Source organism: Cryptomeria japonica, chromosome 3, assembly GCF_030272615.1.
Source record: "Cryptomeria japonica chromosome 3, Sugi_1.0, whole genome shotgun sequence".
Taxonomy (NCBI): domain Eukaryota; kingdom Viridiplantae; phylum Streptophyta; class Pinopsida; order Cupressales; family Cupressaceae; genus Cryptomeria; species Cryptomeria japonica.
The window spans coordinates 90,772,220-90,916,398 of NC_081407.1; the positions used below are offsets into that span (position 1 = coordinate 90,772,220).

The 144,179-nt window shown below is 37.1% G+C and overlaps 2 protein-coding genes across 2 annotated transcripts; both read left to right on the plus strand.

Moving 5' to 3' along the window:
- The first annotated feature begins 24,440 nt into the window (after positions 1-24,440).
- Positions 24,441-54,774, plus strand: LOC131873975 (uncharacterized). Its single transcript, XM_059217168.1, has 4 exons — positions 24,441-24,503; positions 52,112-52,238; positions 52,320-52,502; positions 54,386-54,774. The coding sequence occupies exons 1-4, from the start codon at positions 24,441-24,443 to the stop codon at positions 54,772-54,774; spliced, it is 762 nt and encodes a 253-aa protein (XP_059073151.1).
- A 78,602-nt stretch (positions 54,775-133,376) lies between these two features.
- LOC131873976 (uncharacterized) lies at positions 133,377-133,916 on the plus strand. The gene has a single exon (XM_059217169.1). It carries the CDS (start codon positions 133,377-133,379, stop codon positions 133,914-133,916), a length of 540 nt encoding a protein of 179 aa, XP_059073152.1.
- Positions 133,917-144,179: the final 10,263 nt, after the last annotated feature.

Genomic DNA, 144,179 nt, shown 5'->3' on the forward strand with positions numbered 1-144,179 from the left:
TAGACATTAGATTTCATGTCGGCTCCTGAACCTCAACACAATTTCCTAGGTTCAATGAATCTGGACAAACTTCCTTAACACATCACAAATCACAAATCACTGCCAAAAATGTTGGTTGGTGGTAACACATCACGATCGGTGATAACTCATCACACAATCTAGGAAACCGGTTGGAACACCGATACCGGTTGAGTGTTGACCGTTTCAAACTCACAAACCGATTGTCTCCATGTGCTTCCTTGTCTCTTTCCACTACATCTCAAAACTGGTAACAATGGATCTGACCAAAACCGATTGTCTTAACTGCATATACTGGTTGTCTACATATACCAGTTTAGACACCTTCATACCGGTTAGACTTACTCTATACATATGATACCGATTTACAATACAAAGACTTAATAGTAGTACTGGTTTGACCTAACTAGTATAAAAAGATGACTATGACAATCAAAACATATGTGTGTGCCATCAATGACAACACATAAAGTCATCCAATACAAAAATCATCATCATGCCAACAATCTCAAATATGTAGCTCGTTGTTTTCTCATAATTGTATTCATTTCTAGCACTTAGTCTCGATTCAACTAGTCAACTTACAAAAGAGGGTCAAACACATTAAAAAATATAACACAATCTACTTAGAATTCAATCATTGTATCATTTAGGATTGGATCTAGTAGATTCATCCCCTCTTTTGAATGTAAAGTCATCAAAGTGAAAATCGGCTTAGTGATTTCTCCCTTCCATGTGGTCAATTTGCTAAGCCCCGAATTTTCCACTTTGTATTTTGGTGAAGCCGATGTGAACACCCTTAATTCTAATTTTTGTTTTTAGATTTGAGTGTATGCAATTTAAAATTCAAATTTTCAATTACAAGTTTAATTTTCTTGCAATTTTTTAAAATTAAGAGGTTAAATTCACAAAAACCCTAATTTTTAGATTCAAATTTGAGCTTTGTGATTTGTCTAAATTGGATTGATTATTTTAGATCTGAGAACTCTTCAATTTTACAATTCAATTTTTCATTTACATGTTCAATTTTCAATTTTTTAAAAATTAAGTGGTTAAATTACAAAAACCCTAATTTTTAATTTTAAAATTGAACTTGTGGGTTGTGTAGATCTTGAATTAATTTTCAGATTTGGGTCCTTGCTTCAATTTCAAAATTCACTTTACCACCTTACAACATTCAAATTTTCAAATTTAAATTTTTAAAATTAAGCAATTTCTACGACAAACCCTAATTTTTAAATTTAAATTAATCTTGTGCATTTTTCAATTTTGCTTTAAGCATTTATCTGACTCAATTAAACCTAAAGCCTCTTGTTGAAATTTTGTATATCATAAAAGTCAACCCATAAGTGTGCCCTTTTTTTGTTTTATTCTTTCAATTAATCATCTTCTCGAACATCCTAAGCATGTCCTATTTCGACCTTAAAGGCTTATTTTCACATATCTAGACATCTCCATTTCCCATATCCTTTTGGATTTTGCATTAAAATCACAATATCTTGCTTCCCTAAATATTTGGTAAAAAGTTGGTCGGACCAAGTCGCTACCTACCTGGTCTTGACTTTTTCTCCTCAAATTTTGAGAGCATATTTTAATTGTATTTTACTGGTTAATTCTAGAGATTTGTGAAATTTTATTGATTTTAGGTTGCCATAAAGTCAAAAACAAATCTGAATTTCAACATTTTAATTTTCAATTTAAATTTTAAAATTAAGTGGTGAATTACATATACCCTATATTTTTTTAAATTCAATTGATTTTTTCAGTATTTCAACATTTTAAAATTTTAAAATTAAGAGGTTAGATTTGGACAACCCTAATTTTAATTTTGGATCTTCCCTCCTTTCAAATTTTTGAAATTAAGAGGTCATTTTTAGCCCTAATTTTAAATTTTTATCTTCTAAGTGATAATTTTAAATTAAGAGGTTATTTTAGCAAAGCCCTAATTTTAAATTTTAAATTCATAGGAGATTGCAATATAAATCTTTACTTTCAATCATTTTCCTAGAACTTTGCATTCTAAAATTCAAATTTCCAAATTTTCTCCCTTAGTGCATGAGTTTTACCACTATTAGTCCTACCTATAGTATCCCCGTAAGGAGAAGTTGTAGAATTACGGTCACCCAAGGTTGAAATACCAAGGAAATGGAGCCTAATTTGGCTAGCTTTTTCAATGAGGATATTGGTGGTTCTTCCCATCCTACAAATATTCCCGTTTATCCTCTTGATAATTTTCATAATGAGGAGGAGTCATTAACTAGGGTATCAATTGACTAATTGGCGAATATGGACAATCAATTTGACAGTCTTCAACAATGGATGAGTCAAGAATACCTGAAAAGTGAAGCTCTCCCATTGATTGAAGGATTAAAAAGAATGATTAAAAGTGATAAACATGGTGTTAATATCTTGCGTGGTATTTCTCATATTGTTAATTCCAATATCATTCCTATGAAGAGTTGTACTGAAAACCCAAGTTATACACAACCTTGCAGTCATGTTAATCATTCCATTCCTTTAACAACTCCTATGACTAGTGTTCCTACCTTCACATCAAACATCATGGCTACCTCTACACAAAATTTCATACCTACAAATGGTAGTCATGGGGGAAATACCTCTTCTTTCATTTCTCCTACCATGAGTGTTCCCCTTGTTACCCAATCACACTCACCACCTATAAATGTTAGTCAAGGGGGCAAATCCTTCAATCACAATTCCTTCATTCCTCCTATGAGTCTTCCATGTGTTACCCAACCTTCTCCATTACCTACTTATCATAGAGCCTCACCTCCGTATTCTCAGTCTCTTCCTTCATTCAACAATATTACTCCAGCCCAAACAATGTCTTCCTTACAACAACACATAGCTTTTATGAATCAATCCAAGTATAATGTGCCCACATTTGATGTAGTGATCCCATTATCCAATGACATCGTTAGAGTCATCCCTCCTAAACATGTAGAAGTCCCTCAATTGGAACTTTATAGTGGAAAAGGTGATCCCTTAACTCATTTTAAAACATTCCAAACTTTGTGTAGTGTCTTTTCTCATGATCAAAGATTGTTAGTGAAATTATTTACTAGAACAGTAAGGGATAGAGCTTTGCAATGGTATTGTTCTTTGCCTCCTGATTCTATTACTTCTTTTCAATAGCTAGCTAATGCTTTTATTCAATAATTTCACAATAACATTGGTCCTAAAGTTAATTTAATTGATTTCATGCATTGTAAACAAGGTGTTAAAGAAAAAGTGATTGATTTTATTTGTAGATATAAGCATTTGTATTCTCAGATTTCTTTTTGTAAGGAAGTTTAGTAGTGTAACAACTTCCTACACTAACCTTGACAGGAGGGTAATGCAAAAACTTTTGCAGATTGTCACAACAATTACAAAAACTTAACAAAAATACTCATAAATAACATTCATACCACAACACAATGATTTACGTGGAGAAAACACTTTCAGGAGAAAAACCACGCACTCCAAAAGCCGCCCGATATATTATTCAGCAATAGAAAAATAGAATACAATATACTTGCAAAGCAAGCTCTTTGTAGGGGTACCACTAATCAAAGACTCAAAGGTAACTCAATATCCATAAGACTCTTACACACAACCTCTATCTCATGCACCTTATATAAAGGAGGTACAATACAAGAAACCGTCAAATGGTATTACAAAACCATGGGCTAAAACCACCTAATAAACTATAGCCAACCATATCTCCAATCTAGATGCCCTATGACGTGTTAAAACACACATCAACACATGTCCCTCCCTTTTACAACTCATTTATGTGTTCAATGTATATTATATTTCCTATTTTAGGAGTACAAACTTCTGGAGGCCATAACTTGTGAACCATGTGTCTGATTGACATATCATTTGAAGTGCTGGAAAGCTCACAAAGTTCTCTATTGCCTCATAAACTACTATGTTATTTACGTCCACTTTCAAGGCATTTTGGAGGGTCTAAAGTACCCAAAATTAAGTTCAAACCTTTAATTGCACCCCTCTAAAACAAAAACTTTAATATCTTTAAAGCTAGTTGTGATCTTGTGACAAAACTTTACCAGCATGCTTATCTAACCAAAGAGAAGCTTCTGGGAGAATTTAGCACCATTTCATACTCAAATGAAAATTTACTATAAACAGTAACCTCATGTAAATGCAAGGTTGAGACACCATTTTCCCAACATTCTTCCACTTGTCAAACACCTTGCAAGAGCAAAGGGAATATCAACACAATGAATCAATTGCTAGGCGCCATAAGGCCCATAAAATCCAAACACCATTTGAACTTCTCTGTGCTCACAACCTTAGTTAAATAATCTGCAACATTCATTAAAGTTTCTACCTTAACCAGCTTCACCCTGCCATATTCAACCATATCTCTGACAAAATGATACTGAACATCAATTTGCTTGGTCCAGGCATGAAATGTTGGGTTCTTAGCTAGGCCTATCACACTCTGACTGTCATAATAAAATGTCGCGACTCCTTGTTTTATTGTAATGTCTAAACAAAGTCTCTTAAGCCAAATAGATTCTTTACAAGCATGAGTAGCTGCCATATACTCTGCTTCAGTAGTGGACAAAGCAACCATAGTCTGTCGCTTACTCATCCAACTAATTGCACCACCAAATAAAGTAAACACATAAGCATTGGTGGATCTTCTGCTATCAATATCATATGCCCAGTCTAAATCCACATAACCATGAATGTCAAGTGAAATAACGTCTCCAACTAAATTACCATGATAACACAAAGAATACTTTGAGGTACCCTTCAAATACTGCATCCCAATGAACTCTACCAGGATTAGACATATATCTGCAAAGAAATCTCACTGATTGGGCAATGTCTTGTCTAGTACAGACCATAGCATACATCAAACTTCCAATTGCACTCTGGCAAGGCACTCTACTAATGTATTTCATCTCTGATGGGGATGTAGGACAATCTTCAACAAATAATTTCATTCCAACTGTAAAAGGAACACACAACGGTCTACAATCTTGCATGGTGAACCTCTCTAGCACTGAATTCACATACTTACTTTGGCCTAATCATAGCTTTCTATTCTCTCCATCTCTTCTAATTTCCATCCCAAGAATGTGCTTTGCTACACCAAGATCTTTCATTTCAAATTTAGTAGCCAGCTGAGACTTTAGTTCCGAAATCATACCTTTCCCTTTACCAATGAATAACATGTCATCAACATACAATGCAATGTACAAGAAATGATCACCATCAGATTTATAATAAACACAGTGATCTGATTTAGAAAGCTCAAATCCCAAACTCAACACATATGTATCAAATTTATGGTACCACATCCTAGGACTCTATTTGAGGCCATACAAGAATTTCTTTAATTTACAGACCAAATTACTTTTACCTTTTACCACATAGTGCTTTGGCTATGTCATATAAATATCATCCTCCAACTTACCATGAAGAAAAGCAATTTTCACATCCATTTTCTCAACCTCTAAATCATAAGCAACAATAATAGAAAGCAAAAATCTAATGGATGTCATTTTTGCAACAAGAGAAAATATCTCACCATAATCAACACCCTCAACCTAAGAGTAGCCTTTTGCAACCAACCTTGAATTATACTTCTCAATGCTTCCATTTGAACCAATCTTTTTCTTGAACACCCATTTAAAACCAACATGTTTCTCTCCTTTAGGCAATGGTACAAGATCCCATGTGTCATTCTTTTTCAAAGCTTCCATGTCTTCTTCCATAGAAATCTTCCAGGATTTCAAATTATTCATACCTAATGCCTCTTCTATAGATTTTGGTTCATTCACATTAGTATTCAAAGCAAAAATACAACTCCAATCATCAGGTGAATACCTTTCAGGTGGTTGTCTATGTCTTGTAGACCTTCAAACAAGATGATTTGGAGGTTCTTCCTCATCTTTTAAATATTCAGAGCTAGATGAACTCTCCTCAACTTCTTGCCTATGTAGGGGTCTTGATTCAACTCTTTCAGGTGTAGAAGGGAATTGAATCACATCTTCCTTTTTAGTCTATTATGGCTGCAATGTAACAAAAGGAGACTTAATTTCTCTAAAAATAACACTTCTATGAATTACCTTTTGTGCAATAGGGTCCCAAAGCTTGTATCCTTTCACACCATAACTATACCCGATGAAGATACATTTCACAACCTTGTTCTCCAAATTTGTCCACTTCTCCTTTGGCACGTGTGCATATGCCTTGCAACCAAAAAATCTAAGATGTCTCAATGAAGGCTTGTGACCCGACCATGCTTCCATAGGCATTTTATCAACAAGGGTTGATGTAGGAGACTTGTTAATCAGGTAGCAAGCAATGGCAACAACTTTAGCCCAAAACTTTTATTCTAGACCAACATCACTCAACATACTCCTAGCCTTCTCCATCAGTGTCCTATTCATTCTTTCTGAAACTCCATTCTATTGTGGAGAATACGGAGTTGTCTTTTGTCTCTTAATGCCATTATCTTTACAAAATCTATCAAAATCATTATAGCAAAATTCACCACCATTGTCAGTCCTCAAACAAATATACCCACGTCCTTCTACTAAAATAAACAATAAATAAAACATAATATGTGGATTTTCCAATCGAAGGAACATCTATAGGACTAAACACATTAGAATGAATAAGATCCAAAACACCACAAGATTTATGAGAAATCGAGTAACTGAACGCAATTTTGTTTCCATAAATGCAATGCTCGTGGAAATCAAAGTCAAGATTATAATCATTCAAACCTTGTTCAAGGTTTTTATTTTTCAGGGTCCTTAGATCATTTTCTCCAATGTGGCCAAGCCTTTGGTTCCATAACATAATCTTCTCTGCGGGTAACTTTTCTTCAGAAGAAAGAGCACCCTTAGGTAGCCAAAAGTCATGCCCATCTACTGAAGGTGAAACTCTCAATTTTTTTGATGAAGTATCCATAAATTTACTTTTTACAAAAGTGCTATTACACTCAACAATGTATGCCTCTAGCCTATACAAAGTTTCAAACCTGACACCTCTAACAATTACCATAACACCTTTAATCATCTTACATCGTGCTTCAGAAAAGACACCCTGCACACCCATATCTATCAATTTGGTGACAGATAATAGATTTTGTTTTAATCCAAGGATATGCAGCACACCATTAATCCTTTTTATTCTACCATAAGAAAACCTGATTCTAACTTTACCTCGACCAAAAATGTCTAAATGTGAATTATCACCCGAGTACACCTTACCTCCATTAAATTCTTCATATTTAGAAAACCAATCTCTATTGGAATTCATATGAAAAGATGCACCTGAGTCAACTAACCAGGCATCATTACCTGTATGAGTCACCAAAGCTGCAATAAATGCATCACCATCTTCCTTCTCAGACTCAAAATCAAAATCAAAATCAAACTTCTTTTTCTTCTTCTTTTCTTCTTCCTGTCCTTACGGATGTGACTTGGCTTACCGTAATTCCAACAATTGACTTTGGACTTTCCAGGAGATTTCAATCCCCCTCTCAATTTGGACTTATTGTGTTTCTCATTATTCTTGCCTTTATCCTTATGTCTTCCACGAAGAGTTAGGGCTTCCTTTGAACTAAGGGATACCTTCCTCCTGATCTCTTCCCTAAGTAGGGAACCTGCCACATCTTCAAACTTCAAAACAACAAAATTTCTGCCAATAGCCATAACAAGAGAATCCCACAAATTAGGCAAAGAACAAAGCAAGATCTGGCATTTATCCTCTTCGTTCATCTTAACACCGACAAATACTAATTGAGCCACCAACATATTAAATTCTTCCAAGTTGTCTGCAATTTGTCCACCCTCTTCCATCTTCAAGGAATACAATTTATTACTCAAGAAAATATGATTTAATAAATATTTCACTTGATATATTTCACCAAGCTTACTCCATAACTTCTTTGCAGAGTTTTCTTTTTGGACATTGATCAAAACAAAGTCTATCAGGCATAGTCTAATTCTCCCTCGACTTTTCAGCCCATAACATCATACCGAGCTGTCATAGTAGGATTCGAGGGCCTTTGGACATTTGCATCAACAACATCCCACAAATCTCGATCTATTAGCAGATCTTCCATCTTCAACTTCCACATCTCAAAATTTATTCCATTAAATTTCTCCACCTCTATTTCCCCTAACGAACTTGTCATCTGAAAATTCCTACAACAAGATCAAAAAGTGTCTTCTGCACAAGCTCCCACTCAAATCTAGATTAGTTCATAAAACCCAACAACCTAGAACTGAAACCAAAGGTGATCAAGCTTTGATACCACTTGTAAGGAAGTTAAGTAGCGAAACAACTTCCTACACTAACCTTGAGAGGACGATAATGCAAAAACTTTTACAGATCGTCACAACAGTTATAAAAACTTAACAACAATACTCATAAATAATATTCATACCACAACACAGTGATTTACATGGGGAAAACCCTTTCGGGAGAAAAAATCCACACTCCAAAAGCCGCCCAATATATTATTCAACAATCAAAAACATATTACAATATACTTGCAGAGAAAGCTCTTCCCAGGAGTACCAATAATTAGAGATTCAGTTGTAACTCAATAGCCATAAGACTCTTACACAAAACCTCTATCTCACACACCTCATATAAAGGAGATACAATACAAGAAACAAATGATGGTTCAAGTTCTATTCTTATTGGAGCTCCTATTCTTATTAATCTTGATGAAGAAATAGGTGAGAATCTTGTAAACAATGAAAATGTTGATCATAATATTTTTGATGATGAATATGAATATGTTGATGTTGACAATGATTTAATTTAAAAAATTTAAAAAGCATTAATCCTTGCTCCTAGTAACAAACAAAGTGACTCATCATTATAGCATGGTCCTTGTTTGGAACATCTGATAGCTTCATCTACTATGCTCAATGTGGCTCCTCTTGCATGTTGTCCACCTTCTCGAAATAACAATCAACAAGATCGGGGGGAGGATGACGTTCTGGATTAGCTTCATTAGCACCGTAGATTCTCTCTCTCTCTCTCTCTCTCCTCTCTTGCTTATTTGTGGCATTCTTCTATCTGTTTCCCTATTCTTCTATTTGTTGCCCCTAGTGTTGTCTACTTGAGGATGATGTAAAGTGTTGAGATCTCTTTTGGTCTCTTCCATGTTGACTCAGAAGACACATGTTCCCTTCTTCCATGGTGGTTTTCTTTCTTTGGGAGATGAGGACAATTCTACACACACACACACGTGTGTGTGTGTACGTGCGCACACACACACACACATATACATGATATACATGAGTTATAATAAAAAGTATACCGACTCCAAAGTTAGCTGAAACCACCTCATGTTTTTTGCTTTGTGTTCATTATCCTTTGATTTATCCTCTCTCGGGGGCTAAATTATTGTGATAACGTGCTTGTCTTTTTTGGGTGTATCCTACCTTACAGAAATTTCTCTCAAGAAGGCATGTGCAATTGCTTTAATGTGGGGGCATACACTCCACTCATGATTCTCTCTCTTTATACTTAAAGTTACTAAGTAAACTTTGTCTTTGCTTTGTGATTTTTAGTATCTTCTTTTCATGACTCATAGTAAGAGAACCTTACTAGTTGTAGTCATGGTTATCTCTTTCTCTCTCATGATCTTCCCTTTTTCCTTATCATTGAAGTCGTAAGATCCTAAAGTCCACTGGGGGCTTGGTGAATCTTGCCTCTTTAACATGGTGAAAGTCTTTCAATCTGAATTCCTTGCACTTTAGGTCATGAGTATTTGCGTAAGTTCATACTCCCACTAAAATGGGGGCTAAATGTAACATCCTAAAATTTTACCCCTTGTAATATATGACTGCATTTGGGTCTTTGCCTTAGTGTTTGTGCCCCTCGGCCTAATTGAAGACCTGATTATGCTCACACATGTCAAAAACAACATTCAACTTAGTAATGCACCAAGCTGCCACCTTGATCCTGCCCCAAATTAGGGTGGGACTAGGGCGTGGCGCTCTGGTCCTCACTACGCCTCAACCCCCTTAATGGGGACCTATCTTGGGCCCCTCCCCCTAACCTATCTCAAATTTGAATCGAGAAAATCCCCTCTATGTCGGCACATGTCAGAAAATTAATCAATTAATCCCATGGGTAAGTATATAATAGGGATTTCCTCCCTCATTTGATGGATTTAGGATCATAAAAATTCAATCAAGCTTCCAAGCATCAAGAGATCAAGCATTCAAGCATTCAAGAGCAATTGAGCATTTTCAGTTTTCCTTGAAGCTTTGGAGCAGCAATAGAGTCAAGATTTCAAGCATTGAAGAGGAAATCATCATTCTAATTCATGAAATCATAATTCCATGTGGAGGCAAACAAAACTTCACAAGGAGGTATAAGCATTTCATTTTCAATCAATTCAACATCCTTGCAAAGAGGAGGATTTCTACTTTCAGTCATTTCAATTACATTATTTCAACCACTTGGTTAATTCCAAAACTAGGGTTTGACCTAAATGAAAACCCCTATTCCCAACACATTTCCCTTTTCTTCGCTGCGTAGGAAGTAGGTGCGCAACTGTTCTTCTGGAGTTAAGCTTTATTTGGAGAGATGAAAAAACCCTTTTTGATGCATGAAAAGTTCAGATGACCAATAGGAGGGCGACCTCGTCCGAACACACAGTCCCTGCAAATTTTAACATATTTCGCAGAGCAGCTCCGAATCATCTTAAACTTCTTAGATCTGGGTTCATGACGAAATACCGAATATGTAGCTCACTATTTTCTCATATTTGTCTTTATTTCCAAAAATCTCAATTCAACTAGTCAACTTACAAAAGAGGGTCAAACAAATTAAAAAACACAACACAATCTACTTTGCATTTAGTCTTTGTATCATTTAGGATTGGATCTAGTAGATTCATCCTCTATTTTGAATGTAAAGGGTAAAAGTACAAACCTGTGTCACACTTTTATAAAGGAAAAGGTTAACGCAACAATCATTGTTCAATTTTGATGCCATAAAAGTGGCATTTGTATTTTGAATTTGAAGATGGTGTGAACTGATGAAACGTGTATAATTTGATGAAGTTTGAGTCTATTACTTAAAAAATTAATAATTGTCAAGGATTTATATGTTTTTAGTTTTAAGGACAAATTTTTTATTGTTGAAAAATGCTGAAAATGAGGGGGTTTAGTTCCCACCAGAAAACAAAATATAAATCAACTATTTTTTTTTTCTGATTTTGATAACCCTAATAGATGACATACATATACAGTGCATAATTTTTTAAAATTTTTTTTGATGTATATTTTCTTCGCTATAACATTTTAAAGTCGAACATACCTGAATTTGATAGTTTTTATCTCCCACCATATTTTGTTTATTTAATTTTTGATAATAAAAAAACCAAAAATACCCTTTTGGGGAAGACTCTTTCCTCTAGTGAACCATATTTTTTTTAATTTTTTTTGAGGTGATTCGATATATATATTTTTTTTTCAAACTAGCCTCTTATCAAACATTAGAATACCTACTTGTATTATTTTTGAAATAATATATATTAAATCTAATCAAAACATCATAAAAATTGTATACGTAGATTCTTGACTTCAATCTCTACAAAAGGGTATTTTTAAAATTTTTTTTAATAAATTGAATTTTTATGTAGAATTTTGTTGTAGAAGTCAGAAGTTTCAGAAATTTGTCAAATTTGGTGATGTGGCTGCCACTTAGGATATTCTGGCCGGAAGGGTTCCGACCGGAAGTGTTCCGGTCGGATCCTTGGAGGTTGGCGTGACCGGTCGTTTGAGTGACCATGCCTCTTCAAACCCATACAAATGATGACTTTTTTTTGTTTTAAAATATGAAAATAAAGGCATGTGAAATAATATAATTCATTTTTGAATTAAATAAGTTGTTTTTACAAATAAAAGCGACATTTTTTATATAAAGCAACAAAGAATTTTAATTTTTTAAAGATTTTGATAGAAGGCTTCAAATTTTTTCTAGTATGTTATATTAAATTATTATTTTTTCAATTAAATAAATATCTAATATTAGAAGACTTCAATTTTTTTTAAGTATGTTATATATTAAACTAAATATTATTTAGATTTTATTAAACCTTATTTTAAAGATTTTTGTAATTATTTGTAGTTTTTGTAACTTTTTTAATAATTGAAATTAAGGGGTCGTTCAAGTCTTTATAACTCCTAGTATGTACTAGGGGGTATGTTGTATCTACTAGGACTTTAAAAGGGGTAATATGGGGTCCTAAGGGGTTACACATGTGTGGCCCCTGAGGACCCCATATGACCCCTTAGGATGCTATATGATCCTATGGGGTCATATGGTGTCCTAGGGGGTATGTTTTACGTACAAGGACTTTAAAAGGGGTCATATGGGTTCCTAAGGGGTCACACATGTGTGGTCCCTTAAGACCCCATATGACCCCTTAGGACACCATATGACTATATGGTGTCCTAAGGGGTCATATGGGGTCCTAAGGGGTCATATGGTGTCTATTTGACCTTATGTTGTAGCTATAAAGACTTTAAAAGGGGTCATATGGGGTCACACATATGTTATAACACATGTGTGGCCCCTTAGGACCCCATATGACCGCTTAGGACACTATATGACACTATGGGGTCATATGGTGTCCTAAGGGCTATTTTGTACCTACTAGGACTTTAAAAGGGGTCATATGGGGTCCTAAGGGGTCACACAGGTGCTCTAACACGTGTGACCCCATATGACCCTGCATGACACTATATGACCCTATGGAGTCATATGGTATCCTAAGAGGTATGTTGTACCTACTAGTACTTTAGAGGGGTCATATGGGGTCCTAAGGGGTCACACATGTGTTGCCCCTTAGGACCCCATATGACCCCTTTTAAAGTACTAGTATATGACCCTATGGGGTCATATGGTCTCCTAAGAGGTATGTTATACCTACCAGGACTTTAAAAGTTGTCATATTGGCCCCTTAGGACCCCATATGACCCCTTAGGACACCATATGATCCTATGGTGTCCTAAGGGGTCATATGGGATCCTAAGGGGTCACACATGTGTGACCCCTTAGGACCACATATGACCCCTTAGGACACTATATGACCCTATGGGGTCACATGATGTCCTATGAGGTATGTTCTGATGGTATGATGAAAGAATAAGTATCTGGTAGAATATTGAGAGGGGGGGGGTGAATCAGTATATTGAAAAACTAATACAAAGTTCCCAAACTCAAATTCAATCACACAAAGTAAATATATCTCAGTCAAGATCAATATTCATAAGAATACTTGACATCAACCGGTTTGACTGTTATGACAACTTAACAGTAAACAACTTCAATCTTGTAAACATCAACAATGCTTAATCATAACTTAACATATTCATCTCTCAATACTTCTAGTTATCATGCCTTATCAGAAGTTAATCAAATCAACAAATAAGATCATAACCACAAAAACATTCACCACTTGACACAAATGTTTATACGTGGAAAACCCAAATAGGTAAAAACCACGATGAGATGAGACTCACAAGGATATCTATCTGAACTCTTCTAAAGTTCACCCTGTTAGGAGCCAAGCCTATCAAAGCTTTACAATAAGTCATGTTAGGAACTAATTCTAGTTAGGAATCACCTGGTTAAGGGATTTACAAATTTGCCTTGATGAAAAACACAATACCCTGTTAGGAGTAAGCTCGCTGGAGGATTTAAGAATCCAAGCTAATGGACCACCTTGTTAGAGGATTTAATAAGTAACCAAGCTTGTTAGAGCTTACCCGGTTAAGGGATTTCACTTCTATTGTAATTGTTAGAAAACAATAGGTTTTCTTGATCTATCTGAATATCACTACATTTGCTTGATCAAATCCTTTTAAGCTTCAATTTGCCTTACTCAAAGTGCAAATCCATTCACTGGTTAGGCAACAACACACTCAACAAGTTTCTGCCAATCTTGCCAACAACTTTTTCAAGCAACTTCATCGACCTTAAATACAAATCAATTAGGTCGGTAACACAACAAAAACCTAATTCTCATCATCGAGATTACAAATAAGTCAGTACAATCTTGATTGTTAGAAATCATGACAATCTCTTCACATTCTTCAAGAAAATTCCAACCGCTCCATGATCACCGCTCCATTGGACTTTGTAACTCATCACGCATTGTGCATTAGATGCAATCCACTTTTCTCCTTCCCTAGACAATAAACAAATGTGCCAAAACAATTTGAACTGTTCCTTATACAATGATCATGCATGCCTCCATCATTACTGCTCATCAGATAATAAATCAACAAACTTGATCAGTTAGGGTTTAACAGTTGATAGGGTTTACCGGTTACATTGCATAAAAAGGTTTAACTCTTTACACTGGTTTACCGGTTCAACTCACAAACTTAACATACTGGTTTACAACATCTTCCACAAATCTCTTCTTATCAGTTACTAGCCAATATCAAAAACAACAATATCAACAATAACATGAATACCATTACCGGTTCAATTGACATCAATGACAACAAATCATTAATGCAATCTCTATGCAAAATGCCAAAAAACTCAAAATACCAAAAATATCCCCCTTCGACATTGATGGCAGTACAAATATCAACACCTCTGATTTCTATTGAGATTTGGTAAATAGGAATCCTGGTTTATATTACCAAGTATTCACCTAGCTTTGTTTATCTTCAGCCTGCCACTAGTTCACCTAATCAGACACATAATTCTTCTTTCCAATCACATAATTCTTCTCCCCATTTGACAACAATGCCAAAGTGAAAGTAAAAAGATGTAATTCTTCTCTCACTGTGCATCAACATCATACTGCAACTTGATGCCCCCCCATTGGAATACATCCACTTCTTCATCAATCCATGTAAGATTATACAAGTAATTTAGGGACTGATGCAATCAACATCATGCTCAACTAACTTCATGAAGTGGGACAACCCCCAATTGACTTCTAAGATACTCAAAAGTGGTCTTAAGCAGACGTTTGGTAAAGATATCTGCAAGTTGCTCCTTGGTAGAAACATGATCCAAGATATCTTTACTTTGAACTTTTTCCCTCAAGAAGTGATACTTCAATTCAATGTGCTTAGTCCTTGCATGCAAAATGAGATTTTTAGAAATGTTTATTGCACTTGTATTATCACACAAAATCTCTATTGGTTCTGAGATTTTCATCTTCAAACCTTCCAAAATGTTCCTCATCTACATAGCTTGTGTGCAATTCATATAAGCTGCTACATACTCAGCTTTAGCAGTAGATTGTGAAGTACAACTCTGGTTTTTACTACTCTATGAAACTAGCCTTTTTCCTAGAAAGAATGCTCCACCAGTAGTACTCTTCCAGTCATCAATATTTCCTGCCCAATCAGCATCTATGTATGCTTTTAAATCAAAATTTCCACCATATGGATACCATAACCCATAGTCAACAGTACCTTTCAGATATCTAAAAATTCTTTTGGTTGCCATCAGATGTGCCTTCTTTGGATTCATCTAAAATCTAGCAACAATACCAACTGCATGGGCAATATCCAGTCGATTGTGAACAACATAGTGTAATTTGCCAATCATTGACTTGTATTCCTTTTCATCTACAGACTTAGATGCATCTTCCTTGGACAACTTACAACCTGTAACCATTGGGGTTCCAATTGGTTTACAGTCACTCATATCGAAAGTCTTCAAAACCTCTTTCACATACTTGGATTGAGTAATGAAAATACCATTCTTCATTTGCTGTATCTACAAGCCTATAAAATTTTTTATTTCCCCTACTAATAACATCTCAAACTCATTCTTCATTTCATCTGCAAAATAATTACTCATGTCATCATTACCTCCAAATATAATGTCATCAACAAATACTTCACTGACCAGTATTTCATCTCCTTCAGACTTGAGATAAATATTACTATCATCACTAGTTCTAGCAAAGCCTATCTTCATCAGATGAGTATGAAGCTATTCATACCATGCTCTGGGTGCCTGCTTTAATCCATACAAAGCTTTATGTAATTTTCATACCATGTCTTCCTTATCTATCAATGCATAACCATTAAGCTACTCTATATAAATCTCTTCTTCCAATATCCCATTCAAGAATGCAGACTTAACATCCATCTGGTATACCTTGAACTTCTTATGAGCTGCAAATGCAAGTAATGTTCTAACACCTCCCAGTCTTTCTACTGGTGCAAAATTTTCTCCATAATCTTCTCCTTCTTCTTGTGCATAACCTTTGCATACTAATCTTTCCTTGTTGCGAACTACAACACCATCTTCATTTAACTTGTTTCTCAACACCCATTCAATACCTATAACATTCTTTTTTACCGGTCCTGGTACCAGGATCCAAGTGTTGTTCTTCTCAATTTGATCCAACTCCTCCTCCATAGCTTTAACCCAATGATCATCACCAAATGCCTCCTTATCACTTCTATGTTCAAAGGTGGAGATCATGTAGGAGTTCTCTCTTATTCTCCTTCTAGTTAGTACTCCAACATCCTTATCCCCAATAATCTATTCAGGATTGTGATTCAGTCTCACATACCTAGGAATAACATGACCATTCTCTTCAGGTTCAACTTCTTCATTATTATCTTCTTCTAAATTTATTTGTTCTGGTTGAACAAGTACATCAGGATTTGCTTTACTGGTTTCTGATTTAACAATTTCAGGTTTCAAAAGCAAAATGCAAGGATCTTCATCCTTCTTCTCAGAACTGGTTCCTTCTGAAACTTCAGGACATTCATCTACATGAACATCAATACTCTCAACAATTTTTTGTGTCCGGTTGTCGAAGCATTTATAGGCCTTACTCTTGGTGGAATAGCCAAGAAATATGCTTTCATCACTCTTAGCTTCAAACTTGCTTATATAATTACCTCTTTTAATAAAACATTTGCTTCCAAATATCTTAAAATAGCTAGCATCAGGTGATCTCCCATACCAGTATTCATAAGGGGTCTTGTCCTTACCTCTTTTCACCAGAACTCGGTTCATTGTGTAGACAGTTGTACTTACAGCTTCTTTCCAAAATGTTTTTGCTACACCTCCTTGTATCAACATAGTCCTAGCAGCTTCAACCACTGACCGGTTGTTTCCCTCTGCTATACCATTCTATTGTGGTGTCCTTGGTACAGAAAGGTGATGCTTAATATCATTCTCATCACAGTACTTAGTGAATTCTTCAGAAGTAAATTCATCGCCTTGATATGTTCTCAGACATTTTATCTTTTTGCCACTCTCTTTCTCAGCTAAGGCCCTGAATGCCTTGAATTTACCAAAAACTTCATTCTTATCCTTCAAGAATGTGACCCACATCATCCTAGAACAATCATCAGTGAAGATCATGAAATATCTGTCACCTTGAATGCTTCTTGTTCTTATTGGTCCACATAGATCTATATGAACCAAATATAACAAGTGCTCCGCTGAGAAGGACTTGTTCTTGAAAGTTGAAGAACTCATCTTTCCTAACTGACATTCTTTACAAAGAGAATTAACTGGTTTGTCTAGCTGAGGCAAACCTCTTACTGTCTTAGACTTGCTTATTTTACTAATATTGTCAAAATTTATATGACAAAATCTCCTATGCCAAAGCCAACTATCATCTATTTTTGCAATAAAACAGTTGCTAACTTTAGGATTAAGATGAAATAGGTTACCTTTGATCTGTTTCCTTGTTGCAATCAATTCACCTTTGTTGTCAAATATTTTGCACATACCATTTCTAAACTCCAGTGGGTATCCTCTGTCGTTAAGTTGTGCCACACTCAAAAGATTGTGCTTTAGGCCTTCAACCCAATAGACATCGTCAGCACTGCTTTTCCCATTAAGAGAAATAACTCCCTCACCTTTAACCATATAGGGTGAGTCATTGCCAAATCTAACAACACCGCCATCAAATTCCTTCAGGGAAAGAAATTTTCTCCGATCACTATTCATGTGATGTGAACAACCACTATCAATGATCCAATCATCAGAGTTATCCATCCTGGATACTAGTGCCTTATGATTTGATATTTCTTCCTTAATAGCTACAAACACAATATCTTCACTAGCGTCATCATCAAATTCTTCATCAGTAGTACCACTATCAATAGCTACAAGACAATCTCTCTTGCCTTTACCCTTATACTTCTTAAATTTGTCTCTCTTGTATTCATTTTCACCATTAGGGCAATTAGCTGCTATATGACCAACCTTGTTGCACGCAAAACATTTTAAAGGTAGCTTACCTCTATATTTACCAGTGCCTCTAGGTAGTCGTTTTTCCAACAATGCTTCAAGTTCCACTAAGTTGTCTTCATCATCGACATCTCTACTGGATCTAGATTCATAACTATGGCTGGTATCTCTACTTCTTCTCACAGATGGGTTAGAGACAAAAGCTCTGAATGCAGATTCTGATTTCTGTACACTACCATCATAGACATTTAGTTCAAAAGCAATAAGTTTGCCAATAATAGAGTCAAGAGTTACCTTAGTCTTGTCAATGGATTTCAACTCTTGAATAGCTGCAACTCAGATAGCATAAACCAGTAGCAGGTTCTCAGTACCTTATTGATTACTGTGGCATCTTCCACTTTCCCTCCTGCACTCTTTATTTCACCAACTATCTCTTTAATCCTTTGACCATAATGCTGGATATTTTCACCTTCAGACATTCTCATGTCATCAAACTTTCCTCTTAGACTCTCCTCTTTGGAAATCTTAACTTGTTCATCACCGCTATAAATCTCTTCAAGTTTTTTCCACACTTCATGTGCAGTTTCAAGACCATGAACATCTACATATTCAACATCAGATAGGGAACTAATAATAGCCTCTAATGCTTGGTGATTTTCTTGTTGTTCTTTCTTTTGATCATCAGTCGGGATTCCAGTAGGTGTAATATACTTAGTTCCTATTTGATCCCAATACTGACTACCAAGACTCTTAATGTAAATCTTCATTCTGTCACTCCATATTCTATAGTTATCTTTGTTGAACTTTGGACCTTCTTTCTTCGTCATGATCTACAAGATCTTTTCCTCAAGTTGTTAGGCTTTTAGATTAAAGAGGACTTGAGATGCTCTGATACCAATTGATGGCATGATAAAAGAATAAGTATCTGGTAGAATATTGAGAGGGGGGTGAATCAGTATTCTGAAAACTGATACAAAGTTCCCAAACTCAAATTCAATCACACAAAGTAAACATATCTTAGTCAAGATCAATATTCATAAGAATACTTGACATCAATCGGTTTGATTGTTATGACAACTTAACAGTAAACAACTTCAATCTTGTAAACATCAACAATGCTTAATCATAACTTAACATATTCATCTCTCAATGCTTCTAGTTATCATGCCTTATCAGAAGTTAATCAAATCAACAAATAAGATCATAACCACAAAAACATTCACCACTTGACAAGAATGTTTATACGTGGAAAACCAAAATAGGTAAAAACCACGATGAGATGAGACTCATAAGGATATCTATCTAAATTCTTCTGAAGTTCGCTTTGTTAGGAGCCAAGCCTGTTAAAGCTTTACAATAAGTCCTGTTAGGAACTAATTCTGGTTAGGAATCACTCGGTTAAGGGATTTACAAATATGCCTTGATGAAAAGAACAATACCCCATTAGGAGTAAGCTCATTGGAGGATTTAAGAATCCAAGCTAATGGACCACCTTGTTAGAGGATTTAATAAGTAACCAAGCTTGTTAGAGCTTACCCGATTAAGGGATTTCACTTCTGCTGTAATTGTTAGAAAACAACATATTTTCTTGATCTGTCTAAATAACACTACATTTGCTTGATCAGATCCTTTTAAGCTTCAATCTGCCTTACTCAAAGTGTAGATCCATTCACTGGTTAGGCAACAACACACTCAATAGGTTTCTACTAATCTTGCCAACAACTTTTTCAAGCAACTTCATCGACCTTAAATACAAATCAATTAGGTCGGTAACACAACAAAAACCTAATTCTCATCATCGAGATTACAAACAAGTCGGTACAATCTTGACCATTAGAAATCATGACAATCTCTTCACATTCTTCAAGAAAATTCCAACCACTCCATGATCACCACTCCATTGGACTTTGTAACTCATCACGCATTGTGCATTAGATGCAATCCACTTTGCTCCTTCCCTAGACAATAAACAAACGCGCCAAAACAATTTGAACTTATCCTTATACAATGATCACACGTGTCTCCATCATTACCGCTCATCAGATAATAAACATACAAACTTGATCGGTTAGGGTTTAACAGTTGATAGGGTTTACCAGTTACATTACATAGAAAGGTTTAACCCTTTACACTGGTTTACCGGTTCAACTCACAAACTTAACATACTGGTTTACAACATCTTCCACAAATCTCTTCTTACCGGTTACTAGCCAATATAAAAAACAACAATATCAACAATAACATGAATACCATTACCAGTTCAATTGACATCAATGACAACAAATCATTAATGCAATCTCTATGCAAAATGCCAACAAACTCAAAATGCCAACATGTTGTACTTACTAGGAATTTAAAAGGGGTTACATGGGATCTTAAGGGTTCACACAAGTTAGAACACATGTGTGGCCCCTTATGACCCCATATGACCCCTTAGGACACTATATGACCCTGTGGGGTAATATGGTGTCCTAATTGGTATGTTGTATCTACAAGGACTTTAAAAGGGGTCCTAAGGGGTGACACATGTGTTCTAACACACTTGTGACCCCTTAGGACCCCATACGACACTATATGAACCTATGGGATCATATGGTGTACTAAGAGGTATGTTGTACCTACTGTGTGTGTGAAAAGTGGACTTGTATCTGTATCTGGAATACATAACACTTCAATTAAGTTATTAGATGCATGGTTAGTAAATCAATAATCAATGAATAATAAACCATTACAAAGCGACCCATTGCCTTCTAGTAGATGCAAGTTTAGATTTCTCTTAGATTGTTAAGCTATCTAGTGACTAGACAATACCTAAACAAAGGATTTTTAATCTATATGAGCATGGATTTAAGCTAGATGGATGCAAGATTTGCAAGATTTAATCTAACATGATTTAAGAAATATATGAATATTTAAGCTAAATGATTTAAGCAATATGAAATAACTAATATGCAATATCTCAATGCAAATTCTCAATGAACCTAGAGCAAAAATAGCATAATAACAATATATTCTCCAGGACTTTTGAATGAGAGATGAGAGCCTGAATTTATAGAAAATTCAGAAAGAAACGAATGGCTGAGATCAAATGATGATGAGCGGTCAAGATTTTCCAAGAGAAAGCACAATCCAGGTGAATTGATGTGATTGGATGCTTTTCTCAGTTTTAAAGGAAATTGAACTACATTAAGATAAAATCAGGAAAAATTGATTTATTCTCCATTTCATTCAATTTTAATATTTAATTGTTTTAATTGCTTTCTTTGAGATTATTTATCAATTTTTAATTTGTTTTTCAAGATTATCTCCAATTGATTTCTTTTCTCAAATTTTAATTCTTTTTTCCAAATTAATTCATCTTTTTGATGATTTAATGGCAAATTGATTTATTTAATTAAATATGCTAGGATATTCAATAAAATAAATAGGATAATTGTTTTAAAAATGATTTACTTGGAATGATCAATTAATTAATTAAATATTTAATTAATATTGGTTGATTAATTTGCCATGTGACATTGATGATTAAAGAAATTAATTGTGTGCTCAATATTGATTTAATTGCTTTTGGTTAGGACCTTGGTGACGAAATCGAGATTAGGGGCTCATGGTTTAGATGACCATTTTTAGGGTATTACATTTTCCCCTCTTTGATTAATGTGCGAGCAACGTGTTGGTTCAAAAAAAATTTGATGTCTAGGAGATACTAGTTCTGAACTTGATTGATCACGAACCAGATGAAGAGCGAGGTATTTAGCTTGATTTGAAGCGATGAAACTGAACAGAGTTGATTAAAGTGATATCGATCCCGAACTTGATTGAACTAGGAATGATAGAGAGCAAAGATACTGAACTTGAACTTGATTGATCAAGAAGTGGATCTTACTGGTCTAGAACTTGATTGAACTAGACTCAGTGAGCGAAGAGAAAATTGAACTTGAACTTGATTGATCAAGATATGATGAGCGAAGATAAACTGTCCAGCTTGATTCAATGCGATGAAACTGAACACCTGCTTAGATTGAGTGTGTGATCGAAGATACTCTTTAAACCTTTGATTGAGTTTAAACGAATAATTAGCTTGATGAAAAGTGATAAAACTAATTAACGTTAAGAGACTGATTCAAACAAAGACAATATCAGCTTGATTTGAAGTGATGAAACTAATATTCCCCTAGAGATTGATTTGATGAAGCTTAGCTGCTCGACTTGTAACGAAGATTTTTGAAAGAAATTCTCGACTTTGAGGTCATGAGTATGCCCCCTCGGGAGCAAAATCAAAAGATAGCAAGGTTTGTGAAGTGATTGTAGGTAATTGCTTAGCGATGATATTGATTTGAGCATGAAAGTGATTCAGAGGAATTTTTGAAAATTTGACGTTGATTGATGAGAAATTGAACTCAAAATTGATTTGTAGAATAAGCAGTTGATGAAAGCGCTAAGTGGTCCAAATTTTGGAAATTGACTAGTAGAATGATCTCGAATTTCAATTTCAATCACAAAAATGGAATCAGGATGGGCAAATTAGCTAAGGGTACAATTTTCATGTCCATCAGAGAAAGTTGAAAAATTAGGGTTTTGGCTATATATGAGGTAAAAGTGTCATTTTCAATTCATTTTAACCCTCCAAGTTTGAAAATTCAAAAAGCCTTATGTGAAGAAAAATGATGGTTCCCACTCATGAGCATCGATTCGAGCGCCAAAGACAATATAATTGACCTCGAAACTATGAACCAACAGCAAGCAATCGATCTTATGCCTGTTAATCATTTCAAAATCGAATTATTTTGTTGAGTTTTTCATGCTTTTGGCATGTTTAAGTCAGGCAATCTCGTTTTGTCGTGCAAGACAGGATACTGTCTCGTACGACAAACTGATCAATTTTCTTTTATCGTTTAAGGTCATTAGTTTTTTTGTTCTGCATACACCCTTTTATCGTACGAGAACCTTCAAAAGAGCCCATTTTGTCATCCTAGGGCTAGTCTTGTGTCATATCAGACTGTTTTTTCGTATGAGACCAATTCCTGACTCATACGAGTTGCTGCCTCTGTGATGTTTTGTCATTTGGAAAACAGTGAGCATTTTTGAAGGAGTAAACTTGAAATTTTGATTTTGTAGTTGATGGCACTGGATTTGCATGATGTTTTGCTTCTTTTATAGGTTAATTTGGAATGTTTCCTAATGATCTTTTGTTTGATTTTTGTAGGTTCGATTGCCCCATGTATTATTCAGATGTGTATATCTATCGAATATGACATTAGTCTGTCAGTTATTAGATATAGATCGGGCCCATATTGATGCGGGTGGATTGACTCATCTTCTCGGGTTGCTTGATATCCGTGTGAATCACGGTATGCTCACTGCATTATGGAGAGGTTCCATTCAGAGCATAATACATTTCATTTGCCAGTTCAGGAGATGACCATCACTCTTGAGGATGTATATAGGATTCTTCATATCCCTTTTGCTAGGGATAAGGTAGATTATGATTCAACACATCATCCTGGCCTTCTAGCCTTGACACAGGTATTTCATGATGCGAACATTGTGACACGGTCGATTAGTTGGGATGAGATGATGACCAGATATAGTGAGGAATTTCCACTGGCTTGCGTCTTGGCAGGTTTCATCGACTATTTTCTTATGCTAGACCGGGGACAACAGGGGTCTTTATGTGGATGGGGCAGGATGTTGGAGAGACTTGTTGAGCACCCCCAGAGATTAGGATGGGGTTCATGTATACTGGCACACATGTATCGTGAGATGCATGAGATTGTCTACCGGGAGGGGAAGAGTATGGCTGTCGGGGTGTTGATTTTATAGGTATGGGCCTGGGAGCATCTCCCAGTATGCAGGCTGATTGTCGATGAGGCCAAAGATCCACAACAACCCATAGTTTATAGATATGTTGGATATGTGATGCACCCCCATCTGGGAAAGCCCGATTATTGGAGATGACAACTGGACGATCTTATAGTTGTCACATGGAGACCTTATAGGGGTCTGGAGCCATGGGATGATTGGAGAGTTGTGCGCAAAGACCTATTCATGACCCGACCTCTTATTGGTAGATCAGCGCTAGTAGTTGAGCATTTTGTTGTTACTCGAGTGATGAGGTAGTATGGCAGACCTCAAGGGATCTCGCAGGAGTTTACTGCATACGCGCGTTATGCAGATGAGGAGAGGCGGGGATGGGGACCGAGGCTATCATACGCCTTGGGCATGCAAGAGCTGATTGGGTTACAGTGGCTCAGGTGGGATTACCTGGATGATATTGCAGATGTGAGGGTATTGCCCCAGTATAGGGATTGGTTTCAGCAACATCCATTCCCGAGATTTACGGATCCAGTAGAGCAGGCACCTCGCATAGAGGAGGTAGAGGATGATGCCCTCGCAGAGGGACAGGGACATGGATAGAGGCAGGGACAGAGAGCCGAGGCTCTGAGGCTAGCAAGTGGTGATCTTGGTGCTAGAAGCAACAGGGTACCAGCTAGTGGTTGTTAGGATTCCCAAAGATACTGAGAGAGGGGGGGGGGTGAATCAGTATCTGACCAGTAAAAGAACTTTCTTAAATTATAACATGAAAAACAATTCAAAACTATGTACCGGTAAACCAAAATTAATGCAGTAAATAAGAATAACAACCACAACATGAAAGACACACCATAACATAATATTTTTAATGAGGAAACCCAGTGTGGGAAAAACCTTAGTGGGATTTGCGACCCACAATATTCGCTTACTGACCAATAAGGGAATATTACTATTTACAATAGGGGCCTGCACATGCAGGAATGCCAAGTGCCTAGAGCTCACTGCTCAGTTACAAAAGAAGTCTCACTGACTTACAAAAATGGATTATACAAATCCAATGTCTTGTACTACTTCAGATCAACATCTACTATGCCAGATTCAGTACCGGTTTAAGCTCTGCAACATACATAAACCCTAATCTAATATCTGCCTTACAATTTGTATATTAGGTTTGCATTAATCCTTCCATCTATCACACACTAAATGATCTACAATGATCTCATACTTATATGAGTCGCATTACAATTCGCCATGTCAGCTTACAAAAGATTTTACAATTAAATACAAAATATAATTAAACAAAATTCCTGTCGACCATGGTGCCGGTAATCTTCCTTTTCAGTGTAGTGTCTGTCAGTGTCGGTGCCTGTCGGTATCACATGATTGTAAGGTTTCCATCAATGACAAAACCTTCAATCACCTACAATTTCTCATTGGAGTGTGTATTTGCCAACAGTGGTAGGCAAGAACAAAGAGGAGAGGGCGAATCCCTAGGGGCTGTTGGAGTGAGGCTGAGCGGAGTGAGGGTAGCAGAGGGTGGTGGAGAGGAGGAGAGAGCAGCTTTGAGACATGTCCGGTAGAGGAGAGAGGAGCAGGGGGGAGCTGGAGGCGGGGATGGAGGAGGCGATGGAGGCCGAGAGCCTGCGAGGGATTAGGGGGATGACACAGAGCGGTCGATGAGAGCACGCCTAGTGGGTTTGCAGTCACAGTTGATAGTGGCACAAACACAGCTGGTGGAGCGAGACTGACATCTAGTAGATATTAGAGTAGAGAGGGATCATGAGTTAGTCGAGCTTAGAGAAAAGAGGGATTGTCAGTTAGCTGAGCTTAGAGCAGAGCATGATCCTCAGGTAGCTGAGCGGGATCGTCAGCTGGTGGAGCTCAGGGAAGAGTGCAATCGTCAGGTCACAATGATGAGGGCAGAGCAAGATGCTCTTTAGCAGGAGGTTCTCCATCAGACGAGTTGAGCAACTTATTATGTTCTGGCTTACAACGCAAAGTTCGAGTAGCACAGTAGGTTGTACCATATTCATAGTATATGGCTCGATCAGAGGGAGCTTGGGCACCTAGGCAGGATCCCGGTCAGCAGGCTCCACCTCCTCCACCACCTGGCGACGAGGAAGAGGCAGAGAGATAGATTTTCCTTTTGTAGCTCTAAGATTTGTTTTGTAGACACACCCATTTTTTGTAGCCCTTACGATTCTTGCTTCGATGGGAGTTTGTATATGTCAGTTGACAATATTTTATACCCTGAGACTTGATCATTATATATATATATACGAGATCTTGTTTTGACTTCATTGTAATTGTGTCGATCGATTTATTAGATGCTTTTCTATATGCTTTATTCTATATGTATGCATATCTTTTCAGTATAGATGAATGAATGCAAATGGATATGGATGTTTGTTTTTGTTTCTTTTCATATGCAAATAAAATGGATGAAAATGAGTAATGAGTAGTGCAAATTTTTTCTTATTTTTCAATGCAATAAGATAAATGTAAATGAGTGATAATGAATGTATGGATCTATATAAAATACTCATGTATGCAGCTAACATCTCAATACACAAGTACTCGATCGGAGAAACGATGAAGAAGAGACCACTTAGCTAAGAAATTATGAAGCTTCAAACTCTCATTCAGAAGGTAAAGAGATCATTGATGGACTTGAAAAGCACTAAGAGCGGGGGGGGGGGGGGGGGGGGTGAATCAATGACACCAAAACAAACACAACTTCAAACACTAACTGGTAGATGAACTTAACCAAGCATTTAAACAAAATACATGCTATCCAAAATGAAATAACAACATCCACATAAAGTAGAACATCCACCATAACACAAGTGTTTATACATGGAAAACCCAAATAGGTAAAAACCACAGTGAGATGGAACTCACAAGTTAACTATCTGCAGTAATAGATAACTGACTGGTTAAGGTCCTTACAAAGTGCTCTGCTAGGAGCGAATCTTGTTAGAGATCCCAAGCTTGATTAGAAGCTTATACCCTGTTAAGAGTACTACCCTGTTAGGAGTAATCTCACTGGAAGATTTGAGAATCCAAACTAATGGATCACCTTGTTAGAGGATTTGTACAATGAATCTTGTTAGAGTTTACCCGGTTACAAGATTTAATTCTGTTGTAATGATTAGAAAACAACAAGAAAGGTTTGATCTGTTTTGAATAGCACAAGACTTGCTTGATTAGATCATTCTAAGTACATTCAACACTTCTCTTCATCTTAACACTTATCGCTCTTCAACAAAAGATTTCACTCTTTATGCATATCAATATTCACATAAAATCCTCTTCTATATCAATTCACTCTTTTAAATGATTCACTAAGACATCTTTAAATAGACATACAAATCTTATGTTGGCCATAGGAAATCAAAACACAATTTTCTAGGTGCAGTGTATCTAGATAAGTAAACATAACTCATCACAAAAATGACCGTCAAGAAAACGGTGCTAGTATCTCATCACAAAATCAGATACCGGTTAGAATAGTCAGTACCGGTTGGAACAAAACATGCGAACCATTGTCCTGGAATCTTCCGTTTGATCTCCATCTTCATTTTCATCTTCATTTTGATGCCAAATTAATGTAACCACAGGTTATCTCTTAAGCACATACCGATTGACACAAATTACCAGTTAGAGATAGACCTTAAACATACTGGTTAACAGTGTAAATCAATGAAGTTACACCGGTAGTCATTGTAATCATATGTGTGTGTGTGAGAGTGTTTCATCAATGACAACAAGTGATGAATACATTACAATCATCATCAAGCCAACAATCTCCCCCTTTGGCATTGATGGCGACACTTAAATTTTTTTTTAGAGTAATACAATACCGCTAAGTGTGCCTACACAACATATTTACATATGTACTCATATTCCCCTTTTAATGCAATACTCCCCCTTAATGCATGCATAAATACAAAATTTTAAAAAAACACACATACATATTATTACTCCCCCTTTGACAATAATGCCAAAATGATAAAGTAAAATATATACATATATATAGAAAATCTGTATCAGAGTGTTCAACATATATTATAATTTTTTTTTAAAAGTTCATGCATTGGCTAGTCTCATAAAAATGTCATTGAAATTCTGCTTCATCTGGGATAAAGCATTTTCCCATGATTCTAATATGTTAGCAGTATACTCATAGGTAGACATCATCTGGGAATAGAATTCTTCCATTGAGTCTAGCGTGTAGGTTTCAGGAGTAGCAAGAATAGCTTGTGCATTGGAGTAGGCTCTCTGAAGAATGTCGACCTGTGAGGTGAGCCGACTCTTGAGCTCTCTTAGAGATCAAAATCTCTTAGCCTTCTCATTATCATTCTTGTTCAGTCTATCATGCAAATCATCTATAGACCGGTTAAAGGCATGAATGGAGTCCTAGAGTGGGACATATGCCTTGCATAACCTTTCCATTTCTTGTTCGGTTTCATCTTGACTCTTAGAAATGTCAGAGTAAAAGAAAGTAACATTGGAGGTAGAGGCAAGATACTTCCCTCCAGATTCAATAGCTTTCTTCAACAGACTTCCATTATGAGATAAAGCCATTTTGCCACTTTCAATGTTCTTAGCTAGTTTATCTCCATATTTCTTCTTGTGGCTCTTCTCAGCAGACATTTGAGCAGCATCTTCAAGTGATTTGATTTGATCAGACACATCTGCAACTAACTGACCAAGTTTGCTGATGGGTGTAGGAAGATGTGGAACAACTATTTCCGGTAGTAAACCAGACAAAATTTCTACTGCATTCTGGATTGTCTTTGCTTCAATCCTTTGCTCTTTCATTCTCTTCTTGTGTGCTCAAGATTGCATAACATTAGCAATCTTCATCATTTATGATGCACTCAAAGTGTTCATGGGTCCTGAGATACTTAAAGAATCATCATAATCATCATCATCTTCAAGTAGTTTTTGATTCACTGGTTCAAGGGGTACACTCTTAATGATAGCTCTTTTTGTGTTCTTCTCTATTGTATCTTCAGTTAGCTGAGTGACAACTTCCTCAGTAGACTGCTTTTGAGTAGTTTCAATGACCTGTGGAGTTTGGGGTTTCTCCAATTGTTCTGTTGCCAGTTCATTGTCCACTATTAGTTGAATATCCGGTTGTTCAACTAATGTAGCCTATACTTTAGTGATTGTAGGAGGATCCATATCTGGTGCAGTAATGTCTCCAGATAGGTCTATTGTGTCCTTACCATCTTTATCAACAAGAATAATGGAATCATCCTTCTTCTTGATTGGATAGACTACGCCATCTTGAACAATTTCCTCTTCATCCATTTCCGGTCGAGGAACATCATCTGTAGTATCATCCTTATTGCTAGAGTGGATGACTTCTTCCCTCTTTTTGATTACACAAGCTAGCTGATGTGTCTTAGACTCAACAACTGATCTTTTTGCATTAAGAAGCTTCGATCTTGTACGAAAGAGGACAAAACCATGGAGGTAGCATTCAACAAACTGTGCACGTACTTCTCACTTTAAAATCAAAATATACTTTGTATTTCTCAATTAAAGCACTAATTCCATCCGATGATAGATTGGGAAAATACTGTACAAATATTTCATCAATAATCTTCTTTTCCAATTGAATTGCTTCCTCCCATTTATCTAACAGAGTATTATACAAAGAGATTGAAATATCTTTTTCCAAGTCATGCGGAAATCTATTCTAATGACCCAAATAAGTTATTACCTGTTGGATTACTTGCTTCTGCTCATCTTCAGTGAAAGAATCAAAATATTCTTTGACATTATCAAACCTATTTCTTCCTAATGTCTTTATTGTCCTCTCAAAAACTGTGTCAGGTTTGTAGGTAGCAATATCTATAGGTGTAGTTGCCTTCGACACTACCTTTACCTTCTTGGGTGTTCTACTGGTTGCTTTTTCATTCTTTGGTTCTTCTTCAGAATTTGTACCCTCAGACTCTGCTTGCAAAATCAATTTCTGATTTCTCTTCTTTGGTGCATTCTCCTTCTTTACATATACTTTAGATGCTGGTTCCTTCTTGGTTAGGACACTCCAAGTCACCTTTGTGGTCTTTTTCACAGGAGATTTTTCATCAGACTTCTTTTGCTTTCCTTTCACTTTAGCTAAAGGTGCAGTATCGGTTTCAGTTGGTGCAACTTAGACTACCACAATGTCGAATTTTGCCTTCTTTTTATCTTTAGGCGATGCTAACAGGGTATTAGCATAGTTGACCAGTAAATCATGATTAACCTCATAGCTCATATCTTCCATCTCTTCCTCTCTAGGTTCAATTACTTGCATCAAGCAAAAGTCAGTGGTAACCGTGAAGATTATGTCTTTTGCAAAGTGTTTTACCAGATCTTCAAGTAACCTCATTCTCATGCTCATCTTTTTTTGAAATTCATTAAAATGTTTGTTCACAATAGTTGAAAAAGTATTCTTCACAACCTTAATGTTATTCTTGATTTGTGCATTGACTGATTGTTCCTTGGACCATTCAATATCTCCAATACCTAGTAGGAAGTTCTAAAAATAGAAAAAAAACCTGGCTAATAGCTGACCATATTTGAACTTTTGTGTGTTGTCCTTCTTAATGGATTTGGAATTTAAAAATAATTGGTCTCTGATGGCTTCACAAATATCATAGTCTGCATTATCAACAATCATTCTATGTGCTGTGTGAATTGCTGCGGATGGAACACTGTTAAGTGTATTGGAGTAGAATACCTAGTAGCCTATCACCATTGCTGCAAGTTTCACAGTAGGGTCTCTAATATTGCTGATAGAGAAAACGCGCTTATCAGATATAGAACCGGTTAACTTGAAGACAATATCCTTTGAAATTCTTCTTAACACATGAATTTCACCAGTTGAGCAATAACCCGTTATAGCCCCAATAGCTTCCTTGGTTATTGTATGGGTCCTTTCCAATACATATTCTCTCTATGGACTCAACTCAAGATGATTCTTATGTGTTCTTCCTCAAAATCTTCAAGAAAATATGCGGCATTATGAAATCCTTTTTCAAAAACCCTAGCATATTTTGTTTCAATCTTTCCACTCTTATCACAGAGTGATTTCAATTGAGTATAGATGTTTAGAGTTCCTAAATCTTCTATCTTGTAATCTATATAGCTGGACAAGTCACCTTTGACCACAACACCGCTCAGGACTTGCGATAATGCATTATAAGACATAATTACAATACCGCTCGGGACTAGAACATTGATCAGTTTCAAGCCATGAGGATTCCAATGAACCAGGATGTCACAAAAGTGACTGAAATATGTACAGGCAAAAGCAAAGATGCATGAAAGAGGGAATGCCAATGTTGCATTGATAGATGGAGCACTTGAGTACAAGAGGTGCCTGTTTACCAGGTTTTCACTTGCTTGGCAAAGATTCATTTTTTTTTACCAAGGTGCATGTTTACCAGGTTTTCACCAAGGCATTTTCTCTCTTTTTCCTTTTTTTCCTTTTTTTCCTTTTTTTTTTCTTTTTCTCTTTGTTTGGATTTCTTCAGGACTTTTTCTCTGATTTTTAGGATTTCTTCAGGACTTTTTCTGATTTTTAGGATTTTTTCAGAACTTTTTTTGATTTTTATGATTTCTTCAAGACTTTTTTAAATTTTTATGATTTCTTCAGGACTTTTTCTGATTTTTCTAATATCTTTAGGATGTTTTAGCTGCATAGGCTGCTGGAGCAAAAAATATTTAGGTGAAGAATTTCTTCAGGTGGATGGTGTTGATCGGTTCACAGAGTTGTTCTCCTTCCGATGTTGAGAGTTGATAGGCACCAGAGCCAAAGGCTGTAGTAATGATGTAGGGACCCAACCAGTTGGGTTCAAACTTCCCTTTGTTTTCTCGAAACTGTTCATTCTTAGTGTTTTCTCTTAGAACAAGGTCACCAACCTGAAATTCTCATTGTCTAACCTTCTTGTTATATCCTCTAGACATTCTCTTTTGATATGCTCTTAGATGATCAAACACCACTTGCCGACGTTCATCCAACAATTTGAGTTCTTGCAATCTATCTATTCTGTAGTCTTCATCAGTAACAAGACCTTGCAAAGAAACTCTTAGAGACGGTATTTCTACTTCAATAGGTAATACTGCTTTGGACCCATACACCAAAGAAAAAGGTGTAGCTCCAGTAGGTGTTCTGATACTTGTTCTATAAGCCCACAAGGCAGGATTGAGCTGTAGATGCCAATCATTTCCAGATTTATTTACTATTCTGTGTAAGATAGTCAACATATTTTTGTTAGATGCTTTGGCTTGTCCATTACCTTGAGGGTAGTATGTAGAGGACCAATGTTGTTTTATTTTGAATTTTTCACAGAGTTCATTTAGATCTTTGTTGTTGAACTATCCTCCGTTGTCAGTTATAATGGATGAAGGTATACCATACCTACAGATGATATAATTAAGGATGAACAAAGTTACGTGTTTACCGGTTGCTTTGATGAGCGGAACCGCTTCTACCCACTTAGTGAAGTACTCAGTGGCAGTTATGATAAACTTATGTCTGTTAGATGATGCAAGATATATTTGGCCAATTAGATCAAACACCCACTGTTGAAAGGGCCAATGTGTAACAAAGGGTATGAGATCCCTTGTTGGAGCGTGTATAAGGTTCCCATGTAGCTGACACTTTTTCACAGGTTTTAGCAAATTTTATAGCTTCTTTCTCCATGTCTGGCCAGTAGTAGCCAACCCTTAGTAGTTTTCGTGCTAAAGTTAGACCGTTCGAATGGGATCCACGAACACCTTCATGAACCTCAGATAATGTGCGTTGAGACTCCTCAATTTCTAGGCATCTAAGCAAAGTACTATCTAAACCTTACCTAAATAGGTCATTAGCAATGATGACGTACCGTGACACATTTTGGATTAGGTTTCTTTTTTCATTTTGGGAAAGATTAGCAGGGACAACTTGGTCACGCAGGTAAGAGTAAATGTGGCTATAGCGAGATGAGTCATGTCCAATAATAGAACAAACCATCTGGGACTCGGGAGAGTCATGGGTAGGATAATGTAACTCTTCCACTAGCAATTCAAAGTGAAAATTAGTTTTTTGTAGCTGTGGTATAGATGCCAAGGTGGTCATTGCATTCGCTGCTCTATTTGCTGCTCTGGGGATCTGCTGAAATGAGACAAAGGTAAAATATTTCTTAAGATCATCCACCATTCTCTTATAAGGCATCAGTTTCTCATCTCTTGTCTGATATAGATCATTGATTTGGTTGATAATGAGTTGAGAATCCCCATAGATGTGTAATTCAACAATCTTCCACTCGATGACCAGCTTGATCCCATTTACCAAAGCTTCATATTCTGCAATGTTGTTTGTGCAAGGGAAGAAAATCTTGTAAGCTTTTGGGATTGAATGTTTTTGAAGAGTAATAAAAAGTATTCTGGCACCAGAACCATGTTGAGTAAAAGACCCATCAAAGAACATCTTCCATCATTGTTGAGTAAGGTGCATGATTGGTTCATCTAGAAATTCTATATGTAGAGGTTGATTGTCTTCAAGTGGAGCATCAACAAGTTGGTCTACAATAGCTTGTCCTTTGATGGATTTATGTTCCACATAAATTCCGTAAGAACCATGACCCATTTATCTAGTCTTCCTGTGAGCGTTGCTTTACTGAGAAGATGTTTGACTGGATCAATCTTAGCTACCAACTTAATAGAGTGTGCTAACATGTAGTGTCTTAATTTCTGTGATGCAAAGACTAACGCCAAACATGCCTTTTCTATGATTGTATAGTTCATTTCATAAGACACCAATGTTATACTGATATAATATATGGCTCTTTCCTTTTTGTTCTCATCCTATTATGCTAGAATTGCCCCCAGTGAAGTATCTGTAGCTGATATGTATAGAATCAATGGCTTACCTTGAATTGGTGGCATCAATATGGGTGAATTAGAAAGATAATATTTGATTTGTTTTAGATGTTGTTCACAATATTTATCCCAGTTGTATTGAACTCCTTTCCTTAATACCTTTGTGAAGGATTGAGCTTTGTCTGCTAGCTGAGATATAAAATGCCTTATTGATTGAAGACGTCCTTGTAAACTTCTCATTTAATTGATATTCTTGGGTGGAGGCATTTCCACTATAGCTTGGACCTTTTCAGGGTCAACCTCAATTCCTTTCTTTGAAATTATGTAACCAAGAAATTTTCCTGATGTTACTCCGAATGCACACTTTTTAGGATTTAGCCGAAGCTTGCATCATTCCATTCTATCCAGTATGTGGCCTAGTTCTTGAATATGCGTAGATCTCTTCATGGTTTTTACTAGGGTGTCATCAACATAATATTTTATGTTTTTGTGCATCATATCGTGGAAGATAGTGGTTATTGCTCTTTGGTAAGTTGCTCTTGCATTCTTTAGTCCAAATGGCATAACATTCCAGCAAAAGGTGCCCCATGCACATGTGAAGGCTGTCTCTTCTCGATCCTTAGGAGCTATCTTGATCTGATTGTAACAAGAGAATCCATCCATTAATGAATAAATCTCATATCCAATAGTCATATCTATTATCATATCAATGTTGGGAAATGGAAAATCGTCTTTCGGACATGCTTTTTTGAGATCCCTGAAGTCTATGCAAACTCTAATAGACTTATTTGCCTTTGATACAGGTACTATGTTTGAATCCATTCTGCATAGTCTATAGCTCTGATAAATCCAACTTTTAGCAATTTTTCTAGCTCAGCCTTGACTAGAAGTGCCACATGAGGATGCATCTTATGAAGTTTTTGCTTGACTGGTTTAAATCTTGGTGTAATAGAGAGATGATGCATGATGAGATCAGGATCTAGTCCTAGCATATCAGAGTATGTCCATGCAAAGTTGATCTTCTTTTCTGAAAAGAGGTTGCTGAAATCTTTCAATTCTTCTGCTGATAGTGATTGAGCTAAATGAATGATATGTGGCATTTCCTGACTTCCAATATTGACTGGTTGAGTTGGTTCAATCAATATCGAAGACCTTTCTTGGAAGTGACTTGGTAGCATATCAAGTATCTCACCTTCAGGTGCCTCAGAGAGGTTTTCACCTTTAGGTACATCCTTTATTTTCACTATTTTTGATTCTGACGCCATCAAATCTCTTATTTTTCTTTTTTTTTTTTGATTTTTGTGACTGAGATACTTGATGTATGTTTCAGTCATTTTCTCGCTTTAATCACTGGTGGAAGAGCTCATTGGTTCTACTGCATTAAGATAACAGGATAGTGTGTAGTCATTGGCGAAGGTGGGTATATTCAAAGGTTGGTTATAAAGAGTACAATCAATCAGTTCAGGATGTATCAAAGATAAAGTTTGAACAGGTTCAAGGGAGTTCATGGTACTATTATCACAACTTTGGACCGACCAGTTGAGTTCCAGAAGACTACCTTGCGTATGTGTCTTGAGACCAGGAAGAGTTACAACATGATTATTGAAATTCATGTTAGTATTTATTGGACCTAACCCAACCAACCTACTTCTAGCATCGTCACCTACTTTAGACTGGACTACATACCATGGTGTGATAGTAATAGGGTCAGCAGACAACATCTCAACATTCATGACAGAGTAGTCATAATGTGTTGTTGAATAGTTGTTGTTATAAATAGAGCTTCTGTCCAAGTTATCAGAGTCATAAGATGAAGTTTCTGACTCATCTTCAAGTGGTTTAGTAAAAGTATATATAGTATCAATACCTACATCTTTGATGCTGCAAGTTCCTTCATGATTTGGTTCATTGATTACTTGTATTTGACACACTTGTGGACATGATGGTTATGTTAATCCCTGTCGTTTGTTCCATTCAGCTTCCTCTGGATTGATAATTGGTCCTGCTTCTGTAGCTTCTAATTCTTCTTTTTTAGTTCCATACCTGATTTGTCCTATCTCATTAGAGGGAGAGTTAGTAGGTGAAAAATTTTCTTGTGTTCTTTCTTCCTCTAGCTGTTGTTCATAGTCTTCTTGTCTTTTTAGTCTGATATCTTCTATTTTTTTTTGTATCTTTAAGCGTATCAGCTCTTGTGCGTCATCTGTGATATCACTGGATTATTCAGGGGTTTCTGTAGTAGATGCATTTGAGAGATGGTCTGGACCCCATTCATACTCATTTGAATCAGTTTTTGAATCATCTACTTGTTGTCTGCCAGTATACGTGACTGGAATGTTCAGTGGTGCAAACAATTCTTTGATTCTGTATACTTCTTCTCTCATATCTTGTAGGATTTCTACTTCCTGTAGTGTTATAGCTGATACAATCAGAACTTGATTACCATCTGCTTCCTCCCTCTGGGTTGGTAATTCTTCTTGTTCATCGTTACACTCGTCCTGAGTTTGTTGAGTATTAATTTCCTGTGATGTTGAAGGTAGTACCTTTTTCCTCCACTTAGGTTGATGGTGAGGAGTACGTTTCTAATTTGATGACTTTCTTGGATCGTATCCCAGTCTAGCTTTATTGTTTGTAGACTTAGTTTGTAACTAAATAGGTTCAACAATACCTTCTTGATGCTTTCCTAGAGGACCGGTACCTGAATATCCCATGCGTTGAAGCATCTTATAGCCTGGACCATATTCTATCGGGGAAATCTCACAATGTCATATTTCTTTGTTTGTGCTATCTTCTTTGAAAAGCCATTTGAGAGCAACATCCTCTTCTATTTCACCTATAAGGGAAGTAGAGGGCTGTATAAAGAGACCATCATAAATGACTTTTGGAGTTGAAATTTGTGGCTTCATAATCTCTGATGGTTTTTCTGACTTTCTTGGTCATGGAGGAAGAGACATTAGTGAGAGTACAGGCTCTATCTTGTAGCCATCCATGTCAGTGTTTGTGATTTTCAATTTCTTCTCTAAATATTTCAGGAAAGATTCCAAAATTTCAGCTGTAGAGGCTTCTCTATTATGAGAAACATAAGCATCAACACTCTGCGTTAATGCATTGTAGGTATCACTTGTATTAGCAGGAATATTGACTTCAACTCCATTATAAGGAAATATCAAGCACTGATGATACATAGATGGTACTGCATTCATTTCATGAATCCATGGCCTGCCCAATAAGATGTTATATGAAAGAGGAAGTTCAAGGACCTAAAAGATGACATCTCTTTCCATAGGTCCTACCCTGATTGGTAATAGTACTAGACCTTTAGAGGTTATTTCTTCTTCATCATAAGCTTTGATTGTTATTATCTTTGTTGGATCAATAACATTTTCATAAAATCCTAGATGTGTCAGTAGATTGTAGGTACAGATATTCAACCCAGTGCCTCCATCTATCAAAACACGTTTAACTCGGTGTTTATGGATCATAGCTTCGATGTGTAATGGCTGGTTATGTGGGTGACTCAGTGAATTATCATCATATTTAGAGAAAGTGAGGTAATGAGGTGAAGTCAGGTGACCCACCATAGATTGAAACTGATCTACGTCTAAATCTTTAGGGACACTAGTGGTGAACAAAGCGTTATCTAGGATCTCTTTATGAGCAGCAGAGATCTTAAGCAGTTCCAAAATGGATCTTTTCAATTGTTCGACAATACTATAACTAGGAGAGGATGATGAAGTCAGTTGTTTTGATTTGGTCGTGATTGTGTTTGTTTGTCTATTTGAAGGAGTTGGTAGGTTTGATGATGTTTGAGCGAAAGTTGAGAAACTAGCTCCGTGGAGAGTAACCTTCTTTTGAGCGCGGGTCACAACATTAGCAGTTTGTGCTTGATTTTGTTTATCTTTGATTATGACCATATTGCAATATTCAGGTTGGGAGGATTCAATCATCCTGATCACATTGTCATTGTTTGTGTAGGTATAATTGACTCTAGCACCTCCCTTGGATTTTGAGGAATCTCTTTGTTCATAAGTCGGTAAGGGGTCTTTAAAGGCCTTATGATCAACATTAGTCGCGTGATTTCCAACAATGATTTTGCCAGCATTGATGAGATCTTGAATTTCATGTCGGAGTTTCATGCGGTTGTTTGTGTTATGTCCCTTGTTTTGATGGTAGTCACATTATTCATTTTCTCTCCACCATTTGGGTTTAATTTCTGGATCATATGGTCTAGAATTGTCTGGAAATGTTATCATATCATTTGCCAATAAAGTTTTAAAAGCTGATTCATATGATTCATCTAGAGGATTAAACTCACCCTTAGGCTTTGAAAGCCAAGGTTTCTTTTTAAACCATTCTCTTGATTTTTTTGGCGGATTTTCTGCTGCAGTTTCAGCTGCCTTGAGTGCTTGCATGCCACTAGCCAAGTTAAATATTGTGGATTTTATTTTTGCTTTAACGGTGTCTAATACTCCATCATTAACAATATTTCTGTTGTTATCTTTGTCGTACTTCCAGTATTTGTTCTGTTCTTTAGAACTAGAACCTTGCAATGTTTCTTTCCAAAGTGATATATCTCCCTTTTTTATAAGCACATATTCCATTCTGAGGGCATTAGCTACCATTTTGTTGAATGAAGGATGTACTTGCATCTGGATGTTGTATTTCAATTCTGGGATTAAGTTGTTAACAAAGATATCCATTTTCTCAAAATCTGGAATTGTTCGTGAATATCTAGAGAACATCTTTCTCCATCGTTGGAGAAAAGTGAGAAAGGGTTCTCCTATTTTTTGTTTGGTATTGCAAAGCTCTATCATAGTGACTGGGTGACGAATGCTATAGGAGTATTATTGTAGAAATAGTTGGATCAATTCTTCAAAAGTTTTTATTCCCATAGGTAGACTTGAGAACCATTCCATAGCTTGCCCTCCTAATCTTCTTGGGAAAAGGCGCATGAGATACGTTTGGTCGTGCATGACCTCCATACATAAAGCATAAAATTCTCTGATATGATCTTGAGGATTTGTATTCCCGTTATATTTGTCAAACTTAGACATTTCTAAATTTGAGGGAAATGGAGGCATGTATAGGTTTTTGTCAAATGGGAATAGGCATATTGTGTCCAGAGAATATTGTTTTGGTGATTTATCTTTGTTTTTCAGTTCTATGATCTCAGTTTGCAACGCTTGTAATTGTTAGTTTAACATTCCCAATGGTGTCTCTTCCTCTTTAGTGACGAGGGTCTCCACATAATAACAAATAGGAAGCTTAGCGCCTTGTTTTGCTAGTTCTAGGAAATAGTCTTCTTTTTCTCTAGCCATGATAACCTTCATCATTTTTCGGAAATCTTTATCCTTTTGATATTTATGAATATCGTTTTCTGGAGGTTTAGAGGCTTCAGATTCACTTGACGAGGAATCACTATTGGTATCATGGATGCTGATGTCATCATAAGTTTTGTGTTTAGTAGCTTGATTTTCTCGCCTTTCTCCAGACATGGTGGGAGATAGGGGCTGACCAAATACTGGTAGATCATAAATTGGTATTTGTGATGATGGTTTATTTGAGACGAGGTTTTCTACAAAGAATGGATTGTCATTTGATGAAAAGGGTGTTCCTTGTCCTTTGTCTGTTTTGCTGCGAGAACTTCTGGTTTGAATGGGCATTACAACCGACGAGACCGAGAGCTAGATGTGTTGTAGAAGTCAAGATCAAATTGTAGCTAGTTGTTCATTTTAACATAGTGATTGAGTGAAGTAACTAATATCTGGTCTGGTTTCATGAATGATCTATCCTGTGTTAGACGTTATCTAAGTTAACTTAGGCTTGATAAGTAGTTGATGTGAACTAGCTGGAAGATGATCGACAAAATCATGCAACGCAACGACAGGGGTACACTATCAAGGTTGTTTATGCTTAGGAGGGTGATAACCAATTTCAAGCTCGCTGTAAACTATTTTAGGCAAGTTTGACTATTCTGGATTGACAAAATTAGAGATTTGTACGACAGGTTTTACAGGACCAGACGACAGTGCAATAGCTTCAAGAAAATGACAATACTGTTTTGTACGAGTTGCTACCTAAGACCCTACAATAGATGGGCATGTCTGAAATGACAAATTGATAAATGCAATGTTTTATCGTATGACACAAGATTCAGGATAAAATGATAGTTCTCAGATCTGGACGACAGACAATCAGGGCTCGTACGACACAGGATGGAGGCTAAAATGACAGACTATTAGGACTGATGAAATATTGTATGACACATAATATGAAGCAGGACGATAAAATAGAAGACTCGTATGACTGTGTCTGGACAAAGACTAAATTTTGAGTTTTTAATGACTGAGTATGACCAGTTTTGAGGTAGACTAAGTTTTCACTGACTGACGAGGACTAGTTTTTGACACTGACAAAGTTTATCACTGAGTTATTCGGTATTGTTTTCTCCATTTTTGGTATTTCAGTTTCAGTTTCAGGGAAGAAAACACAGAAAACACGTAATACGAATAATAACTCCAATAACAACATGCAAACCCTATGGAAGTTGGCTTAGCGAAGAAAACCTTTGCTTGTTGACTTAGGTACACACCAAATAGCTAATCAAAATACGACCGCTGAGTCTCACACAATAGATTCTCAACACCGTATTAGCCGACTCCAAACGCTAATGGGGGCACGATATGACAAGTGTCTTGGGAGAGTTACTATCTCTCTTGCACAAAGATTATCAACCTTTTGGAGGTGAACTGGGTAGCTTCTAATTTGAATTGGAACTAGTAAGGGGTCCGTTCAGTGTGTCGAGGTATAAACTCAATTAAGAGGTCTCCTAGCCTTGAAAACGAAGGTTTAATATACTCAAAGGTACAAAGGAGAGCTATTCTCGAGCACTATCGTTGAATCGATTTTCATCAAATCACATTTGTATTATAGTGGGTTGGAGTACTTGGCATTTAGCCTTCCCACTTGGGTCGTTCCCCTCTCACCGGTCGTAAAGGCTATAGAGTTATGAGCTCTTCGGGAGGGCAGGTTCGCTAAAGATATACAAATATCAAACTTAAAGAAAATGCCTCAAGGGTCTGGATTTCTGATTGTCTATACAGACAAGAGCATACTCTCGTGCCTCTCAGAATTTTCTTAAAACACGAAATACAAATTTGTTCTTTAACTAGATAGCAATTTAGGTGCCTAAAAATGAATTTAAAGAATACATGATGTTTGGTTGATTCTCTTTAGGCAACCTGCAAAAATAACACATAACTAGTCATGTTGTTTTTATTATTTGACAGGTGTATGTTTGATTGATAAATTCTTTGACAAGCGTTCTGCAAGAAACTGGTTAGGCTCTTAAAATCTCAGGCAGACACAAGACAATTCAGGGTTAGCGTTAGTGTAATAAAAATTGAACAAAAAACCTAAAGAATGAAACTTGTTTTAACCCAACAGAATACAACATCGTACGACAATTCTCACAGAAGCAAATGACAAAATCCTTTTCTCATACAAGTTAGGATTGAGCATAAAATGACAAAACATAGAATCAAATATTCAGAGTATAAATTCGTACGAGCCCATTTCCTGATTCGTAAGATAAAATAGAGATCTTGACTGAATGTCGTACGATACGGTAATACTACTCGTACTATATTTAGCAGCGATTGTATGAATGAGACCTATAGGATAGAAAAAAAGTGAATTTTAAGGCCGAAAAAAGTAGTCTTATGCCCCACGGTGGGCACCAAAAATGTGTTTGAAAAGTGAACCTGTATCTGTATCTGGAATACACAACACTTCAATTAATTCATTAGATGCATGGTTAGTAAATCAATAATCAATGAATAATAAACCATTATAAAGTGACCCATTGCCTTCTAGTAGATGCAAGTTTAGATTTCTCTGAGATTGTTAAGCTATTAAGTGACTAGACAACACCTAAACAAAGGATTTTTAATCTATATGAGCATGGATTTAAGCTAGATGGATGCAAGATTTGCAAGATTTAATCTAACATGATCTAAGCAATATATGAATATTTAAGCTAAATGATTTAAGCAATATGAAATAACTAATATGCAATATCTCAATGCAAATTCTCAATGAACCTAGAGCAAAAATAACATAATAACAATATATTCTCTAGGATTTTTAAATGAGAGATGAGAGCCTGAAGTTATAGAAAATTCAGAAAGGAACCAATGGCTAAGATCAAATGATGATGAGTGGTCAAGATTTTCCAAGAGGAAGCACAATCCAGGTGAATTGATGTGATTGGATGCTTTTCTCAGTTTTAAAGGAAATTGAACTAAAATTAAGATAAAATCAGGAAAAAACTGATTTATTCTCTATTTCATTCAATTTTAATATTTAATTGTTTTAATTGCTTTCTTTGAGATTGTTTATCAAATTTTAATTTGTTTTTCAAGATTATCTCCAATTGATTTCTTTTCTCAAATTTTAATTCTTTTTTCCCAAATTAATTCCTCTTTTTGATGATTTAATGGCAAATTGATTTATTTAATTAAATATGCTAGGATATTCAATAAAATAAATAGGATAATTGTTTTAAAAATGATTTACTTGGAATGATCAATTAATTAAATAAACATTTAATTAATATTGGTTGATTAATTTTCCATGTGACATTGATGATTAAAGAAATTAATTGTGTACTCAAGATTGATTTAATTGTCCTTGGTTAGGACCTTGGTGATGAAATCGAGATTAGGGTCTCATGGTTTAGATGACCATTTTTAGGGTATTACACCTACTAGCTAAGAGATATGTTGTACCTACTAGGACTTTAAAAGGGGTCACATGTGGTCTCAAGGGGTCACACATGTGTTAGAGAACATGTGTGTGATGGACTTGAAAAGCACTGAGAGGGGGGTGAATCAGTGACTCCAAATCAAACACTAACCGATAAATGAACTTAACCAAGCAGTTAAACAAAATACATGCTATCCAAAATGAAATAACAACATCCACATAAAGTAGAACATGTGCCATAACACAAGTGTTTATACGTAGAAACCCAAATAGGTAAAAACCACGGTGAGATGGAACTCACAAGTTAACTATTTGTAGGAACAGAAAACTGATCGGTTAAGGTCTTACAAAGAGCTCTACTGAGAGAAAATCTTGTTAGAGATCCCAAGCTTGATTAGAAACTTATACCCTATTAAAAGTAACCTCGCTGGAGGATTGAGAATCCAAACTAATGGATCACCTTGTTAGAGGATTTGTACAATGAAGCTTGTTAGAGCTTACCCAGTTAAGGGATTTGAATCCGTTGTAATGATTAGAAAACAACTAGAATAGCTTGATCTCTTCTAAGTAGCACATAACTTGCTTGATCAGATCCTTCTAAGTACATTCAACACTGCTGATGAGTTGAGACATTGTCATATTTCTATTCTCAGAACTATTGAGTTTTTGTCATCTTTTGGTTTTCATAGTAGTAGTGATGTATTGGAAGTTTACTATGTGTATACCATATGTTAAGCCTCAACCTATTAAATCATGTTTTATCTTTGCCAATTTATTCCTACAACCATGCCATTTATCCCTGCAGCCATGTGATTTATTCATGTTGCCATGCGGATTATTTAGGGCAATTTCATATGTGAAATAAATAGATGTCTTGATTAAATAAAATGCGTATGTATGTTCTTGTATGTTATTTATTTTGTAGTGCAGGGAATAAATGATTCTGCGGTGGATGTTCACTTTTCACGCGAGTTAAAGTAAAGGATACTCAAGAAGATGACTAAAGATCAAACTGCAGAAAAGCTGAGAAGCGTAAGGAATGACATAAGCAGAGCAATCAAGCGATACTACCAATGTCTAACTTAGGTGGACATTGAAGTTGTAAATACCGCCATAGTATGTTATGACTGTGGTTCAGTTTAGATTCACATTTCCTGCAACATAACTCCAACTATCTCCTTTCTCGGTCAATCATCCACCTCTTCTTTTCGGCATGATTTGTGTTGTCTATTGTAAATGATTTATTTTTAATAATAAGCTCTTCTTCTTCTCAGAGGGGAGATGGAAAGAGAAGAAACAAAGCAGAGGATCTTTTCCTAAATATTTTTGAGTTTTCTTTTCATAATGAATCATGTAATGACTTCCAAAGAACGATGAATAAAAATATGTTATTATGAGCTTTTAGAGTTGTTTTTAGGAAGCCTAGTATCACTCATCCAAGGGGGCCCACTTGGTGAGTGTTCCTGCGTGTTTGTTAAGATTAGTTTTCTTTCCTTAGCTATAGTAGACATTCTTGCATTGACTGTTCCTATAGCCAGTGGAAATAGATCCACTGACTGATCCTGCAGCCAAGGCAGAACAGAGTAATTTCTGTTTATCAACATTGAATTTATCCAGTATTGCTTTTATGAGTTTATGCAGAAGTTTTCCTGTAGCCTTTCTATAGTTTTAATTCTTGATTATCGTTTCTGCATAATGTTAGTTGCTGCAGTAATGTAGAATAGTTGTCCCAGGAACTTAGTGCATATATAGTGCAGACCCATTTCAAGTATTACGTCCTTGGGTTGACAATCAAATGAACACTAGCTACGAAAATAGTGACTTTACCAAATGAATGTCCAAACTTCGGGTTGAGACTTCAACTAGAGTTAGTATTCTTATTGTTGGGTTGAACATTTTTGGCGCTGTTGCGAGGGATGGTGTCAAACTAAGAACCTATTATGGTTATTGTATTTTCAGTTTTCAGTTAATTGTTTTTTTTTTTGGCATACCTGATTGTTCAAAAAATTTCGTGAATCTGCATGCATAGGCGAAGAAGAGATGTTCTAGGTAGATTTCTACCCAGTCATCGTAATCATGCAGAAAATAATTCCTCAGATATAAACCCTTTTGCTAAACTTTATCAAACCCCAGAAAATTTGAACCATCCTGAATCTGAATTTCCAGAAGGTAGTCTTTAGTTCCTCTTTGGACCTCAAGAAGAAGAATTTCATATAGTAACTACCCCTACAAGTCCAATGCAAGGAAACCGACCTCCTGGTGGAAATAATCCACCACCACCTTTGGACCCAACGTTTGAGTTCCCCATATCTGATCAACATGATAATGCTAATCTCAAGAACATTCCAGCTTCTTCCCTCCCTAAATTCTATGGATTGGTGACAGAGGATCTATATACATTTTTATTTGAGTTTGATGTTCTCTGTACGAGTTTTTACTATACTACAGATGCCCATAGACTCAAAATATTTCCTACCACCTTGAAGGAATCATCTTTAAGATGGTTTATGAGCTTGGGTAGTAGCACAATCAATACATGCGATGAGATGAAACAATTGTTTCTTGCAAAATATAAAGAGTATTGTAGAGGCACTGATCGTCATGGGGATGATATTTTTAGAATGACACAGAAAGAAGATGAGAGTCTTGAAGATTATCTGGTGAGGTTTCTGTTTAGTGTCAAAAAGTCCAAACATAGTACTCTAAATGAAGATTCCCTCAAGTTGATATTTTTGAGGGGAATCAGTGATGAATGCACTGATTCTTTGGATCTTATGGGAGGAGGTGACATTACATAGTCCACTTGGGTTGAAATAGGACATATTTGTAAGAAGTATTCCAGATCCGCTTCTAAAATGAACAAGCGTTTCAAGCCAGGAGTATCTTCATCAGCATCTGGTACTGGAGTTTCTAGAATAGAAATTAGCCATTTATTGAAGGACTTTAAGGAGGACATCATAAATAATATGGCTACTCAGTTGGATACACTTTCAACTAAGAAAAAGCATGAAGAAGCTGATGCATTTCTTGTAGAATTTTGCCCTCATTGTAGACAATGAAAGAAGGATTGGAGATGTAAAATGGTTGCAAATGTTGAGGTTCCTGACTTCAAGCCAATACAAGGTGAGGATGAGCAAGTTTTCTATGTTGCTCAAAGGAGGCCAAATTTCCAAACACAAGGTATGCCTCCGGATCCACTTTCTTTTTTTGGTTATAGTGAAAATTCTTATGTACCAAATAACCAATGGCAATCACCATATGCTCAACATTTTGGTAATTATCAAAACTGGTATGGTTCTCAAGGCCAAGGGCAACATTTTGCTAATCAAATGCCACAGTGACAGCAACCACAAGGGAATTCGTATCCAACTCAGGGTCAAGGAAGTCAGTTTTAAGGGAATTGGCAACCTACTCCTCAATGGAGGGGGGGTCAGCCATGGACTGCCCAATCTTTTGGTTATCAATAACCGAGTCAGCAGCCACAGCTGCCTGCAATAATGCCTTCTCCTGCAGCCACTACTGTCCTACCTAAACCAACACAATTGCCCACTCAACCAATGCCAAATGCTAATATTAAATCTCAACAACAACAACAAGCTTATTCAACTAATCTTAATCAATACCCAACCTATTCTCTATCCCTAAGTGATATTCACCTTCGATTTGGGACAACTTTGCCTAATCCATCTCATCCAGTTATCACTGAGGTACAAGAAGAACAAGAAATCTCTAATCCAACAGATACAATATCTCAAAAGCAGATATTACCACCATTTCCCCAAAGATTGCAAGAAAAGAAAGTTCTCATGGAACAAGAGCAAGGTTTTGATATTATAGATCAACTTAAACATGTTTGTGTTAAAATTCCATTGTTGCAAGCAATAAAAGATGGTCCTATATATAGTAAGGCACTAAGAGAAGCATGTTTAAAAAAGCCTGGCAGGAAGAAGAAGGATCTGCAAATAGTGCATGTTATGGGTCAACTGGCAGATATTATGTTAGGCAAGGTTGCAATTCTAAAATATTCTGATCCAAGTAGTCCTATTGTAAGTATAGTCATTAATGGCAGCCAGATAAGAAATGTTTTAATTGATTTAGGGGCAACCATTAATGTGATGACAAGAGAAATAATGAAACAACTTGAAATCAATAGTCTAAGGCCTACACCCACAGTTCTACAACTTGTTGATAGCTCTATAATGAGACCTAATGGAATAATTGAAGATGTGGTGGTTATTTTGGATTCCTGGGAATACCCTACAGACTTTATGATTCTATCTCCAAAGGCAACACTGGGAGGATATTCGGTGATTTTTGGAAGACCTTGGCTTGCCACAATTGATGCATATATTGGATGTAGATCAGGGGATATGACTATTTCAGATGGGAACTCTACAAAAACATTAGCTTTGTATTCTCCTGCACAACCTCAGTTGGATCAACAACAAGCCGTTTGGCCTATTTTGGGAGAAGAATCTGAGGAAGTTGACTCTATTAATCACCTTATGATGATTAATCAGGGGCCATTTATGCAATTACATGATGAAGACTCAAATCTTTATCAAATTTTGATAAATGATTTGATACATAAACAACAATTGTAGGAGTTGGTACCAAATATTGCAAATTTAGACTTTCCTACAGCCACTGATGTATTGCATACTTTGTTGCCGCAGGAAGTCTGTACTTCTCATTTTTCTGATATGTCCGAGATTGATCTTACTACCAAGATATAAGTTGATTTGAATAAATGTTTGAATATCAATAGAGATCTTTCAGATACTCAAAATGGGGCCATTGTAGACTTGCAGAAATATCATAAAAATGCTTTTGCATGGGATTACAAGGATATGCATGGAATAGATCCAACATTTTCCACCCACCGTATCTATATAAAAGAAGAATGTTACCCACTTAGACAACTACAAAGAAGAATCAATCTTGCATTAAAAGAAATAGTTAAAGAAGAGTTACAGAAGTTGTTAAAGACTAGGTTTATCTATCCTATCTCTGATAGCCAATGGGTATCATCTTTAGTAATAGTCCCTAAGAAAGGAGGAAAATGGAGGGTATGTGTTGATTATAGAGCCTTGAACTTAGCAACAAGAAAATATCATTTTCCATTACCATTTGTGGATCAGGTATTGGATTCTTTGGCTGGTAAAATATATTTTTCATTTCTTGATGGATTCAGTGGTTACAATCAGATTCAGATAGCCCCGGAGGATCAAGAAAAGACAACATTTACTTGTCCTTGGGGCACATATGCATATTCTGTTCTTCCTTTTGGGTTGTGTAATGCTCCAACCACTTTTCAAAGGGTAGTGATCAGTATCTTTTCTGATATTTCTCAAGACATCATGTAAATCTATATGGATGGATTTACAACTTATGGTTCTGAATTTGAACAAGCATTGGAGAACCTGAAAAAAGTTTTGCAGCGATGTGAGGACTATAGTCTGTCATTAAATAGTGAGAAATGCTTCATCATGACGCAGGAAGGAATAGTCCTTGGTCATCATATCTCTATAAAAGGCATACAGGTGGACCCAACAAAAATTAAAGTCATTCAGCATATTAATGCTCCAGTGAAGCAAAAAGATGTAAGAAGTTTCCTTGGTCATGCTGGATACTATAGAAGGTTTATCAAAGATTTCAGCAAAATTGCAAGTCCCTTATATTCACTGCTTACCAAGGATATTGAATTTAAATGGACCTCTGCATGCAATGAAGCTTTCTTGAAGCTTAAGCATGCCTTGACCCAAGCACCAGTTCTTAAAGGTCCAAATTGGTCTTTACCATTTCAAATTCATACAAATGCATCTGATTATGCAATAGGGGCAGTATTAGGACATACGATTGACAACTTGGAAAGTGCAATATATTATATTAGCAAGAACTTACAGGGACCTGAGTTGAATTAAACAATCATTGAAAAGGAAATGTTAGTTGTTATATATGCACTCAACAAATTCAGACACTATATCACAAGATATCCCATATTTGTGCATACAGATCATACTACAATTAGATATCTTATGAACAAGCCTTCAATTACTGGTAGATTAGCTCGCTGGTTATTGTTGATGCACGAATTTGATATCATAGTTGTTGATAAACCAGGGAAGTCTAATGTAGTTACAGAATATCTTTCAAGACTTTAGTTACAAGAAGATTCTATAGTAATAGATGATGCTTTTCCAGATGAACATTTATTCCTTATACAAGCTCACACTCCCTGGTATGCAGATATTGCCAACTATCTAACTACTGCTAAAATGCCAATTCATTTCTCTCTTAAATAAAGAAGGTTGTTAGTAGAAATTTTTTTTAACTTCTCATGGATTGCTCATTGTTTGTTTTATATTGGGTTTGACCAAGTCATGAGAAGATGTGTAAGGAAAGATGAAACATATGATATCCTGCATGCATGTCATGATGAACCATGTGGAGGACATTTTGGTGCCAAAAGAACATCACTCAAAATATTAAATACAGGATACTATTGGCCCACATTACACAAGGATGCAACACAGTATACAAGAAAATGTGACAGATGCCAGCGTATGGGAAGACCTACTAAATCTGATGAGATGCCATTATATCCACAAATATTAGTTGCACCATTTGATAAATGGGTATTAGAGTTTGTTGGCCCAATTGATCCACCTTCTAATGACAAATCCTACATTTTGGTATGTACAGATTATGTAATAAAATGGGTGGAAGCTTGTTGTTGATACATGCAAGAGACAATAAGGAAGTAGAGTTTCTTTATGAGGAGATATTTACTAGAGATGGAGTACCAAGAGAAATTGTATCAGACCAGAGCCCACAATTTACTTCAACATTGATTGCAGCTTTGGTAAATGAATACAATATAAGGCACAAAAAATCTACTCCATATCATCCACAAGCTAATGGACAGGTAGAGGTTACAAATAGGGAGCTTGAGGCTATTCTTACTAAAACAATATCTGTTCATAAAAAATACTAGTCTCATAGGCTTTCAAAAGCAATTTGGGCATACAGAACAACTTGGAAAATGCCAATTGGTTTTACACCTTTTGAGATGGTTTATGGAAAAGCAACAATGATGCCTATTGAATTTGAGCATAAAACTCTGAGGACAACTTTGCAATTAAATATGACACTATCTGAAGCACAAAAGGAACGTATTCAACAATTGAATGCTCTGGATGAATGGAGGAAAATAGCTGTCCAGCAGACATAACTGATCCAAAATCAGAGAGCAAAGTGGCATGATAAATATATCAAAGAGAAGAAGGTCAAAGCCGGTGACTGGGCACTATTGTATGGCTTCAGATATAAAGATTCTATGGGAAAGCTACAAACCAGATGGTTAGGTCCATATGAGATAGAAGAAGTTTTCAATAATGGAGCTGTCTGTTTGACCACAATTGACCTTGTTTAGTTTAAGCTTTTGGTGAATGGTCACCGATTTGTTTGTATCATAAGCCCAAAAGGATGAAACACAAGTTCCTGCAGCAACTGATCAGGCCCTTGTTGCAATTGAGCAAAGTAATGAAGGTAAGGTTCCTGTAGCCATTGCAATGAACATGCTTGCCGCTTCATCATAAATATTTCCATGTCTTATGGGAATATTCTTCTCCATAAATAAAATTTCATCCATGTCATTCCATCCCATTTTCTTATCTGTCATTTCATTTCATTTCGCCATCATTTTCGTACGACTGCAGGTATGTACATATGATACTTTATTTCAATTATGCATTTATGATTTTATTATGATTATTACTATTGGAGTTGAGAAATACAACCCCACAGTAGCCTGAAGATCTTCTGCAAGCCGAATAACCTGTTACAAGGAGAAGCAAGGAAGCAATAATCTGAAGAACACACAAAACACAAGAAAAATATTCTCAAAAGATGAGAGCTCCAATTCACCAAAAATGTATTGTGAAAAGATAATACAATGAAAAGAAAAATTAACCTCTAATAGGTCAATACACCCTAAAAAGGGAAAATGCTAGGCTTGCACATAATAATTAATAAAATAATTAATTAATATGCACCTAATGTTAGCTTAAGTGTAAAAAGATAATTGGGAACCTAAAGAATTAAACAAATATTGTTTAATTAATCAAGTAAAGACCCAATTACTCTAACACCCCCCCTTAACCTAGACTTAGGGAGAAGCTAAAACCTAGAACAACTACTGAAAGCATGAAAGATGGGTCCCGACAACAAGGCCTGATCAGGTACCCAAATACAATAAAATCTCTATGAACTAGAGAAATAGAGAAAACCACGTGGGAACAAAACTCTACTCCAAAAAGAGATGGAAAAGAACACCACTGAAGCATGAAGAACCTGCAAACTCCGTCGAAGAATAACTACTGATCTGAAGAACCTCCACTGAAATAGAACACGACCAAGTAGAGAAGACTGTAATCTGTATGAGTGCCCTCAAATGACATTACTTGAATCAGATGGTAAATAAGGCAAACACTGAAATCAAAGATATAGATGGCATGAGAAACCAAAGCCTGAAGAGCTAATCAATCGAACCACGTAAGCATTAGAACCAACAAGATAAACCTCCCCATAATGCTGAAGAGGGACAGGTACATTGAAAAGAACAACCAACAAGAAGTGCATGACGAAGAACCAAGAACATCAAAGGTGCTGAGAAAAGTACATAGTGTCATGGAAGAAACACTCACTTGACACACATCATGAGGTAAATGTCATGGAAGGAACACTCACTAGACAAAAGAAGATGGCAAACAATAGGCAAACATCAACCCCCTCATGACACTTGATTAATAGTGCATGTACAACAAGACACACGATGTGGAAGATCCCAAGTAAACAATGCATGATGACACTTTATCTCAGTGCATTTGCATAAATACAAGCTACAATGATAAGAAGACTGGAAATAGAAATGTGAACCAAAATAGAGACATCCTACTCAGAGAAGAGATCCTAGGACCTGAAACAACCACGATATCCACCAGAGTGCTGAAAAGCAAAAAACTGAATAAAATATGCATGGAGCAAAATCTGGAAATAAAACTTAGATGACTGGAAAGTATACAACATACGCTTTCCAAAAATATAAACTTTTAAAAAAACGGAGGTCAGATGCTCATTCTATGGCTCCCAGAGTGCAAAAACTAGACCTCACTTTGACTAGAAAAAAACATAGACAAACAACAAAATTGGAAAAATTACCAACACCATGAGGTTGGGCTTGGAACCAGCTTTCCGATGCCTATTCGTTTTTGAAAAAATGACTCCGTATGCTCAAGATAGAGCCAAAAAACCAAACCCCCCTTGAAAGAGGCAAAAAAGAGAGCTTGGTGGTTGGACAGGTGGAGGAGGCCAGGGAGTGGCACTCCGGTGGTAGCTGGGCAGAGCTTCGGTGGCTGGGTAGTTTCCTGGTGGCGGTGCTAGGGTGGTCGGTGGGCTGGGCAGAGGTGTTCCGGTGGCGGCGGCCGGGAAGCTGAGCGGTGACCGAGAAGCTGGGCGCAGTAGCAGCGGCGGCGGAGGCCAGGCAGAGGGCCAGCTGGTGGCGGGGAGGCCGGGGGCTGGGGAGCGGTGGGGCTGGGAGAGCTAGCGGCTGAGCGTGGTGGTGGGCGCAGGTGCAGTGGAGGCTGCCGGCGGCGGCTGGGCCAGCAGGCGGTGGTGCAGCGGAGTTTGCCGGGGGTCGGGGGAGCCGGCTGGCACTGGCGGGGGTTGGGGGCCAGCAGGGAGCTACGGGGGCTGGAAAGAGCCGGCGGGGGGGGCTAGAGGCAGGGCCGCAGGGGGCCGGACTGACATGTCCGGTCAGCCGTACGGCGGCCGGGCTATCAATCTGGAACCCTATGCAAAAATTAAAAAAAAACTTTTTTGAAACCCCTTCTTTGCATTTTGATTTTTCGAATTTTTTTTAAATTTTTTTTCTCAAACAAATCAAAATTCGACCTGCATGCCATAAAAAGGCAATCTTTTTTTGAATTTTTTCTCGATTTGTGTGCCAGGGTCGTACGACCTGGATTTGGAGAAAAATACTCCCAGAGGCTCAGGAACCAAAATAGGTCAAATTTTATATGACCATAGGGGTTTTTGAGCCTTCAGAGCACAATGGTGAGGTCCGTTTAGGCCCAAAGTGCTCAGAAAAAAAAGACCTATCCCTAGGTGCATAAAAAAATCTGAAACCCCAGATCTACTTCCAATGCAAAATTCTCAAAATAAGAACAGGTAGCTGCAAATCTGAAGCTCTGATACAATAGTGGAGTTGAGAAATACAACCCCACAGTAGCCTAAAGATCTTCTGCAAGTCGAATAACTTGTTACAAGGTGAATCAAGGAAGCAATAATCTGAAGAACACACAAAACACAAGAAAAATATTCTCAAAAGATGAGAGGTCCAATTCACCAAAAATGTATTGTGAAAAGATAATACAATGAAAAGAAAAATTAACCTCTAATAGGTCAATAAACCCTAAAAAGGGAAAACCCTAGGCTTGCACATAATAATTAATAAAATAATTAATTAATATGCACCTAATGTTAGCTTAAGTGTAAAAAGATAATTGAGAACTTAAAGAATTAAACAAATATTTTTTAATTAATCAAGTAAAGACCCAATTACTCTAACAATTGCCTTCCTAAATCCGCGCACACTCCCCTAAATCTCGTCAGCTTGTGTGGACACGTGCTAAGTTAAGTTTGGGGGGGGGGGTGTTTTATGGTTAAGTTTCCAAAGTTAGTAATTATTCATCCTTTTCGGTACTTAGAATTGATTGCTTGCCATCATTGTTTTTAACAAGATATTCTTTCATGGAAGGAAGTAATAAATTCTGCCGCCAAATTTGGCCACTAAATTTGGAGATATGTATGGAATTTTCAATTTTCAATTTTTAATTTTCAAGTTTGTAGGATATTTTGGTTCTCCGTTTCTCAGCTGCAGAGTGTGCTATACTAACAGAGTAAGAAATGGGTGGAGATCCGATCTGCCATGAACCAACATTCCATGATACATTACTGCAGGATGCTCTTTGTGAGCATTATTTTAGACACCATGGCTGGATTGATTACTTTTTGAAAATAACAGATTTTAATGAAGAAATTGTTGCAAAGTTTATGCATTCCTTCAATGAAGGAGAAGCTACGGTTAAAGGTTTAAGGGTAATTTCTATGAAGCAGCGGATAGCTGAAGTAACATGGTTGCCGCAGGAAGGAGAATTGTTTCCAGAATCAAAAGATGCAAGGAGTGCTAGGGCAGAGTTTACACTTCCCATAGATGGACCTCTAACGATGGACAAACAAGGAACTAGGAAGGTTTCCCTACCAGTAGAGTGGCCTCAGGTAGCTTTATATGTCATGAACTACATTACTTGCGAAGGGAGATATTCAAATCTACATTCACCACATTTTAAATTACTTAGTCATTTACGGCATGGCAGGAGGATGAATGTCCCTAATTTTCTATACCACCTCATTTCTACAAGTGCTAAAGAAACGCGAAAAAATGGAAATCATTATGTCAACCATCATGGTTTGGTTAAATTGCTTGTAGAACGTTCTCTTAGAGATGTTTCACAGATGGAATGGGGGGTATTTGAGGACATATTGCAGTTTAGGGTTGAAGATGCTCCTGTTGCAGAGGATCCACCAGTTGAAGAAGAAAATATTGTAGAACCCTCTTCTCCCCTAGTTGCTGCAGAGGATGATTTGCTTGTTGCCGAAGGAGCTGCGGTTATTATGGAAGAAGAGATGGTTGAGTCAAATGTGGAGAAACCCTCCACTTCTCTTCAAACAGATTTACCAATTGCTAAGAGAAAAGGGAAGGAATCGGAAATAAATGAAAGAGATGAAGAACCTATGGTTCAAACGCATGCAAGTCAAATTTCTCCTGCAACCAAGAGGCGTAGGTCAAAAAGAAAAACTCATGCAACAAAACCACAGGTAGAAACCATTCCTGTAACCACTCCAAAGGTTTATGTGAGAAGAAAACGAAGTAGGACCCAGAAGGCTTGTCCAACAGGTGATTCGACAGAGGCTATTTCAGTGGAAACATCAGAAGAAGGGAGCCCTGGAGAAGTTGAAATTTAGTAAGAAGGTGATGAAGATAGACTGTCAAATCTTTCTTTTGTGGCATAGAAGCTTGAGGAAACTGTTGGAGAAATTCCACAACAGCTTGAGGAAACCGTTGGAGAAATTCCACAGTAGCTTGAGGAAACTGCTGGAGAGATTCCACAATAGCTTGAGGAACTTATTGAAGAGATTCCACAGCCTAAGGTAACACCTATTAGACCTCCATCATCCCTAAGGAGTTTATCTATTTCTTTAACATTTTATAGACAATGGGAAATAGAGAGGGATAGATTGCAAGGTGTTATTGACAAACATCAAGGAGAAATTGAAAAGAGGGATAACAAAATTGAGAAATTAGAAGCTAAGGTTGAGACAATCGCTAGTACGGTCCCCGAATTGATGCAATGTAGGGCACCTCCAAGGGTTTATGCTTTGCATTTAAAGGAGCAGTATTTAAATTTCAAATTGAACCGCATTGTCAGGGACCTTAGCTCCTCTTTGGAAAGCCCTAAGGAATTTTATTATGCTTACCAGACTTCTCCAGCAGTTGTGAAGAATTTGCTATGTGAATTTTATCTATATAACTATGTTGTACGCTCAGATAGTGAGTGGAATCCTTTGTTATATATTGGAGATATCCATATAAAAGCTTTAATGTCATGGATTCAAAATGAGATCAACATGGGAGCACAAGCTAGAGCATACAAAGACTTTGAATTTGACTGTCCATTGCCATTAAAGAAAGAAGCAAAAGAACCAAGAGCTCTTTATTATGAATGGCAAAAATTACTGGTAAGAGATGATGTTAGGAAAATAGTGCTTCTAATGAGAGAGGAAATATACAAGGCATATGAGCATTTAGTTCAGATTGACAGTGCAAATGCAATAGATGGGTTAACTAGGCGCTGGAATAACTTACCAGAAAAATTGAAGCGGGGAGAACCTCATTCACTGCAGAATTTTTAGGAAGCTATGCAAAGAGCCCCCAAATATATACAATTGGCCAGAGAGAAGGCCAATAACTAGTTACCATTGATTTATCAACCTCCTATTCTTATGTGGCCACTATTGAGATGTAAGCCTACGTATTAGCCCTATGATGTAGTTACAGAAGAATCAGCCAGATGGTCCAGGCTGGAAAAGATGAAAGGATTTAACTTGAATTTAGCTTCAGGAGGAACAGGTCAGGGAACCATTGGTGATCTGAGAATTAGTGCAAGAGTTAGAAATTTTCCTTTTGCTGTAGGATCAACAAGATCTTAAAGTTGGGGGGCATGATGAGTTGAGACATTGTCATATTTCTATCCTCAAAACTCTTGAGTTTTTGTCATCTTTTGGTTTGCATAGTGTATGCGGGAAAAACAGTTCAATGAAACTGAAATTATGAAAATTATTCAAAGACTTGTCCACACACCAATGGGACTCTTGGTGCAAGTTATGGAGCTATGAGGAATAGATCAACTTCCCAAGGGATGTTCCATTGTTCTCTATCTCACAAGGTCCCTCAAGCCAGTGCCTTTGCTCTTAGATCACTGAGAAAAGTGACTTAGGGATGACAAATGTAAGAATGAGGGATATTTTAGATCAAATTTAGTATGAATGCATCCTATCGATGCATGACTCTAACAAATGAACTAAACTAGATGATAAGATGACAAGATTAGTAAAAATACTATCCTAACATGATATACTAGTTATATGATTTAACTAAGATGATAGAAATGCTTCTAAAATGATTATTAGATTTATTTCTATTGCAAAGAGAGGCTAGATGCTTTCTAAAATTGAGTGTAAGTATGACACTAAAGACTTGGATCCTAAAATGGAGGGATGAGGGCTCTATTTATAGGAGAAACAAGCAAAGGATGGTTAGGATTGATGGATCTTATCAAGGGTCAGGATTGAAAGTTAATCAATCCATGTTTACAATTCTCACCAATGAAATGGTTACAATTGTCAACAAGAGATTGCTTGAGAGGAGATGTAAGAAGCATTAAATGCTTGAGAAGACCTTATGGTTACCTTAGGAGGTAAGGGTTAAGGTTAGGTTAGGGTTAAGATTAGGTTAGGGTTATCCATTGGATAAAGCTTTTACCCAAGGGGTAAACTCTTGTGCAAGGGTTAAGGAGATAACCATGATCAAAGCAATGAATGCTTGATGAGACCCCAGGGTTAGATGAGGGTTGAGTTAGGCAAAAAGTCTCTAACCATGCCACAAAGGGTTAGTATTCAACAAGTTAGCTTGTTGAAGGCATAAAGGCTTTAATGCCTTTAGAAGACTTTACTCCAAATTTGAGAAGTGACATCCTCAAATTTAGGGAAAGGGGATAATTGAAGGATTTAGGTTAATTGATTAGGATTAGATGGGTTCTAGAAGAATTTAGGAAGGGGGTTTAGGAGGCAAGTGGGAGATGTAGGAAAATGCAAGTGGGTGAGGGATAATAGAATTTAATTAAAATAAATTAATTTATTTCAATTGTGGTTGCAAGTGGAGGATTAAATAAATTAGATTTATTTATTTGGGGTGAACTATTTAATTAAATGTAAATTTAATTAAAAGTAGAGAGAAGGAATTTAATTAAATAAAATGATTTATTCAATTAAATGATGTAAAAGGTTTAAGTGAATTTAAATAAATAAATTGAATAATTTATTTAATTAAATAGAGGAATGTGGATGATTTAATTAAATTAGATTTAACTAAATAGAGGAATGAGAATAAAATGAACATTAAATATTCATTTAGGAATATGGTCATTTTTATACGTCTACATTTTGCCCCTCTTTGAAGTGACGTGTGTGCACATATTGATTCAAAGAAAATTGATGTGTCGTCAAAATTTGTTCATGAACAGTGTGATGTCGTGTATCGAGATGTTCATGTTGTGCCCCAGATTTGATAAATGATGTTGATAATGCCCCCTCGGGAGATGAATCAATTTTTTTTTTGAAAATTTGATTTGGTTTTGATAATTATTGATAAATTTCATCGCATTTTAAAATTTGGTCTATGTTGACTGCGTTAATTCGATTCATCTCCCGATAATGATGTTTGTTAGGATTAAAAAGCGAGACCATGAGCAATTTACATGTTCCACCGCTAAACCCTAATTTTCATTTACCCTATAAAAAGGTAAAAAGTGGTTTCATTTGTATCATTTGTGCTTGTTGACTTTGGAGACAGTGACATTTGGAGAGAAAGACAAAATGTCGGTTCCCCATGCTTCTCATCGATTCGAGAGCGTTCGTCGGTACCGAAGGCCTGCCACGTATGGACCACCGGTAACTCATCAATTTTTGCCCCTTTTTGCTTTTTCGTTTTGTCATTTTTGGTCATGTTTTTCATTTTTCAATGCGGAATTTAACGGTTTAGCACATAGGGTCTGCACCTTAGCACATACGATAAAAAGGGTAGCGCGTAGAATGTTAAAAACTAGGGTAGTGTCTGGGTTGGGTTGGGTAGCCAATAGGAAGTTTAGGATAGCGCATCTAAGACTTTTAGCGTAGAGGGCTAACAGGCCAGCGCATAGGTGAAACCTAGCGCATAGGGTTAAAGGGGTGGCGCAAGGGTAGAATAGGATAGCGCATAGGTGAAACCTAGCGCATAGGGTAAAATCGACAACACAAGGGTGGAGTAGAATAATGCATAGGTTTTTTTTTTTAGCGCATAGGGTCAGAGTGGTGGCGCATGGATAGGACAGGGTAGCGCATAGCTAGCAACTTAGCGCGTAGATAAAAGTTTTTAGCGCGTAGGCAGAAAATGTTGGAGAAAATAAGATTTTGTGAGGGATTTTTGAGATGAATGAAGATAGGTTGGGGTAAGTAGGTGTCGGCCAATTTTTCTTGGATGAGTGTGATAGTCGATCTGCATGCTTGTTGTGTGGGGTTTTGAAAATTTTTTGATGTCCGATATGGGTTTTGATATGGTTTTTGGATATGGATTTTTGATAGATAACTTGATTTGGTTTGCATTGTTTCAAGTTGATGTGAATGTGATGTTGATATGGATTGGATATGATGTGGATTTTGATATGAAACTTGATTAGATTTTTCAGTGTTTCAAGTTGATGTTGATGTGATGTTGATATGGATGTGAAACTTGAGTTGTTTTTCAAGTTGATATGGATGTGAAACTTGAGTTATTTTTGAAGTTAATATGGATGTGAAACTTGATTTGTTTTTCAAGTTGATATGGATTTGATAAATAACTTGATTTGATTTGCATTGTTTCAAGTTGATGTGATCTGATGTTGATATGGATTGGATATGATGTGAAACTTGAATTGTTTTTCAATGTTTCAAGTGGATGTGGATATAGTGTTTTGATATGGATTTTTAATATGATAGTGGAACTAATATTGGACAAGTTTTGCTTGTGACAGGAGCGGCTTGGGGTTGTGCAGTCGCGAGAGCGATTTCTGAGATTGTGGGCTTTGATTCCAAGATTGACATAGGTAGATAGGGACATCATTGAGAGATGTGGAATATCCTCCTTGTTAGAGATGCCCCGGTATATCATTAACCAGGGTTTATTGATAGCTTTGGCAGAGAGGTGGCATAGTGACATCAACACCTTTCATTTGGCTACAGGTGAGATTATAGTGACACCTGAGGATTGCTATCGGATTTTGTGGATTCCTGTGGTAGGTGCACTATTGCAATACAAGCAGACTGAGGAGGGTGGGACAGAGGCTCTTCACCAGATTCTGCAAGATGATATGATTTGCGGTTATGAGATCCCTTGGCAGGAGTTTATTGATTTGGATTACGCCCCTCTACCATCAGTACTGGCAGGTTTCATAGGTGGATTTTTGTGTCCCAACCATAGCTCGAAGGGACTGGAAGTGGGATGGGGGTTGGTCTTGGAGGACATGGTGATGCAGGGTCGTCAGTTTGCATGGGGGTCTACTATGTTGGCTCACTTATACATGGAATTTCATCAGGTGGTATACTTGGGGTATGGGAGTCTATCAGCTGGGATTACGTTGCTATAGGTATGGGCATGGGAGCACATTCCCGCAACGAGGCCACTTGTAGACAAGAATAGGCCAATTGGACGGGACTATGCATATGGATATACAGGGATAGTTGTCTAGCGTAAGCTGGGCAAACTAGAGCACTGGAGGAGGGTGCTTGATGATATTGATACAATTGTCTAGAGACCATATATGGAGTGCGAGGTGTGGTAGGAGGATGGGATGGAGATTCCCTATGTCTATATGTCTTGATTTTTGATAGGGAAGACGCCCTTTATTATTGAGAGATTCTTGCATAGTAGAGTTCAACGACAGTATGAATGACAATAGAGGATATTGCAGGGAGTATGCTTATATGCTCGATGGAGGAAATATGTGCCAAAGTGGGGACCAACCATTGATAGTGTTGCAGCGGTTGAGGAGTACATGCACCTAGCCGACTAGATATGGGACTGTGCCTACGGGGTAGTGGATGCAGGCATGACAGAGGATTTCTTAGCGCTCTTTGTGGCTCATGCGGTGGCCAGGATACCTGATCCAGCGAAGATGATTCCCGCTTTTGATGAGGATGAGGATGAGCAGCCCGCGAGGCTAGGGAGACAGAGAGAGGAGGGAGAGGAGTTTGATGAGGGAGGTGGGGATGGTGGAGGAGGTGACAAAGGAGATGGTGAAGGAGGTGGTTGAGGTCGGTGTGGAGATAGAGGGAGAGGAGATCGGGGGAGGAGAGGAGATAGAGGTGGAGTTGGTGTGGATAGAGGGATACAGGTTGAGAGAGTAGTACGGTGGGCCGTGGAGGATAGAGGCAGGGGAGGTTTGGCGATTGGAGCTGGGGGTGGTGGGCGAGCAGAGGATGTGATAATAGCTGTGGGTGGGACAGATGATTTCAGACGACCTGCCCAGAGGAAGAGGTCAGATGTGCTTCTCCCACCATTGCCGAGGACAGGGGGTACCACAACATAGGTACCCCTCTAGATTCAGATTCCCACTCACCGAGAGGATGCTCAGATTAGATCCTTACAATTGTCTGTGCAACATCTGCAGACATAGTTATTGGCGCATCAACATCAGATTACTTAGCTTACCACAGAGCGGGATAGAGAGAGAGCATCGGGGTCGAGTAGAGGAGCTTGCAGAGAAATTACAAAGAGCGACATCAGGTGCCCCGATGCGAGACACACTGAGGGAGATACAACACACTACCATGGCGGTCAAGTACTATAGGTGGTTGTATGAGGACCTAGTCCCTAGAGAGTAGAGGGCCCCTAGCTTTAATGCTAGTCGGTCATCTCGAAGTGAGTCAGGGACAAAGAGTAGGGGTGTGACTGGGCCACCTCGACATGATCCACCTGGAGATCCAGGTGTTGGGACATCTGCCGCAAGATCGTCACCCTCAAGAGATAGTCATAATTGAGAGACCTTGTCTTTATTGTATTTTGATCATTTGTTGTATTTGGTATAGACATGACATATTTTGTATACTTGATCATTTTTGAGATATATATATATATATATATATATACATACACGACATTGTTTTCTTTGATCCACATATGATGTGTTTGATGGATGATGCTTTATATATGATCTTGATGATTTTATGATGATGTTGCAATGCTTAGATAGATGCATGTGATTTGATATTTGATGGATATGATATGATGATGCATGATGCATGATATGTGAGATGTATCTTGAAAATGAGATGTATGATAATGATATGATGTGAGATGTATCTTGAAAATGAGATGTATGATAATGATATGCAACTAATTTTAAAATGATATGCAACTAATTGTAAAATGATATGCAACCTAATTGATCATCCTCATTCTTTCATTTGTCATTCCTGTATAGTCACATGTTGTTGCTTTCTTTGTGTTTATCATCATTGAGCTATTGGGATATGTTGAAAATTTATACAAGCATAATGGTATAATTGAACCATAATAACCTGAGAAAAATTTACATGATTTTTGATATTGCAAGATGGCACAAGCGTTGAGGTATAATTGAACCAAGACTAATTGAGTGTGGCTTGCGTATAAACAGACAAGATTAAACCAGTTGTATGCACAAAGAGGAACCATGTCTTCAGTGATATGCTTTGAATCACGTCTCGAGAAGTATTTGCACAGTACAAGTGATCGCCTCACAGACAAAAAAAAATAAAAATATTGGATTCCCAATTACTTTCTCTAGCTCGATGCATTGTTGAGAAAATTTAGAGGATCGAATAGTTCAAAAAAGTTCAAGTGCAAAAATAGTCAAAACTTCATGTAAGATGCAAGCATTTTATACTTTAGAAAATCATCCATCCTGTGTTGTGAATCTGTTAAGTGATCAATGTTTTGTTCTCTTGATTGTTGATTTGTTTGCTGGAAATGATGCTCTTAGTTTGCTGCAAGTTTTGACTTAGTACAAAATGTTGATCAATGTTTCCCCTAGCTATATTTACCTCCTAATGTGGATATGTACAGTGATTACCAAGCCATGGTGGGATATGATGAAATGATTATTGAATAAACTAGGATAGTGACTACGCTAAGTATATCCTAGATAATGCTATTTTGATAAAGTGTTGGGCGATGGCTGGTGGTGCTTGATTGTGGATATAAAAGTTCAAGAGTATAGATAGATAAAGGAGTTGTCCTCTCACAATAGCGCCTGTTGCCAGGTTTTCACCAGTTGTTTTTATTATACCTTTCTTTTTCTATTTTTTTTTTTTTTTTTTTTTTAGTTTTGATTTTTTTTTACTTTTCTGTGCATTAGATTGTTCAAGTATAGTATTTCTTCAAATGGATGTTGTTGGTTGGTTCGTCGAGCACATCTCCTTCTGAAGTTGTTAGCTGATAGGTGCCTGATCCATAGGCTGATATGGTGACATAGGGACCTAACCAGTTAGGTTCAAACTTCCCTTTCTTTTCTCGATCTTGTTGATTTCGGGGATTTTCTTTGAGTACAAGATTACCGATTTTAAAAATCCTAGGGATGACCTTGTGGTTGTAGTTTCAACACATGCATTGTTGATATGCTTTGAGGTGAGTATAGGCATGTTGTCACTTTTCATCTAGAAGTTCTAGCTCTTGCATTTGGTTTACTCGATACTCTTCATCTGGAATGAGGCCTTTCAAAGATACTCTGAGAGATGGGATTTCTACCTCCAAGGGTAAAATTGATTCTGATCCATACACCAATGAATATGGTGTAGCTATTGCAGGTGTGTGGATGCTAGTTCTGTATGCCCAAAGTGCTGGATTGAGTTGCACGTGCCAATCTTTTCCCGCATCATTCACTATTTTCTTGAGGATTTTCAATATTGTTTTGTTGGATGCCTTGACCTAACCATTCCCCTGTGGGTAGTAAGGTGTAGAGAAATGATGTTGGATCTTGAATCATTCACATAGTTCTCGCACATCCTGGTTTTTGAAAGGTCATCCATTATCTGTGATGATGGAACTTGGAATGCCATATTTGCAGATCAGATAATTAAGACTGAAAGAGGCAATTTGTTTTCCAATCACTGTGGTCATGGGGACTGTTTCAATCCATTTGGTAAAGTATTCTATTGCAGTGATAATGAACTTGTGTCCATTTGAAGATGAAGGGTGTATTTTTCCTACTAAGTCCAGTCCCCACTGGCAAAAAGGCCAGGATGTCGTGAATGGTTGTAGTTCCTATGCTGGTGCATGTATAAGATTGCCATGGATTTGGAATTTAGGACATTTCTTTGCAAAATGATAATAATCCTTTTCCATTTTCAGCCAGTAATATCCCATTCTTCAAAGTTTTTTAGCAAGAGTAGGACCACTTGAATGTGTGCCACATATACCTTCATGAAGCTCTTGTAAAGCAGAGTCAGATTTGTTACGATCAAGGCAATGGAGAAGAGTACCATCTAGACCTTGATGGTAAAGAGTATTAGTAGTCAGAGTGTAACGGGTGGCTTGCCGGATAAAGTTACGTTCTTGATTTCTAGATAGGTCAATGAGTAGGGTATTGGTTCTAGAATTTTGTAGCAGTGAAATGATAGTAGCCATTGCATCGGCTGCTCTGTTGTCCAAACTGGTATTTGTTCGAAGGTGATGTGTACAAAATAATGTTTGAAATCATCCACCATTCGTTTGTATGGTAGCAGCTTGTCATCTTTCATCTGATAGTCATTGTTGATCTGATTGATGACTAGTTGTGAATCTTCATAGACTTTTAATTCTGTGATTCTCCATTCCATGACCATTGTGATCCCTATAACCAGTGCCTCATATTCAATAATGTTATTTGTGCATGGAAACATGAGCCTATACGATCTTGGTATGGTGTTTCCGTCAGGAGTGATGAATAGAATGCCAGTACCTGAGCCATGTTGAGTGTAGGAACCATCAAAGTATAGGGTCCACTGCTTGGTGGAAATAACAAGAACATCCCTATCTGGAAATTTGATTTCCATTGGTTGTTTATCTGGTAGTGGTGCATCAGCTAATTGATCTACAATTACTTGTCCTTTGATAGCTCGATGCTCTGTGTAGTGGATATCAAATTGACTAAGAATCATTACCCATTTAGCTAATCTGCTTGTGAGAGATGCTTTGTTGAGTAAGTACTTTAGAGGATCAATTTTTGCTACTAGCTTGATTGTGTGAGCTAGAATGTAGTGTCAGAACTTTTGAGAAGCAAATACCACTATCAAACAACCCTTCTCAATGAATGTATAATTGAGCTCATATCCATTCAAAGTTCTACTAATGTAATAGATAGCTCATTCTTTTCCTTCTTGATTTTCTTCTGCTAATAGTGCCCCCAATGATATGTCTGTTGTTGATATGTAGAGAATAAGTGGCTTCCCTGCTATTGGTGGTACCAAAACTGGTGGGTTCATTAGGTATTGCTTGATTTGATAGAATGATTCTGCACATTTGGCTTCCCATCTGAATGGTACATTCTTATGTAGAAAATGATTGAAAGGTAGACTTTTATCTGCTAGTTGGGCGATGAATCACTTGATTGACTGGAGCCATCCCTGCAAGGATCTGAGTTGGCTGATGTTTTTAGGTGGTGGCATCTCCATGATGGCTTGTACCTTTCCTGAATCTACTTCAATGCCTTTTGTTGACATGATGTAGCCTAATAACTTGCCTGATGTTACCCCGAAGACACACTTCTTAGGGTTGAGCCTGACTTGAAATTTCTCCAACCTTTCAAAATTTTTCTCCAATATGCCTAGATGTTCTTCCCGAGTAAATGACTTAGCTAGTAAATCATCCACATAGTCTTCCATGAAGGTATGCATCATGTCATGAAAGATTGTCGTCATTGCTCGTTGATTAGTTGCCCCAGCATTCTTTAAGCTAAAAGGCATGACATTCCAACAATATTTCCCCCAGGGACAAGTAAATGTTGTTTTATCTTGATCCTCTGGATCTATATTGATTTGATTATAACCAGAAAAACCGTCCATTAGTGGTAGCATTGCATGGCTTGCTGTGAGGTCTACAATTATGTCAATACTGGGCAAAGGAAAGTCATCCTTTGGACAGGCTTTATTGACATCTCTAAAATCGGTACATATCCTAATGCTGCCATCTGGTTTTGAAACTGGCACAATGTTGGAGATCCATTCAGCATAGTTGATAGGTCGAATAAATCCGATGTCTAATAGTTTCTTTAGCTCAGCTTTGACCATGAGTGCTACATGTGGATTCATCTTTCTCAATTTTTGCTTAACTGGATTGGCTCCCGGAGCAATGAATAAGTGATGCATGATTAAGTGTGGATCAATCCCGGGCATATCTGCATATGACCAAGCAAAATTGATTTGCTTTTCTTTGAAAAATTGGATAAACTCTGATCTTTCTTCCTCTGTCAAAGATTCTGCTAGGTGTATGTTTTTGGCTGCTTTTATTGTACTAATGTTGATTGATTGAGTGGTCTCAATCAATATGGGTGATCTCTCTTGATAATGTGCAGGAAGAGTGTCAAGTCTCCCATCTTTAGGTGCCTCAAAAAGGTTTTCACCTGTAGATGCATCCTTTATTTTTACTTTTTTGTGATCTAGTGCTGCCATTGACTGGTTTTCAGCAGTAGATCCTTTATTTCTTTCATTTTTGCGACCGAGAGACTTGGCACACCCCTAATTGCAGATGTCGTTACTTTGTTCACTGGTAGAGTCTGTTTTTGGGTTGATGGTACACAAGTAATGGATAATGGAATCATCATTTGGGAAAATTGGTATGTCATGATTTTTTCAGGTTCATCCCAATCTATGAGGTCAGGAAAGATAAGTGGTAAAGAGTCATTGGGTGGGTTGAGTTCAGTCGTTGTAAGTGTTAGGATGGAGGTATCATCAAGGTTGGGTGGGATATTAAATAAGTTAATGATTTTGTCGAGGTCTTTGATGGTATCATCCTCCATGTAGATTTGCTCCTAGTGTCGTTGCTCATTTTCCTTGGTGTCATAGATATTTTGTGGACCAAATTCAAGTGGTCTAAGCTCTGTGCCTTGTTCTTCTTGAGAAAGGGGTGTATGACTGGCATTTGCAACAATATCTTCAGTAACATTGGAACAACTGCCCCATTCATATTCATTTGAATCAGTCTCAGAGGTATTATCCCAGATTCTTTCAGTGCTATGGACTGGTATATTGTAGGGTAAAAACAGGTCCTTGATGATTGATACTAGTCTGATAGTTTTCTCTGATTATTTATCAGATCTTGCTTCTACTCTTTGCATCTGCTCATATACTGTCTCTCTTCAGGGAGTAGTGATGTTGTCAGGGGGTGATTCTTCTTTGTTTGAAACAGGTTCTTGAACATGATGTACTTCTGCACAAGGTGCCTCTTGAATGGCCAACTTCGCGTGTTGTTTCTCTTTTTCTTGGTATTCACGTTCCTTTTGTATTATTTCTCCTGATTCAAATAGTGCCTCCTACCATGAGTTTTCCTTGTATTTCTTCTTTGCCTTCCACTGAGTTTTTTGATATTTATTTGGTGTCTTCTTTGGGGCAGAGTGTGTTCATAGCCCAATCCTGTTTTGTCTTTAGAAAACTGTGAAGGAGGATCCAATGGTTCTGTGAAACCTTCCTGACACTTGCTGATAGGTCCTTTGCCAGTGTATCCCATTTGTTGCATGATCAGGTAACCTTTTCCATATAGCTATGTTAGTATAGCTACTTCCATAGTAGCTGCTCTGTCTTCTTCCTCATCCTTGTATAGCCAACTAAGGATGTCCTTTTCCTCTAATTCATGTGCTAGTGTGCCTAGTTGAATAAACTTGCCATCAAACTTGGTGACGGGCTATGTTATTTGATGTGTTGATGCTGAAGGTAACCCATGAGATTTAGGTGATCCTGGTAAGTTGACTAAACGCAAGGGTTCCAAAGAGTATTCTCCCATGCTTTGTTCTTTGATTTTTATTTTCTGTTTGAAATCCATAGATAGAGATTTAGGCTTTTCTTGCTGAAGATATGGTGCTGAGGAAATTTGTTTTTCTCTGTTATGTGGAACCAAACTGTCTTGGGCTGCCCCCATAGCATTGCAATGTTGAAAAGGGTTACGATTGTCTGAAATAGAAATCTCCTGTCCATTGTATGGGAACTTAACACATTGGTGATAAGTTGAGGGTACTGCTTGCATTTCATGTATCCAAGGTTGACCTAATAAGATATTATATGTGAGGTCTATGTATAAGACTTGGCACATAGTGTCCTTTTGTATTGGTCCCACTTGAATTGGCAACACCACTATTCCTTTGGATGATCTTTCTTCATCATCATATTCTTTGATAGTGATCTTTTTTTTAAATCAATAGACTGCTCAGAGAAGCCTAATGCACATATAAGTTTTAAGGTACATATATTGAGTCCAACTCCTCCATCTATTAATACTCTTTTGATTCGATGTTTGTAGACCAAGACTTCAATGTGGAGTGGAGTATTGTGTGGATGGCTTAATGAAATATTATCCTGTTAAGAAAAGGTGAGATTATGAGGCCCTATCATGTGAGCCACCATGGCTTGGAATTTGTCAGTATCCAGATCTTGAGGTACATTTATTTCCAAGAGTGCCTGTTCCAAGATGTCCTTGTGTTTTGGTGAAAGTTTCAATAACTCAAGTATAGATATTTGAGTGGGAGTTTTGCACAGTTGACTGACTAGATCATATTGAATTTTGGGTATGGTGTTTGCCACTAACGTATGCCACTTCAAGACATATTTTTGAGCTCTGGTGGTTACATTGATTAATTCATGTTCACGTTTGTGCTTGATTGTAATGACATTTACTTGATTTTCATCGGTTGATATATAATTGATGGTGTTATTCTATATGTGATTGATATGAGCTCCACGTGTATCATTTGATGTTGAAGCTCCATCCTTGTTGTAGTTAGGAAGAGGATTCTTAAAGGTGCCATGGTCACCATTTGTCTTGAGACCATCGACTGTTAAATCACCTCTATCAATCATGTCTTGAACAATGTTTTTAGCCTCATGCAATCATTTGTTTGATGTCCTTTATTTCAGTGAAAATCACAAAAGTGTGAGTCATTCCACCAAGGTGGTTTGACTTGTGTTCAAAGTTGTTGATTGCTGGTAAGGAGATAATTTTGTTTTCCAGGAGCTCTTTGAATGCAGACTCCAATGATTGTCCTAATGGTGTGTAGACACATTTTGAAAAGTTGTTGGTGTTACCTCGTGAGTTTGTATTAGGTCCTCGATTGGTGTTATTGTTTTGGGCATTGTTGGTGTTGTTTGTGTTGAGATGATCTTGATTGGTATTGGGTATATAAGTATTAGTGCTTTGGTTAGCACCCTTTTGATTCTTGGTAGTTTGAGGATTTCCTGATAAAGCTAACACTGGTTGTTTGGACTTCACATCATTAGCTTCGTTTCCTTCTTCATTTCCAATATTTTTGTTTCTGGTCCAGAACCTGGATTTGTCTAAGTTATTGTTGTTTTGGTTATTGTAATGATAGTTGGATGAATTTGTTCCTTCTTTGAAGAATTTCAATGTTCCTTTCTTTACACATGCCTCCTCTACTTGGATGCCATTTTCAATCAATTTGGCAAAAGATGGTATGCATTGGAGTTTGAGTATGTAACTCATCTCGCTATTCAAATTGTTGATTAAAATTTCTATCTTTTCCTTTTCAGGCACGTCTCGAGGATATCTTGAGACCATTCGTCGCCAACATTGAAGAAACACCATGAATGTTTCATTGTTCTTCTATTTGGTATTGCAGACATCTAGCATGGTGATGGCATGTTGAATGCTGTAGGAATATTGAGTGATAAATTATTTGACTAATTCATCAAGGATTTGACATGAGGTGTGATTTTGGATAACCATTCCATTATTTTCCCTCCCAAGCTTCTTGGGATTAATCTCATCAAATAAGTGTCATCATGGACAAATTCTAGGCTCATGGTACAAAATTCCCGAACATGATCACGCAAATAATTTTTCCCATCATATTTGTCGAATTTGGGAGTGTCTAAATTTGGGGGAAAAGGCACCATGTTTAACCTTCTGTCAAAAGGATAAGGACAAATTTAATTCAAGGAATATTGTACTGTTGATTCTTGTTGCATGTCTTGCATTTGCTTTTGCAGCATTTACATTTGCTGTGTGAGAGCAACCAAGGGTGCATTTGTTTTCCAAGGGACGAGTTCTTCCTTCTCATTGTTTCTAGTTTGGAATGGCGTGTGTAGCTGTATGTTTTGCTCAAGTATGTTTTTCTCAGGGTCGCATGTGTCCTCTTCTCTTTGTTGTTCTTGATAAGTATAGAGTCGAGACCTTTTTCTAAAAGTGTTTGTATCAAAGTCTTCAGGAATCCTAACTCCTTTGCTTGCGAGCATGAGTAGGTATTTTTCTTTGTCAGCCTCTATCAGTCTTTCTATAAGTCTTTGGAATGAGGCACTTTCTTGACATTCTTGGAGGAGATCTTCAGTGATCTCCGTGTCTTCTAGATTTGGATAGTTGAAGGGATTTGATAATCTTTGCCCCATACTAGACTCTGGTTGTGTTTCGCTTTGTTTGTTTCATTGAGGGCGAGTGATAGCAGGAATCTAGTAGAAACTTTCTGTGATGAAGGGAACGAATTCCTCGTCTGTGTTTTGTTCAGGAGTTGGTGGCTCTACTCGAGGTACGTTGTAAGTGATGCAAACTTTTGGTAAGAAAGATGGATTGATTTTTCCTCCGTGATTCAAGCACTGGCTGAATGCTGCTTTTTGACATAATGCTCTACTCCTCAATGGTTCCTCGTCAAATTCTTTTGTTTTGTCTTGAAGATACAAGCGCATATGATGGAGGAATGTTCGATGAGATTTGAAGAGTTGGCGATTGATGTATAAAAACCTATTCCTTTTAGCAAGTTTATGAGAACTAGGTTGTTGTTTCCTCAACTTAGTGTTATGATAAATACTCTTTCTTCTCAGAATATGAGGAGTAGTCATGCATAGGTGATCAATGGTTTCCTTTGATTTATTTTGGATTCAAGATATCTTGTTTGGAAACTTAAGTCTACTTTTATCAAATGAAGGTTTAGATGCCCCCTCACAACAAAGTGCGCCAAATGTTATGGAATAAGAGCTTTCTCGATATGGAAACTCTATTTGAAAACTTTATTTTGAAACAAGTATGTTTTTGGGATAAAATTCATTTGATTGGAGGACCTTTTGATGTGTGTGATGATGTTACCTGATTCTGAGAGAAAAAAATGTGTTTATATTTTGACTAGTTTTTGGCTTTTGACAACTTTGTTCTAAGGAAATCTTGCTTTTGGAGTAGTTTTGATACTTTGATTTTTAATTTCTGCCTGATGGAGTTTGAGTGAGGACAAATGGCTTCCTAAATTGTTCTTAAATTTTCAATTTTTTTTTTTTCTGTTTTGCTCTTTGTTTTCTCAGTTTTGACTATGCGCTTAGCTAGAAACCCAATGCGCTACCGAATGTTGCCAATGTGCTCTCAACATGCTAAGCTTCCCTTTTGATGCGCTAATTCAGACTATTTTCTTTTGATTTAGTTTTGAAAGTTATGCGCTAATATGTTCTACCAATGTGCTATCTTTTGACCTCAACGCGCTAATGTTTGATCACAACGCGCTAAGTTGTTGCTCCAATGCATTAGGATGTTTTTAGCAAGTGCTAAGGTTTGAACTATTGAATGTTGGGATTGTTTATGCACTAGAATTCAGAATTGATGTGCTATGTTGAAGCTTGTACATGCTAAAAGATGGTTTCACAACGCTAAGATATTTCTCTTACACGCTAAACTACCCTGGTTGTTTTGTCTTGGTGGTTTTTCTGTGATTTTTAAAAAATTTCTCAACTGTGATGGATGTTTTTCTGAAGTATAACATGAAAATATAGCATAAAAGAGATAACCATTTTGCTTAGTCTAAACAAAGAGTGTATATTCTGCGAGGATGTGTTCAAATCCCCAGTGTTTTAACAGGTTTTGATATAGATAATACAATTCAATCACTCTTTATTCAAGGGTCATCAATAATACCATAGCCCACTAGTCTCGATACTCCGTCAACTCAAACGGCCTTGTCACCCCCTAGGGGGCACCCATTTTTTTGTCTTTTGCCAGAATTTAACTCAAAGTGAATTGCTTCACAATTGAGTAGTTATCTTGGGAGATATATGGTGAGTAATCTTGGGGGCAGATTCTTCCCCACCCTTGCACTATGATATTGCAAATGTTTGGATACTGACTCGGCTCAAAGATTCTAATACTAAGGTTTGTAATCAGGCTTCCTGTTTGGCTGTCAGTGATAAAATCCCTCAAGAGGCTTCCCAACCTTTAGAAAAAAGGCTTTATGTATCATAAAGATATTGGGGGAAGGCTAATCGCTGCACGCAACCATTGAAAAGGACTTTCGTCACCTTCCACTTTTGACTATAGTGGGTTGGAACACTTGGCATCAAAGCCATTCCCCACTTAGGTAGTTTCCCTCACACTGACCAAAAAAAATGGTTTTAAGAGTTGTTAACTCCTCGGGAGGGCAGGCCTGCTAAAGAATTTAAAAGCTTTTTTTAAAACACTAAAAGTGTAAGAGTGGTTTGGCTTTTTGATCACCCAGTTAAGGGGAGAGCATATACCTTCCACTTTCAAAGCAAAGTACACAAGTGTTCTTTTTACCCTTTTATCACAATGATTTGTTAAAGTCTACATGGAGATATTGCTCCATAAAAGCATGGTGTTTATTTTATTGCCCCAAATCAGTGATTGTCTAATCTAGTGAAAAGAAACCTGGTCAACAAAGCAAAGATTTCAGCTTGGTCAACAAAAATAAATCGACAAAGGGGAAGAATTTCCCTCTTTTACTTGGAATAAAATTTGACAGGTGAGGTTCTTTTACTTTGCAAAATTAAAATTGATCCTTTTAAACACCAAAGGATGGTGAGGTTCTTTCTTTGCAAATTTTTTTTTTTTGGTTCTTTTTTAGATGCCCAAAATGAAGATTTTCTCCTACGAAAGCAAGAAATATTCTTTGTCGTTGTTCTTCTTTTTTGGTATCCAAAGTAAAAGGTGAGTTTAGTTTTTAAACAAGAAATGAAAGAAATCTTAATTTTTAACTAACTTAGCAAAGTTAGTAAAAAAAATTAAACTACTTCAATCCTTAAGTAAAAATAAACCTCCCAACCTACAATCAAACGGTTAGTCACCTGCAGAAAACCAGTTAATCAGTTAGCAAAAAAGATGGTTTCGTGGACTTCCTGATAGTTCTGATACTTAATATAAGTACAGATTCATTAGCCAACAAGATGAGAGGGGGGGGGGTGAGTCATACAAACTTAATCTTCCATAAAAACATCAGATTCAACCTTTGTAACACATACTTCAGTAATATAACCAAAACTGTTAAACATGCAAACTCAAAAGCATATAAACATCATAAACCTCATAACACCAGATTTAACATGGAAACCCAAATAGGGAAAAATCACTGTGGGATTTTAGACCCACTAAGAAATATACTCTTCTAGAGTACGCTCGACTAAAAGCAAATCCTGTTAAAGATTACAAACACATTGCTAGATGTGACCCGGTTAAGAGATTTCTCTCAGATCTGTTAGGATCTTCACCTTCTTAGAAGTGACCTTGTTAAAGGATTTCAAACACTCAATCAAAATGCCACCTTGCTAGAGGGTTTTACAAATAAGACTGTTAAGTCCACTCGGTTAAGAGAGTTTCTGTCACTTTCACAAAATAACAATAATAAAAATCTATCTGCAACTTCACATCTAAAATGCTAAAGAAAATTCTTATTTGTTCAATACAATCTAGACATAGAACTAATCTTGTCCATCTGCTGGGCTTCTATACTCTGTTATTTAAATAGGTCTTCAAGCTTCTGTGCTCAGTAATCACTATGTAGCATCCCTGTGCATACACTTGCCCGCATACATTGTTTATCAACAGTTTCCTATTTATAAACAATTAGCTAACCGCTTAATCTCCTTGATAACATTTTCCATGATCAATCATAGCCATCAGATCTTCAATCTTGTCTAGGTTCAATGCATCTTTCAATCTGAAAATGTTTTACTCCACGTAGGAACTTGCATATATTTCTTGGAACTTGTGCCAGGGTATTGCGGTTCAATCTGCGCTGTAGATCTTCATGCCGACTTTCCTTTGCCATAGATTCATTAACAAACTATATTTACGGCATACCGATCATTTAATCAGTTCCAGCTCATCAGCTTCCTTCATTAAATAATGCATGTAAACATTTAATGCATTCTGTTATAGCTTGGTTACAACTCAATAATAACTCGGTAAATACTAAATTTCACTAGGTAGACATTCTGCCTTCATTAACCGATAGCAATAACCTTAGGGTTTACCGACTAGGTTCTTTGCTTGATAACATAGTATAGTATTAACCTTTACAATTTACAACATATGTATGATGTTAAAACAATCTAAACATCATGATCTCATCATTGTCTGACTCGGTAATAGTTGCCCATTGAATACCTTATTCATCATAATCTTTCCTGTGTCTTTTACCAACATCTTTATATTCTTCAAATCATACTTCTCAAGATATGACACCATCATATTGAATTAGAAAATCAATTTCTTGACATCAATGAAAAAATAATAATATCAAAACAGTAAACATCCTTAATCAGTTATATCCATAATCATGAACAACATTCTCAATATCCTTAGGAAATGCCAGCAATCTTTCATTGTCTGTTATAATGTTATATTTCCAACAATCTCCCCCTTTGGCATTGATGGCAAAACCAATTGATTTGACCTGAAAAGATTCGGATTGCTGTGATTCTGAAATGCTGAAATGCTCTCTTGCTGTCATCAGACTTTCTCCCCCATACATTAGACTTCTCCTATTTTCTCAGTCTTCTTTCCAAACTTCAGTCTTCTCCCCTTTTTATTAGTCTTCTCCCCTTTGACAACAATGCCAAAAAGTAAAGAACTAAAACATAATTTCTTCCTATATGAAGTGAATTCCTGCTGTAATGTGTCAATTCAGTCTCGGTCAGAGCATTTTGTCTTCAATTATTATTCCCTGTATTGTTTCCCGTAATATTTCCTATACATCTTTAGAAAACATCTTAAAGTGTATAATGTAGCATCAACTCCTAAAAGATATTCGATAGAGTCATCGGATTGATGTTTTCACCGAACTCGGTCAGTGAGTAGAAGATAGGGGTAGGACCCCTAACTTACTTCTGAGATATTCAAAAGTGTCCCTTGGTAGTGGCTTGGTGAAGATATCTTCTATTTGTTCCTTTGTGCTAACATACTCCAACACCACTTTCTTCTCTTGAGCTTCTTCTCTAAGATAATGATATTTGATAGAGATGTGCTTTGTCTTAGAGTGCATAACAAGATTCTTTGAAATGTTAATGGCACTAGTATTGTCACAGAATATAGTTATTGGCTCGGTAACTTTCTCATTTATACCTTCCAACAATTATTTGATCCATGCAATGTTGGTACAATTCAATGCTGCAGCAATGTATTCAGCTTCTGCTGTTGATTGTGAAACACATCCTTGTTTCTTGCTAAGCCAACTCACTAGTCTTTCTCCTAAAAAGAAAGCTCCCCCACTTGTGCTTTTTCTGTCATCAATGTTGCCTACCCAATCAGCATCAGTATAATTTTTTTAATCAAAATCATTTCCTTTCTGATATACTAAGCCATAATCCTCAGTGCCTTTCAAGTATCTAAAAATTCTTTTGATTGCTATCATGTGTGTTTCCTTAGGATCTGCAGAGAATCTTGCAAGTATACCTACTGCATGTGCTATGTCTAGTCTGCTGTGAACAACATATTGAAGTTTTCCAATCATGGATCGGTAATGTGTCTCATCAACAGATGCAGATTCATCATTCTTTGATAATTTACAGATGGTAGTCATAGGAGTACTTACTGGTTCTGAATCCTCCATTCCAAATTTCTTCAAGATTTCCTTTAGGTACTTGGATTGAGTAATGAAAATCTCATTTTTCATTTGCAGTATCTATAGACCTATAAAATACTTTATCTCATCGATTAATGACATCTCAAATTCTTTGCTCATTTCATTTCCAAAGTTCTTGCATAAAGAGTCATTTCCACAAAATATAATATCATCAATAAATATGGCTGAGATTAGTATTCCATTTTCATCATTCTTCTTGTACGTATTCCTGTTCTCACTTGTCCTTATAAAACCAATCTTAATCAAATAAGAGTGTAATCTTTCATACCATGCTCTAGGTGCTTGTTTCAAACCATATAAAGCTTTATTCAATTTACATACCTGATCTTTATTCTCGTCTTCAACAAATCCTTCAGGTTGTTCAATAAAAACTTCTTCTAATATTCCATTCAAAAAAGAAGATTTGACATCCATTTGATATACCTTGAAATTTTTGAAAGTAGCATATGCCAACAATGTTCTTACTCCTTCAAGTCTAGCAACAGGTGCAAAAGTTTCACCATAATCAATTCCTTCTTCTTGAGCATAACCTTTGCAAACTAGTCTTGCTTTGTTTCGAATGACCTCTCCTTTTTCATTTAGCTTGTTTCTGAAAATCTACTTTGTACTGATTACATTTTTGTCCTTCGGTCTTGGGATTATTCTCCATGTGTCATTCTTCTTGATTTGATCAATCTCTTCTATCATAGCATTTATCCAATCTTCACTGTTAAATGCATCTTTCACTATTATCGGTTCAAATTCAAATATGAGACACATGTTCTGTCTCCGTTTGTTCCTTGTCATCACTGGATCATCCTTATCTCCTATAATCTAACTTGGTGCATGATGTCTTCTGACATACTTGGTTAATACAGGCTCGATAGGCTCTGTATGATCTTCTTCATCACTCGGTAACTGGATATTCTCTTCATTTTCTTCAACAGTCTTCTCAGTTGAACATAGACAAATTCATCATAGTCTTCTGGTTCCTTGGAATTTCCTTCATCATTTCTTTCTGCAAATTCATCAATTTTCACATTTGCACTTTCTACTATTTTGTTAGATGATTTGATCAGACATTTAAATGCTTTGCTTCTAGAAGAATAACCTAGAAATGTTCCTTCTTCACTCTTCTGATCAAACTTTTCATTTCTATCATCTTTGTGTACATAGTATCTACTTCCAAAGATTTTAAAATAACTTACCTTAGGTTTCTTATCATACCAGATTTCATATGGTGTCTTCAAAGTACCTTTCTTCAATTGTACTTGGTTCAGGGTGTAAACTGCTGTGCTTATTGCTTCTCTCCAAAATGTTTGTGGCACCTTATTTTCAATCATCAACATTCTAGCACAATCCACAATAGATCTGTTTCTTCTCTCAGCTATTCTATTCTACCATGGAGTTCTCGGTGCAGAGACTTGCCTTTTAATACCATGATCATTGCAGAATAAGTTGAATTCATCAGATGTGAACTCTCCTCCTCTATCTGATCTAAGACATTTCAGTTGTCTTCCTGTTTCATTTTCAACTCTTTCCTTGTACCATTCAAACATTTGAATAGCTTTTGATTTATCTTTTAAAAACATTACTGACATCATCCTTGAATAGTGATCCACAAATAATATGAAATATTTATCACCATAATAACTTTGAACTTTCATAGGACCACAAAGATTAGTGTGCACTAGATCTAAAATTCCCTTAGAAGTGTAAGACTTACTTGTAAAGCTTGATCTTGTCATCTTACCCATCTGGCATCCTTGACACATAGCATTCTTAGGTTTTTCAAGACTCGATAGACCTCTTACTCGGTGCTTCTTGCTTATTTTGAGCAGATTATCAAAATTTACATGACAAAACCTTTTATGCCATAACCAGGTATCATCTATCTTTGCATACAAACACTTGTTATGAGTTGAGTCAAGGTGAAATGTGTTACCTTTTGTTTGTGTCCCGGTAGCAGCTAACTTTCCATTTTTGTCATGAAGTTTGACAATTCCTTTCTGAAATTCTATTCGGTAACCTATGTTATTTAGCTGTGCTACACTCAACAAATTGTATTTCAAACCTTCAACCCAATAAACATCATTGCATCTTGCATTGTCAAGAAGTGTTATAGATCCTTTACCTTTCACCGAACATGGTGGATCATTACCAAATCTAACATAGCCTCCATCATAATCTTCTAATATAACAAACTTGTGTTTATCTCCTGTCATATGATGTGAGCATCCACTATCTATGATCCAAGAATCATTAGTGTTTATGTGAGAAATTAGGGCTTTTTCTTCATACCTTTCTTCATCTGATCCATGTTTGATAGCCACATAAACTACTTCCTCTATATCAGTTTCATCTGATTTATCATCGTTAGATTCCTCATCAGCTATTAAGCATGTCTTTCTATCTCTTCTTCTGAAGTCTCGGTGTCCTCTGTAATGATTATCTTTCTGTCTGTCATCTCGGTAATATCTCTTTTCAGTAGAATCTTTGTCAGGACAGTTAGAAGCTATATGTCCTATTTTATCACAATTGAAACATTTCAAAGGTAGCTTTCCTTTATACTTACCTTTGCCTCTCAATGACCTTTTGGCTAATAGTGCTTCAAACTCTTCTTGCTTTCTGATTTCCTCATACAGTTTGTGTACTTCTTCCATGTTCTTACGAAATCTTTCACTTGCTCCACTGTGATCTCCTTTAGAGTACTTATACTTTTTTTCATTGAAATCATTAGATTCATCAATATGAAAAGAACTAAATGCAGATTCAACTTTATTTACCGAAGATCCACTATTATACAAGTTACTTAACTCAAATGCATGTAGCTTACCAATAGTAGCATCTAAAGAAACTAACATATTAGGTACATACCTCAATTCATTGATTGCAGAAACTCAGATTGCATAAGCCGGTAGAAGGGTTCTTAAAAACTTACTTGTTATATCCTTTTCTTCAATAGTCCCCCCTGCTCCTTTGATTTGATTGACAATCTCCTTTAGTCTTGTACTGTACTGAGTTATGTTCTCACCTTCATTCATCCTCATAGATTCAAGTTGTCGTCTTAGACTATCTACTTTTGCTCTTTGAACATGTTCATCTCCTCCATACACTGATATGAGCTTATCCCACATTGCCTTTGCATCATTGCAGCCTTCTAGATCATTAAACTCTGAATCGGTCAATGCAGATGTTATTTCAATCATTGCTTGAATATGTTCTTGCTTTGCCTTTATCTCTTCCATAGTCAATGGATAGGTGCTCAGTGTAACAAAATCATTCTCTAGATAGTATACAACATATTCTCCAACTCCTGATAGATGCAACTTCATCCTTTTCTACCATGTAGAGAAACTTGACTTTTTCAGCTTCGATGCATCCCTCTTATACATCTTTGGATCTTTAACTCAAGTGCCGTTAAACTTTTCTTCCGGAGTCCAAAGCTCTGATACCAATTGGTAGTTCTGATACTTAATATAAGTACAGATTCATTAGCGAACAAGATGAGAGGGAGGGGGGGGGTGAATCATACAAACTTAATCTTCCATAAAAACATCAGATTCAACCTCGGTAACACATACTTCAGTAATATAACCAAAACTATTAAACATGCAAACTCAAAAGCATATAAACATCATAAACCTCATAACACAAGATTTAATGTGGAAACCCAAATAGGGAAAAACCACTATGGGATTTCGGACCCACTAAGAAATATACTCTTCTAGAGTATGCTCTGTTAAAAGCAAATCTTGTTAAAGATTACAAACACATTGCTAGATGTGACCCAGTTAAGGGATTTCCCTTAGATCTGTTAGGATTTTCACCTTCTTAGAAGTGACCTTGTTAAAGGATTTAAAACACTCAATCAGAATGTCACCTTGCTAGAGGGTTTTACAAATAAGACTATTAAGTCCACTCGGTTAAGAGATTTTCTGTCACTTTCACAAAATAACAGTAATAAAAATCTATCTACAACTTCACATCTAAAATGCTAAAGCATATTCTTATTTGTTCAATACAATCTAGACATAGAACTAATCTTGTCCATCTGCTAGGCTTCTATACTCTATTATTCAAACATGTCTTCAAGCTTCTGTGCTCGGTAATCACTATGTAGCATCCCTGTGCATACACTTGCCCGCATACATTGTTTATCAACAGTTTTCTATTTATAAACAATTAGCTAACCACTTAATCTCCTTGATCACATTTCCCATGATCAATCATAGCCATCAGATCTTCAATCTTGTCCAGGTTCAATGCATCTTTCGATCTGAAAACATTTTACCTCGCCTAGGAACTTGCATATATTTCTTGGAACTTGTGTCAGGGTATTGCGGTTCAATCTACGCTGTAGATCTTCATGCCGACTTTCCTTTGCCATAGATTCATTAACAAACTATATTTACGGCATACCAATCATTTAATCAGTTCCAGCTCATCAGCTTCCTTCATTAAATAACGCATGTAAACATTTAATGCATTCTATTATAGCTCAGTTACAACTCGGTAACAACTCGGTAAATACTAAACTTCACTCGGTAGACATTCTGCCTTCATTAATCGATAGCGATAACCTTAGGGTTTACCAACTAGGTTCCTTAGGGTTTATTGACTAGGTTCTTTGCTTGATAACATAGTATAGTATTAACCTTTACAATTTACAACATATGTATGATGTTAAAACAATCTAAACATCATGATCTCATCATTGTCCGACTCGGTAATAGTTGCCCATTGAATACCTTATTCATCATAATCTTTCCTGTGTCTTTTACCGACATCTTTATATTCTTCAAATCATACTTCTCAAGATATGGCAACATCATACTAAATTAGAAAATCAATTTCTTGACATCAATGACAAAATAATAATATCAAGATAGTAAACGTCCTTAATCAGTTATATCCATAATCATCAACAACCTTCTCAATATCCTTAGGAAATGCCAACAATCTTTCATTGTCTGTTATAATGCTATATTGCCAACACTTCCATAAGTCTAATTTGAGGTTTCTGTTACAAATTATTTCCTTCTTTCTGTCTGTGATGCGCTACAGAATGCACTGGATGCGCTACAAAAAACCTGCGATGCGCTATCGAAAAGACCTGATGCGCTGAACTATTTGCCCGATTGTTGGCATATGTGTAGAGTTTGATGACATGCTGGGATTGTATGTTGTCATTGATGTCAATATGCTAAAGTATGAACCAGTATATTGAAGTAAGCAAACTGGCAAGAGAACCGGTACAATGGTATGAATCGGTATATGCAAAAAGGTGAACCGGTATGTTGAAGTGTGAACCGGTATATGCAAAGTTTGTATCAGGGTTTCATTTGATATGACTATCGGTTGGTAGTCTCAGCTTCAGGGTTTCTGGTTGATGCATTCCAAGCCTGTGTGATGAGTTAGCATTGAAATGAAGATCAGAACGTGTTTCCACGTCAGCCTTATGCGCATGAAGAAGATTGATTCTATCTACCACGGGAATGTGCAAAATCTTAGTAAACGGTGGAGAGCGTGTGATGGGTTATCAGCTTCCAGAAGTGGTAAATAGCGAATGATGTAGAATGTCTTGAGATTTGTTCAAGATTGTTTTACCCTATGTAATGTGTTTAAACGACTAGGATTGGATTGACTGTATTGTTAACCTAGATGCTTAGGGTTTTAGGTTTTTTCCACCGACCTAATTGTTGTCTATAAGGTCGATGATGATTTTCATTTGAAGTTGTTGGCAAATGAATGTGTGTGAAGTGATTCTTGCCAGACCGGAGCAGTGAGTAGAGATCTGCGGAGTGTGATTACAGATGTAAAGGAAGTGAAGTGGATCTGCCTTGGCATTAAGTGATGTTATCAGATCAGTGTATTACTTGTTGACTTCTAACCATTTCAGCAGTTAGAAAATCCCTTTACTGGATAGCTTTAACAGGCTTTTTGTAAATCCTTTAACAGGGTGACTCAAAATCATTGAGTTCTTGAAATCCTTTGACAAGGTAACCTTTAACAGGGTTTTAACCTCTAACTGGGTATTTAGCCATCCCTTAACCGAGTGATCCCTAGTCTAGCAGAACCAGTTGTAAAGTCTTTAACTGGACTAGGCTCTTAACAGAGCGAACTTCAGAAGAGTTCAAGAACAACTTGTGGGTATTAATCCCCATCATGGTTTTTCCCAGTTGGGTTTCCACGTGAAAAATCAGTGTGCTATGTGTGATTCTTTTTCATGTGATGTTTTAGTGTTTTCTGTTAAGCGGTAAAAGCATGCTGATCCAATGGTCATTATATCTCTGATGTATTACTTTCTTAAGCATATGGGTGAAGTTGAGATAAGATATTAGGTTTTGAGATGGTCTAGATGTTACCAGTTTATGTCTTTGAAATTCATACCGTGTTTTACTGGTAGTGCCTTGATTTAGATCGGTGATACTATTTACCAGTTTGTGCAGTCTTTGCAGTTTAAGTTGTTATAGAAATTCCCTCTCAGTACCTGTTGGGTATTTACTGTTCATCATTATTCATCAATTGGTATCAGAGCATCCTCCAGTTCCTCTATGTTATAAGCTTAACCGCTTGAGGAAAAGATCCTATTCTAATGATGAAGAGGGAAGGTCCCAAGTTCAACAGAGATAACTTTAAGATATGGAAGGACATAATGAAGATATACATTAAAAGCATGGGTGCTCAACACTGGAATTATGTTGAGAATACTTATGTTGTCCCTACCGGTACTCTCACTGATGATCAAAGAAGAGAAATTTAGGAGAATAGGCAAGTCATGGAAGCTCTTATCAACAATCTATCTAATATTGAGTTTATAGATGTTCAGGATAAAGACAATCCCAAAGATGTATGGGATACTCTGGAGTCTATCTATGGTGGTGATGAGCATGTGAATCAAGGTAAGGAAGAAAGCCTTAGAGGAAAATTTGAAGACATGCAAATGGTTGAAGGAGAGACCATTCAACAATATGGGATACAGATTAAAACTATTGTTGGAGACATCAAGAGTGTAGGAGGTACAATGGATGATTCCACCATTGTTAGAAAAGTTTTGAGATCCTTATTACTGGTCTATGCAATAAGGGTTGCCCCTATTCAGAAGTTGAGATCTATTGACAAGACAAAGGTATCCCTAGATTCCATCATTGCTAAGTTGATCGCATATGAGCTAAACAATTATGATGGCAGTGTTCAAAAGACTGATTCAACTTTTAGAGCATCTGCTGCACTATCTAGAAAGGGAAAAGAAGCTAGTACTAGCTGTGAACCCAGAGAAAATAGAGATATGGATGATGAGGAGATCCTGATGGAATTTGAAGCTCTTCTTGCCAAGAGACTTCCTAAGGGAATTGGAAAATATAGAGGTAAGCTCCCTTTGAAATATTTTTCTTGCAATAGGATAGGACACATTGCTGTCAACTGTCCCAATAGTGATAATAAGGACAAACTAGAGAAGTTTAAAAAGTTCAAAGGAGGAAATAGGAGAAACTATCTTGTTGCATTCGATGAAGGTATCACTGATGATGAATTAGAAGATGAAGAAAGTGAATACATAGTGTTTGTAGCCATTAAGGAAGATGTGTTAGACAAGAAGGCTCTTGCCTCCCGCTTTGATAATTCTAATGAGTGGATTATTGATAGTGGATGTTCTCACAACATGACTAGTGACCAGAAATTTTTTCTATCTTTGGAAAAGTATGATGGAGGTGTAGTCTGATTTGGTAATGATGCACCATGTATGGTAAAAGGAAAAGGGTCCATCTCTCTAAATGGAAAAAGCAGTGCTGATAATGTGTATTGGGTAGACGGTCTCAGGCATAACCTTTTAAGTGTTGCCCAGTTGAATGATAAAGGACTCACTCTGGAATTCAAAGATGGAGTGTGCAAAATAAAAGGAAAGAGTGGTGAATTGATGGCCATTGGTATGCATACCAAAGGTAACTTATTTCAGTTAAATACAAATATCAGTCAATGTCTAATGGCTAAGTTTGATGACAGTTGGATATGGCATAGGAGACTCTGCCATGTAAATTTTGATAATATTGTGAAGGCCAGTAAGATCAAGGCAGTTAGAGGATTGCATGTGCTGAACAAACTAGAGAATCCTTTGTGCAGAGAATGTCAACTGGGGAAAATTGCCTTCCTCAACCTTCAAAGGTAAATCTTTCACAGCAGATAATTTACTTGATCTTGTGCATACTGATTTGTGTGGTCCTATGAAAACTAGGAGTGTTCAGGAAGATAGGTACTTTATGATTCTTATTGATGATTGCTCAAGAATGATGTGGGTCACATTCTTGAAAGAAAAGTCCGAAGCTTTTGGAAAGTTTAAAGCCTTCAGAGCACTAGTTGAAAAGGAAAGCGGTAAGAGGATTAAATGCCTTAAAAATGACTAAGGAGGAGAGTTCACTTCTAGAGAATTCAATAAGTACCGTGAAGAGAATGAAATCAAGAGGCAACTGTCTGCCCCCCGAACTCCACAATAGAATGGCCTAGCAGAAAGGAACAATCAGACTGTAGTTGAAGCTGCTAGAATGATGCTGATTCAAGGGAAGATTGCTCACACTTTTTGGAGAGAAGCGGTGAGCACTGCAGTCTACACTATGAACCAGGTACTCATCAAGAAAGGTAAGGATAAAACTCCTTATGAGTATTGGACCGGTAAGACTCCAGTAGTAGGCTACTTTAGAGTGTTTGGTAGCAAGTGTTATATCAAGAGAAGTGAATAGTTGAGCAAGTTTGATGCAAAATATGATGAGGGAATATTCCTAGGGTATTCTACCAAGAGAAAAGCTCTCAAGTGTTTTAACAATAGGACTCAGAGAATTGTTGAAAGTATCAATGTTAAAGTTGATGAAACCTCTGAGAAACCTGAGGAAACCAGCAGCGAGCGAGCGGTAGATGAACCAGATGTAACCTTCTAGGAACTAGTTGCAAAACAACCAAGTACAAGTAACAGTGCTCCTACACTAGTAGATGCTGATGAAGATGATGATCAAGAGGAAAAGCAAGAGGAATCAGTTAAGATAATTCCTAGGTATGTAAAGCTACATCATGATCCAAAGAAGATCATAGGGGATAAGGATGTAGGAATACTTACAAGAAGAAAGGCCAGAGATAATTCTTGCACGATATATGAATTTGAGCCCAAAACATTTAAAGAGGCACATAAAGATGAAGACTAGATTAAGGCTATGGAAGAGGAAATTGACCAGATAGAAAAGAATGGTACATGGTCTTTGGTACCTAGACCTGAGCACAAAAATGTTATTGGCACCAAATGGGTTTTTAGAAACAAGCTGAATGAAGATGGCATAGTGGTAAGAAACAAAGCAAGATTGGTATGTAAGGGATATGCTCAAGAAGAAGGAGAACACTATGGAGAAACCTTTTCTCCAATAGCTAGATTGGAAGGATTTCAAATGATACTTGCATATGCAGCCTTCAAGGGATTCAAAGTGAATTAGATGGATGTAAAATCTGCATTCCTGAATGGAATACTTGAAGAGGAAGTGTATATAGAGTAACCAAATGGGTTTGACCTATCAGAAGATAGTGATATGGTGTGTAGGCTACATAAAGCCTTGTATGGATTGAAGCAAGCACCTAGAGCATGGTATGAACATTTACACTCCCATCTTGTGAAGATTGGATTTGAAATAACAAGTGAAGATAGCAATATCTATCTAAAGTCGGAAGGAGATCAAATTCTGATCTGTGAAGTGTTTGTTGATGACATAATTTTTGGTGGAGATGACAAGATGAGCCATGCATTTGCAGATGTAATGAAGAAGGAATTCGAGATGTCACTAATTGGAGAGATTAAGTTCTTCATTGGACTACAAATTCAATAAATGAAAGATGGTATCTTTATCACTCAGTCCAAGTATGTCAAAGAGGTGTTGAAGACCTTTAGCATGGGAGACAAAAAAATGGTTGGTACATTGATGATGGCCGGTTGTAAATTGTCAAAAGAAGATGACTCAGCGTTGGTGAATGAGAAGGAATATCGGTCAATGATTGGTAAGTTTCACTATGTAGTACACAACAAACTAGACATTGCACATGCAGTGGGAATTGTTGCACGTTTTCAGAAAAGTCCAAGAGAATCCCACTTGGTAGCAGTCAAGTGGATTCTTAGATATCTGAAGGGAACTATAGATTATGGATTGTGGTATCCATACAGTAATGATTTCAATCTCAAAGTGTTTACTGATGCCGATTGGGCTAGTAATGTGGACAACCGGAAGAGCACAACTGGTGGTGCATTCTTTCTCAGTGGTAGACTTGTCTCATGGATGAGCAAGAAGTAGAGTTGTATCTCTTAGTCTACAACATAAGCAGAATATGTTGTAGTATTTATGAACTGCACTTAGACAATTTGGATGAAGCATGTATTAAGTGGTTTCAAAGTCACTATATCTGAAACAGTGAGTATATTTTGTGATAACACAAGTGCAATTAATATTTCCAAGAATCCGGTATTGCATGCTAGAACCAAGCACTTCGAGCTCAAGTATCATTTCTTGAGGGAGAAACTTCAAAACAAAGAGGTTGTATTGGAACATGTTTCCAGTAAAGAGCAGTTAGCATATATATTCACCAAGCCTCTATCAAAGGCTACATTTACCTATTTAAGAGGTGAATTAGGGGTGCTGCCCCTTCAAGAGGTGAACTAAAGGTATGTGCTCCACATCAGTCAGGTATTGCATTGTCAAATCTTTTAAGGATTGATGTGTTGAAGGATGCTACTCCTTAGGGGGAGCAACATAGTAGATCATGGATGTTTGTGCCTCCACTTTGGCATTGTTGTCAAAGGGGGAGAAGATGTGAAGCAGAGAAGATATCTGCAGTATTGAAGACATATAATATGGAAGAAGATGTTGAGATATCTTTTTGTATTTCCATCAATGCCAAAGGGGGAGATTGTTGGCATGTGTAGAGTTTGATGACATGCTGGGATTATATGTTGTTATTGATGTCAATATGTTGAAGTATGAACCGGTATATTGAAGTAAGTAGACTGACAAGAGAACCGGTATGATGGTATGAAACGATATATACAAAAAGGTGAACCAGTATGTTGAAGTGTGAACTGGTATATGCAAAGTTTGTATCGGGGTTTCATTTGATATGACTACCGGTTGGTAGTCTCAGCTTCAGGGTTTCCGGTTGATGCATTCCAAGTATGTGTGATGAGTTAGCATTGAAATGAAGATCAGATCGTGTTGCCATGTCAGCCTTGTGCGCGTGAAGAATCTCCTTGAGGATCTTGCATGAAGAAGATTGATTCTATCTACCTTGGGAATGTGCAAAATCTTAGTAAATGGTGGAGAGCGCATGATGGGTTATCAACTTCCAGAAGTGATAAATAACGAACGATGCAGAATGTCTTGAGATTTGTTCAAGATTGTTTTACCCCATGTAATGTGTTTAAACGGGCAGGATTGGACCGACTGTATTGTTAACCTAGATGCTTAGGGTTTTAGGTTTTGGCCACCGACCTAATTGTTGTTTATAAGGTCGATGATGATCTTCATTTGAAGTTGTTGGCAAATGAATGTGTGTGAAGTGATTCTTGCCAGACTGGAGCAGTGAGTAGATATTTGCAGAGTGTTATTGTAGATGTAAAGGAACTGAAGCGGATCTGCCTTGGCATTAAGTGCTGTTATCAGATCAGTGTATTACATGTTGACTTCTAACCATTTCAGCAGTTGGAAAATCGCTTTACCGGGTAGCTTTAACAGGATTTTTGTAAATATTTTAACAGGGTGACTCAAAATCATTGATTTGTTGAAATCCTCTAACAAGGTAACCTTTAATAGAGTTTTAACCTCTAACCGGGTATTTAGCCATCCCCCTAGCAGGATCGGTTCCTTGCAGAACCAGTTGTAAAGTCTTTAATCGGACTAGGCTCCTAACAGAGCAAACTTCAGAAGAGTTCAAGAACAACTTGTGGGTATTTATCCCCACCATGGTTTTTCCCAGTTGGGTTTCCATGTGAAAAATCAGTGTGTTATGTGTGATGCTTTTTCATGTGATGTTTTAGTGTTTTCTGTTAAGCGGTAAAAGCATGCTGATCCAATGGTCATTATATCTCTGATGTATTACTTTCTTAAGCATATGGGTGAAGTTGAGATAAGATATTAGGTTTTGAGATGATCTAGATGTTACCGGTTTATGTCTTTCATAGTCATACTGTTTTTTACCGATAGTGCCTTGATTTAGATCGATGATACTGTTTACTAGTTTGTGCAGTCTTTGCAGTTTAAGTTGTTATAGAAGTTTTTGTGTGTATTGATTCACCTCCCCCTCTCAGTACCTATTGGGTATTTACTGTTCATCATTATTCATTACCGATGTGTTGGGCTGTTAAATTCAGGTGTTGAAAGCTACAAGAAATATTTAAAAATTCTATGCGCTAAAGATGGGTTTCTACGCGCTAAGAGATGAGTCCAACGTGCAAAACAGTAGACCGGATGCGCTGAAGTATTAACTGGATGCGCTAAGAGATGTTCCCTACATGCCAATTCTCATTTCCGGCGTACCTGCAAAGTTGGTCATATTCAAAAACTGATTTGATTAATAGGGTTTTTCCCCATGGTGGGTGCCATAAATGTATGCGGGAAAAGTGGTTCAATGAAACTGAAATTATAAAAATTATTCAAAGACTTGTCCACACACCAATGGGACTCTTGGTGTATGTTATGGAGCTATGAGGAATAGCTCAACTTCCCAAGGGGTGTTCCATTGTTCTCTATCTCACAAGGTCACTCAAGTCAATGCGTTTTCTCTCAAATGATTGAGCAAAGTGACTTAGGGATGATAAATGTAAGAATGAGGGATATTTTAGATCAAATTTAGTATAAATGCATCCTATCGATGCATGATTCTAACAAATGAACTAAACTAGATGATAAGATGACAAGATTAGTAAAAATACTATCCTAACATGATATACTAGTTATATGATTTAACTAAGATGATAGAAATGCTTCTAAAATGATTATTAGATTTATTTTTATTGCAAAGAGAGGCTAGATGCTTGCTAAAATTGAGTATAAGTATGATAATAAAGACTTGGATCCTAAAATGGAGGGATTAGGGATCTATTTATAGGAGAAACAGGGCAATGGATGGTTAGGCTTGAAGGATCTTATCAAGGGTTAGGATTGAAAGTTAATCAATCCATGTTTACAAGTCTCACCAATGAAATGGTGACAATTGTCAACAAGAGACTGCTTGAGAGGAGATGTAAGAAGCATTGAATGCTTGAGAAGACCTCATTGTTACCTTAGGAGGTAAGGGTTAAGGTTAGGTTAGGGTTATCCATTGGATAAATCTTTTACCGAAGGGGTAAACTCTTGTGCAAGGGTTAAGGAGATAACCATGGTCAAAGGAATGAATGCTTGATGAGATCCCTGGGTTAGATGAGGGTTGAGTTAGGCAAAAAGTCTCTAACCATGCCATAAAGGGTTAGTTAACCATTAATGGTTTAAAAGACTTTGGGGACAAATTTGTAAGAGTCCTTCCAAATTTGGGGGTATTCAACAAGTTAGCTTGTTGAAGGCATAAAGACTTTAATGCCTTTGGAAGACTTTACTCCAAATTTGAGAAGTGACATCCTCAAATTTAGGGAAAGGGGATACTTGAAGGATTTAGGCTAATTGATTAGGATTAGATGGGTTCTAGAAGAATTTAGGAAGGGGGTTTAGGAGGCAAGTGGGAGATGTAGGAAAATGCAAGTGGGTGAGGGATAATAGAATTTAATTAAAATAAATTGTTTTATTTCAATTGTGGTTGCAAGTGGAGGATTAAATAAATTAGATTTATTTATTTGGGGTGAACTATTTAATTAAATGTAAATTTAATTAAAAGTAGAGAGAAGGGATTTAATTAAATAAAATGATTTATTCAATTAAATGATGTAAAAGGTTTAAGTGAATTTAAATAAATAAATTGAATAATTTATTTAATTAAATAGAGGAATGTGAATGATTTAATTAAATTAGATTTAACTAAATAGAGGAATGAGAATAAAATGAACATTAAATATTCATTTAGGAATATCGTCATTTTTATACGTCTACACATATAGTAGTGATGTATTTGAAGTTTACTATATGTATTCCATATGTTAAGCCTGAACCTATTAAATCATGTTTTATCTTTGCCAATTTATTTCTACAACCATGCCATTTATTCTTGCAGCTATGTGATTTATTCCTGTTGCCATGCAGATTATTTAGGGCAATTTTATATGTGAAATTAATAGATGTCTTGATTAAATAAAATGCATATGTATGTTCTTGTATGTTATTTCTTTTGTAGTGCAGGGAATAAATGATGTTGCGGTGGATGTTCGCCTTTCACGCCAGTTGAAGTAAAGGATACTCAAGAAGATGACTAAAGATCAAACTGTAGAAAAGCTGAGAAGCGTAAGGAACGACATAAGCAGAGAAATAAAGAGATACTACCGATGTCTAATTTAGGTGGACATTGAAGTTGTAAATACTGTCATAGTATGTTATGACTGTGGTTCAGTTTAGATCAGCGTTTCCTGTAGCATAACTCCAACTATCTCCTTTCTCGGTCAATCATCTGCCTCTTCTTTTTGGCATGATTTGTGTTGTCTATTGTAGATGATTTATTTTTAATAATAAGCTCTTCTTCTTCTCAGAGGGGAGATGGAAAGAGAAGAAACAGAGAAGAGGATCTTTTCCTAAGTATTTTTGAGTTTTCTTTTCATATTGAATCATGTAATGACTTGCATAGAATGATGAGTAAAAATATGTTATTCTGAGCTTTTAGAGTTGTTTTTAGTAAGCCTGATATCACTCATCCAAGGGGGCCCACTTGGTGAGTGTTCCTGCGCATTTGTTAAGATTAGTATTCTTTCCTTAGCTTCACTAGACATTCTTGCATTGACTATTCCTGTAGCCAATTTAAACATATCCATTGACTGATCCTTCAGCCAAGCCAGAAAAAAGTAATTTCTGTTTATCAGCATTGAATTTATCCAGTATTGCTGTTATGAGTTTATGCAAAAGTTTTCTTGTAAACTTTCTATAGTTTCAATTCTTGATTATCGTTTCCGCATAATGTTAGTTACTGCAGTAATGCAGAATAGCTGTCACAGGAACTCAATGCATATATAGTGCAGACCCATTTCAAGTATTACGTCCTTGGGTTGACAATCAAATGAACACTAGCTATGAAAATAGTGACTTTACCAAATGAATGTACAAACTTCGGGTTGAGACTTCAACTAGAGTTATTATTCTTATTATTGGGTTGAACAACTGCTTTGCATCTTAACACTTATCACCTTTCAACAAAAGCTTTTTCACTCTTTTCACATAACAACTCTCTATCTCTCCCACACACATCATAAAAATTATTCTCTACGTTGTCTTTAAATAGACATACAAACCTTATGTCGGCCATAGGAACACAATTCCCTAGATGCAGTGAATCTAGACATCTTAAACATAACTCATCATAAAAATGACCGCCAAACAAACGGTCTTGGTCATCATAAAAATATATACCGGTCAGAGCAGTTTACTATCGGTTGGAATAAAACTAGTGAATCATTGTTATAGTGTCTTCCACTTGATCTTCTTCTTCATCTTCATCCTAATTCTGATGTCGACTTAGTGTTACCACAGGTTGTCTCTTAGGCACATACCGGTTGACACAAAGTACCAGTTAGAGATAGACCTTAAACATACCGGTCAATAGTGTAAACCAATTGAAGTTACACAGGTAGTCAATGTTATCATATATATGTGTGAGAGTGTTTCATCAATGACAACAAGTGATGAATACATTACAATCATCATCAAGCCAACATTGTGACCCTTTAGGACCCCATATGACCCCTTTTAAAGTCCTAGTAGGTACAACATACCCCTTAGGACACCATATGACTCCATAGGTGTCCTAAGGGATCACATGGGGTACTAAGGGGTCATATGGGGTCCTAAAGGTGACCCCATATGACCCCATGTGGTCATATGATGTCCTAAGAAGTATGTTGTACCTACTAGTACTTTAAAGGGGTCATATGGGGTCCTAAGGGGTCACACATGTGTTAGAAGACATGTGTGGCCCCTTAGGACCCCATATGACCCCTTAGGACACTATATGACCCTATGGGGTCATATGGTGTCCTAAGAGGTATGTTGTACCCACTATGACTTTAAAAGGGGTCATATGGGGTCCTAAGGGGTCACACATATGTTAGAAAACGTGTGGCCCCTTAGTACACCACATGACCCCTTAGGATACTATATGACCCTAAGGGGTATGTTGTACCTACTAGGACTTTCAAAGGGTCATATGGGCTCCTAAGGGGTCACACATGTGTGACCCCATATGACCCCGCATGACATTATATGACCCTATGGGGCCATATGGTGTCCTAAGAGGCATGTTGTACCTACTATTACTTTAAAAAGTGTCATATGGGGTCCTAAGGGGTCACACGTGTTAGAACACATGGGTGGCCCATTAGGACCCCATATGACCCCTTAGGACACTATATGACCCTATGGGGTCATATGGTGTCCTAAAAGTTATGTTGCACCTATTAGGACATCAAAAGGGGTCATATGGGGTCCTAAGGGGTCACACGTGTTAAAACACATGTGTGGCCCCTTAGGACACTATGTGATCCTATGGGGTCATTTGGTGTCGTTAGGGGTCATATGGTGTCATTAGGTTCATATGGGGTCCTAAGGGGCTACACATGTGAACACATGTGCAGCCCCTTAGGACCCATATGAACCCTAACGACACCATATCACCCCTTATGACATTAGATGATTCTATGGGGTCATATGGGGTGAACATGGGTCATTAGGTGTCATAAGAGGTCTTAAGGAGTCATTAAAGGTCATAAGGGGTCATTACAGACATAAGGGGTCTTATGGTGTCATATGGGGTCTTATGTTATACATGCTAGGATGTTGAAAGGGGTTAAAATATGTTTTAGGATGTATTAAGGGGTCGTTCATGTCTTAATAGCTCCTAGAATGTACCAAGGGGTTGTATGATGCCTTAAAAGGTTATAGGATGTACTAAGTTCTCCTAAGTGTCTTAAGAGGTCCTAGTATGTGCTAAGGGGTCTTAGGATAATATTTTAACATCTAATTGTATATGTGTACAACATTTTAAATAATTAAGCTATAAAAAAATTTAACCATTAAATAATTTTAAAACTAATATATTATAAAACATTAAAAAATCTTAAAATTAATATATGATTAAGCATTAAAAAACTAAAAAACTAATAAACTATACAAAATTATGAAAAAAAATTAAAATATTAATATATCATCACTAATTTATGTGCCCCCCTCTTCTCCTCGACCGCTAAACTCTAAGACGGTTAGTGCAAAATGAGGTGAAAAGCCTTTTTTGCAGCTTATATAGAAAAGGGCTTCTGGTTGGAATTTTTCCGGCCAAAACGCCTTTGCCACGCCAGGACCATGTGACTACCACATTGGTCTGACCGGAACCCTTTCAACCGGAACCCTTTCAACCGGAATGCTTCTGACCTGATCACATAGATTAGGTCTAGGTGCGACACAGATCCATACTTTTACCCTAAAGTCCTCAAAGTGAAAATCAGCTTAGTGATTTCTCCCTTCCATGTGATCAATTTGATAAGACCCAAATTTTCCACTTTACAGTTTAATGCTCGGAGTCTGCACTTGCTTTGAAGTAACATCTTGATCATCAGATTCATATCTGCATGTTCTGATTTTCTTCTCATGACACTCATCAACCTTCACATTCACACTTTCCACTATTTTTCTCACTTTTGTTGTAACACCGGTAGGCCTATCTCTTAGTACAATATCCCAAAAAGATTCCTTCATCACATCTTGCATCAAATTTTCCTATATCCTTTTCTCTTTTGATATAATATTTGCTTCCAAATATTTTAAAATATCTAACTGTAGCAACATTACCAAACCATGACTCATAAGGGGTCTTACCAAAATCACCTTTTATATGCACTCGGTTGAATGTGTACACAACAGTGTTAACAACTTCTCTCCAATAGATATGCAAAACATTTCCTTCAATCATCATAGTTCTAGCAACATCCAAAACAGTTATGTTCTTCCTTTCAACAACTCCATTTTGCTGAGGGGTTCGTGGAGCAGATAACTATCTCCTGATTCCGTACACTTCACAAAAGGAATTAAACTTACCGGAAGTGAATTCTCCTCCTCTGTCAGATCTTAGACACTTCAACTTCAATCCTGTCTCTGTCTCCACTCTACCTTTGAATATTTTGAATTTCTCTAGTGCTTGAGATTTCTTCCTTAGAAAAGTGACCCACATCATTCTAGATAGTCATCAATCAACAACATAAAGTATCTGTCACCTTGCAAGCTTCTCACCTTAGAAGGTCCACATAAATCAATATGCACAAGATCTAATAACCCATTAGATGTATACAGTTTTCTCTTGAATGAAATTCTTGTTTGCTTTCCCAATTGACATTCTTTACACACCAGATTAGTAGGCTTCACTATCTTAGGCAAATCTCTAATAGCTTGGGTAGAACTTATCCTAATCATGTAGTCAAAGTTAACATGAAACGTCCTCCTATAGAACAACCAACTTTCATCGATCTGAGAAATTAAACAAATTTTCTCACCAACATTCAGATAAAAGATATTACCTTTAGTTTTAGTTCCTGATGCAATTTCTATACCGGAGTTATTCAAGATCTTATATTTCCCATTCTTGAATTGTAAATCATATCCTTTATCAACCATCTGTCCAACACTCAAAAGATTATGCTTCAAACCTTCAACATATAAAACATCATCAGTATTATGCTTACCATCAAGAGGAATAGAACCTCTACCATGGATTACACAAGCTTCATTGTCTCCAAATCTTACTACACCGCCATTATACTTCTCCATATTCACAAATTTACCTTTATCATCTATCATGTGATGTGAACAACCACTGCCAATCACCCATTCATCTTTCTCTTCAATCTTAGCAGCCAAGGCTTTCTCTTCAATAATGCAGCTTGTAGAATCAATAGGTACCAGATCATCTTCGTTGATAGGAATGAACACAAATTCATCTTTTGAATTCCCTTTCTCAAACTCATCTTCTATCACACATTCATCAACAACATAATAAAACTTCTTCTGATATCTATACTTGTGTTTAGGCTTATCATATTTTGACACTGTTTCTGCTCTTTCAGGAAACCTAGAAGAAAAATGTCCTATTTTATTGCATGAAAAACATTTCAAAGGTAACTTCCCTTCATACTTACTAGCTCCCTTAGGTAATCTTGTGGCAATAAGTGCTTCAAGCTCTTCCAATTATCTTTCTTATTCTTCGATCTCTCTCATTTCCCTTTCATATCTAGAAATCCTAGTTGAACTCTCTCCCAATTCATACTTCTGCTTCTCGAACAATAGCTTTAAATGCAATTTTAACTTTTCCATGTGATTCACCAATTATGCTCAATTCAAAAGAAGCAAGCTTACCAACCTGCATATCTCTTGTCATAGTTGTCACAGTTCAAATCTCATCAATAACAACTTTTTGTTTATAGCATGAGGCAAGGATCTCAACACTTTAGCTACAATCTCATCTTCTTCAATGACTCCATTATCACACGTGATATTTAGTACAAGATCATTCACTTTATCCATAAAGGATGAAATATTCTCATCTTCTCCCATTCTTAGCAACTCATACTTTCCTTTCAAGCTCTGCAGTTTAGCAACTTTCACATGTTTATCTCCTTCATACAAGATTTCTATCTTTTCCCAAATCTCACAAGTATTCTACAATCCCATCACATTATTCATCTCTGCATAAGTTAGGGCACTCAACAATGCTTCTTTAGCTCTTATATTATGTTCAACATCCTTGATCTCAGCTGTAGTAATAAGACCATTATGAGGAACATTATAGACAATCTTTGTGATCTTCCAATAATCTTCTCTAATACATTTCAAGTAACACTCCATCTAGTCCTTCCATATGGTGTAATTAGTTCCATCAAATCTTGGACTTTCCTTCTTGAAAACAACAGTTGCCATCCCGGATCTCCTCAAGCAGTTAAGATTCTTCTAGAGGATCTAGCTCTAATACCAATTGTTGGCAACAACAATGCATGAAAACTAAGGAGGGGGGTGGGGTGAATCAATTTTCACCAAACTTAAACAAATTAATCTCAACTTCATATTTGATCAAGAACAACAATAGTAAAGATAACCACCACATCAACAACACACATAACACACAAAATTTTGACATGGAAAACCAGGTTAAGGAAAAAACCATGTTGGTAACCTATCCATAATTTATGATGATACTCTGCATTAGTATGTGTAAATATTGCAATGGGGAATGTGCATGCATTCAAGCACACTTCCTAGAGCTCACTGCTCAAAAACAACATAAAAACCCTAGGAAGGCTCACTGCATTACAAAGACCAGACAACAATCTAGATTACATGAACTAAAAGAATAACATCTTTGAATATCTGATCACAATTCTGATTAACCACACTGTTTGCATTGCAACACTTCTCTACTCTCCTACACACTTCCAAAATATCAATTCGCTTGTTCGCACATACAACACTCTCAAATAATGCAGACACAACCGCAAACATACATCTTACATGATTACAACACTTCTTTATACAAATAATCACCCTTAACTTCAAGGTCGGATCAACACATAAGACCTAATTACAAAATTACATAACATGATACATAAGTCAATATGGGACCAATACAATATCCTAAGGACAAAGCATGGACCCAAATCAAAACGTCAAACACGCAACATCACCGAATATACTGCCAAGGTAATCCGCAACATGCAACAACCATCGAGTTGGCCAAAAAATTGTATAACATGAAGAATACCATCAGACCAATAAAATCTTCAATAACACACACCACGATCAATGCAAACCACCAAAATTTATAGAACATGATCAAAGAACATCAACAAGCAATGTGAATTCCTCTGCAACAACCGCAACAACTCGGATAAATAGAGTCATCATTATTTCCCTTCCGGAGCTAAAGAACACCAACATAACTTACTGACAAACTCAAAGATACGCTTGTGAAGTTCCAAATCATGAACCACACAAATTGAGGACACACATGAATGTCCCAAACACTCTCCAAAATCTGCTCAACATAATGAATCAATTCCGAAGCAATATAGACCAAAAATCATAACTTCTTCAATACGGAACCAATAGAAAACCAATCATCCAATCGATCACATAGATCGATCAAATCACCTTCTAAAACACTGAAACATATAAATCAACTAGAGTTAAGTATCTCAAAACCCATTAATTTGCGTTAGCATATCTGCAACCAAACTAACTCTCTGCAATACCGAAGCACAAGAGCATAGGAATATGTTGACATCACTGACAACAACACATTCCAATAACTCTAATATCCAACATAATAAAGGTTTATGTATCTCTCATCTTAATCACAAATTGGGGAGCTCTCTTTCTCTCTCTACCTATCACTCTCTCACCCTCTATCTCTCTATCTTTCCCTCCTCCTCTCTTAGGTGTGTCTCTCTCCCATTCTCTCTCTCTCTCTCTCTCTCTCTCTCTCTCCATATAAATCTCTTTCCCTCTCTCCCTCCACCTGCCTCTCCCCCTCCCTTCCTCTTTCTCTCTCAAGTCTCTCTTTTAAGTGCCTTAAGTGTGAAAATTATCAACTTTTGATGACACAGTTATCAAAAATTGTAGCACATATGAACAAGTCGTTTAATCTTATGGGGTCACATGATTCCCCTCTACAGAAACCTCTCTCAGTTTTTAATCACACAAATCCATTTGCCCATGCTACGACATTTTTTCTTGCAATAAAAAATGTTAGATTTATTCAATGAAAATTTGTAACATATCCTAACTTTCTTTCTACTCGTTATGGCACAAACCGTTAGCATGAGCATGTCTAAGAGGTTGGGTTTATGCTAGGCATGCTCCTATTTCAGTCACCAAGCCACTTGATTATTTCGAGCCATACCATAGCCACACGTTCTCTTCAATGCCCTAAGTGTGAAAATTGTAAAACTTTGACAACACATTTCTCAGAATCTATGGTACATATGAACAAGTTGTTTGCACCTACAATTTTGTGTGATGCCCCTTTCCAAAATGCATCTCATATTTCAATTAGTGAAATTTATTTACTCACGTTGACACTTTTTTTTTTGCAACAAGAAGCATCAGATGCATTCAATGAAAAGTTGCAATATACCCTAACTTTCTTTTTGTTCGTTGTGGTCACAAATCGTTAGTGCGAGCATGTATAGGAGGATGGGTTTATGCTAGGTGTACTCCTATTTAAGTTTCCAAGTCACCTAATCGTTCCAAACCATACCCTAGCCAGATGTTCTCTTCAATACATAAAAGTCACCTTTGTTGCCATAACTTCCTTCATGCATCGAACAATTAAGATTTGATACCCATTTGAGATACTCTTTTCACCTTATTAAATATATGTGACAATTAGATAGAGTTGTTTTGTATGAAATAGATGAAAAATTATTGTTTGCAGCCACATTTGGCTTGTTTTATGAATACTTTAGGATGTAGAAGAGATCAAATGGAGTGACCAACCCCTAAGATCGATAAGGAATGTGTAAACAGACAAATATAACATCTCTAAACACTCTTCTAATAGAAATAATGCATGGAAGCACCTGAGTTCACAACAATACAGTTTGCACGTGTGGGATAAGTATGAAGCTTGACATACTTTTTTGTAAACCTATAAGCATCAATAATCTTTCTCTTTTTTAATTCCTCCAAGAGGACTTTTGTAAGGGTCTTCATGTCACCATGGACTGCAACAAACTTCAAATGGTATTGTTCATCTTGGAGAACCTACTTACAACCTAGGCATTTGAGAGGGTACATATTGTAACTTCCATTCTTATACTTGGTCATTTTCTTAGCATGATGATGGTTTCTACATACATAAATAAGATGTTAATATTAGTTCATAAAAATCTAGGATTATCATAACTTCATTACGACTGTCTTAGCTTCATTTTTAAGATTGTCACAACTTTTGTAGGATAGTCATAGGTTCATTACCACTGTATGTTACATTCTTAGGATAATGATAGGTTCATAAGACAATCATAACTTCATTAGGATAGTCATAGGCTATTTAGGACTCTCATTGTTCCATTACACATGTTGTAACCTTGTTAAGATGCGATTTAACATCATTAGGACTATGTTAAGAAAGACCATATATTGTACCTAATTTTCATTCTTAATTAGAATGCAAGATACAATCTTCATGTCTCCATGGACTATGACAAACTTGAAATTCTAGGCATGAAACTAAAAAATATTTAGTAGTTACTAGCTTATGAAGTTGAATTGTGGAACAAAAATTGATTTAAATTAAGAATGTAATAAGAATTGTAGACAAAATGGATAGAATATATAATATCTCACATAGAAAATAATTGATACAATTAGAGAATCTTGATTTCAATAAGCAAATGTATATGTGATTATGGATAATAGTTGTAATATGATTTTTAACCAAAAAAGTCATAGAGTCCTACAATGTTTAATGTTGATAAAAGTATAACATATATATCCAATACAATGATACAGGCTTGCCAAAATCCATATGGACATAAAATGTCACATATACATAATACAAAGCATATGCTCAAAAATTCCATATAGGTATACAACAAAGGCCCCTAGTCTACTACTTTCCCACTAGCATGAGGAAATAGATCACGAGCTACTTTTGACTATCGAGGGGATGGAGATGTATGTACGATGTTGTCGTCTTTCGAAAGCGCTCACTAGTGTAAAGAAGTTAAGCAACATAACAACTTCCTACACTAACCTTGAGAGGAGGGTAATGCAAAAACTTTTACAGATCATCACAACAGTTACAGAAAACAGAAATAGATATAATAACATTCAAACCATAACACAATTATTTACATGGGGAAAACCCTTTCAGGAGAAAAACCCACACTCCAAAAGCCTCCCAATATATTATTCAGCAATCAAAATAGATTACAATATACTTGCAAAGAAATCTCTTTGCAGGAGTACCACTAATCAAAGATTCAGAGGTAACTTAATAGGCATAAGACTCTTACACACAACCTCTATCTCACACACCTCATAGATAAAAGATACAATACAATAAGTTGTCAAATAGTATTACAAAACCATGGGATAAAACAACCCAATAAGGTGTAGTCGACCTTACCTCCCTTCTAGATGCCCTATGATGTGTCCCTCCCTTTTATATCTCATTTATGTGTTTGAGGTATTTTATATTTCCTATTTTACCAGTACAAACTTCTAGAGGCCATAACTTGAGAACCATGTGTCTGATTGACAAACCGTTTGAAGTGTCAGAAAGATTGTGAAGTTCTCTATTGCCTCATAAACCGATACATCATTTATGTCCACTTTTAAAGGCATTTTGGGGCCTCTAAAGTCATCAAAATCAAATTTAAACCTTTCATTGTACCCCTCCAAAACAAAAAATTTAATATCCTCAAAACTATTTGTGATCTTGCAACGTAGCTTTACCAGAATGCTTATCTAGCCAACGAGAAGATTCGGGGAGAATTTTGCACCATTTCATGATCAAATAAAAATTAACTATAAATAGTAACCTTATGTAAATGCAAGGCTGAGACACCATTTTCCCAACAAATATCCCACTTGTCGAACACCTTGCAAGAGAAAAGGGAGTATCAACACAATAAATCAATTTCTAGGGGCCATGAGGCACATAGAATCCAAGCACCATTTGAAATTATTTGTGCTCACAACCTTAGTTAAAGAGTCTGCAACATTCATCAAATTTTCTACCTTAACCAACCTCACCCTGCCATCTTCAACCATATCTCTAACAAAATGATATCAAAAATCAATGTGCTTGGTCTGGGCATGAAATGTCGGGTTCTTAGCTAGGCAGATCGTACTTTGACTGTCACAACAAACTGTCATGACTCCTTGTTTTATTCTAATGTCTTAACATAGTCTCTTAAGCCAAATGACCTCTTTACAAGCATGAGTATCTGCTATATGTTCTGCTTCAGTAGTGGACAAAGCAACCACAACCTATCACTCGCTCATCCAACTAATTGCACCACCAAATAAAGTAAACACATAATCACTGGTGTATCTTCTACTATCAATATCACCTGCCTAGTCCAAATCCACATAACCATGAATATCAAGGGAAATCATGTCTCCAATTGAATTACCATGATAACACAAAGAGTACTCTAAAGTACCCATCAAATATCTGAAGACTCTTTTGACTGCATCCCAATGAACTCTACCAAGATTAGACATATATCTGGACAAAACTCCCACTGCTTGAGCAATGTCTAGTCTAGTACAGACCATAACATACATCAAACTTCCAACTGCACTTTGGTAAGACACTCTGCTAATGTCTTCTATCTCTGATCAGGATGTAGGACAATCTGTAGTAGATAATTTCATTCCAACTATAAAAGGAACACACAATGGTCTACAATCCCGCATGTTAAACCTCTATAACACTGAATTCACATAATTACTCTGGCCTAGCCATAGATTTCTATTCACTCTATCTCTTTTAATTTCCATCCTAAGAATGTGTTTTGTTGCACCAAGATCTTTCATTTCAAATTTAGCAGCGAGCTGAGACTTTAGTTCTGAAATCATACCTTTCCCTTTACCAATGAATAACATATCATCAACATACAATGCAATGTACATGAAATGATCACCATCAAATTTACAATAAACATAGTGGTCTGATTTAGAACGCTCAAATCCCAAACTCAACACATATGTGTCTAATTTTTAGTACCACATCCTAGGACTCTATTTGAGGCCATACATGCATTTCTTTAATTTACAGACCAAATTACTTTTACCTTTCACCACATAGTGCTCTAGTTATGTCATATAAATATCCTCCTCCAAATCACCATGAAGGAAAGAAGTTTTCACATCCATTTGCTCAACCTCTAAATCATAAGCAACAACAATAGAAAGCAAAAATCTAATGGATGTCATTTTGGCAACAAGAGAAAATATATCACCATAATCAACACCCTCAACCTGAGAGTAGCCCTTTGCAACCAACCTCGCTTTATACTTCTCAATTCTTCTATCTAAACCAATATTTTTCTTGAACACCCATTCGCAACCAATAGGCTTTCATCCTTTAGGCAATGGTACAAGATCCCATGTATCATTCTTTCTCAAAGATGCCATTTCTTCTTCCATATCAATCTTTCTGGATCCTGAATCATTCATACCTAATGCCTCTTCTATAGATTTTGGTTCATCGACATTAGTATTCAAAGAAAAAATACATCTCCAATCATCAAGTGAATACCTTTCAGGTGGTTGTCTATGTCTTGTAGACCTTCGAACAAGCTGAGTTGGAGGTTCTTCCTCCTCTTTTGAAGATTCAGGCTAGACGAGCTCTCCTCAACTTATTGCCTATCTAGGGCTTGATTCAACTCTTTCAAGTGTAGAAGAAAATTGAATCACATCTTCCTTTTTAGTCTGTTCTAGCTACAATGTAACAAAAGGAGACTTAATTTCTCTAAAATAACACTTCTACTATGAATTACCTTTTGTGCAACAGGGTCCCAAAGCTTGTATCCTTTCACTCCATAATTGTACCCAATGAAGATACATTTCACAACCTTGATCTCCAACTTTGTTCGCTTCTCCTTTGGCACATGTGCATATGCCTCGCAACCAAAAACTCTAAGATGTCTCAATGAAGGCTTGTGAACCGACCATGCTTCCATAGGCATTTTATCAACAAGGGCAAACGTAGGAGACTTGTTAATTAGGTAGCAAGTAGTGGCAACAACTTCAGCCCAAAAATTTTCTTCTAGACTAACGCCACTCAACATACTCCAAGCCTTCTCCATCAATGTCCTATTCATTCTTTCTGCAACTCCATTCTACTATGGAGAATACAGAGTTGTCTTCTATCTATTAATGCTATAGTCTTTACATAATTTATCAAAATCATTAGAAAAAAATTCACCGCCATTATCAGTCCTCAAAATATTAATTTTCTTTCTAGTCTGGAACTCAACCATTGCTTTAAATTCTTTAAATCAACTGAAAAATTTAGATTTACTCTTTAGAAAATATACGCATGTCCTTCTACTAAAATCATCAATAAATCAAACATCATATGTGGATTTTCCAATTGAAGGACCATCTACATGACCAAACACATCAGAATGAATAAGATCCAAAGCACCAAATTTTTTTATGAGAACTCGAGTAAAATTGAACGTGGTTTTTGGTTTCAATAAATGAAATTCAAGATTGCAATCATTCAAACCTTCAACAAGGTTTTTATTTTTTAAGGTCCTTAGACCCTTTTCTCTAATATGGCCAAGCCTCTGGTGCCATAACATAGTCTTCTCTGTATGTAACTTTGCTTTGAAAGAAATAGCACCCTTATGTACCTAAAATCCATTTCCATCTACTGAAGGTGAAACCCTCAAATCTTCCACATATTTACTTTTTATTGAAGTTCTATTACACTCAACAGTGTATGCGTCTAGCTTATACAAAGTGTCAAACCTAACACCTCTAGTAGTTACCATAGCACCCTTAATCATATTACATCCTTCTTCAGAAAAAACTATCTACAAACCCGCATCTATCAGTTTGCTCACAGATAATAAATTTCATTTTAAACTAGAGATATGAAGGACACCATTAATCCTTTTTATTCTACCATCAGAAAACCTGATTCTAACTTTACCTCGACCAATAATGTCTAAATGTGACTCATCACCCAAGTACACCTTACCTCCATTAAATTCTTCATATTCAGAAAATCAATCTCTATTAGCAGTCATATGAAAAGATGCACCTGAGTCAATTAACCAAGCATCATTACCTACACAAGTCACCAAAGACGCAATGAATGCATCACCATCTTCCTTCTCAGACTCATAATCAAAATCAATCTTCTTTTTTTTCTTCTTTTGTTCTTTCCAGTCCTTACGGATGTGACCTGTTTTACCACAATTCTAGCAATTAACTTTGGATTTTCTAGGAGATTTTGATCTTCCTTTCGATTTGGAATTATCGTGCTTCTCTACTTGCCTTTCTCCTTAGGTCTTACACAAACTGTGGGATACCTTCCTTCACATCTCTTCACCAAGTAGGGCACCCACCACATCTTCAGACTTCAAAACAACAAAAGTATTACCGATAGCTATAACAAGAGAATCCCATGAATCAAGCACAAAACAAAGAAAAATCTGACATTTATCCTCTTCGTTCATCTTAACATTGACATATACTAATTGAGCCACCAACATATTGAATGCTTCCAGGTGGTCTACAACTCATCCACCCTCTTCCATCTTCAAGGAATACAATTTCTTCCTCAAGAAAATATGATTTAATAAATATTTCACTTGATACATTTCACCAAGCTTATCCCACAGTTTCTTTGTAGTGTTTTCTTTGTGGACATTGATCAAAATAGAGTCTTCCACGCACAGTCTGATTAGACCCTTGGCTTTTCAGTCCATAACATCATACTGAGTTGTCACAGTAGGATCTGAGGGTCTTTGGACATTTGCATTAACAACATCCCATAGATCTTCATGTATTAGAAGATCTTCCATATTTAGCTTCCACATCTCAAAATTCATTCCATTAAATTTCTCCACCTTTATTTTCCTTGACAAACTTGGCATCTGAAAATTCCTACAACAAGATCAAAAAGTGTCTTCTGCACAAGTTCCCACTCAAATATGGATTAATTCAAAAAACCCAACAACCCACAACTGAAACCAAAGGTGATCAAGCTCTGATACCACTTGTAAGGAAGTCAAGTAGTGGAACAACTTCCTACACTAACCTTGAGAGGTGAGTAATGTAAAATTTTTTATAGATCTTCACAACAATTACAAAAAATGAAAAATAGATATAATAACTTTCAAACCATAACACAATGATTTACGTGGAGAAAACCCTTTCGGGAGAAAAACCCCACACTCCAAAAGCCTCTTAATATATTATTCAACAATCAAAACAGATTACAATATACTTACAGAGAAAGCTATTCATACGAGTACCACTAATCAGAGATTCAGAGGTAACTCAATAGCCATAAGACTCTTACACACAACCTCTATCTGATGCACCTCATATATAGGAGATACAATACAAGAAACCGTCAAATTGTATTACAAAACCATGGGCTAAAACCACCCAATAAGGTGTAGCCGACCTTATCTCCCTTCTAGATGCCTTATGATGTGTCCCTCCCTTTTTACAACTCATTTATGTGTTCGATGTATTTTATATTTCCTATTTCAGGAGTACAAACTTCTGGAGGCCATAACTTGAGAACAGTGTGTCCTACTGATAAACCGTTTGAAGCTCCAAAAATCTCGTGAATTTCTCTATTGCCTCGTAAACTGCTACTCCATTTACACCCACTTTTTAGGGCATTTCGGGGCCTCTAAAGTCCTCAAACTTTCTCCGCTTTATGGGAGATTGCATTTGCATTTGTACATGGGTACCTAACATGGCCTTGTAGTCGGGACCCATCTTGCATTGCTTAGTTGCATTGTAGACTTAAGCGCATTCCCTTAATTTGCACTTAAGGGGGGGTGTTGGTGTAATTATTTATTCATGTTGGATATAATTACACTTTACTTATGTTTACTTAGGTACATGCATAGCATAGTAGTTTGCATATGAGACACTTAGGGAGATGTGCATACATTGGGAGTGTGTATGTAGGAGAATTTTCACCTTTTATGGTGTAATCTCGTTATTACTTTATCATATCCACTTATTGTGGAATGATAATTCCACCTTTGGTGGGTGATCTACCTCATGTGGAATATTTTACCATTTCTCCTACCTACCTCTACCTACCCTTGCATCTCATTGAGACACGTGCCATCACTGTGTGCTCTCTTGTCTCTTAGCCTTGCCTTTATAAGTGGGCTCATCTACATTGTATATAATTCTTTATGATCCAGTTGATTAGTATTTGTATCTTGATTTGAATACAGTTTATTCTTATCAAATTTATTTTGTCTCTCTATTGTGCTATTCATTGTGCCCTAGATCTTGGCTATTTTCATCAAATTCTCATAATTTTAAACCAATAAGAGTTAGTTCATCTTGGGCCAATCTAGGCCCTTTTGCTTACATAACTTTGATTTTTAGAGTTATAAAAAACAAGTCTAGTTGATAATACCGTCTTTGTTATTTGTATGCAATGTTTTCAAAATCTCTCAAAAAATAATTTTTTTGCTCAAACAAGGTCATAGAAACAACCAACTCAATCAACAACAAAATTACCAAACAAGGTTCCAAAATTAAAATAAAAATTCTTATTCATATCTTTTGTGATCATAGGTTTGTTCAAAGTCCTTAGTTCTCATATTGCATAGAGTAGTCATCAAATAATTGTCATATTGCATAAGTGCTCGCATAGTCCTTCCATAGTAATCACCTTAGAATCAAGTCTCAAAAGTCCTTACAAAGTCCTCACATTATAATCAAGTCTCAAAAATATTTGCATAGTCTACATTTTTCACCTACAATATCTTAGGATCAAGTCCAAATATTCGCTTAAGAAGTCATTGAGATCATAAGGCCCTCATATCAACCATCAATCAAATTGGGTGGCCTTACACATCAGTCTAGTATAGACTATCATTTGTCAATATTTTAGCTTGGGTTAATAACAATCCTCAATATCTCTTGCACAGTGTCCTCAAATTGGTCTTTTGATTTTTCCAATCTCCTATTTTGTATTTGTCTTGGTCCAAACTTGCATCCAATTGTTAAAACCAATGCTTCCATGGCCAATTAGAATCTGTCAACTGGTGTTCGAATCATTTCAAACCTTGTGATCAATCAAGCTCTTAGAGTCTATAGGTTCATATAGTTCATCTTTTTAGAGTCATCTTAAATTCCCCCCCCAAAAAAACATAGGTGTATTTTAGTTGCATTGACATCCAAAATCCCAAAAATCAAAACAATTTGTCAAAACCAACGCCAAAGAGTCCCACTCAAAATCCTTTCTCATAATTCCAAAGTTTCGAGTCCTTCCAAGAATCCCCCATGCATATTCAAACTCCTACCTCATGTCAAGAGGATAATCAAAAGTCAAAAGAAAAGAGTCCTAAAACAAATTAAGATCAAGAACAAACCCTTTCATCTAATCCATTTTTTTATCAATATCCTACTTGTCAAGAGTCTTATGATGATCCCCTAATATTTTTTATATTCCATCCATGATGATCCCCTTCCATCTCAAGAGAAAAGTGTCTTTCCCAATCCCATTCAACATCCACTTCCTAAGCACAATCATGATTTCCTTTCTATCCCCTCCAATGATTTAATTCGAAATAAAGAGAAAAGCACAAACTTTGACAATCCTCTTCCAAGTCAAGATCGAAGTATCCCTTCTTCTAAATACAAGCATACACAATATCTATCCTCCAAATCAATTATGGGTCCTTTTATCCCAAAATCAAAGTCTTCCTCCCTTCCATCCATCTTAGGACCTTACATCCCTCTATCCAATATTCATATGATCCCTAGTTCACAATTAAATTACCCTATCATTGATCAAGATCAACAAAGCTACACATCTTTGAGCACCTTCCAACCATCTATCTACATCAACCCATCCAAAAGATCACCATATCGGTCCTATTCATCCATGAATCCCATTCCCTTTGGAAGCAGTTCAGATGAAAAGCATAAAATCCATAAGTCTAAAAATCCGCATACATCCAAAGATCAACATGTCCATCTAAAAGACATGTAAAAATGAAGAAAAAATTGATCCAAAAGAAAACAACAATATCAAAAAGGCTACAAAGGCCCATTAAGCAAAAAAGAAAAATCCAAAACTATGTGAGTTCCTAGATCACTCAAAGAAGCAATGCATTCCCCCAAAAAATGAAATTGGCATTCATAATTGCTATTCCAAAAGCTTCCCTCAATCATCCATCTACACATCTCCCACTTTCTAAATCTATTCTTTCATCACCCCCTTCATCCATTTTGGGTCCTTATTTTCCAAATTCCACATCAACTTCTCCCTCCAAATCTCAAAATCTAAAATCCACTTTTCCTTCATCTCTCCACCGCCTCTCAAAGTGTATGCCAATGTTGATCTAGAAGACATTTCCTTCCACCCAAACCCAAATATTCATACATCCTATCTATTATCCAACACCTCTTTTTGATCCTTCAATCCCTATCTTTCAGTCCTTTGCATAAATTATCCACTTCTGAAATTGGTGTTTGTGTCATTTTTTCACATGCTCACCCATGCTCAATCTTATGTTCAATCCATTTCCTAGATATATATTCATAAAATACTTGAGAATCTAAGATTGTTACTCTTTAACATTATCTTTTGGTTGGGATGCACACTCGATCCAAAAAAGAATCACTTATTGTATCTTGATACCGACATCTTTTGATTATTATATTTCATGCATTTAATCAATTGTGCTAAATTATTGTGATCTCTTAGTCGAAGACATGGCTAGTGAAAAATCTAAAATCTTGCTTTAGTGCCACTATAATTGTCAGACCCACATAAGTTTCATCACTTACAAGCCAATGCAAGAAATATAACAAGATAAAAAACAATATCAAAAAATCAAAGAAAAAGAAATATCAAGAAAAGAAAAAATGCAATGAAAACAAATACCAAAATGCTTGGATTTGGAAACATGCAAGTAACTTCATCAAGTCTATGACACCTAGCTAGCAATGAAGCAATACTCATGAGATTACATTGATAACCTCATTGGGCCTATAGATGTCTGCTGGTAATGAGGCTTTATACACGATGCTTTCAAAGTCAAGATAAATCACGTAGCTAGTCACACTTTATTCTAAGGATTACAATGATCATATGGACCAAAATGAAGCCACTTGCATACACATGGGTAATCAAAGACTAAATACCTTGATCCAGTTTGGGATTCTTCTTCCTTTTGAGTTGCTTCCTAGTCACTAGCTATATTTGGTTAAATGTTTTGAAGGTTCTAAGTGTGGGTTGGGTCTCTATCTTTCAAATGTTCAGGAACACTTATTCGAGTAGTGCTAGATGTTGTGATGATCTCACACATTGCTGTTTTTGAAAATGGAGACCTCTACACTTGGGGGAAAGTTTCATGCACTCTATTATTCCTATCACATCTCCCATTACCCTTCTTCCAATGTCCATCACCCTATCTACATCCATCTTTGATCTTGACAAAGCTAAGGATCCTCATAAGCATCAAGCATCCTCTTTGCTTCACCTTATCCATACCCTCTAGTCCATATCCCTTATCCTATCTATTCCTTGTTTCCATAATCCATTAGTACCTATGATCTTCTTCTATCCATATCTTATCTCCATCCATATCCTTTTTTTCCATCCTTGATCTTGATCAAAACTAAGGACAAGGATAATGCAAAAATATGGTTTCAAAAATCTCTTGACATATCCCTCCATATGGATCACATGCCATTTCCTTACACTATTAAATTTATTAGCTTGGAAACATGTTATCTCATCACGAGATAGTCCTTGGAAACCAGCTCACTCTAATTCCATAATAAGCTAGACATTGGGGTAGATAAATAAATCTTGCTTGTAATCCAAAAACATTAAAAAAATCATAAAATGTGCTATCAAGATCCAAAAAAAATCAAACAATCTATCAAAATCCTAAAAAAAAAATCATAAAATGTCCTGAAAAAAGCCCTAAAAATCACAAAAAAAGCGAAAATGAGAATCAAAGCAATAAATTATCTCGCATAGATTGAACACCTAGGTGGATACAAAGAAAGAATGGACCATTCATCAAATCAAATCAACAACATGCAAACTCTTAAAGTCTACAATCAAACTGATTACATGTCTTGTTAATCAATCCAGCGATCAAACTCTATTAAACATCAACATTTCTTATATAGGGAAGGGTACACTCAAAACTAGACAGATCAGTCTTACACGAGGTATTCACTCTCTAAAACTAGACATTATCAACTATCACATCGAGCAATAAAAAACAAAGACATAGATCAGTATGACTACTAGATTTTGTCTTAGTTAGTCTTTGTCTAATATCTAGGCAACTGAGAGGGGGGGTGAATTAGTTGACAATTGAAATCTTCTTTAAAACTTTATTCACAGATCCATAACTACAAGCAAAATTAATAAAACATGAAAACATAGATCAAACTCAAAGAACACCAGAATTTATGTGGAAAACCCAAGAGGGGAAAAACCACAAAAAATGCTAATTCTCAATATGAAAACACAGGTTAAGGTAATTTTTACAATGGGTGGCTCAATGCCAAGAATTCTTACTGTAGGAGGGCTCATTGTTGGAGGGCTCATTGCCTAGAAAGGCTCACTGCCGAGGATAAAAAGAGAGAAATAAAATCCACCATTGAAAACTGGTTTAGACAACTGAAACTGCTTTTAGTAACAATCCGCAACACTCTTCACAACAACAACTGGATCCTTTCAATCTCGCATGTCTTCAATACAATTAGCCATTCAAAAAAATGTCACACTAACTCATCCAAATCATACACATACATATACTGTCTCCGTAAAAACATAATCTTCCAAGTCGGCCAAGATAGAGATCTAAAATAGGTCACTACTAAACATTTTGGTGGTGGGAAGGAATGAGAAGTAGACCACATCACAACTTTCCTCATCGAACATATCAACACATTACATATATTATGAATGCCGAACCCAAAACAAAAAATGACGTTACACAACATCGACTTCCAAACCAACACCTCGACTTTTGAATCAATACATTGACTTTCAGATCAAGCCAGACCCAAAAATAACACTAAGAAGTATCAACAAGACATCTTTCGAGAAGCCAAGTCTTCGAAGAAATCACCAAACAACCATCAACATCACATACATACCTATCTTCCACTGCTGCTCAATATATAACATCCAGACCTAATCGGACCACAAGATTTGACATCAATGACAACATATAACATAATGCTAACAATCTCCCCCTTTTTCATTGATGGAAACATCCATCAAAACAATAAACATATCAACACACATCATACTCTCTCTCCTCCTTTGACAACAATGACAAAGGTGGGCAAAACTCCCCCTATGAAATTCACTCCAGCTCCCCCTAAGAGGAAGCACTCAAGAATCAGTCTAGAAAATGAATATGCAAGCTGTTCACTGGACCAATGCACATTAGTTCAAACTAGAAAGGGGTATTACCCCTAACTTATGTCAGAGATACTCAAAAGTATCTTTACACAATGCCTTAGTGAAGATATCTGCAATTTGTTCCTTTGTAGGTACATATTCAAGTGTTCATTAACCAACACATTTTCCCTCAAGAAGTGGTACTAAATATATATGTGCTTTATTCTGGAATTTTGTACCAGATTCTTTGAGATATTTATTCCATTGGTATTGTCACACATGATTGAGATAGGGTCATCAAAATTTACACCAATGTCCTTCAGAGTATGCTTCATCCATAGAATCTGCATGCAACATGAAGATGTTGAAATGTATTCTACTTTAGTTGTAGATAGGGACATAGAGTCTTGCTTCTTACTCGACCAAGCAACCAACTGGGACCCAAGAAAGAATACTCCTCCACTTGTACTTTTACTGTAATCAATACTTCCAACCTAGTCTACATTTGTATAAGTTGTCAAAGTTAAATCCAAGTTCCTGGGATACCACAAATCAAACTCTTATGTGCCTTTTAGATATCTGAAAAACCACTTTACTACCACAACATGTGATTCTTTTGGTTCTTGCTAAAATTTGGCTGCCAAATATATTGAGTACATGATATTTGGTCTGGTAGAAATCAAATATAATAATCCTCTAATCATTGACTTGTACTAACTTGGATCTTCCTTAGGAGATTTATCATCTTTGGTTAACTTGCATCTGTTGGTCATAAGTGTACACATCGGTTTGGAATTCTCCAACCCAAACTTCTTTAACAACTCTTTGATGTATTTAGACTGAGAAATGAAAATTCCTTTATCATTCTAATTAACTTGCAAACCAAGGAATAAATTTAACTCACCAATCAAGGACATATCAAACTCATGCATCTCATTAGCAAATCTTCTGCATATACATTCATTTCATCCAAAGATTATATAATCAACATACACTGCAACAATTCGGATTTTACCCAAATCAGTCTTGAAATATAAATTATTATCAACTGAACCTTTCTAAAATCCTTGATCAAATAGGTACTTGTCTAACCTTCCATACCAATCTCTAAAGGATTGTTTCAGTCCATACAGGGTCTTCTTCAATCTACAAACAATGTTTGGATCATCTTTAAACCTGAAACCTTTAAGTTGTTTAATATATACTTCTTTCAATTCTCCATTCAAGAATGTTGATTTCACATCCATCTGATAAACCTTGAAATCTTTAAATGCTGCAAACACCAAGAACATCCTGATTGCCTCCATCCGAGCAATTGGGGCATAAGTTTCATCAAATTCAATAGGCCTTCAATCTGAGTATAACCTTTGCAAACCAACCTTGCTTCATTTCTTACAACCTTTCCATCTTCATCTTGTTTGTTCCAAAATACCCATTTAGTTATAATCACATTATTGTATTTTAGTCTATTAAGTAATTCCCATGTTTGATTTCTCTCAATCTGATCTGGCTCTTCTTTCATTGCCTTCATCCAATTATAGTCATTACAAGCTTCTTCTACTATTTTTGGCTCAAATTCAGATAGTAAACATGGAAAGACTTGTTCTTGAGCTGTTTTGCTTCTTGTGATGATACCTTTACTCTTATCTCCAACAATCTGGTCTTTTAAACATATCTTGGGGTCTTGGATGTAGATGCCGAAGCATCTTGAACATTCTTTTCTTCATTTCTGATTTCTTCTTCCTTTTTCTTGTCACCAGACTTATCAAATTCATATTCTACCAATATCTTTGGTTCTTTTGAAGTACTTTCATCAACTTTGATATTTTCACTTTCAACAATCTTATTCAACCTCTTGTTGTAACACTGGTATGCCTTGCTCTTTGTTGAATAGCCTAAGAATATGCCTTCATCTGCTCTATTATCGAACTTTCCAAGATTTTCCTCATCTCTCTAGATATAGAACTTGCTTCCAAATACTTTGAAATATTTCACTAACAGAGTTCTACCATACCAAAGTTCATAGGATGTCTTCTCATATTTCTTCTAGTATAGAATTTTGTTTAGAGTGTATGTTGCTATGTGAATTGCCTCTCTCCAGTACACTTCCAGTAATTTTGCTCCTTTCAACATAGTTCTAGCTGCCTCTTGTATAGTTTGGTTCATCCTTTCTACTACACCATTCTGCTACGATGTTTGGGGGCAAATAATTGTCTTCTAATGCCATTTTTCTCATAGAAATCGTTAAACTCATTAGAAATAAATTCTCCTCCTCTATTAGACCTTAAACACTTGATTTTCTTATCAACCTCATTCTCAACTTTTGACTTGAATATCTTGAATTTCTCTAATGCCTCAGACTTCTCTCTTAAAAATGCAACCCAAGTTATTCTAGAATAACCATCAATCAATATCACGAAATACCTCTCACCTTGCAAGCTCCTTGTTCTGGTCGGATCACATAGATCTATGTGTACCAAATCCAATAATCCAATGGATGAATATTCTTTTCCTCTATATGTGCTCTTTGTCTTCTTTCCTACTGAACATTCCTTGTAGATGTTGTTATCCAATTTGATCAATCTCGATAAATATCTCACTGCACTCCTTGAACTAATCTATACAAGGTTATCAAAGTTAATATAACACATCTGACAATGCCATAGCCAGCTTTCATCAAGTTGAGATAACAAACAGTGCCTCTTAGCTCCTTCTAGTTGATACATATTTCCATTTGTCCTTCTTATAGCCACAATAACCATTTTGAACTCCTTTTGGATATCACATCCATCATCCTTAAAAACAACATTATATCCATTTTTGCACATCTGTCTAACACTCAAAAGATTATGATGTAAACCCTTAACTGATAATATGATAAAACTATAAGGATCCGGTTAACTACTGAGAGGGGGGGGATCAGTAGATAAAAAATAAACAAAACTTTCACCAAACAAACTTTCAACTCAGGATCCAATCACTAAACTAACTGGTTTAGTCACTGTATCAAAAACTGTAACTGCACTGTCAAACTTTATCGGTTGACCAAAAACATCAATGATACAATGTAACAAATCTGAAACTCAAATACCATTTAACCAGAACATTAAAACACTTCACTACTATCAGTAATAGCTCATTTCAGATCATTTCCGGTCCACTAAACATATCTATGTAGATTTACCAATCTTCCAAATCAACCATATCAAAAATACATCCACAAAATCATTCACCACTTGACACAATGATTTTTCACGTGGAAACCCAAATGGGAAAAACCATAGTGGGGATGAATACCCACAAGTATTTTGAACTCTTCTAAAGTTCGCCCTGTTAGGAGCCAAGCCTTGTTACAATCTTTTACAATAATGTCCTATTAAGAACAGATCTGGTTAAGGACCACCCGGTTAAGGGATTGACTACAATACCCTATTAAAGGTAATACCCTGTTAGAGGTAATCTTGGTGGAGGATTTCAAATCCAAGCTAATGGATCACCTTGTTAGAGGATTTCAACAACAAGCCTGTTAAAGTTTACCTGGTTAAGGGATTTAACTATTGTAAAGGTTAGAGAACAACAGGTTCTTTGTTGATTTGGTAATAGCACTTCCTTGCTTAATCAGATCCTTTTCTGCTCCTATCTACCTTCACAACATTCTATAGACACACCTTCTAGTTTGACAACAATCACTCACACACTTAACCAAATTTACCAACACAATTACAAACAACTCATCGACCTTAAAAACAAATACAATAGGTCGGTAACACAACACAAAACCTACAAATCTCATAGAGATTACAAACATATCGGTTCAATCTTGACCGTTAGATTACATAGCAATCAACTACACATTGTTCTAGACAACTTCAACCGCTCCTGTATCACCGCACATTGGATCCTATAGCTCATCACATTTTTCACTTCATGCTATGCATTTGATCATTCCCAAGATAAACGGTTATCTCTACGCACCAATTCCATTTCAAAACTCATCACGTGCAACATGCATACGTGACATCTTCATCTTCAACCACCATTCGGTCATAGATCATCACAACTGATTCTCCAAGCTCCATTGGTTAGGGTTCTTCTTATCAACTGGTTAGGGTTAACGGTTGATCTCTCTGCTTCAATAATACTACCGGTTGCCTACACTGCTTTACTACCGATTGCTTTAATGCATCATTACCGGTTGCAATACATCTTCATTACCGGTTACTATTGACATCAATGACAACACTATACTTCATCAATGCAATCTTCATGCAATGCCAACATTCACATAGTATACATTGTAAGTGTTATTCTTTCTATCAAAAGTAATTGAACCAATCCCAACAATTTGTGATGTCTAATCATCTTCGTACCTAACATAACCTCCATCATACTTTTCAAGTTTTATTAACTTACTCTTATCACTAGTCACATGATTTGAGCATACACTATCAATCAACCATTCATTCTTATCTCTTCTAGAATGAAATGCAGTAGCAACAATCTTAGAAATATCAAACCTAGGTGCATCCTTTTCTACTAGAAACAAACAATCACCTTCCTCATAATTTGATTCATCATTTGAAATGTCAGCATCATCATTAACATAATAGACTTTTCTTATTGAACTTTCCTTTATTTTCTCAACTTTTCTCTTGTTCCCTTTTCTAGACATCTAGCATCTATGTGACCAATCTTTCCACATCGAAAACATTTAAAGGGTAACATACCTTTGTACTTGTCAGTGCCTTTTTTCAATTTCCTCACAAAATTTGTTTCCATCTCATTTGCGCTATCGTCATCATCCGAACCATCTTCGGATGCTTTGAATGTTGTTTCTGATTTGTCTTTCTCCTTTTCAAACTTTCTCACTTCAAATGCAGTCAGGGTACAAAATAGATATTCTCTAGTGAACTTCTTCGGATCATAGGTTTCTTCAATAGCTGAGATCTTATCATTGTAACTCACTGGTAGAGTCATCAAGATTTTGTTAATTACATCTTCATCATTCAAAGTACCTCTGAGTTCTTTGATTTCAATCACTACATTGTCAACCTTCTCAAAATAGCTTACTATATCTTCTCCTTCTTCCATCTTCAAGTTTTCATACCTTTGCTTAATTGTTAGCCTCTTTATCAACTTAACTATCTCATTTCCTTCATAGGTATCTTTTAGCTTCTATCAAACCTCATAATCAGTATTCAATGAAATAAATTTTGTCAATTTAGTTTCTGATAATGCACCAAAGATAACATACCTGGCCTTTTCATTTTTTTCATAGGCTTAATCTCAACCAGAGTAGTAAGACCATTTGTTAGTTGCACATACTTAGTGTCCATCGCCTTCCAAGTGTTGTAACCTAGAAAAACCAGATAACCTCTCATCTTTACTTTCCAAAAACTATAATCAGATCCTTCAAAGATAGGAGTATATAATTTGTGTTTCATTGAATAAGGATCTACCTCAAGTGGTTAAGCTCTATATCAAGGAACCAAAGCTCTGATACCAATTGTTTAATATTCGAGCAGCTAAGAGGGGGGTGAATCAGTTGGTAATTAAAATTTTCTTTAAAACTTTATTCACAAATCTATAACTACTAGAAGAATTAATAAAACATGAAAACATAGATCAAACACAAAGAACAACATAATTTATGTGGAAAACCTAAGAAGGAAAAAACCTCAAAGAACGCTAATTCTCAATATGAAAACATGGGTTAAGGTGATTTTTACAATGGGTGGCTCACTACCAAGAATGATCATTGTCGGAGGGCTCACTGCCGAGAAAGGCTCACTACTGAAGAAAGAAAGATAATCCACCACTAAAACATAGTCTGCATAGCCAGAACTAATTCCACTAACAATCCGCAAAACTCTTTCACCACAACAACTAGATCCTTTCAATCTCACATATCTTCAACACAATTATCCATTCACAAAAATGCCATACTAACTCATCCGAATCATACACATACATATATTGTCTTAAAAAAAACATAATCTTTCAAGTCAGCCAAGACAAAGATCTAAAATAGGTCACTAATAAACATTCCAGTCATGGGAAGGAATGAGAAGTAGACCACATCACAATGTTCCTCATCCAACATATTAACACGTTACATATATTAACATTGCTGGACCCAAAATAAAAAAAAATTCGTTACACAACCTCGACTTTCGAACCAACACCTCAACTTTTGAATCAACACTTCGACTTCCAAATCAAGTCAAGCCCAAAAATAGAAATAAGAAGCATCAACAACACATCTTTTGAGAATCCAAGTCATTCGGGGAATCACCAAATGACCATCGACATCACATACATACCTATCTTCCACTGCTGCTCAATGTACCACATCTAGACCTAACCAAACCACATGATTTGACATTAATGGCAACATATAACTTAATGCTAACAATATCATCTTTATCAATTGATGATAGGTCATGTTTCATCTCTCAAAATAAAAAATCTTAAAAAATTAAAAAATCTTTCAAAATCCAAAAAAATCAAATAATCCTAAAACATAAAAAACAATTTATCAATCACAATTCATAATAAATTATCCTTTGCAAAGACAAACATTTGACCAAACACAACTAACACATCAAGCAAAACATTGAGCTTAACAAATCATGAATCAACAAACAAACTACCAAGCTACCTTACAACTTAACTAATCAACTGCCTATCAGTTTTCAACATCCTTATCAAACAATGTATCTTTACAGATACATCGTTCCTAAAATAGGCACCCTATCAAATATCATGTCCTAACATATACATCTTTCCTACAATGGAAATCCTATTAAACAATCATCTTATCAAGAAACACTTATCCTTGGCAAGAAGATCAATATGGCTGTTGACTCATTTGGCCAAGTTAGTCTTATCTTTTATTTGACTTATCTTTATCATTTTATGACAGATCATTTTCCTATGCTACTCGAGGATGTTCACAAGTGACTAGAGGAGCTAGGATGGTCCATGATCTTTTTCTTTGTTTGTTTTTTGTGGTATGAACCAATGAAGTTCTCGAGCAATGGTTCTTTGGGTGTCTATATTGGTACATTCCTTTGGCAAGTATCCTATGCAAAAATAAAATTCAAGGATAGCTATGCTTGTGACTACCGCACATACCTTGAACTTTAGTGCTACACCCAGAATGGAGGGGTTCATTCCTTGTCTGCTATGTGTTTGTTACTACAATGGGATGTCAATTACATTTGGTTTTCGTATACCCTAGTTTATAAAGCTCCATTAATACATAATGAGGCTCGATGATGATAATGTTGTGCTAAAAAATAAAGGCACAAGAAGTCATGGTTATATCTTTTCCAATCTCTCTATCTCATGTATAATTCCTGATAACTCAATGAAGAACGAATAGTACCAAACTGGTACTAAGAGGGGGGGTGAATCAGTACAGGCAAAAATACAGTCCAAAACCGGTTTGACAGCAAACACTTCAAATGACTGGCAGACAGTGATACCGAATTGAAACAGAGTGCAACCGATAAAGCTAAGAATGTCTGAGTCAAGCATTAACCGGTTACTCACTTATCTTTTCACTCAACTCGAGACTACACTACCATTTCACACCCTTATGCATAAATAGGTAATCTATCATTAGACCACAATAACAGCTAGTTCAACATGTTTTATTGACAAGCATAAAGCATAGAACCATCATATGCTTGACAGACAATAGCAAAGCATCACAAGATAAAAGCATCACACATGACACACATATTTTTCATGTGGAAACCCAACTGGGAAAAACCACGGTTGGGATGAATACCCACAAGCTGTTTTTGAACTCTTTAGAAGTCCGCTCTGTTAGAAGCCTTGTCCGGTTAGAGACATTACAATAGGTTCTGCTAGGAACCGATCCTGTTAGGGATCACCCAGTTAAGGGATGGCTACAATACTCGGTTAAGGGTTAAACCCTGTTAAAGGTTACCTTGTTAGAGGATTTCAAGAACACAATAGCTAAAGGATTCCGAACTCAGTAGCTTTGAATTACCTTGTTGAAGGATTTCAGCAAGCCGGTTAAGGCTACCTTGTTAAGGGATTTTCCAGCTGTTGAGGTGGTTACAGATCAATAGGTATTACAATGATCTAGTAACAAAACTCAATGCCAATGCAGATCTGCTTAAGCTCCTCTTAACCTTTTGCACTTACACTCTGCAAGTATCACTTCTCTCCTTTTGGTCTGGCAAGAATCACATATCCCTTCTCTAGGATACACACACAAATTTTGCCAACAACCTCAGAAAGAGACACAACATCGACCTTATAGGAAAATGGATAGGTCGGTAGCATAAACCCTAAACCCTAAACCTGTTAGGTTAAGGAACTCAAACGTTTCAATCTTGACCATTGAGCACACTGCATTAAATGCAACAGATCTTGATCCAAACTCAAGACATTCTCCATCATCCATTTCCACTGATTTTATGGCCGCTGATAACCCATCACATGTTATCACCATTTTACAGACTTTGCACATTCTCGAGGTAGATAGGAACAATCTCCCTCATGCAAGATCCTTCACACACACAAGCTTACGTGGCAACACAATCTGTTCTTCTTTACAATGCTAACTCAGCACACAATATCATTGGTCGAGCCACACAGGCTTGAAGCACATCAACCAGAAACCCTAAAGTTGAGACTACCAATTGGTAGTCATACAATACTTCCATATGTTGGTTCCCATAACTATATGCCGGTTCATCATGAACAAGCACACCGCTTCACTTTGGCATAAATGCTGGTTCACAGTGTTATACTGGTTCTCACATATGTCGGTTCACACCTCTTCAACATATTGACATCAATGACAACATACAATGTCATTATGTCCTCATACCGGTTCACATAATGCCAACAATCTCCCCCTTTGGCATTGATGGCAATATACAAAGATATCCCTTCACTTCACATCTTCTCCCCCAATTTCTGCAGATATTTCTCCGTTTCACATCTTCTCCCCCTTTGACAACAATGCCAAAGTGGAGGCACAAGCTTCCTTGTTCCATTATGTTGCTCCCCCTGAGGAGTAGCATCCTTCAACACATCAATCCAAAATAAATTTTACTATGCAATACCTGACTGATGTGGAGCATATGCTTTTAGTTAACCTCCTGAAGGGGCAGTACCCCTAATTCAACTCTTAAGTATGTAAATGTAGTCTTTGGGAGAGGCTTGGTGAATATGTCTGCTAACTACTCCTTACTGGAAACATGCTCCAGTGCAATCTCTTTGTTCTGAACCTTTTCCCTCAAGAAATGATACTTAAGCTCAAAGTGCTTTGTTCTAGAATGTAAAACTGGATTCTTGGAGATATTAATTGCACTAGTATTGTCACAAAATATACTTACCGGTTCAGATACAGGAACTTTGAAGCCATTCAATACATGCTTCATCCAAATTGTCTGAGTGCAGTTCATGAAAGTTGCAATATACTCCGCTTCCGCTGTAGACTGAGAGATACAACTCTGCTTTTTACTCATCCATGAGACCAGTCTACCACCAAGGAACAATGCACCACCGGTTGTGCTCTTCCGGTCATCTACATTACCATCCCAATCAGCATTTGTGAACACTTTCAGGTTAAAATAATTATTGTATGGATACCATAACCCATAGTCAATAGTTCCTTTCAGATACCTAAGAATCCGCTTGACTGCAACCAGGTGGGACTCTCTTGGACTTTTCTGGAATCTTGCAGTAATGCCAATTGCATGTGCAATATCTGGTCTGCTATGCACTACATAATGCAACTTACCAATCATTGATCGGTATTCCTTCTCATCAACCAATGCAGAGTCATCCTCTTTGGATAGTTTACAACTGGTCACCATTAGTGTACCAACCGGTTTGCTATATTCCATACCAAAGGTCCTCAACACCTCTTTGACATACTTGGACTGAGTGATAAAGATTCCATCCTTCATCTGTTGGATTTGCAGTCCAATGAAGAACTTAATCTCCCCTATGAGTGACATCTCAAACTCTTTCTTCATCTCACCTGCAAATTCATGACTCATCTTGTCATCTCCACCAAAGATAATGTCATCAACAAATACCTCACAGATCAGGATCTTATCTCCTTCAGACTTCAAGTAGATATTGCTATCTTCACTTGTTCTCTCAAATCCAATCTTCACAAGATGGGAATGCAGGCGTTCATACTATGCTCTATGTGCCTACTTTACCCCATATAAGGCTTTATGTAGCCTACATACCATGTCACTGTCTTCAGATAGGGCAAACCCATCCGGTTGCTCTATATACACCTCCTCTTCAAGTGCACCATTTAGGAATGCAGATTTTACATCCATTTGATATAATTTGAAGCCTTTAAAAGCTGCATATGCAAGAAGCATACAAACTCCTTCCAGTCTGGCTACAGGAGCAAAGGTTTATCCATAGTCTTCTCCTTCTTCTTGGGCATATCCTTTGCACACCAGTCTAGCTTTGTTCCTAATCACTGTGCCATCCTCATTTAGCTTATTTCTGAAGACCCATTTGGTACCAATGACATTTTTGTGCTCCGATCAGTGTACCAAGGACCATGTACCATTTTTCTTTATCTGGTCAAGTTCCTCTTCCATTGCCTTGATCCAGTCTTCATCCTTATGTGCGTCTTTGAATGTTTTAGGCTTGAATTCAGAGATCATACATGAGTTTTCTCTGACTTTTCTTCTTGTAAGGATTCCTGCATCCTTATCTCCTATGATCTGCTTAGGATCATGATTCAACTTGACATACCGAGGAATGGTCTTGATAGATTCCTCTTGCTTTTCTTCTTCATCCTCATCTCCATTAGTATCAGCATCTACATCTGCCAGTGTAGGAACACTGTTACTGGTACTCGGTTGACTGACAACCGGTTCTTAGAAGGTTGCAACTGGTTCATTTACCACTTGCTCACTATCGGTTTCCTCAGTTTTCTTAGAGGTTTCATCAACTCTTACATTGATGCTTTCCATAATTCTCTGAGTCCTATTGTTGAAGCACTTGAGAGCTTTGCTCTTGGTGGAATATCCTAGGAATATTCCCTCATCATATTTCACATCAAATTTGCTCTAGTGTTCACTCCTCTTGATGTAACATTTGCTACTAAAGACTCTAAAGTAGCTAACCACAGGTGTCTTACCGGTCCAATAATCATAAGGATTTTTATTCTTACCTTTCTTGACGAGTACCCGGTTCATTGTGTAGATTGCAGTGCTCAGTGCTTCTCTCCAAAAGGTGTGAGCTACCTTTCCTTCAATCAACATGGTTCTAGCTGCTTCAACCATAGTCCGGTTATTCCTCTCTTCTAGGCCATTATGCTATGGAGTCTGGGGGCCAGACAATTGCCTCTTGATGCTATGTTCTTCATAGTACTTGTTGAATTCACCGGAAGTGAATTCCCCTCCTTGATCAATTCTGAGGCACTTGATCCTTTTACCGCTTTCCTTCTCCACTAATACTATGAAAGCTTTAAACTTTACAAAGGCTTCACACTTGTCTTTCAAGAATGTGACCCACATCATTCTTGAGCAGTCATCAGTGAGAATCATGAAGTACCTATCACCCTACACACTCCTAGTTTTCATAGGACCACACAAATCAGTATGCACAAGATCAAGCAAGTTGTGAGCAGTGAAAGATTTACCTTTAAAGGTTGAGGAAGAAATTTTCCCCAATTGACACTCTCTGCACAAGGTATTATCCGGTTTGCTTAGCATCGGCAACCCTCTAACTGGCTTGATCTTACTGGCCTTTACAATGTTATCAAAGTTTACATGGCAAAGTCTCCTATGCCATATCCAGCTATCATCAAATTTAGCCATAAGACATGTACTTATATTTGCATTCAGATGAAATAGGTTACCTTTGGTCTGCATGCCGATGGCCACCAATTCACCATTCTTTCTTTTGATTCTGCAAACTCCATTCTTGAATTCTAGAGTGAGGCCACTGTCATTCAACTGGGCAACACTCAGAAGGTTGTGTCTAAGATCATCAACCCAATACACATTGTCAACACTACTCTTTCCATCCAGAAAGATGGACCCTTTGCCTTTGACCATGCATGGTGCATCATTGCCAAAGAGAACCACACCACCATCATACTCCTCCAAGGATAGAAACTTTCTCCGGTCACCAGTCATATGGTGAGAACAACCACTGTCAATGATCCACTCATTGGAATTATCAAACTGGGAGACAAGAGACTTCTTGTCTGGCACATCTTTCTTGACAACAACAAACACAATATCTTCATTTTCTTCATCCTCTGATTCTTCATCTGTGACACCTTCATCTACTACCACAAAATATTTTCTCTGGTTTCCTCCTTTGAATTTCTTGAACCCTTCCGGTTTGTCCTTGTTGTCGCCATTAGGACAACTTACAACAATATGTCCTATCCAGTTGCAAGAAAAGCATTTCAAAGGTAGCTTACCTTTGTATTTGTCGGTTCCTTTAGGAAGTTTCCTGGCAAGGAGAGCTTCAAATGTCATCAAAATCTCCTCATCATCCATTTCTCTGCTCTGTCTTGGTTCACCACTAGTGTTAGCTTCGTTTCCTTTTCTGGATGGTATAGTAGAAGCTTTAAAAGCTGATTCAGTCTTTTGAACTCTGCCATCAAAACTATTTAGCTCATAGGCTGTCAACTTTTCTATGATGGAGTCCAAGGATACCTTAGTCTTGTTTATTGATCTCAGCTCTCGAATAGCAGCAACCCTTATTGCATAGATTGGCAATAGGGATCTCAGGACTTTGCTTACCACAGTGGAGTCTTCTATTTTACCACCTGCACTCTTGATATCTCCAACAACGGTTTTGATTCTTATTCCATACTGTTGAATGGTCTCACCTTCAACCATCCGTATATCTTCAAACTTCCCTCTCAGGCTTTCTTCCTTAGCCTGTTTTACATGCTCATCACTGCCATAGATATTTTCAAGAGTATCCCATACCTCTTTGGGATTTACCTTGTCCTGAATATTAATAAACTCAATGTCAGATAAACTACTAATTAGGGCTTCCATGACTTGCCCATTTTCTTCTATCTCTCTCTTTTGGTCATCGGTGAGAGTACCGGTAGGGGCAACATAGACATTCTCAATATAGCTCCATTGTTGAGCACCCATGCTTCTGATGTATATCTTCATCCTGTCTTTCCGTATACTGAAATTTTCCCTGTTAAAATTTTGACCTTCCCTCTTCATCATTTGACTGGGATCTTTACCTCAAGCGGTTAAGCTTATAACAAAGAGGACCTGGAGGATGCTTTGATACCAATTGATAACTCAAAGATGAGCGAATAGTACCAAACTGGTACTGAGAGGGGGGGGTGAATCAGTACAGGCAAAAATATAGTCCAAACCGGTTTGACAGCAAAAACTTCAAATGACTGGCAGACAGTGATACTAGTTTGAAACAGAGTGCAACCGGTAAAGCTAAGAATGTCTGAGTCAAGCATTAACTGGTTACTCACTTAGATTTTCACTCAACTCGAGACTACACTACCATTTCACCCTTATGCATAAATAGGTAATCTATCATCAGACCACAATAACAGCTAGTTCAACATGTTTTATTGACAAGCATAAAACACAGAACCATCATATGCTTGACAGACAATAGCAAAGCATCACAAGATAAAAGCATCACACATGACACACATATTTTTCACGTGGAAACCCAACTGGGAAAAACCACGGTGGGGATGAATACCCACAAGCTATTTTTGAACTCTTTAGAAGTCCGCTCTATTAGAAGCCTTGTCCAGTTAGAGCCATTACAATAGGTTCTGCTAGGAACCGATCCTGTTAGGGATCACCCAGTTAAGGGATGGTTACAATACCCGGTTAAGGGTTAAACCCCGTTAAAGGTTACCTTGTTAGAGGATTTCAAGAACTCAATAGCTAAAGGATTTTGAACTCAGTAGCTTTGAATTACCCTGTTAAAGGATTTTCAGCAAGCCGGTTAAGGCTACCCTGTTAAGGGATTTTCCAGTTGTTGAGGTGGTTAGGGATCAACAGGTATTACAATGATCTGGTAACAACACTCAATGCCAAAGCAAATCCGCTTAAGCTCCTCTTCACCTTCTGCACTTACACTCTGCAGGTATCACTTCTCTCCTTTTGGCTTGACAAGAATCATGTATCTCTTCTTTTGGATACACACACACAACTTTTGCCAACAACCTCAGAAAGAGACACAACATCAACCTTATAGGAAAACAGATAGGTCGGTAGCATAAACCCTAAACCCTAAACCTGTTAGGTTAAGGAAGTCAAATGGTTCAATCCTGACCATTGAGCACACTGCATTAAATGCAGCAGATCTTGATCCAAACTCAAGACATTCTCCATCATCCATTTCCACCGATTTTATGGCGGCTGATAACCCATCACATGTTATCACCATTTTACAGACTTCTCACATTCCCGTGGTAGATAGGAACAATCTCCCTCATGCAAGATCCTTCACGCACACAGGTTTACGTGGCAACACAATCTGTTCTTCTTTACAATACTAACTCATCACACAATATCATCGGTTGAGCCACACAGGCTTGAAGTACATCAACCGAAAACGCTAAAGTTGAGACTACCAATCGGTAGTCATGCAATACTTCCATATGTCGGTTCCCATAACTATATGTCGGTTCATCATGAACAAGCACACCACTTCACTTTGGCACAAATGCCGGTTCACATTGTTATACCGATTCTCACATATGCCGGTTCACACCTCTTCAACATATTGACATCAATTACAACAGACAATATCATTATGTCCTCATACCGGTTCAAATAATGCCAACAATCTCCCCCTTTGGCATTGATGACAATATACAAAGATATCTCTCCGCTTCACATCTTCTCCCCCAATATCTTCAGATAGCTTCTCCGCTTCACATCTTCTCCCCCTTTGAAAACAATGCCAAAGTAGAGGCACAAGCTTCCCTGTTCCATTATGCTGCTCCCCCTGAGGAGTAGCATCCTTCAACACATCAATCCAAAATAAATTTGACTATGCAATACCTGACTAATGTGGAGCATATGCTTTTAGTTCACCTCCTGAAGGGGAAGTAACCCTAATTCACCTCTTAAGTATGTAAATGTAGTCTTTGGGAGAGGCTTGGTGAATATGTCTGCTAACTACTCCTTACTGGAAACATGCTCTAGTGCAATCTTTTTTTTTTCTGAACCTTTTCCCTCAAGAAATGATACTTAAGCTCAAAGTGCTTGGTTCTAGAATGTAAAACCGGATTCTTAGAGATATTAATTGCACTAGTATTGTCACAAAATATACTTACCAGTTCAGATACAGGAACTTTGAAGCCATTCAATACATGCTTCATCCAAATTGTCTGAGTGCAATTCATGAAAGTTGCAACATACTCCGCTTCCACTGTAGACTGAGAGATACAACTCTGTGTTTTACTCATTCATGAGACCATTCTACCACCAAGGAAGAATGCACCACTGGTTGTGCTCTTCCAGTCATCTACATTACCAGTGCAATCAGCATCTGTGAACACTTTCAGGTTAAAATAATTATTGTATGGATACCATAAGCCATAGTCAATAGTTCCTTTCAGATACCTAAGAATCCGCTTGACTGCAACCAGGTGGGATTCTCTTGGACTTTTCTGGAATCTTGCAGTAATGCCAACTCCATGTGCAATATCCGGTCTGCTATGCACTACATAATGTAACTTACCAATCATTGATCAGTATTCCTTCTCATCAACCAATGCAGAGTCATCCTCTTTGGATAGTTTACAACCTGTCACCATCGGTGTACCAACCGGTTTGCTATCTTCCATGCCAAAGGTCTTCAACACCTCTTTGACATACTTGGACTGAGTGATAAAGATTCCATCCTTCATCTGCTGGATCTGCAGTCCAATGAAGAACTTAATTTGCTGGACTGAGTGATAAAGATTCCATCCTTCATTTGCTGGATCTGCAGTCCAATGAAGAACTTAATCTCCCCTATGAGTGACATCTCAAACTCTTTCTTCATCTCATCTACAAATTCATGACTCATCTTGTCATCTCCACCAAAGATAATGTCATCAATAAATACCTCACAGATCAGGATCTGATCTCCTTCAGACTTCAAGTAGATATTGCTATCTTCACTTGTTCTCTCAAATCCAATCTTCACAAGATGGGAATGCAGGTGTTCATACCATGCTCTAGGTGCTTGCTTTAGCCCATATAAGGCTTTATGTAGCCTACATACCATGTCACTATCTTCAGATAGTGAAAAATCATCTGGTTGCTCTATATACACCTCCTCTTCAAGTGCACCATTTAGGAATGCAGATTTTACATCCATTTGATATACTTTGAAGCCTTTAAAAGATGCATATGCAAGAAGCATACAAACTCCTTCCAATCTGGCTATAGGAGCAAAGGTTTCTGCATAATCTTCTCCTTCTTGGGCATATCCTTTGCACACCAGTCTAGCTTTGTTCCTAATCACTGTGCCATCCTCATTCAGCTTATTTATGAAGACCCATTTGGTACCAATGACATTTTTGTGCTCCGGTCTGGGTACCAAGGACCATGTACCATTTTTCTCTATCTGTTCAAGTTCCTCTTCCATTGCCTTGATCCAGTATTCATCCATATATGCCTCTTTGAATGTTTTAGACTCGAGTTCAGAGATCATACATGAGTTTTCTTTGACTTTTCTTCTTGTAAGGATTCCTGCATCCTTATCTCCTATGATCTGCTTAGGATCATGATTCAGCTTGACATACCGAGGAATGGTCTTGATAGATTCCTCTTGCTTTTCTTCTTCATCCTCATCTCCATCAGTATCAGCATCTACATTTGTCGGTGTAGGAACACTGTTATTGGTACTCGGTTGACTGACAACCGTTTCCCAGAAGGTTGCAACCGGTTCTTTTACTGCTTGCTCACTATCAGTTTCCTTAGTTTTCTTAGAGGTTTTATCAACTCTTACATTGATGCTTTCCATAATTCTCTAAGTCCTATTGTTGAAGCACTTGAGAGCTTTGCTCTTGGTGGAATATCCTAGGAATATTCCCTCATCACATTTCGCATCAAATTTTCTTTGGTGTTCACTCCTCTTGATGTAACATTTGCTACCAAAGACTCTAAAGTAGCTAACCACAGGTGTCTTACCAGTCCAATACTCATAAGGAGTTTTATCCTTTCCTTTCTTGACGAGTACCCGGTTCATTGTGTAGACTGTAGTGCTCACCGCTTCTCTCCAAAAGGTGCGAGCTACCTTTCCTTGAATCAACATGGTTCTAGCTGCTTCAACCACAGTCCAGTTATTCTTCTCTACTAGGCCATTTTGCTGTGGAGTCTGGGGGTCAAACAATTGCCTCTTGATGCCATGTTCTTCACAGTACTTGTTGAATTTACCGGAAGTGAATTCCCCTCCTTGATCAGTTCTCAGGCACTTGATCCTTTTACCGCTTTCCTTCTCCACTAATGCTCTAAAAGCTTTAAACTTTACAAAGGCTTCAGACTTGTCTTTCAAGAATGTGACCCACATCATTCTTGAGCAGTCATCAGTGAGAATCATGAAGTACCTATCACCCTACACACTCCTAGTTTTCATAGGACCACACAAATCAGTATGCACAAGATCAAGCAAGTTGTTAGCAGTGAAAGATTTACCTTTAAAGGTTGAGGAAGACATTTTCCCCAATTGACACTCTCTGCACAAGGTATTATCCAGTTTTCTTAGCACCGACAACCCTCTAACTGGCTTGATCTTACTGGCCTTTACAATGTTATCAAAGTTTACATGGCAAAGTCTCCTATGCCATATCCAGCTATCATCAAATTTAGCCATAAGACATGTACTTATATTTGCATTCAGATGAAATAGGTTACCTTTGGTCTGCATTCCGGTGGCCACCAATTCACCATTCTTTCCTTTGATTCTGCAAACTCCATTCTTAAATTCCAGAGTGAGGCCACTGTCATTCAGCTAGGCAACACTCAGAAGGTTTTGTCTAGGACCATCAACCCAATACACATTTGCAGCACTACTCTTTCCATTCAGAGAGATGGACCCTCTGCCTTTGACCATGCATGGTGCATCATTGCCAAAGTGAACCACACCACCATCATACTCCTTCAAGGATAGAAACTTGCTCCCGTCACTAGTCATATGGTGAGAACAACCACTGTCAATGATCCACTCATTGGAATTATCAAACCGGGATAGAAGAGCCTTCTTGTCTGACACATCTTCCTTGACAACAACAAACACAATATCTTCATTTTCTTCATCCTCTGATTCTTCATCTATGACACCTTCATCAACTGACACAAAACATTTTCTCCGGTTTCCTCTTTTGAATTTTTTGAACCTCTCCGGTTTGTCCTTGTTGTCGCCATTAGGATAGTTTACAACAATATGTCCTATCCGGTTGCAAGAAAAGCATTTCAAAGGTAGCTTACCTTTGTATTTGCCAGTTCCTTTAGGAAGTTTCCTGGCAAGGAGAGCTTCAAATGCCATCAAAATCTCCTCATCATCCATTTCTCCGCTTTGTCTTGGTTCACCACTAGTGCTAGCTTCTTTTCCTTTTCTGGATGGTATAGCAGAAGCTTTAAAAGCTAATTCAGTCTTTTGAACACTGTCATCAAAACTATTTAGCTCATAGGCAGTGAACTTTACTATGATGGAGTCCAAGGATACCTTAGTCTTGTCTATTGATCTCAGCTCCTAAATAGCAGCAACCCTTATTGCATAGACCGACAATAGGGATCTCAGGACTTTGCTTACCACAGTGGAGTCTTCTATTTTACCACCTGCACTGTTGGTATCTCCAAAAACGGTTTTGATTCTTATTCCATACTTTTGAATGGTCTCACCTTAAACCATCCGCATATCTTCAAATTTCCCTCTCAGGCTTTCTTCCTTAGCCTGTTTTAGATGCTCATCACCGCCATAGATATTTTCAAGAGTATCCCATACCTCTTTGGGATTTACCTTGTCCTAAACATCAATAAACTTAATGTCAGATAAACTGCTAATTAGGGCTTCCATGACTTGCCCATTTTCCTATATCTCTCTCTCTTTTGGTCATTGGTGAGAGTACTGGTAGGGGCAACATAGACATTCTCAACATAGCTCTAGTGTTGAGCACCCATGCTTCTGATGTATATCTTTATCCTGTCTTTCCATATACTGAAATTTTCCCTGTTAAACTTTGGACCTTCCCTCTTCATCATTTGAATGGGATCTTTACCTCAAGCGGTTAAGCTTATAACAAAGAGGACCTGGAGGACGCTCTTATACCAGTTGATAACTCAATGATGAGCGAATAGTACCAAACCGGTACTGAGAGGGGGGGTGAATCAGTACAGGCAAAAATACAGTCCAAAACTGATTTGACAGCAAACACTTCAAATGACTGGTAGACAGTGATACCGGTTTGAAACATAGTGCAACCGGTAAAGCTAAGAATGTCCGAGTTAAGCATTAACCGGTTACTCACTTAGCTTTTCACTCAACTCGAGACTACACTACCATTTCACCCTTATGCATAAATAGGTAATCTATCATCAGACCACAATAACAGCTAGTTCAACATGTTTTATTGACAGGCATAAAACACAGAGCCATCATATGCTTGACAGACAATAGCAAAGCATCACACATGACACACATAATTTTCACATGGAAACCCAATTGGGAAAAACCACGGTGGGGATGAATACCCACAAGCTATTTTTTAACTCTTTAGAAGTCCGCTCTGTTAGAAGCCTTGTCCGATTAGAGACATTACAATAGGTTCTGCTAGGAACCAATCCTGTTAGGGATCACCCGATTAAGGGATGGCTACAATACCTGGTTAAGGGTTAAACCCTGTTAAAGGTTACCTTGTTAGAGGATTTCAAGAACTCAATAGCTAAAGGATTCTGAACTTAGTAGCTTTGAATTACCCTGTTAAAGGATTTTTAGCAAGCCGGTTAAGGCTACCCTATTAAGGGATTTTCTAGCTGTTGAGGTGGTTAGAGATCAATAGGTATTACAATGATTTGGTAACAACACTCAATGCCAATGTAGATCCACTTAAGCTCCTCTTCACCTTCTGCACTTACACTCTGCAGGTATCACTTCTCTCCTTTTGGTCTGACAAGAATCACGTATCTCTTCTCTTGCATACACACACACAACTTTTGCCAACAACCTCCAAAAGAGACACAACATCGACCTTATAGGAAAAGAGATAGGTCAGTAGCATAAAATCTAAACCCTAAACCTGTTAGGTTAAGGAATTCAAATGGTTCAATCCTGACCGTAGAGCACACTGCATTAAATGCAGCAGATCTTGATCCAAACTCAAGACATTCTCCATCGTCCATTTCCACCGATTTTATGGCGGCTGATAACCCATCACATGTTATCACCGTTTTAAAGACTTCACACATTCCCGAGGTAGATAAGAACAATATCCCTCATGCAAGATCCTTCATGCACATAGGCTTACTTGGCAACATGATCTGTTCTTCTTTACAATGCCAACTCATCACACAATATCATCGGTTGAGCCACACTGGCTTGAAGCACATCAACAGAAAACCCTAAAGTTGAGACTACCAACCGGTAGTCATACAATACTTCCATATGCCGGTTCCCATAACTATATGCCGGTTCATCATGTACAAGCACACCACTTCACTTTGGCACAAATGCCAGTTCACAGTGTTATACCGGTTCTCACATATGCTGGTTCACACCTCTTCAACATATTGACATCAATGACAACATACAATGTCATTATGTCCTCATACCGGTTCACATAATGCCAACAATAATTCCATCTCAAATCATTTCCTTAGATCAACTATTCTATCAATCAATTTTATTTCCTAAAATTCTGTTGGAGGTGCCAAAAATTCACTCTTAGGGAGACTATGTGTGTGCTTTAATGCCTAGGGTTTTGGGGTTATGATGGTTTTTAAAAAAAAAATTGTTAATGTTACCTTCGCATCCCCCAGGCTCTATTATATTTTGTAGTTGATTGTTAATATTCAATATCCAAATTATAAGTTGTCTCCTAAAGGGTTCTTGGTCATAAGTTAACTGGCCCCACGTGTTAGGCTTCCTTATCGAGTTGGTCACCTTAATTGACCTATATTAAAGCTTTATATTTTACCCCCGATGCCTAAGTCCCAAGTTTAAAATGTCCTAGTGTATCCCTAGGCCACAACCCCTTCTACCCTTTCTTTAAGTCTCCACATGTGTGGAAAATTCACTTAAGTATCAGCTCTAATATCTTTGGTCATGTGGGGTAGAAGGAAGTGTTACCATTGATGGAGATCCTACCCCCACGTGACCTTCATATTTTAAAAATTGCCCATGTGAAATAAGAAATCAGTTGGCAGAAGTGGACATTCTTACCCCGCATGGTGTCATCTTAACACAGTTGTAAGGATGATTGAGTCACTGTGCGGGGCAACGAGGACTGGAGATTTGTGTTGAAAACTTTGCCCCACAGAGCTCATAGATTGTGTTCATTAATTCTGCAGGCTAAAGATATAAGTGAGGAACAAGTGTCCCTGCTACCCTGCATGATTCTAAGAAAAGATGAGGTCATCTTTACCCCAAGGGTGTTCAAGAAGAAAAGAATAAGCATTGTGGGTTAAGTATTAAAGGAAATTGGGTGGTCCTCGCCATTCCATGGGATCATTAATGATTTTTTGCTAGGAGTGAAGAAGGAGAACTTGGGAGCCCCATGTGGGGTAGCAGGAAGAGTGAGGTGCTAGTAATCTTCCTACCCCACATGATTGACAAGGGTTAGCAAAGAGTGATGCGGGGGGGAAAACGTTAACTATGTTTTCCCCACTATTCTATGACAACAACGAAGAGCGATGCCAAAAGGTTCTTCACTGAGGTGTGATGTCTACGTGGGATGGTGAGAACAATGAAAATTTATGGAGATTCATATCCCACAAGGTCTAAATATGGATAAGAGAAGCGATGCAAGGGGAAGACAACTAAGGATTTCACTATGCCTCGCCATCCCGCAACGATGAAGACAAGAAGATAAAAACCAAAGTAAATGAAGTTAAATGAAGCATCTTGCGGGACAACGTGGAACACATGAAAGGTGGACAAGGGCTACCTTGTGAGAGTAAATGAGGACTGCAAAGTGTGACATGGGGTAAAAGGAATAGAGTGGGATAACTATCCCCGCTATCCTGCAGCGATAGAGCGCAGTATCAAGAAAAAAAAAGCAATGAATTCTTTAAAGGATGAAATTGACACACTGTGGGACAACAAGATGTATGGGGATGATGAGAAAGATTTTCCTCTTCAGAGAGAAATCTAATTCATAAAAATGATGCAGGGTAATGAAGAAGAAGAAATGTAGCTCTCCTCGCTATCCCATAGGAGAGAAACTTGAGAGACAATAAAGCTTTGAAATTTCAGATTTTTCAAAGGTGGTCGAAGATGATTTATTACATGCCATGCCAACAATTAAAGGATAATTAAGGGGCGATCTCAACCATTTATTCGTGCAATCAACGGTCGAATTCAAACTTTGGAGCCACCAACCTAGGACACCATCCACATAGGAATTAATGTGATTAATGTATGCACCATAAAAGAGAAATTTGAAGACATTTGCAAGCACACAACATTCAAAGAGAACCCAAAGCGATTCCAAGGTGATTGAAGAGTGAACCAATGCACCCAAAGCGACCAAATTGCACCCTAAGACCAATAAGTTACTTGCAAAACCATAATTTTTTGTTTTGTAAGCTATGTCTTGTTATTTGGGAGGGTTTTTAGGAGAAAAACTGTGTTAATTTCCCTAGTTGCAGGAATGTCCTGTTTGTTTGAATTGTGTTTTTTCTTTTTCTCCACTTCAAAAGCATTAAAATGGCATCCTCCTCTGAAATCACTTCCACCTCATCTGCTGCAAACACACAAGCTACAAGGATACACTCTTTTGTCCTTGAAATCACTCACGCTATCTATCTCACCATAGTCCACCCCTTACCAAAGATTACAAATGCACCTATTGCTAACCCTACCCCTCCTGCTACTGCTAGTGTAGTCTCTAAAGATGAACCTAGTGCCCCACCAAAGGAGAACCCTCCTCAACCCAAAAGAAAGAGGGTAACCAAAGAAATTGTAGTTTCTACTGAAGACGAGTCATTAGATGACCCTAACCCTCCTCCAATATCCAGGAAGCCCACTCAAAAGAGGAGGAGAGTGGCCGCAAAGCCCTCTACCCAAAAGCCATCCACAAAAGCTTCATCTGCTGAGAACCCACCCACTAAAGAGAAAAACCCACAAGGCGAGGTCTTAGAGACTAAGAAGAGGAAAGCCCCCATAAAGAGAGCCACACCTCATGCTCCTAAGAAAACAAAGAAGACTCCTGCAGAAGGGGAGCAAGCTCCCACTCAATCTGAGTAATATACAGACGCTTCAGTCCCATTGGATCCATCCAAGACATCCAAGGAAATTTAAAAGGAAGTAGAGGAGCAACTTGAAGAAATGGAACAAAGAAAAAAGAGAGAAGGGAGGCGTCTTCATCAAGACATCCTTGAATTGTTCCATGGCTCAACCATAGAAGGGCATGAAGGTTGCATTTGGTGATCACGAGTCGGGGTGCAGAGATGCCCACACAAATGACAGGGGATGGGATATATTTTATTATTTTTATGGAAACAAAGATCAGTCTATCCCAGTCTCAAACCCATGGAGGCTCAATCTGGGGATGTTGGTGGTCTCCAATGTATTCCTGGAGCCAATGCTAATTAGAGAATTGGCTAAAAACTATCATCATTAGAGCATGTCAGTCGAAACGGCCACATGCCATGTATTAGTGGATATATCAAAAGATGTTATAATATAATCCTTTAATTTGGAAAAGAGTGCTCTTAAAGGTATAAATATGGAGAGGTTAAGGAAGGACTATTATACCAAGAGGGACTTCTATAGGTAGAAGGTCATGCCTCATTTTTTGAAGAGATTGTACATAGGAGGAAAGGGATACCTTGTGGACTCAGAGATGGAACCACTTAAGTTAACCCTCTTTGAAGATTATTTCACAAAGACTTACTACACTCTTTGCCAAATTTTGGGAGAAGATTACGAGCTCACAATGATGCCAGTATATTTCATGATGATGGCAATAAGAATCCAACATGTAGATACAAATGAATTATATGATTTTTCTAAGGTTATTCAAGAGATATTGCATGAGGGCTTGATCAATGCAAGGAACCTCAATGAAGGTTTATAATTCAAACATTATTCATTGTTATGCCACCTAATCCTTTACTAGAACAAGGTCGGCTGGGAGGCATCCTTGAAGGTGAATCATTTTTTACCCAAACACACATAAGAGTTGGCCAATATAGAGATGGACCCAAGTGTGGGACAAGGGGTCCAAATATTCAAATTATTGTGCATTGTTTGATTGCTTTGTCATGAGAATTTTGATGATGATTGGAGTCAAATTAACCAAGCTCCCAAAAGATATAGTACAAGTTTTAACAGTCACAAGTGCTAGAGCCGACAATGTAGAATATCCTGAGGGTACCTTCACCCATAATTTTGGGGATTTCTTCTTTTACTCCAATTGTACATTAATAAGGGTGTATGGATGTAATCGGGCTCCTCATATGCTACCCATCATCGTCACACCTAGGCTTGCATTCATTGAATTCATTTGGCAAATGCTATGGTTAGAAAAGGACCAAATAAGAACATAAAAGAAGGGGTAACATCTTCCCCAAATGGTAAAATATAATGAATTCAGTGTAGGGTGTGACACCCTTGATAAAGTACAAGAATTCCTTGTAAATAACTATAGGCTCAAAGTGGACCAAGAAAGGCATTATGACACAGAGGGATACATAAATGATGTTAGAACAAATAAAATGAGGGTGAGGGGTTTCACCCACCATTTTGATGAAAGAGAAGTCCTGATTAGAAATGTAACCCCCTCTGAGGCCCTGCAAAGGAGAAGAAAGTAGAATTACTTGAGTAAATTAGAGAGGGAGAGGATATAAGAGGACCCTAAATTTCAGGGATTTTGTGCTAATATCCATAGTGACTTTTCTAGGATGTCTTGCAATGTCAGAAGTTTTGATAAATTGATTGAAGATGAGTTGGCCCAAAGGCAGGACAAACAACCTGGTAGGGTGGAGGAAGAAAGGCCTCCATTTGACCCCTCAATAAGGTATAAGGGGAAGGTATTTTTGAGTGATGGATCCTCTTAGGGTACATCTCAACATGCAACTCAAGGAGTAGGACAACCAAGTCCCAAGGCAATAAGGAAGGCAGAGAAGGGAATGACAAATATTTCTGACTTTGTTGACATTACTATAAAATAAATTAACACTAGTGTACCTCCACCTTACCCTCCCCATGATGAATTCAAAAAGGATGAGGTTGCTGAAGTATTAGTAGATGTGGATAGGGCAATCGTCCCAAGTGTCATCCCTGAAGACGAGGTTACTGATGAGAGGGTAATTGCCTCTAAAATTTTCTTGTCCGATGACAAATTTGTGAATTCTGATGAACTCAAATCTTCTTGGTTGAGAGAGAAGCTTAAAGATTTATTTGAAGAAGAATTTTTTTTTTTTATAAGAATAGCATTAGGTGCATTCTTGAGGAAGGAAGAGACTTAGTTGAGAAGAGTGGCATCTTCTTGGTACCGGGATGGGACCTTGGGAAGATTTTTGTTCTTGATCAAGTAATGAGGCAAGAGGACCCCATATATGCACATGAATTTAGAGAACATGGGTTTGGGGTCAACCCAAGCATAACAACCTTTGTTGTGTGGTCTAAAGCTCCTAGCACAGACAATCCCGTGGTTTTGAGGGGGATGGAGCATAAAATAGGTGATGCAGTGGTGAGAACTCTTGCTAATACAACTACATCAAAGCCAACCACTGTGTCAATGCATGTTGCCCATTTTGCCAATCTAGTCGTAGAAGAGCAAGAAAAGAAACATGAGAAGCTCAAATCTTTATGTGTGGCCTTGAATGCTGGTCATAGAAGTCTCTTCATTGAGAATGTAAAGCTGAAGAATGACTTGGTTAAGCATGACTCAACATTTGCAGTGGGTCCCAAGCCCGAGGAGCTTGTAAAGATGAAAGAAGAATTACAAAAGGAAAAAGAAGAGGCTGAAAAGAAATATTTTGACATAAGGAAATCAACAATATTGCAAATTTCAAATAGGGTCCTAGGCTTTTTGGATGAGGTCTACGCCTCTTATTCTTTGGTATCACAATTATGTGATCAAGTTGATGACATTCTTTCATATTTTCAACCAATTAGGAATGTTTGGTTTCCTTAAGGTCAACAATTAAAAGAAATTATTTTAGAAATAAAAAATAACCCCAAGGCACCCAAAATTGTGGGGACCACATGGAAGAATTTCAATTTATTGATTAAAGAACTCCCCCACGTGGAGGAAGAAAAGAAGGCTCTAATAGAGAAGATTGGATCATTCAGAGGCCTGCAGAAGTGGGACATTCCCCTGATTTCGATAGATGAAGGACACATGAAAGATCTCACTAGATGGAGAGAGGATTTTATAGCTATAGTTAATAAAGTTTTGGATGCATTAGCTTGTGGTTCTAACCAAGAGAATTCCTACCACATGATTATTGATAAAATTATTGATGCAGATTCTCTTTATCATAAATTTTCATTGGAGACTGTAACCATGCACTCTCCAAGGGTGAGAGAAGCAATGAATAAACTACACGGCTTAAAATATTTTGCTTGGCCAACAAATGATGTTGACATCCGACATAAAAAATATTGCTCCTTAGAAGAAGATGTGCTCAATGAAGAGGAGTAGGTGGGATTGTATCTCTTTTTGGTATTCTCCTTTTTTGTTCTCCCCTTGTAGGTTGGTATTTTTGGTGAGCTAATATAAATGCCCAACCACTTCCTACCAATCAAGGTGTATCGGATTCAACATTGAGATCCTAATCATTAATGCGGTCAGTGCAAGGGCAAAGTGTGTTATTTGACAAATTTCATCAAAGGTGTGGCTCTAGGCTCCACTTGACATCTTTGTAGGTTGTTGTAACTAATGAACCTTGAAGATTTGCATGCAAAGATGAATTTTGAGCTACTTGGTAGTGTTTTTGTAAAATGTAGTAGTTAGGATTTTGACAAGTGTCACAATCGGCCTGAAGCTTGTTTTGCTCCCTTGGTGTTATAAAAGGGAATTCAGGGCCATTATGAAAATGATGATATTCTAATTCTGAAGGCTTTGCCAAGTAGTAAGTACATAGGCCAAAAGGAATACAAGGATTGGTGAACATTTCCTTTCTACAAATGTCTTCTTGAATTGTAAACTGATATTTTGATGATTAATGAAATGAAGATCATTTTCTAATTTCCTTATACTTTCTGTCCATGTGTTGTATGAAATTTTATGTCAATGATGTATGAGTTTGTCTTGCTCTAGTAAACAAATTATGCAAGTTATAATATGTTCAAATGTGCATAAAGTGTGTTTCATAGAAAGAGCTGATATTCTGTAGGTTGGACTCTATTTACCCTGGATAGACACTGATTAAGTTTAAGTTTTCAAAACCATTCTTATTTCACCTTTTATATTTCTGCAACAGGAGTAATTTTAGCTTAGATAGCCAATCTCAATGCAAGCACATAAAGTATAAACTGAGGTTGTAGCCAAAGTCAAAGGTTTATATTCCTTTCCTTGGTATATTTTCATTGAGATATATGCTTTATATAACAATGTCCAACCATGAGTAGGTCTGAGAATCATTAGACACTGTTAAGTTCTACCCGCCTTGGTCTAGCAGAGCGGAAAGTGCAGAAGATTGCAAGTCTTAGTGACTAAATCTTATTCGTTGGCCAAATCTAGCCTTGGACTTATTGATAGGAATGTGGCTAAATCCTTAGGGTTTGGGGATCTGTTGATTTGGGAACCAACACATTCTTCACTTTCATAATTTCTTCATCATTCATCCAACTTTCATCAATCATTTGTCTTATACAGGATGTGTCCTTCTTGAAACCGAATGGGATCATCTATCTTTTTCTTATACAGGATGTATCCCTCTTGAAACCAGACATTTTGATCATCTTTGTCTTATATAGGATGTGTGCTTCCTAATACTAGACTTAATCTTTATCCCATCAATCCAATCAATCTAATCAATTTGATCAATTTGATCAATCCAATCAATCCAATCAATTCAATCAATCTACAAATCATTCCAACCATCTCTTCTATCCAATCAAAACCCATTCATATCATCAAATTAACCATTCTTCCATCTCTCATATAACATTCTTCTTCTTCTTTCGATAGATCATTCATGCTTTTAATGCACAAACAATCTCTCGAGGTGGCATCCTACCTCCATTTCTCAACATACTGGGGCATATTTACACCCTAAGGTCATTGGGGCACACTGCGGCAGGAAATTTTGGAAATTTTCTTTGAAACAACGTTGTTCCAACATTGTCTCAAAGAGGAGCAAATGTAGACACCTAAAAATGTCTCATTGCTAACATACTAATTATTCGTCTTTATTGATTAAATAATTCTTTAATTATTTAGTTAATCTAATATTTATCCTTCTAAACTAATCTAATAATCACCAAATCAACATTACTAATTATTCAATTTCTAACTTCTTCATTTAATCATTTGACCTCCTCTTCTTTACATCAATTAAATATTTATTATTTAATTAATTGTGATTTTAAACCTTTAATTAAATAATATTTATTATTTAATTAAATTCAATTTCTAATGAGTAAATAATTTATTTAAATTATTTAGTTAACTAATTTATTCTTTAAATTCAAAAATTCAAATCCCCAAATTCTAATTTCAATAAATTACATGTGCATTTTACTTTTCAAAAATTCAAATTTAAATAAAATGCAATTCATGTTAAATTCCTACAACACATGTTGAAAATCTAATTTCCACTAGGATGCAAGGTTCGAAGCAGAGTCTTCCTATGATGCAACCACAAACCGGACCCGCGACAAAGGTGAGGCTGCCTCAACACCTAAAGTTGTCATTAAACCTAATGCTTCCATGGTAGAATGTATTTCTAAGGAAATAACTAGACTTAGGGATTCTGCAATGTTTTTAGCAGCCCTTGATGTAGATAGAATACCGTCTATACAGTATCTGAATAGGTGGTTTCAAGATGTTTGGTTTTCAAAGCTTGGCATCCATTTTTCGTTTTGTAGGATGTTGCAAAAAGGATTGTTTCTTATCTTTTTTAATGATAAAGAAACCCAAAAGAAAGTGCTACAAAAACAATTTTGGAATGTTGGAAACTCGTGTTTTAGGGCTGTCCCTTGGAGTCCAGTTGCATGTAACGAAGAAATCTTGGCATTGTCTAGTCCTAAATGGGTTACTATTAAAAACATACCACCCTTTTTATGGAATTGTATATCCAAATTTATTGAACCCCTAGGTAAGGTAATCAAAATTGATTCCTCTACTGCCCTGCTTCCACGTATGGATGCGAGAGTGCTTATCACTCTCAACCTAGGCTCGACTCTTCCCTCTATAATTGATATATGCATTGAAAACCAACTATTCTCTTGTCCTTCAGAGTATTTGGGTGGTATTAACGCCTGTCATAAATGCAGAAGAAGTGGACACATACTTAAAAATTGCCCTGTTAGCAAGAAAGAATAACATTTAGTCCAGGAACACCTCTGTTCGACACTCCAATCACTCTGCCTCCGAAGCCCTCTCGAACCCTAAACTAAAAGACTCTACTCCCCCCTATTGCACACTGATCCCACAACTTCCTCCCCTTCCATCCACCCTCAGTTTAACCCCTCCATTCCGCAACCCCCATAGGCCACTAATCCTCCACCCACTAGCCACCAACTTCATGGCTGCCCTAGCCCACCCAGTGCTCCTCCCTCGATAGCTGAGTCTTTGGCCAAATATCAGAAGGCCATTAAAGAGGCCAACTTGGCCAACACTACTCCTAGTTCTATGGAACTTGAAATGGTTGGTTTCCCTACTAAACTTGGAGGACCCAGGACTCAAAATGCACAACAAATTGTCCATGAAAAGTTGAAAACTGCTGTAGAATTCAGAAAACAACTTGAAGAGTCTCTAAATATTTAGAAGAAGGAAATTGAGGCCAGTACCATGCCCTTCCTCCATGACTTTATCAGAGGGGAGGATGGTGGTCTCCAAGATACCACCAATGCCAACTGCACTAAAATTCTGGGGGTTGAATGTAGGGGCAATTGGGACATCCTTGGGGAAACAAACATCCCTCCCACAGCTGCTGAACCAAATACTCCCTTGGAGGCCACGGTTGAGGGGGAGGAAACTCAAAATTAAACTACACCCCTTGAATTAGCATCAGGTAACATTGATGGGGTAGTGGAACTGACCACCCCCCCCTTCGACCAAGCCATTGAGGTTGGTCATGGACCTGGACCCTGTGGGGAGCCTGTTGAAGGTGAGGTTAACAACATTGGTGGAAATAAGCCAATTTCCCTAGACCTTAGAAGCTTTAACTTTGGGTCTTATAATGGGGAAGGAGATTTATCATGGAGTAAATCCAAAAAAAAAAGGAGGAAAAGATCCCCTAAAGTTTTCAAAGAGTTGACAATTAGGAAGGAATCAATGGGGCCTGAACAACTCTCTGAGTTAAGGAAAAAAAGAAGTATACCTCTCTCAACAGTGGCCTTTGATGCCAGTCACCTCTCTAACCCTAAGGAATGACCTAAATGCTTTGAGGGGTTCAAGTCCCCGATAGACACTACTGAACAATCATCCTAATGATCAAAGCCATCTCATGGAACGTCAGAGGCCTTGAGGCCCCTGATAGGAAATATGTGGTCAAAAGATTTCTAAACATGCACAAAGATGTTGACTGTCTTATGCTCTAGGAGTTGAAATCAGTAGGGTTCACCTTGGAAGTTGGATTAAGATCTATCTAGAGGGAGGCCACCCCCTTGTATACCAACCATCCTAAAGGAAGAGGAGGGGCTGCAATATTATTAAACCCTAACTGGGCTAGTAAGGTGGAAAAATGGGGGCAATCCCCTTGTGATAGGGCAATATGGGCTATCATTTAGAATGGCAACTCCACCTTTGGCATATGCTCAATTTATGCCTCTAATGATTATCGGGAAAGGGCAAATATGTGGGAATGGATTTCAAATTTAGAGGATATCCCCTGGATCCTGGGTGGAGATTTCAATATGGTAATAAATTCTCAAGATAAACAGGGTGGTAATAAGGTAGAATGGAAAGGTACTGAGAGAATACAGTGGGAAAGGATGACTAACAAAATGAATCTACTTGATCCTCTAGCAGGAAAGAAGGGTGAGTATAAATCAATATGGTACACCTGGTGTAACTATCAACAATATAATAAAAGAGTTTACTACAGATTGGATAGATTTTACGTCGACAAAGACTTCTTTGAAATCAATAAAAATGATGGGGGAATCTAGTATGCTGTCATACCCTATACACTCTTAGATCATCATCCTATTATGATAGGACTAAAGTTAACTGGGAATAGGGTATCCACATTCAACCCTAGATCGAATTTTAAGACGAATCCAATCTGTTACAGGATGAGGACCTGAAATGTGCCCTGTGTCTAGTCAGAATGTTTAACAAATATAGTAATCCCCAATGGTCCAACATAGATAGGTGGAATCAGAATATCCAAACATAGACCTCACTCTGCCAAGCCATGGGTAAAAAGAAGGAAAACGATACCAGAGCATCTGAATTACAGTTGCATAATGACCTCCAATTGGCTGAACTTGAACTTCAAGGGGACCCTAAGAACATATCACTCACTAACCAACTAGTTAGGGTGAAGGCTGATCTTAGAAGACTGCAGAATCAGAAAATCAAAGGATGGAGAGATAGGGCAAAATTGAATTGGTTAGATACTGGAGATCGAGGGTCTAAATTCTTCGTCCACATTCTCAAAATGAAACAAGCCAAAGAAAAAATTGACACTATTTGGGATCAGAATAAGAACCTATCTGAACCTTCTGAAATCCTTGAATTTTTTGCCCAGTTCTACAAGAATCTATTCTCTACTAAACCAGTTAGGGAGGAACAGGAGAATGCCAGAAGTATTATTATGTCCCTAGTCCCCAAGCTTAATGATAAAGAAGACAGTAAGGTTCTGGAAATGGATATTACAAAAGAAGAAATCAGGGGAGCTATCTTGGCTCTCAGCAACGACAAATCCTCTGGCCCTGATGGGTTCCCAATAGAATTTTATAAAGAAAACATTCGGTGGATTGTTGATGATCTTTATTCCCTGTACTCTGAGGTGATAATTAGTGTCTCCTTAGGCAAGAATGTTAATCAAGGGCTAATTAAGCTCATCCCCAAGGAAGGAGACAAAACCCTAATTAAAAATTGGAGACCCATCACACTGTTAAATGTGTCCTAAATTTTTTTGGCTAAGTTGGTTGCATGAAGATTGGAAAAGATCTTACCTAATATTGTCAGCAATACTCAAACAGGGTTTGTTAAAGGAAGGTACATATTGGAAAACTTAATCACACGTTGGGAGTCCTGGCATTGGGCAAAAGAATCAGGACTGAGTGGAGTCGTGTTGCTCATAGATTTTGAGAAGGCATATGATAGGATAGAATGGGACTACATCATTCAGATGCTCCACTCTTTAGGCTTCCCCTCTGGATTTTGTAATATGGTCAGAACCTTACTTTGTGATGCCAATGCCATCGTTGAAGCCAATGGACTAAGATCCTCCAATTTTGAACTTACCAGATCTATCAGACAGGGATGTCCTTTAGCTCCTACCTTATTTGTGCTAGCTTCTGATGCAATGTTCTACCTACTTAAGGACTTCTCTGTTACTCCCACTATTAGGGGTGTTGCACTACCTAACAAAGAGGAAATTTGTAATATCCAGTTTGCCGATGACACTACACTATTAATTAAGTTGGAGGAAGATGACCTTGCAGCCCTAATGAAAAATATTGATATTTTTTGTTTGGCATCTGGTACAAAAATTGCTCTTCACAAATCCAATCTTCTTGGCTGGGATGACAACCCTTCGGGATGGCTTACGAAGTTCTCTCTTACTTGGTTGGGCCCAACACAGATTGTCAAATATTTAGGTATTCCTTTCTCTGTCTTCCCAAACCTAAAAGAAATGTGGGAATGGGTAAGGAACAAGATAGATAAGAAACTCTCAAAGTGGAATAAGAATTTTCTCTCCTTAGCCGGAAGATTCCAGGTCTGTCAAAAATTTTTAGCCTCATATAATATCTATTTTTCATCAGCCTGGCTATTTAAGAACTACCAATTTAATCATGTCCAAAAGCAGATTAGGGAATTCCTATGGTCAGATGGCAAGGGGACTAAGAAACAACATGCAGTCAAGTGGGAATGGTGCACTATGAATAAACTACTTGGAGGGATGGGGTTGAAAGACCTAAAACTACAAGGTATTGCACTTGCTTCCAAATGGATCCTTAAGGCCATGGAAGGAAATGAACCATGGAAAGTCCTTATAAGGAATAATATCAAATGCTTTGTTCCTCAGAAAGCCAGGAAATGGAAGGACCTCCCACTACTGGATAGTCTTATGGGGTAGTTTGAGGTAGCTCTGGCTGGGTCTGATATCTTCAAGTCCCTATGGAAGGCCTGAGAACAAGTGAGACACTTGGTGAATA

What these genes read in the sequence shown, in the direction of transcription:
- LOC131873975 (XM_059217168.1), top strand. Translation starts at nt 24,441, where the DNA reads ATGGGGACCGAGGCTATCATACGCCTTGGGCATGCAAGAGCTGATTGG. An exon ending in ATTGGGTTACAGTGGCTCAG is followed by an intron (nt 24,504 to 52,111) that starts GTGGGATTACCT and finishes GTGGCTGGGTAG; the next exon opens with TTTCCTGGTGGCGGTGCTAG. An exon ending in GGGCCGGACTGACATGTCCG is followed by an intron (nt 52,503 to 54,385) that starts GTCAGCCGTACG and finishes TAGTTGCTGCAG; the next exon opens with AGGATGATTTGCTTGTTGCC.
- LOC131873976 (XM_059217169.1), top strand. Translation starts at nt 133,377, where the DNA reads ATGGCATCCTCCTCTGAAATCACTTCCACCTCATCTGCTGCAAACACA.